This window comes from Thamnophis elegans, chromosome 4 (genome assembly GCF_009769535.1).
Source record: "Thamnophis elegans isolate rThaEle1 chromosome 4, rThaEle1.pri, whole genome shotgun sequence".
Classification (NCBI taxonomy): Eukaryota; Metazoa; Chordata; class Lepidosauria; order Squamata; family Colubridae; genus Thamnophis; species Thamnophis elegans.
The window spans coordinates 41,928,639-42,072,817 of NC_045544.1; the positions used below are offsets into that span (position 1 = coordinate 41,928,639).

General features: G+C 39.8%; 1 protein-coding gene across 1 annotated transcript; it reads left to right on the forward strand.

Annotated features, from left to right (window-relative positions):
- Nucleotides 1-15,335: 15,335 nt before the first annotated feature.
- Nucleotides 15,336-119,290, forward strand: L3MBTL3 (L3MBTL histone methyl-lysine binding protein 3). The gene is made up of 22 exons (XM_032216310.1): nt 15,336-15,560; nt 38,636-38,747; nt 54,621-54,732; nt 62,313-62,472; nt 63,848-63,971; nt 64,850-64,934; nt 66,798-66,889; nt 69,465-69,569; nt 70,382-70,517; nt 73,571-73,662; nt 74,733-74,884; nt 78,249-78,325; nt 80,092-80,177; nt 82,303-82,413; nt 83,831-83,945; nt 84,561-84,663; nt 97,200-97,349; nt 99,248-99,385; nt 111,833-111,921; nt 113,483-113,646; nt 116,547-116,609; nt 118,163-119,290. The coding sequence occupies exons 2-22, from the start codon at nt 38,646-38,648 to the stop codon at nt 118,304-118,306; spliced, it is 2,400 nt and encodes a 799-aa protein (XP_032072201.1). The 5' UTR covers nt 15,336-15,560; nt 38,636-38,645; the 3' UTR covers nt 118,307-119,290.
- Nucleotides 119,291-144,179: the final 24,889 nt, after the last annotated feature.

Below are 144,179 nucleotides of genomic sequence, written 5' to 3' on the forward strand. Positions count from 1 at the left end.
TATATAATCATCTCTATGTAATTTGCAGCCTGCCTGATTAGTCGCATGTCAATTAATCCCAATAGATCATTCATAAGACTACTTCCTTCCAAGGTAACTAATACAATACAATAGCAGAGTTTGAAGGGACCTTGGAGGTCTTCTAGTCCAACCCCTTGCCTAGGCAGGAAACCCTATACCATTTCAGACAAATGGCTATCCAACAACTTCTTAAAGACTTCCAGTGTTGGGACATTCACAACTTCTGGAGGCAAGCTGTTCCACTGATTAATTGTTCTAACTGTCAGGAAATTTCTCCTCAGTTCTATAGCAATAGCAATAGCAGTTAGACTTATATTCCGCTTCATAGGGCTTTCAGCCCTCTCTAAGCGGTTTACAGAGTCAGCATATCGCCCCCAACAACAATCTGGGTCCTCATTTCACCCACCTCGGAAGGATGGAAGGCTGAGTCAACCTTGAGCCGGTGAGATTTGAACCGCTGAACTGCAGAGTTACTTATTAGATAGTGCCCAATGTTCAAGTTTGTTAAGATCCTTCTGTAAGCCTGTCTTCTGGAGTGTTGGCTATTCCTGCAGCTTGGTGTCATCTGCAAATTTGATGAGTTCCCCAGTTATCCCCTCATCTAAATCATTGATGAAGATGTTGAAGTGAACTGGGCCCAAAACAGAGCCTTGGGGTACTCCACTGCATACTTCTATTATAATACAGTAATATTATTGCTTGGATCATCAATCACTGATAAATTGTTGAATGCTTTTGCCCTCTGGAAACTGGGAGAATTTATCCATGAAATCATTCTGCCCACAAATTTGGTGGAAATTTTCAAAAGATCATTTGTACCTAGAAACAAAAGTAGAAAATCTAGACTAGGGGTGTCAAACTCAAGGCCCAAGGGCTGGATCAGGCCTGCAGGGTGCTTAGATCTGGCCTGCGGGTCTCCCTGGAAGCAGCAAATGACCAGCCCACTGTGCCTCTGCCAGTGAAAACTGAGCTTGGGAGCCTGTTTTTACTGGCAGAGCATCATGCCACCACAGGCACCCTCCGACATGAGTGACATCGAGCTGATCATGCCCACCTTGTCCACACAGCCCTACCCCCCCCCCAAAGGTCAAATACAACCCTAATGCGGCCATCAATGAAATTGAGTTTGACACTCTTGATCTAGACAAAAAGGTTTTGGGAAGTCTTTCTTATATCTGGTCTATTACTGAAAAGCTCTCTCTGAAGTTGTTTCTTACCTCAGTTCTTTCAGCAAGCAGAGCTAGAATAGAAACCCTGGCAAAACCCTTACCATTCAGGAAGTTATGATAGGACAGAAGACATGTTTCATGAAACCTGGTTTCAAGCTGATCAGATTTCTGAACTGTTGCATCTGAAAAAGTGCAGGAGTGGCATTACAATTAAGAATTAGAGTTGTAGAATTCCAGATGACTACTCGAGATAGGTAACTCCTTCCTCATCCATGTCTTTCACATGATATAATGATCAACCGGATTATTGCAGATCAAATCTGATAATCTGCTAAAATAGATAAAATACCTACTGTACTTCTGCTTAATCTGGTGGTCCTGTTCTGGAGCAAGTGTAGTTTCCAGACCATGTTTAAAAAGGACCCCATATAAAAGATACTGAGATGGTTCCTTTGTATTAACATACAGTTCCATGCTAGAGTGTCTCTATATTCCCCCCGCCCCGCCCTTCGGAAAGTGTTTTTCCCCCATCTGTTCCTTCCCGTTTATGCACAATCCACACAATCTTATTGTTACTCTCTATTGTTTCATTTTTCTAAATATCTTTTGTTTGTTGTTTCAGTCTTTATTTGTAGCAATCTTTTTGTGATAAGAGACAGCTGCAGCTGCAACTGCAACCTGTGCTGAGATTTTCAAGGCTCATGTCATTGTGATTTCAAATCAAGCACTTCTTATTTTCAAGTTCACAGCCCATGCATTATTTGCTGTTGATCCTAGTAAGGTGAATTAGTGGTGATTTGCCCCTGAAAAGTCTTTTTATTGTCACAATGTCAGTGGCAGTTGTGGTGGTGGCAGCTGCTTTAATTACTGACTTATTTCCCTTTATTCCTTTTTAATGGCAAAATAGTGTCATAAAAACAGTAAATAACCATCTTAAAAGAAAACAGTGAGAGGAAATGATTAATTTTGTTTCCCTGCTAGGAGGAAAATCTGGATGAGACAATTTGCAGGTGGCAAATGAGAGGCTATTTCTCATTCATTCTCTAATTCTCACCTGATCAAGGGGAAAAATAAAAAAGGGAATGAAGCACAAACAAGAAGCTTTCATTTAGCATTTGAAAGGGTGTTTACTGAATAGAAGGGCATTTACTGAGAAGACATTAAGAATCTTAGATGGTTAGAGGAAGCATGGCTGGATAAAATTGAAGAGATTAAGAGCTGTGTAAGCCATCCATTTAGATTCTACTTGGACCTAAGTGGGAAAAATTGCACAGATTGCTAGTAAAACTGAAGGTAGAAAGCCGCAGTGCAAAATGCTTGAACTATATCTGAAGTTGTGATGTTACACAGTTAACTGAATAAGTATTTGCTACAATTCTTCCATTTTTTTTCTCCCAGCACAATGGCAGTGTTTCTAAGAGTGTTTATCATACATTGCAATTTCAAATCTGAATTTCCCCCCAACTCTGACTGTGTAAACTTTGAATGGAAACCTCTTGAAATAAATGTGAAACACCCACTTACAAGTCTAAGGAGCTTGGTTCTTAAAGCAGTAAAATCTATACATAAAAACTTACCAGTAAGCTTTTTTTTAAAATACATTTTCAAGGCTGTTTCAAACTATTTCTGACTGAGACAAAAAACAAAATGTTGCTTTCTCTCTCATTTCACAAAAGTAACTGCTGTGGTAGATGAATCTTAGTTCAATCCCGAGAATAGGAAGATATCCTTTACTATATCATATTTGAAGGTAACAGCAGATGTAATTAAGTTTGCAGGAGTTGAGTTTGGGATAATTTGCCCGTCACATCTTGTTCAGACATCAGCTATCTGCTTCTAATGTGATGTTTCTCAATGTTAGCTACTTTAAGATACGTGGACAATGCTGGCTGGGGAATTCTGGGAGTTGAAATGTTCATATCTTAAAAGTTGCCAGGGTTGAGAAACACTGCTCTAATGAATGAAGTGCTTTGCTAGCCAAAAAATTATAAAAATAAAAGCCAATCATTCAGAATATTATAATTCCTCATTTTATGTGTAGCCTGGAGGTCTGATATGTAATTTTACTGACTGCAAAAATCAAATGGTTTGATGGTTACCTCATATCTGGCCCACAATTGTATAGAGAAACTATGTATTTACAGTATGAACATTCTCTTTTACAATATTATCTTTTTAGAAGACATTAAGCCCAGACAGTTTTCTGCCTCCTGGATTTATTTATTTATTTGTCACAGACTGAATTGGAAAATACTTTCCATTTCCTTCAGTTTCCAGCCTAGCAGCAAATATTCAGTCACTTTAAATCTGCATTTTAAATAAAATATCTACATTGGAAATAGTAAACATATACATTAGACGGTGAAATCCTTGGTACTCTCTGAGCTTGTTTGCTTGCAGATAATTCATTGCCCAACTAGGTTACATCATCAGTGTTGGTGAGAGTGGGATTTATTCTCTGTTTATGTACATATATGCTAGGCAGGGAAACTAAAAGTGACATGAGGAATTGTACAAAGTAGTTTCTTAATAGACAGAATCTTGCCAGACTAAATCACATTCTGCATGAATATCTGATAAGTGATGTGAAGAATTAGGGAGGATCCTTTCTATGTCTCTTCCTGCATAGCAATGATTCAAGGCTGATGTCGCTCTTTGCTCCTCCCTCCAAAACTAAGCACCAGATTCCATCACAGTACATACTTATAGAATAAATATAGAAATGTATACCTATACACACACACACACACACACACGTTTTCCCAATCAGTGTTAGTGGGGATGAGGTTTTCTCCTTGGTAATTCTTTAATCAGGGTATTGTTTTTTGCTTGATTGTTTGTCTGAAATTAATCCATGATTATCTAGGTGTTGATTGCTGAAGACATTCCCTCTACAATTCCAACCAGCTCCTCAGAGATTAAAATCAAGGAAAAGCTTCCTTAGATCACAGGAAGAATTTGATAAATTTAAAAGTAGAGTGGACTTATGGAAAGCTACAAAAAATGGCTGAATCCTGCAGAGGAGCTGGCACCTGGCCAAGAAGAAAACTGGGAAGTTTGGCAATCGCTAAATAGACTGTGCATAGGTACAGCAAGATCAAGAGATATCTTGAATAAAGGGGTTACTTGGTGACTTCTGCCAACTGCGCCTGTGCAAGCCTGCAGAATATCACACACAATGTACTCTTGAGGACCTGAGGACCACACAGCAGAATGCAATCAAAGTTGTATGCTTCTGGATAAGCACTACTTAAATTAGGCTTATATACACTTTAAATGTTATGTTTGTATGTTTGTACTTATACTTATCACATACAATTTAATAACGTGCTTCTGACACAAATAAATAATACATAAATTATTTGCTGAAGATGATGTCTATTGTGTTTTTGTATGCAACAGGAATAAGGAACTTTAGGCCCTCCAGGACCAATTCACTAACATCTGGAAAGCCAGTTTTGCCCTTTCAGACATATTGTTTTATAGGAATCAGACAGTAGTCAATTATTTCTGATTTCCGTTTTCTCTATAACTTATCTGTCTTCCTTCTTTTAAATGTAATGTTTACTGACAAAACTATATTGATATTATATATGATGTTTTTATATTTTATGATTTCTTGATTTTTTAAAAATAATAAGTGTAATGTTTGGAGTCAGGCAACCTCTAAATTGTATATAACAAAGAAATACCGTAAAGTATTTGTTCCTTTCTTCAAAGGGCTGCTCTGTTTAGTAATTTTACATGTTTAATTGAGGTGAGGATGTGGAAAGATAGTATCATGAATTCACTCCAATCCAGCCAAAGTCTCAGACAAGTAACCAGAGAGAACTACAGTATTTCCATGTGGTCAACTAAATTGTCCATATTGCTGGGGAAGGAAGGTGCTAACTTCTCTGCCTGCCAAGAGGAGAGAAAATGACCTAGATTGGACCTACAAAAATGGAGCCTCTCTAGGCATCTCATTTCCATGGCTATTTTTGTTGTGAGTGTCTGTGGCTAGAAGACGGGGGTGGGGGAGAAGCAGAAACTGGTAGAAATGGCAAACAGCTGTAATGTTGTTGATCCCCATACCTGTTTTTTTCCCTAGTAGAAGAATGTGAGAAAGGAACCAGTCTCTGGTTCTCTATGGCAGTTGAGAGGAAGTTAAAGAAGATATTGTCTCAAAGCATTTACCAATAGGCTAATTTGATTCACTCTTTTCTTATCCTTTACTCCGAAAGATATTTAGAATAGAATACAATTGGAAGGGACCTTGGAGATCTTCTAGTCCAAGCCCTTGCTTAGGCAGTAAACCCTATACCATTTCAGACAAACGTGGCCCGTCAAAACCGTGCTTGACTAAACCGCGCCCGATTAAACCGCGTCGCTGACGTCATCAACAGGGCGACAACAGCCAGCGCGGAGAAAGAAGGGTGTTTTAAATAGCGCTTTGAAAGCAAGCCGATTCAACTTAAGGTAAGGGTTAGCTTTAGGGTTTGCTTTAGGTTTAGGGTTAGTTTAAGGGTTAGGATTAGGTTTAGGGTTAGGTTAAGGGTTAGGTTTAGGGTTAGGTTAAGGGTTAGGTTTAGGGTTAGGTTTAGGATTAGGTTTAGGGGGGTTAGGTTTAGGGGTTAATTTTAGGTTTAGGGTTTACAGCGTGCTTCTGTCTCCGCGCTGTTGTCACCCTGTTGATGACGTCAGCGACGCGGTTTAGTCGGGCGCGGTTTTGTCAGTGAACCTCAGACAAATGGTTATCTCTTTAGATCTTAAATAGGGCTGAACACAATCAAGACATCTCTGATAGTGCCAATGCATGGAAGTGAGATTAAAAAAATGTTGGAAAAAAGGGAATGTCTTCATGAGTTGTGTTATGTCAACACAACTTTTATAAAGGCATAAAAACAATTCCCATTACATTTTTCTATCCATTTTTCTTCAGTTTCTAGTTTCAGTTTTTGTTGGCATTCATGACTCCCACTCTGTCAAATATTAGTCATTTTTACTGAAAGAAGAATGTGCTTCATTGGCATAACTATGTTTTTCATCTTTATTATAACTGTGCTGCAGTGGTGGGCAGGCGGTATGACCCAGTACGGGCGTACCAGAGCCTGCCCGGAGCACAGGGTACCATTCTGGTACGGTGCTCCAGAGAGCCCACCTGCCCACCTGAGCTCCTTACCTGTCCTTTAAGCCTTTGGCACTTCCACGCACGTACATGGCACATACGGCCTGCGCAACACTCGTCGAGCAGCTGGAGCATCAAGGAGCCATTGCAGGCAGGTACGACGCATGTGAGCGCTGCACGCACCTATGTGGGCAACACCGGGCCCGTTCCAACTGTACCAGTTGGAACAGGATCCGGAACCCACCACTGCTGTGCTACTTTTAAACTCTTTAAATGAAGTATGGGCTTTATTTCAGCAGTTCATGTAGGTTGGTGAGATTAGAGAAAGGGGCTCTTAAATTTAACCACAACCTAAGTAATAGAAGTAGTTAAGCTAAGTAGTAGAAAAATTCATCTCACTGTTAACCCTGTCAAATTTTTGTGATTGCCTAGTTACAAAGTGCCAGTGTTTGCAACTGGTTGTGAATTGCATGAAGAGCATTTGCTTTTTAGTTTTCCATTTTTGCAGCAAGAGAGCAGGGAATTCCTCACAAGCAATCAAGCAGTTTCCTGATGAAAAAGAAATGATAGTCATGCTTTTTTGAAAGATTTGTCTACCATTCCTGATCTTTTCCATTACATTTATTTCAAATCTCCATGCTATTCATTGTGAGGATTTGTCTTCATTTTGTTACCTTGATGAAGATGTATTCATAAAACTGCATTTTCTGAAGTAGAAACTGGATTCACGTTCTATGGTAAATATAAGTATCTCTTACAAAGCATGTCCTGCACATCATCTATTGCAAGGGTGTCAAGGCTAGCATGGGTGCTTAGATCTGGCCCTCAGGGCCGCCCTGGAAACAGCGAAGAACCGACCCACGGTGCCTCTGCCAGCAAAAACAGAATTCAGGAGGGCTGCGAGCTCTGTTTTTGGCTGAAAAAGCCTTCTGCAGTCCTCTGCCAGTAAAAAAGGGCATTCGTGAGGGACGCTTTCATTGGCAGAGTGCTGCAGGAGGCCTTACAGCCAAAAATGGAGCCCAGGGGGGCCACACACACTCTCATGAGCTCCATTTTTGCTAGCAAAATACATTAGCAAAATCGGCATTTGATCACACAAGTGACATGAGCTGGCCACGCCCACCCTGGTCATGTCCACTCCACCTCCCCACCCCAGGTCAAGCATAACCCTTATGAAATCAAAATGTGCTATTGTATAATTAATGTGAGTATACTAATTGGCATCATTTTCTTGATTTTAGCATGCATGATGTTACTTGCATTGCCCCTCACCCATATGGTAAGTCATAATATGATTTTGTTGGTTTTGACTTAGTATATTGTATGATCCGAGCCTTTGTGATTAGAAAACCATGGCTTATAACTTCAGCTGTGCTCATGTGATATTTTTAAGTCAAGATTTATTTGATCATTGGTTTATAAAAAAAACCCAATCGTTAGCTGCGTTCGTACAACATCCCAAATCAAACCAAGCACTATCTCCTTATGGCTTGCTTTTATGTGTAAACCCAATCAATTATGGCTTACTCACTAAACTGATTAAACAAACCTGTCAGTATAAAACAGTATTATATGTCTCATTTATGTGAAGGCGAGATTCGAGAGACATCTTTGGATTCTCCTGGTTTATTGCTTTCTGTTCAGTTTTTATTGGCTTTTATAATTTTAACTGTGCTTTGATGTTTTAGGTTGTAAATTGATGGAAGTCATTTTTGTTAAATCTATTAGTATAGAAACAAAATAGTCTGAAGATCATTTTATCCAGTTTATTTCAGATTCTGTATCTTGACAAAAAGAAACATTCTTTTAACAAGATAATAATAACACATAATTAACCTTAAGGCCTGATATGTATATTCATGCCATACCATAATGCAATTGAATTGCCTGTCTTTCAGAGTGAAGCTTGCCATTACATAACAGCTATTAAAACGTGATTTATGATTTAGTGTTTTGTCTGAAGGCATTGATTTATTTAAAATATTTATTCATATTAACTGTATATCCTCCCTTTTTATTTATATAATCTGTTAAGGTGCTTACAGCCAAGGAGAAAATAAAAAAATCCTCAAAATGGCAGCCACAACCATGTGAATGAAACCCTGCATGTTTTATATCAGTGTTTCTCAACCTTGGCAACTTGAAGATGTCCGGACTTCAACTCCCAGAATTCCCCAGCCAGCATGACAATTGTGGCGTGGTTGTGGCTGCCATCTTGAGATTTTTTTTAACCCCCTTTTGAAAAACAGCCTTAGTGGTTTACATAAATTAATTGTAATGTACTCAATAAACCAGGGTTAAAGAGGTAGTATAAGGTGTGAGCTCAGTCCACCTGCAGCATTCAGCATATAAAAGCTCTTTTCTTGGCTAAAAAGACAAAGACCTCTGACAAGCATTAGCATTCTGCAGTAAAGTCAGGCTGCTGACTGGCCAACATCACTGACACTGCCAGCCTTGCTCTTCTTCTTTTCCCTTGCAAATTCTTCACATTTTATCACATTTTTCTATAACTGAGAGATAAAATAAACGATGAATGTATAATTCTAAAAATGTATGCATGTCCCCATGCTGCTTTAAAACATTGATAAAGAGGTAGACAATACATGCCTAAGATTCAGTATTGTCAGCATTTTGGGACTTTCATTTATATCCAAGTACATGTGTGAGATAAATGGTGAAGCTGGATTTGCAATCCTGTAACAAAATTTTCAGTGTTGTTAAAAGCTACTTTTTTATTTATCTTGCTCAAATGACATCCATTTTGACCAGCATATTTGTTTCAGTTCGTAGCCTCAGAGTTGTGTTTTGGGTCTGTACTCAACTCTCTGGCAGAGAAGGCCTGAAGCAAATAATCTAGCCTTGCTAGAGAACTAACTTTATGAAGAAACAATAAAAACAAGAAGATCAATCCACTCTGACTCCATGTGATCAGAACTTAATTCATCAGAGTGCCGTATGACCAGAGTTTGAGACGCCGTGGAGTGCATACATGCTTTTCAAGATTTGAATTTAAAAAGATAGAACATATTTCAGCGTGACCTTTTGGCTAGGCCTACAACCGTATCTTGGCAAGAATGATTGTGTGTTTTATTACATGTTACACAACTAACTGATTTTAAAACAAAGAATTATGATGTTATCCTTCTTACAGAAGTATTATTCTAGGTTTTGTGCATGCATGGTTGCTCCAACAAAATAGTCATCCCATATGGTAGCCAAAAGCTTACAAATATATAGGTTGAATTTGGTGGCTTTAAAGGCAGAAGGCTAAATCTTGCTATGATGTTCAAAATTACAAAGGTGAGAATGGTGGCTGAGTGTGCAGTGAGATTCAGAAAAATATTCCAGTTGTTGTAATCAAAACTTCATTCTAATATCCCTCTCGTGATTAATTGCTCATTTATGACTTCTTTTTGTTTCCATTATAGTTTTATATAAAAAAGTATTTTTTTCCTAGGTGTTCTGTTTATGATGTTTCTTGTTAGTATTCAGCTAAGTTCCTCAACAGTAATTTGTGAATCCCATGTTTGTGAACATAATAAACCTATATATAACATACAAAACATAAATTTCTTCCTTAGGCCTATTTCTTTCCTTCCAAAAAGAACTGGGAAGGAATGGGATACATCTCTAGAATTAGTAGACCATGAATGACCAAGTTTCTTCCTAGTCAAAATGGCAGGATTTGCATGAGGTTTTAAAGCACCTTCTAACACAGGGTCCCCAATCCCAGGCCACAACACACTACCAGGCCTTGAGCTGTTCAGAAACAGGCCATGGAAGTGGTGGGCAAGTGCAAGGTGGATGCACATGCCCACTGCTCATACAAATGGAGCTGCACATGTGTGCATACTTGCCTGCCACTCACCCATCCCATCCAGCCGGTCCATCATACCTTGTGTGAATCCAGTTAAAGGAGTTTGGGGGGTGAATTTGAAGCAATATATGTTTTAGGCATTTTTACATATGATACTAAGTACAGGTAGTCTTCTATTTACAACTATTTGTTCAATGACTGAAGTTACAATGGGCCTGAAAAAAGTGACTTCTGACTGTTTTTCACACAACCATTGCAGCGTCCCTATGGTCACGTGATCAAAATTTGGCAAATGACTCATATTTATGATGGTTGCAGTGTCCCGGGTCACATGATCACCTTTTGCAACCTTCTGATAAGCAAAGTCAATGGGGAAGCCAGATTAACTTAACAACTGTATTACTAACTTAACTGCAGTGCTTCACTTAACAACTGTGGCAAGAAAGCTCATAAAATGGGGAAAATTGACTTAACAATTGTCTTGCTTAGCAATAGAAATTTTGGGCTTAATTATGATCATGAGTCAAGGCTATCTATATGCCTTTTTGCGAAGGTTTTAATATGAGGTATCATGCACTAAAATGAAGAGATTTTTAATTTTTTTGCAATAATTTAAATATGAATTTGTGTACACACATTCACATAATTTGGCAATGTGTTAAATATATTTCTTAATAACAAACATTTAAACATAGAGTTTATTATAGATAGCTTTTCATACCTTTCAACATATACACACATTCTGTCATTTCTGTTTATGCTTTTTAAATCAGATACAGTAGTGACAGACTGCACTGATGTAATCTTTGATGAGAAGATTAATAATAACTCTAATTCTACTGTGGCTAGAAATAAATCATGCTATTAAAACTCCACCCATTATTTCTAGGAAACCGTGTTTTGATCCTTTTTTCTTTGATGGTATGGAGTAATTCAGATTTCAGATCTAATAAATAACTTATTAAATGGAGAATTTAGATGGAATGTAGGATTTATACTTTGGATCAAATAGCAGGTGAAGATGTTTTTTAAAAATCCTTTTCCATTATAAAGGAAAAATATTATTTGTCTGGAATGGCACAGTATAGTAATTGTACATCTATTACACTTTGTCCTTGACTTACAACAGTTCATTTAGTGACCATTTGAAGTTACAATGGCACTTGAAAAGTGACTTATGGCCATGACCATTGCAGCATCCCCAAGGTCACATGATTTACATTCAGACACTTGACAACTGGTTCATATTTATGACAGTTGCAGTGTTCAGGGGTCATGAGATCCCCTTTTATGACCTTCTGACAAGCAAAATCAATGGGGAAGCCAGATTCACTTAACAACCATGTTACTAATTTAACAACTGCAGTGATTCACTTACCAGTTGAGTACTACCTGGTATTGCTACCCCAGTTTGGACATATGTCATTTTCAACCTCAGAAACATCTAATCTACTACAATGGGTAAATCCTACATTTCATACAAATTACTCTTTATAAAATTCTCTTGGCAGTCAAATTAATTTCATATAAAAAGTTTAACGGCAAAAATGGAATAAAGAATTAAAGGTTTTGTCTAGACAATGAGAACAGTTAATTTTAATAGCAAGAATTGAAGTAGATCTTAGAATGTGTCTTACTTAACAAAAATAGTGTTTTGGCTTTATTGGGCACTGCTTATGTAGAAAAGAAACATGAAAATTGTTCTTTGAAGATGCAGTGAAATTGATGTTTCTTTTAAACATCTTGGTAGTGTCCTATTAGAGTTCAATTTTGGGAGGAAATTATAACATATATAACCTTTGACATAAGGTTTAGCATTTTCATGTTTAGATCTTACTGCATGAAAACTGACATCTGAACAAAAAATAGTGGATTCTCCATGCTGAATTCATTTTGCTGTTGTTAGCTGCAAAGTTGTGTCTGACCCATTGCGACCTCGTGGACAACGTTCCTCCAGGCCTTCCTGTCCTCTACCATCCTCTGGAGTCTATTTAACCTCATTCTCTGTCATCCCCTTCTTCTGCCATCAATTGTTCCCAGCATTGGGCTCTTCTCCAGTGAGTCCTTCCTTTTCACTAGGTGGCCAAAGTATTTGAGTTTCAACTTCAGGATCTGGCCTTCAAAAGACTGTCAGAGTTGATCTCCTCTAGAACTGATCCTCCCAGTCCAAGGGAGTCTTAGGAGTTCATAGTTACAACAATTGTTCTTCAGCTCAGGAAAGACATGGCCCCCAGGTACACAATGGACTGTAGAGTCAATGTCATTCATACATGTTTGAGTTGTTGTTTGGTGGAAAATAGGGAATATTGTGTTCATTTGAGACCTTGAGTTAATTATAAAATAATAAAAGACAGGATAAAAAATATCTAAGAAATAATTAAAGAGTGTAATAAAATATGGCTATCATTTATGAAAATAATTGGATAGAACTTTTTATGCAGAAATCCACGAATACCTTTTCTGTTTTGTATTTCTCTGTTTTTGTTTTCTTGCTTTTTCTTTCTAACTTTGTGTGGGACTGTTGTTTTTCTTCCTTTTTTTTTGGCGTATCCAATCAATACCAGCAAAATAAATAAATAAATAATGCAACCCACCGCTCGAAACGTGGAGAGAGTTCAAGGCTGCCCCTCAGACGTTTTTCCCTCTTATTTCTCTTCCACGGTTTCCTTTCTATCGCTATTGCTCCCGACGCACCTTTGAAGATGGTGATCTTGGCGGATCGGAGCGGCGGCGCGGTGAGGGGAAAAGAAAAGAAAAAAAAAACCCACCCAAGATTACAGCTATCGCCTGCCTGCCTTTCCCAGAGTCTGAGACATAAAAGCGAAGGGAAGAAAAGCCACTCCGGCGGCGGCGGCGGCGGCAGCAACAGCAGCAGCAGCAGTTTCCCCTTTCCCCAGCCCTGACTCTACGGGCGCATGCTCACTTGCGCCCGCAGCCCTGGACCATATTTGTCAGGACTACTCGAGAGACGGAGAAAAAAAATAAAGAGAGAGAGAGAGGATTTGGGGGGGTAAGGAAGCGGCTGGTTCGGATACGATCGCTAACCCATTAACTGCAATTGCACAATGCTCGGGATGGCTTTGAAAAATTGCTTCCGTTCCTTCGCTGGGGATGAAAGTTGAGAGAGGGGGGGGGGGGAGAAGGAGATAAAGGAAGGCAAGCGCACCTCCTCTACCTCCCTCATAAAACGGGCAAAAGCGGGGAGGGGGAAGGTTTATTATTCTTATTTAAGAAATTGGGAGGGAAGGCTTCCCCTTCAACGCACCAAGCGAAGGAAATGGAAGTAATCTGGCGAAAGTGGCCAGATGACTCTGAAGTGGCCGAGGAGTGGGTGGGTGGGTCGCGGGGAAGGAGGGGGGGAAATCTTTCCTAAAATCTTAAGTGCGTGAGAGTGAAAGAGGAACAAAAGAGCGAGCGAAGGAAGAGGGTGCCTTCTCCTTATGCGCCCCCCCCTTTCCCCGCCCGGGCTCTGCTTTTTTCCCCACCCGAATTCTTGACGGGCACCGGGAGCGGAAAGGGGGCAGAAGTGGCCGAGAAATAAGGAATCGGGCAATCCAGTCGCTCACATATTGATGTGGAGGGGTGGAGGGGGTGAGCGATTTGCGGCGTCCTGCCCTACCGCTGGTGAGCCAGGGAATTCTTGACACTTCCCTAGGAATGCCGGGGAGGGGGAGGAAAAAGGGGTGCCGCCACAAAGATTTGGGGGTGTCGGGCGAGAGGGGGGGCGGCGAACGGGAATCGTGCATCCCAGCGCTCACTCTCTTATGTTTTCAGGGGGATCCCTCGGGAGGGAGGATAACGCCTTGGGAAGGAAGCACCCAGGTTCGCTTGCAGCGGGATATACCGGTTGAATGTGTAGCATGTGTTGTGTCTCCTTTTGCAGAAGGGAGGGAAGGGGAGAGGGGAAAAAAAAGGCCTGTTCCGATCAGCGCGTAGCAGCCACCGCCGCCGCCAGCTTCGGAAGGGAGGATTATTTTGTTCGCGAATTGGGGTAATTTCGCTTCCTTGTCTCCCTTGTGCCGCTTATGGACTTTGTGGCGTTTGAGTGCGCGCGTGGCGGTGCACCCGTGCGCGCGTGTCTCGGGCTATAGAAATATAATACCGAGCTCCCCAATTCCGCCATTTTGGGCAAACTTTGCACACGCACGCACACACCACACGCGCAGAGAGACGCGCCTAGCAGTTTGTAGTGAGAGGGAGCGCGCGCGCGGGGACGCGCGGGGAGCGGGGGGGGGGGGAGAGAAGAGAGAGAGAGAAAAAGCCTCTCGATTCCTGTGCATGTCTTTCACTTAAGTGTAAACATGTGTATGTGTATGTGGTGGGGAGCGGGGCTCTTCCCGAGGGAGAAGAGTGCAATTCGAAGGTTGTCAGCAAATACACATACACACAAAACCCGGCCGGTGAAAGATACGGCGGATGGTCGCTGCGTAATTTTCGAGGCAGCGGGAAGATGCCTCGTGTGAATTCCGCTTGCCACTCGCACCTGGGTGCCCCTCGCGCTCTCCAACTTTGCTTGCCCGCCTCTGCTTTAAAAAAGCGTCTGCGCTTCCTGGGAAGCCTATGAATGAAACGGGAGCTGGAGACTCGCGTTGCACACTTGTTCGCCGCTCGTTCGCGGGGAAGGGGGGGGGGCATCCTTCCGAAGCTCGCGTCGAGGGTGTGAGAGAACCCGGGCCCGATCTGGGGCGCGTAAGGGTAGAAAATAAAGAGAAATTGCGTGCGTCTTTATGCGTGGGCGCTCCTGCGGCCCCTTGTTTTCTTCCCAGTCGCTTATATGGCAAGAGGAGGGAGGGTGACAGGGGAAAAGTTTGAAAGGAGCCAGCGGTCCCCAGAGGGAAGACCCCCTCTGTCCGCCCTCTTTTCCCGGCCTCAGGTTTGGGGCCGGGCTAAGAGACCGTCTCCCCTCTCCAGGAGGGGGGGGGAATCTGGAGTCCGCCCAGGAGAAGCCTGGATCAAGTGGGGCGGGGGAGGAGAAGAAAACAGCCTTGACCCCCCTTTTTTCTCCTTGGAGTCGAAGAGGGACCTGGGTCCCCCCCAAACTCCCGTGGATGGGGGGGAACGTGGAAGGGTGTTTCCAAAATGAGGGGACAAAAGGCTTCTTGAGCTGGCTCTCGGCAGCCTCCCCTTCCCGGTTTCCGTCGCAGCCGCCGTAAGAAAAACGGGACTCGATTAACAAACAAGAGCCTTTCATTATGCAACTTCCTCAGTCGAGCGGCCGGTTTCTCTCCTCTCGCTCCTGCCCCGCGTACACCTTTTTTTTGCCCGCCGCACAACAATCGCGCCTCCCTTTCGGGCTTTTCCCTGAGGATGGAAGGGAGGCCGGTCGTAAAAAGTTATTTCGGGCGTCCCAGGGCGAGTTGATCCAAGCTACTTTTCATTTCTAAAGAGAGGAAAGAGGCAGACTCGGTGGGGAGGGAAGGAAGACAAATCCCGCTGCAGCCTGAAGGTAGGCTTGCGTTGGGGGGGGGGGGCATAGGGAAAGATGCAGGCAAAAGACCACATTTTTCGGCTTTCCCCCTCCCCCCGCCGCTCTTAATTTTAGAAAAAGTCACTGGGGGTGGGGGGAGGATCTGACGGGCTGATCACTGTATTTCTTCAGGAAAGTTTCAAGTGCAGCAAAAATGTAGTTCAAAACTGGCCAAGGAGGGACCCCTACTGGTCAGACGTAGGCATTCACCTTGGGGAGCAAAGTTCAAATTTAATCCTCAAGTTTTTAACAGAGACTGTTTTTCGCTGGGTATGAAAAGGAAGAGAACTAGGCAAACAGTTTGAAAAGCATGTCTTTATCTTCTCTTCCTAACTGTTGTTTCCACTGTTTGTGTTTTGTATTTCAAGTAAGGAAGAGTGATTCTTATTGAATAACTTGCACTGCTAAAAGCTTAACAGGTAAATATATCTGGCAGTTAGATACAATTGTAGCTACTAGTTTCTATTCCTTATTTAGGTTTCTTGTTAGTTCTGGTCAATTTCACCTTGTTTCTAAAGCTAATGGCGATAGAAGGGGACCTTAAAACAGCTTTGTTTTGTTCATTAATATATAAATTTAGGCAATATTATGAGATGCTCTTTGCAAGTTATCTTTGAATTGAAACTTAGATTTCCTTATAAAACTTGGAAGTAAGGTAAAGTTATGCCTTTTGTATATTTTGAAAATGGCATTCAGAAATGCTGAAACTAGAAGCTGGTTTGCAAAAAGCTGAAGCAATGAAATTCTGTAAGATAAAAAATTAGAAAATTGATGGAACATTTGTGACAAATTAATCGCGTGCATTGTAACTTGTTTCAAGGCCTGTTCTATGGATATAATGCCTGTGAAGAAGCTGTTCTCAGGCCATTTCCCTAGTAACTACTTATTACCTTCAAGCACCATTCAGCTATTTTTGACATAATATAAAGCCTGTTTATACTGAGGATTCTGACTTTACTCAACTGGTTGATTAAAGTTAGCTATTTAGATGGTGTTGAAAGAATCCTCCCCCAATAACAAATTTTTGTGAGTGTTGTAAAAAGCCAGAATCATAAAAACATTTAGTCTCTGATCTTCCTATAATATTATTCATCATCCTTTCAGTTGTTTATTTTATTAAACAGTTTGCTTCATTCTATTTGGGCATTTTCAGTAATTGTACATGTGAAAAATCTGATGGGATAGTGGAAAATGAGGCCCCTGAATGAATACTCCCAGGAGATGGCACTGCAGACCTGCTGCTCAGCCCCTTGGTCATTATGGAATTCTGGTCTTTATGCTTTTAGCATCTTCTTAAAGCTTATTGAGGAGGTGACCTGGTTCATGTCACCATATCTGATCATACATAGGTCTAGCCTTCTTCCAACTAATGCTGTGTTGACCACTGAAATCTTGAACATGCTAAATAGGCTATTGAGGTGAGACTATTCTTTCCATTGATAGACCAAATAGTGATTGAAGGAACTTTTTGTTCTAGTTGGAAGAGTTCTATTTCATGATTTGGGAAGGAAGGAATGGCTGTTGTGCCTACCAGTGCCATGGTTGGTGCAGAAGTTGAATAAGAAAATTAAGGCTGACAAGAGTTGATTTTAGCAATCTAGGGGTCCATGGCACAATATTGTAATCTTTTGTGAGGCTGTGATTGATTAGTTACATAAAGTGCAGTTATTATCAATATATAATTCCTATTGCAACCAATTATATGAACATGACTCTAGTTTAATATTTGGATCAAATTCTACTGTGTGTTCCACTATGCAGAAATCTAGTCCAATGGGGACATAAAAGAAGGCCTTTCCAATGGTTGCAATTAGTTTGTGGAATTATGTCTGTAAAGAGTACAGATTGCCTCATTTTTGTTTGGTTTTGTGTGTATGCTGAAGGATTTCCTCTTTTTTTTAGCTATTCAGTGATTTCAGATATGATTACTACTTCTCTGATAATGATTTTCTTTTTGCTGCTGTTTTTTAGCGGATATTTTAAACACTTTTAAACTAAATATTATCTTGGGCGCTTTTTGGTGAAAAAGGACAAGTCATAAACAATCTAATAAATTAATATAAAAAGTTTGAAACATTTAAAATTTGGTTATTAGAAGGCCTTTTTAAAACAAATATCTTCAAATGCATTTATTTATTTAAATTTATATGCTGCTGTAAGCCAAACAATGCTATAAGGAGCTAATGATCCAGAGTTAGCATTCTCTTCATTTTTGACCTATTCACTCTTAATTGGGAGAGATAGCCTTTCAATTGTAAGGATGATATATTCTCATGGGGGTGATACAATATAGGGATATTTCCTTCCTGCATTTCCATGAGATGCATTTTAGCTTATTGTAAGTCTTGACAGTGCTGGGAATATTGCTAGTCCCTGACAAGTAGTATGGCTTCATTTACTCTCCGTTTAGCTCATTACTAAATCAATTAAATAAATTACATTAGGATAGCTTTTTCACATAGTCCGATGTATGCATTAGGAAGTTTCACAGCATAGTTGTTATTTTAAAAATTGTTTCATTGAATCAGTCTGATTCAAACAGTACATTTCAATACATTAAGTTGCCATCAGTTTTGGAAACAAGAGATTACTTGAATGCAAGATAGTGTTTATTATGTTTTATTTAAGAGCTTGGCCTTGAGTTGTTCTTGAGTTGAAATGAACAGGCTTCTCCTGATGTATGTTGGCAAAAACAGTTTTCTGATTGATAATAAGAATTTCTTCCTTTCTACACATTGCTTATTTGCCCTCTCTGAATAGATACTCTGAATAGTGCTATTGCAAAACATACTGTATTGATTAATGTTGAAAGGTTAAGCAATGCTATCTCATTTAAAACTTGAAGAACAAGCTAATCGGCTGTAGAACAAATCTGTAAATGGCTTAGTAATGCAGTAAATTAGATGTTTAAGAACAAAATATCATTAATGCTAGAATTATTTTCTCAATTTATTTCCAAATAAACTGTCTTTAGAATGAATTTACAAGATTGATGCTGAATGCCAGGCCAATGTAGCAGAATGGGATAAGTAACTGAAGATTCCATAAATAACAGCGAGAGTCCATAGCATAATATATGATCTGTGAAAAAAATCATAAATGTTCATTGAGCATCTTTTGTTTTTTCTTTTTTCCAAATTTGAATTTTCAGTCTTATTATTGCTGTATAACATACTGCCCTGCACTCCTGTCCATAGCTTGAGGGGCTATCTAGTTATTGTATTTTTGTGCTAGGATGAATTGGATTGTATATTAGCTGACTTGCTGAACTGAAATTATTATTGCAGTGGAGACCTTCATTCAGCTTCAGAATGAGGCAAATTTTCTGCTACAATATAAGCGCTATGAAAATGTTTTTATAAATCCGTAGTTAATTTTTTATTTGATTATTGTTAGTTATCCATAGTGTGCTATAAGCAAATCCATTTATCTCCCTCCCCCCTTAACAGTATATATAAACAAAGGAAAGAGATGAGATTAGCCAATACTCTTGTCTACAACTCAGAGGAGTTCCAAGATTACCTAACACAAGCCTTAGGCATGCAGGATACAGTGAGAAGAAAATTAATGGCATTTATGGTTGAAACAAAATACACCAAAGCCAAATATACTGAAGGCTCTGACAGCCAGAAGTATTCCAGACTAAAATGGGGCAGTCTGCACTGTTGACGTGTTTGCAGGTGAAAGAGTTACATCTGTGAGTGATAGATTCTCAGTTGACTATCTAGGACCAAAAGCTTTGGATTGTACGTACAGCATGATTCTGTGCAGACTGCTTTGAAAGTAAATACAGATAGTCCTCCAATTATAACAGTCCATTTAGTGACCTTTCAAAGTTACAGTGGCACTGAAAAAGTGACTTTTGACCAATCCTCACAGTTACAGTTTGTAGGATCCCCATGATCATGTGATCAAAATTCAGATGCTTGGCAACTGGTTCATTCTTGGGACCATTGCTGTGTCCTAGGGTCACATGATCTCCTTTTGTGACCTATTGACAAGCAAAGTCAATGGGGAAGCCCGATTCACTTAACCACCAATTTATTAACTGTTCAACTGCAATGATTCACTTAACAACTGTGGCACTAAAGGTCGTAAAATGGGATAAAACTCACTTAACAAATGTCTCAATTAACAAGAGAAATTATGGGTTTAGTTGTGGTCAGAAGTCGAGGATTACCTGTACCACTGAATGCCATTCATCTTATTGCTAAAGAAATAGTTGTAGGCGCTTGCCTAAAATAGATTGCCAAAAAATAATGAAACTAATTATGATTATGCAGCATCAACTTCTGCGATGATGTACTGTAGATCACTTTTCTCCAGGATAATTGTTCCCAATCTGGTCTTTCTAATATTCCAACAGCATACCCATTGCTGCTGTAATTGCTTGCCCTCTTGTTCACGTTGATTCTGCCTTTCCCAGCTTGAGAGAGACAAGAAAGTTAGGTCTCTGCCTAATATGTCCAAGTATGATAATTTGAGCCTGCTCATTTGTGCCTCAAGTCAGAACTCTGGGTTGATTTGTTTAATGATTCATCTGTTTGTTTTGTTGACTTCACTGCAGTTCCAAAACATCAATACTGTTTCTACTCTGTTTCTTCAAAGGCCAACTTTCATAAAGTATCCCAGGCAAAACCACTGCCCCAAAGTTCTAATCTTTATACGTATAGACCTAGGTCAGCTCCACGGTGTACAGCATATGACATCAAAAAAGTAATTCCAAAGCATAGTTAAAAGTACTTTATTATATTGCCAATTGTAACAAAATTTCTGCTTGTGCTTTATTTCGGCCCCTTTCCCTGCAGTGCTGTGAATGGAGGAGGTTTTGTTAGAGTTGTTTCCTCCTCTCTTCAGATTGTTATGGACTTCAGCTTTTTGCCTCATTGCATTAGGAACTGATCAAGGTCATCTTCTTTGCGTTCTACATCATCATCTGAATATCTTTTTCAAGGCCTTCAATGAACATCCGAGGCTTATTTCTTGACTGCTGGGTTTTTTGATTGTTGATAATCAGCCTGAAAGCAAGCTATCTATACTTCGGTATCTGCATTATCAGTTCTGGGGCTAGTTCCTTATACCTGTTCTTCATTAATTTGATCTTTTTTACTATGTGATTCCCATGTTTTCACTTTGCTCCTTGGCTTTTCAGTTCTAGATCTGGCAGCTCCTTTACAGCTATCAGCATAGTATAGTTTGCTGTGTGTCCCGTCCCCCCCAATTTTAAGTCATGCTCCTCTTTTTTGAGTCCAGCCTCCATCAGGTTGAATAAATAAGGGGAGAACTCATAGCCTTGTCTCACTCCTTTTCTAATCTGAAGCCAGGCTGTCTTGCCATTTTCTATCTGGAGTCAGGCTTCCTATCCTACATATAGGATTTTACACAATGATAATGAGAGTTTTATAGATTCTTCTTTTGTGACTTGCCACAAATTTCTATTCCATCAATTCCTATAGTGTTTTGATAGTAATTATCTAACTGATCAAATTTTATTTTCTAGTACTAGAGGTTATTGTAAATACTGCAGGGATTATCTTCTAAGGTATTTGGGAGATGGATATTTCTACTGTACAGAATGTCAGTATATTTGCTCTACTTTTGCTTTGTCTTCTTTGAATCACTATCCTATAGGGTACAATTTGAGGTTGGAGTTCCTTCAGAGTTCAGAGATAGTTTGGAAGACTTCCCTCCCCCCCACAATCTATTTCCATCCTTGATGTTTTGTTGTAATGCTGCATGTTGTCTCTTCCAATAACTCTCTGAAATTCCTGATATCTTTATCTTTCTTGTCTTAGACTTCTTTCTTCTCCTTAGAAGAAGAATTCTGTCCTTTATTCCTGAAATCTAGTTTTCTGTTCTTTTCTTTGGCAGTCTCTTTTTCACATCCATCCTTATCAATTTCTTTGATTTCATTCTACAATTTTGGTCCTCTCTCCACCCCTGTAGTGATAAAATGAAGGACAAAGGCCTATGGTTGAAAGATTGATTGAATTAAAACTCTATTTATTGCTGATTATCTTGAATTAAGAAGAAAGGAATAATTCTACAAGAAGTCTGCAAGATAGTCAATACTGGGAGGCTTTTGTATAATTGCCTGTGGACTAGGCAGACAGTATAAAAACTTGACTTTTCAACCAGCCTGTAAGGGAAGGAAAAATAAAAGATGATGAGATTCCCCCCCCCCCCCTCTCCATCTCATGTCAAGATCGTTCAAGGGAAACTAGTAGTTTGGAGTCTCAGCTCTGATCTTTCATCCTTCTGGCAAGCTTTTCTTTATGCCAGGAAACTTTTCTGAGCAATCAGAAAAGCTATATCTCCTTAACAGACTGGACTTGAGCCTGGCCAGTGTGACCATGAAGTGGGCAATTGGACTTGCAATGAAGCCTAAAGAAGGTAATTGGGCCATGGAGGATTAAAGTTAGCTCTGGGGCATACCGGTTGTAACTCACCACTGATATGTACATACACAGACATACTTGTATGCGGAATTTCACTGGAAAACAGTGTGAAATTGTGACTAATTTAAAATATTGCTATGAATCCCTTTATCTGAATAAAATTTCACAAATATGTTTGAGTGATTTTTGTTATACACAGGGCAGTTAACCAACATAGTTCTAAACTTAATTCAGGTTATTGGTGTAATCCTATACAGGTAGTCCTCAATGTACAACCACAATGAAGCTCAACATTTCCACTACTAAGCAAGCCGGTGGTTAAGTGAATTGTGCCCCATTTTATGACCCTTTTTGCCACAAGTGAATCATGTGGTTCTTAAGTGAATCTGGCTTCTCCCATTTTTGCTTGTTGGAAGCCAGTTGGGAAGGTTACAAATGGTGATCACATGATCCCCAGATTCTGCAGCCATCATAAATATATGTCTGTTGCCAAGCATCCAAATTTTCATCACATGACTACAGGGATGTTGCAATAATCGTAAGTATGAAAACCGGTGTTAAGTCACTGTTTTCAGTACCTTTGAACTTTGAACAGTCACTAAACAAATGGTTGTAAATCAAGGACTATTATGTAATGCCTTTCATAGTCTGGTTCTCAAATATTTTGAAGAATAACTATCACTTTTGTTTTACTTGACTTCTTAAGCTTACCTTCTAATCTTCAGGCAAAATAAAATAGCGGTGAGGAAATGGCTTTCATCTCGTTCACGGCCTTGGATCAGCTCATGTCTCTGATCCAAATTCCATACTATATTGGCCCTTTGGAGGATGTATTTTGGCTTCACCCTTTAATTCAGCTGCTTACTGATTTTAGGGGTGTATTTTTATTAATACATGTTATTGACTTACATTGTTTTCTTACATTGCTTTTATTCTATGACAGGCCTGAGAAGCTTCAAGACCAGGGGTCTCAAACTCAAGGCTTGGGGTGCTTAGATCTGGAAACATCGAAAGACCTGCCTGCGGTGCTTCTGCCAACAAAAATGGAGTCAGGAGGGCCGTGCGCCACCTTCCCAAGCTCTGTTTTTGCTGGCAGACCATTTCAGGAGGCCGTCACAGCCAAAAACGGAGCTCAGGACTGAGGAGTCCCAGTGCCTTTGGAGTTTGAGGGCCAGGCTGGGTAGTTACCCTCTGCTGCCTAGGGCTCTGGCAGTCTGTGCTGCCATCCAGGGCCCTCCACATGGCCTGAGAGGGACAGGGAGGCTCCTCTCAAGGACAAGGTGCTCTCCTGGTCTCACCTTCCTCTGCTGGAGGCAGTGGATCCCCCCAGTCCTGCCCAGGCCACCACAGATGCCCTCGACACAAGTGAGGTCAAGCTGGCCACACCCACCCTGGCCAGGCCCATCCGGCCCGCTGAGGTCAAATACATCCTTGATGCGGCCTTCCATGAAATCGAGTTTGACACCCCTGTTCAAGGCAGTTAAGGAATAGATTAAATACAGTCTAGCCAAGGAATCCTTTAGATGGTGGTGCTAACAAAATTCTTCACCTATTCTATGTAGCAAATATTAAATAATATGCTTGACCATATCATACAACATATTATCTAATAAGCAAGATTTGCTTTCATACATAACATTGACATTGTCTCTCCACTTTTCGGCCTTGAGCTTAAAGACTTCTGATGCACACCACTGAGGTTTTGTTTCACATGCTTAATGTTTTTCTCTGAGACATAATAGTACTGGCTGAAATTGACAAGACCTGGGCTAATGAGGCTGGCTTTTCAGTCATTGGAACCCTATTCCTTGGTAATAACACTATATTGCTGTATCTTACTTAGGAATCTCATTTAATACTGAGTTTTTGAAGTTGGCATATTAAAGCAACCTTCCTCATTGGGGAAGACGCATTGGGCTATGAGTCCCAGAATTCCCACTTCATTGTTAATTGATACGGAATTTCTCTTTGTTCTCTGGATTCTTCCAAATGAACAGCACCATAATTCTGCATTTGTAATCATGCTTAGCTCACCTGTTCAGGACACAAGTAACTTGTTTATTGTAATCATTTGCATTCATAATTAATGCAACTCTCTACCTTAGCAAGAAATGCCAATTCGGTGCATGATCTTTAAAGAGCAAATGCTTCGGTTGAAAAATCTATTTCATTATTTTATATTTGTGGGATACATATTATTTACTGTATCTGGACACTCATCTGAGCATACGACAGCAGCCAAATTATGCAATTTATTATCTTTAACATTTCTGTACTTGTAATATTTTAGAATATGTATCCCTTATAGATATTTCTTTCATTTACTCAATGTTTTATCCATATGTTTTTGGAATGAAGGTTGGCAACTATTTAGCACTTCTCAAAATTCAGATGACTCCCACACCACAATGTAAGAATAAAATGAAAGCACAATTAAAAATCAAAATGGAATCAACATGGATAGTTTAGGTAAGCCATATGGTTCATTGGGGCACCAGTATGTGCCATGGCCAGCAGTATGTCCCATGACCTACTTCCTTGGTATTTATTACTTTATATTGAAATTTTGAACAGCATCAAAAGGTTGTCAGGACATAAATATGGTACATGTTTTTGATTATTGTGTTTAAGCATATTTGATTTGAGGTATGCCTGTGTACCTTTAAAAAAAGGTTGGGAATGTAGGTAACAGAGAGCATTGGTGATGGCTAGGAACAGGGACACTGTTATTTCATTCACAATGAAAACAACTTGCATAGCTTTTAAGGGATGTTGGTTTTAAACTACTGAACTTTAAGTGTTGCAGGAAGTTATTATGAACCCTGGTGGTGTAATGGTTAGAATGTACTATTGTAGGCTGACTCTGCCCACAGCCTGAAGCTTGAACCTGACGGGGCTAGAGGTTGACTCAGCCTTCCATCTTTTGAAGGTCAGTACAATGAGAATCCAATATGCCAACATTATAAACTGCCCCAAGAGTGCTGTAAAGTGTTATTGATACTTTATTGCTATTATATATAGTATATGCAGAAATGATACTAAACTGAAGAATATTTTTTAAAAAATATATTTTACAGTAGGCATTTGTTAGAACATAATTGGGTTGGATGCACATATGTATGGATTCACCTTCTGCTGTTTATACCTGTATTTATATAGAGTGCATACCTCATCTTAGAAGCCTAGGCCCAAAATTTGATAACATAGAAGGGAATTAAGGTACCACAGATTTCAAAGTCTTATTCACATCCACTGATGATATTGATTCAGACCATTAGGTCAAACTGTTTCTATACACTATATTAGTTATACCAATCACAGAGCTTTTGTGTGTTAATAGTTTGGCTGGATGTCATATTTTGTCTGTTGGCAATGAAAGAAATGTGCAAGGTCATTAACTTACATGATTTGTTCTTGTGAATTATTGATATCTTTTTGGAACAATATTTTAATGTATATATAAGTTTATAATTATGGGGGAAATAGGAGGGAGGAATACTATATTAGATAAGTGTGTGTGTGTGTGTGTGTGTGTGTGTGTGTGTGTGTGTGTGAGAGAGAGAGAGAGAGAGAGAGAGAGAGAGAGAGAGAGAGAGGATGGATGGCTAGTGGGATAAAAATGTAGTAATAATCTCATAATATTACAGATGTTAATTTTATGTGTAATATTCTTGTCAGTTTCTTTTGGGTTGTTAGTCTAAAATTAGTGTTATACATATACCTGTACATGAGATAATAAAACTGAAAACAGAATCTTAGATTGACAGTATTTTGATCTGATGCAGCTTTTTTTTCTCCGTATGTTAAGGTTTATTTTCATGCAAGTTTCAGTAGTTTTCCTAGTGTAAGAGCCAGTTGATATTGTTTTGAAGGGTGATAGCTCTCTCTCTTTCCCTCCTGCTCTCTCTCTCTCTCTGTCCCTCCCTCTCCCTCCCCCCTCTCTCTTTGGTAAATTGCTTCATGGAGGTAAATTTCGTCAATTATATAATTAATTATGACAGGTTCTATAATTTAGAGTCAGTTTTAATTTTAAATGTTCGAAATCATGGCATGCTGAAGTTCTCAAGATCATAGCTTTTGTGATCATACAACAGAATAAATATTTGACTATGATTTGGATTGTAAACATTAATAAACATCAGCAATTAATTTAGTTTATGTAATTATCATAAATATCTTCACTTTTGAAACTTTATCCTACATTTTAAAAAACGTATATTTTTGTACTTCTTGTAACCAATGAATTCATCATAATGATGGATTCATAGCTAAAGGATATGTCCTGTTAAACTCTTGGTGAAATCTTTCTTACAAGTAAGGATTATTGTATCTCAATTCTGTTATCTATATCTATATGTATATCTTTTGGATCTGACTGAAATAAAATAGATTAAATCTATATTCATCTCTCTTGTTCTTACAGCATCTGAAATTATAAATTAAGCAGTTGCATAATTAGGACCCTTTACTTATGAGGCAAAAGTTAAAATGGAGATTTTGGAATTAAGAATATTGCTAGGATTTATCATGTTTAAAAAAACTCCTTAAAATATTTTTATAGCACTTCTCATGCCAAGCATCTGCCAGCTCTGTGTGCATTAAAATATTGTGTTTGCAGTAAAACTCATAAAGCAATGAAAAAAAATTAAACTTTGTAAAGTATATAAAAAGGCTATTATTGTAGCAGTGTTATTAGAAGGCATCAAATGTCAGGGTAAATGTTTTTATTTAAATATTTAAAAATATCCCAAAATAATATTTGGTATGTCCAGGACTTCTGGGGAAGAAACAGCAAACTGAAGACAGAACGGAGCCAATGAGTATGGCAGAATGAAGAGACGGCAAGTGGACCGGCTCTTCAGAATACTTTCATACAGTTAGGGAAATGACTTGTGAGTGCACAAAGGTTCTCCTCATGAGGAGTCCATAGAGCAATGGTCTTCAGCAGGTTTAGACCTCTGAGAGATGAGAGGTCACCATTGTCCAAACCCAAGGTGCATGCCTTTATGGACCTAGGATTTTTGTACTTCCCATTCTAATAACTTTATGAAACTCTTAACTGTGTTTCAGTGTTTAGGAACCTTTGAAATGACAAGAGTTGTAGCCTTGAATGAGTTTCCTTTAATTCTTAGAGAAAGAAACTTTAAATGTAAGTTTAAGAACTTTAAAAAAAATCTTTTTTGGAATAAACTGCAAAAGAGCGATCAATTTTGGAAAATTACAAATGGACTAAGTTGACATGGATTTGAAATAAAATTTTGGAATTAATTGTAAAAATGCTTCTCATGGGAAAAAGCTATTATTTTGAATTCTTAAAAAAAGATGAAACTTTCAAAGTTGGATGCACTCGGGGGAATTAAAGATAACTAAAGATTACAATAAAGGACGAGAATATTTAAATTTGGCTTATTAAAACAGAATGGAGCAAAATACTTCAATGTTGGATGTTGTCAGCCTCTTGCCTTGCTGCTGCTTCGGCTGCCATTAAAACGGGGAGGGGGGCATGGTATTTGGGAGGGGAATCATTATGTGCTGGAGGAATATTCTAGAAGCTGTCCTGACCATGTCATTGCGCATGTGGAGGAAGGGAGTTTCCCGCCAAGGTTAACTGTCCAGCATTCCACCCTGATGAGGTTTTTTGAAGATATCTCCCACCTGACAGTTGGGTGAATTATTATTGGACTATGGACTGGGGTGCCAAGGGGAGGGGATTGAACTATACATGATATTCATTGCTTTCGCTTTGCTACTATTCGTTTGTAATTAGTAAAAGTACACTTAATTTCAAACAAATGGAGTTGAGTGGGTTATTTCCTGATTATTAAATGAAGCAGCATCTGACATTAAGCTGAGTCTCACCTCCCACCCAACCCGGAGCGAACGCCTTCTGAGGGGGGTGCCCTCACAGAAGAAAAAGAAAAATGTCTTTACATGAAAGCGACCAGGAAGAAGAAATGGGTGCAACGGCAGCACCATCCTTAACAGAAATGTTGGCCGACCTGAGAGTGGAGGAACCTGCTGTTCGACCCAGATGGACTTGGGGTGTAGGACAGAAAGAGGAACCTGAGGAATTACTAACTGGAGTCACGAGGAGGAGACCCAAAAAACCAGCTGCTGACTGGCGCGACTCTAAGGAGGAAGACTACAAAATGTCCCAAGCCATGAGACTCCTTGAAGAGGCATGGAGCGAACGCCGGGCTCGAGAGAGTGCTGTGGAAATGGACCCAGCAGAGGAACTAGAAAAAAGGTACCCATTGCGTAGCTTAAGGGAGACTGGAGGGGCCGAAGGGGGTTGTGCACAAGAAAACCCAGCACCGACCTCTCCCCCTGCAGCTAGAGACATTCCGAGAGCAGGGGGGGGGCAGGCGACGCCGGATGGCAAAGGTCCCACCCTTAAGCGTGAAGTATGATGGAGAACCTAGCGGCCTGGGGCTGTTTATTATTCAAGTCTGGAATTATATGCAAATATATGGGCCTGATCTGGACTCTGATGAACCTAAAGTGAGAATAGTGTTAATGGCCCTAGAGAAGAAAGCAGATGACTGGATGGTTGGATTACATAATAGTAACTCCCCTCTCCTGAGGAATTTTGATGACTTTATGGCAGCAATGAGGAGACAATTTGACGATTCCCTCACCGAGTGTCGAGCTAGGTTAAAATTTACGACCCTCAGATAGGGGAAAAAGACTGTGCCTGAATATGTGCAGGAATTCCAAGAGTTATTGGCTTATATGAGGGGATGGTCTGAAGAAGCCTTATTGGATCGATTTGCAGATGGCTTGAATAGAGATGTTTACCAGCAGTGCGTAAACAGATGCATTCCCCGCCGCTTGGAGCCTTGGTATGAGAACGCTGCAGATATTGAGCTTGATTTAACCAGGCTTCGTTGCAAGGAAGAGGGAGAAGTTGAGGACTCCCCCCCTAAAACCCCCCTCCCAAAGGGTGAAAAAAAACCCTCCCAAAGAGTAGAGGAGGTTTCACAAGCAAGCCCAAGCCCTCCGCTTGTTTCGGCTGTGGGAAGGAGGGGCACTGTGCTGTGAATTGCCAAGTCAAGCTGACCCACTCAGCTCCGCCCCCCCGGAGGGAGAGGAAACCTGAGAAGGCTCGAGGCAAAAGAAAAGAAACTGTTTTGGGTGGGTAGGAGACTTCTCGACCCTTCGAGCCAGAGGAGGGGGGAAACGGAAGTCCCAGCTCATCTGACGATAGTGACTATGAAGATGCTGACCGCTGGGTAAGTTCCCGCTCTGGTCCCATGCTTATCCCAGTTGAGCTTAGAGTACCCTCTTCTGGCGCAAAAGAGAAACTTATGGCTCTTTTAGATTCTGGTTGCTCACGTTGCATGATAAGCCCTGAAATAGTTGAAAAAATGGGCTTGAAACTGAAATCGTTAAGAATCCCTATTGCTTTTTGCCAAATAGATGGCTCTATTGCGGGGGGGGCGGTCCTGCTCATTTTTCTACTGAACCCATCAAGATGTGGATGGGAACCCACCAAGAAATGATTACTTTTATTGTGGTGCCAGGGATGAATCGGCCCCTTATTTTAGGACTCCCCTGGCTCCGTAGATGGAACCCACGCATTAACTGGAGAGATGGATGGTTACGTATTCGGACTGCCACACCCCCTAAGGGGAAGATTGAGGCTCCAGAGTCTCATAACACTGCCCCCACACTGGCGGCCAGGGGGCAGGAAAAAATTGAGGGGGGGGAGAATTCCAAGAGAATATTGGGACCTCAAAGATGTTTTTAGTGAGAAATCTTCTGATAAATTACCCCCTCATAGAGCCACAGATTGCACCACTGATATTTTACCTGGAGTGAAGCTTTCAAAGCCCCAAATATATTCAATGACCCCTAGAGAGATGGAGGAAATGAGAAAATTCCTTGATAAAAACTTGGAAAGGGGCTTCATTGAACCAGCAAGGCCCAAGGTAGCTGCACCAGTATTGTTCAGAGAAAAGAAAGATGGCTCCTTCAGATTATGTGTTAATTTCAAAAATTTAAACTGCATATCTGCCCAGAACCTCTACCCTTTACCACTAATGAAGGACATGCTGGCCCAACTAGGGAAGGGGAAGATTTTTACTAAATTGCACCTACGGGAAGCATACTATTGGGTCAGAATTAAGAAGGGAGACGAATGGAAAACTGCTTTCAACTGCCCCCTTGGTTGCTTCCAATTTCGAGTAATGCCATTTGGCCTCCAGGGGGCGCCAGCAGTCTTCATGCAACTGATTAATGAGGTTTTACATGACCATCTTTACAAAGGCGTAATGGTCTATTTAGACAATATCCTTATTTACACGGAAACACGTGAAGAACATGTGAAGCTAGTTCGCACAGTTCTGAAGAAACTCCGTGCTGCAGAACTTTATGCCAAATTGTCTAAGTGCGAATTTCATCAGGAAAGGGTTGATTACCTGGGTTATTATTATTATTATGATACAATTGTATCACAGCGGCCAGTTGTTTCGCCGGATTTGGCATTGGTTACTAGTCGGGCCCCACCCAGGGGCCTAGGACGTCGTAACGTATTTTCGTAATATGCGTGCAGATCCAAGCAGTGCGGCTTTTTGCATTTGACTGATGGTGATTTTGTCAATTTTTAACTGTTTTAAATGTAATTCCAGTGCTTTTGGTATAGCACCCAGTGTGCCAATTACCACTGGAATTATCACTGCTGGTTTGTGCCATAGTCGTTGAATTTCGATTTTTAAGTCCTGGTATCTTGCGATTTTTTCATGTTCCTTCTCGTCGACCCTGCTATCACCTGGTATTGCGATGTCTATGATTGTGACCTTATTTTTCTCAACCAGTGTGATGTCTGGTGTATTATGCGCCAGTATTTTGTCGGTTTGTATACGGAAATCCCACAAGATCTTAACCATCTGATTTTCGGTGACTTTTTCAGGCTGATGTTCCCACCAGTTTGTTGCTGTTTTAATATTATAATTTTTGCACAAATTCCAATGGATCATTTGTGCTACTGAATTGTGCTGCAATTTATAATCAGTCTGCGTGATTTTTTTACAGCAGCTGAGTATGTGATCAACAGTTTCATCAGCTTCTTTGCAAAGTCTGCATTTGGCATCATCAGAGGATTTTTCGATTTTGGCCTTGATGGCATTTGTGCGGATAGCTTGTTCTTGCACAGCCAGGATTAATGACTCTGTTTCTTTCTTTAATGTACCTGTTGTTAACCATAACAAAGTTTGTTCACTGTCCACTTTATCTTTTATTTTTTCCAGAAATTGGCCATGCAGTGCTTTGTTCTGCCAACTCTCCATTCTTGATTTTATCACATCTTTTCTGTATTCTTGTTTCGTCTGTTGGGCCTTCAGTAGATTTTTGTTCTTTACTTCGATTAATAGATGTTCTTGACTTTCTTTTAAATAATCAGCCAGTGCATGTTTTTCTTCTTCAACTGTTTGCTTCACTTGTAATAATCCTCTGCCACCTGATTTTCGGGGCAGATATAGTCTTATCAGTATCACCACGTAGATGTAAACTGTAGTGTATTGTCATTAGTTTCCTGGTTTTTTGGTCCAAAAGATCCAAATCAGCTTGTGTCCAGTTAACTATACCAGCTGTGTATCTTATAACTGGTATTGCCCAGGTATTTATGGCCTTGATTGTATTTCCACCATTCAATTTAGATTTCAAAATTTTCCTAACTCTGTTGGTGTACTCTCGCCTGACAATAGTTTTTACTTCTCCATGCTTGATGTTATCCAACTGCAGAATGCCTAAGTATTTGTAGGCTTCATTTTCTTTGCATTTAATTAATTGGCCATTGGGCATTTCAATTCCCTCACATGCAGTGATTTTGCCCCTTTTTATGGATACAGTGGCGCATTTTTCCATGCCAAACTGCATTGAAATATCGGTGCTGAATACTCGGACTGTGTTTGTCAATGATTGGATTTCTATTTCTGACTTTCCATAGAGTTTCAAATCATCCATACATAGTAAATGCGAATTTTTTTCAGCTTCTTTGGCTGTTTGGTAGCCTAATTTCATTTTTTTAAGATTACTGATAGTGGGATCATTGCGATGATGAAGAGAAGAGGTGAAAGTGAATCACCCTGGAAAATTCCTTGCTTGATATTAACCATTCCGTAGATCTCATTACCTACTGCCAACTCAGTTCTCCATTGTTTCATCGCCTTTTCAGTAAAGGATGTAATATTTTTGCTAATGCCAGTTGTTTCTAAGCATTTTATGATCCAACTATGTGGCAGTGAGTCAAATGCCTTTTTGTAATCAATCCAGACCATATTCAAGTTCGTTTTTCTGTTCTTACAATTTTCTAATATCATTTTATCAATTAGAAGCTGATCTTTTGTGCCCCTGCTCCTTCTTTTGTTGCCTTTTTGCTCTACTGGCAAGATGTTGTTTGTTTCCAAATAATCCATCATGTTATCTGCAATAATGCCTGTGAGTAATTTGAAGGTTGTTGGCAAGCATGTTATTGGTCTGTAGTTTTCAGGTGTTGTTCCTTTAGTTGCATCTTTCTGAATCAAGTATGTTTTTCCAGTTGTCAACCATTCATCAATTTGGCCCTTTTGTAAAATTTCATTCAGTTGCCTGGCCAATATTGCATGTAAACCGGTCAGATATTTGAGCTAGAAACCATGTAATTGGTCCTTTCCAGGTGATGTCCAATTCTTTACCTTTTTAACTCGATTTTTGACCATCTCAGTTGTTATTTCTAATACTTGCATTTGTTTGTTGCCAATGCTTTTCTCAAAGTCATGTATCCACTTTGGTTCCTTGTTGTAGTCCTTTGCATTTTCCCACAATTCTTTCCAGAATTCAACTGTGGCCTGTTTTTCTGGTTTTTCACTTTTGGTGTCACCATTCACATTAAGACTTTGATAAAAATGCCGTTGGTCTGATCGAAATTGCTGATTTTGTTTATATTGGATGATTCGTGCCTCATATCTTTCAATTTTTCTAGCTGTTGCTGTTATCTGCTGTTTTACAATCTCTACAGCTTCATTGATGTTTCTTGTACCCAATCCATATCTTCTGATTAGCCAATCTATGATTTTGTTCTTTTTAAGCCGTTGCTCATGCATGTTCTTAAGTTACTAGCATCTGCTCTTAATTTTTTGATTTTTTGTTCTAAACGGATTTTCCACTTTGGCTTTGATGCTTTTTCTGTTGTGTGACTAGGTACTTTGATTTTAATAACTAGTTCATTAGTGACTATTACAGCTGCGCTGTACATTAACTGGTTTGTTTCCAAGATGGATCCCGGTTCAATTGTTGAAAACACTGCATTAACCATTTTCATGATAGGGGCCAAAATTTTCTTAGGCACAGTTTTTAGTGATGGTAAACGTTGCCTTTCCTCATTAAGCAGAAAATGTTCCATGATCTTATCCTTCAATTCTTTTTGTTTTTGAGTTAGTTCATCAGTTGGTTCAGTGATAACTGGTTCTAGTGGTGGTGATGTTATTTCTTCCCCGAGAGCTTCTTCTGGGAGTTCTACTATAATGTCTTTAGTTGTGTCTTGAATATCAGTTATTTCCGCTTGTGATATTGTTTTTTGGGTTTTGCAATTTGCCTGAATTTCCTCATGTTCAACTTCACTAAACACTTTATTCCGTATAATAAATCGCCTTTGATCTGCTAGTCGTTGTTCACTAACATTTGAATCTGGATATTGTTGTTTCCATAATTCATACATTTGCTTTAAATAGCCTCTTTTTTCTGGCTCTGAGTTGTAGTAACAGGCCATTATAGCACGGTTTTCATCTTCACTATATTTTTGTCGTTTTGTTGGCTGGTCCACTTGTAGCCCACTTGTCAATGGATGTCCAGGGACCCCAACATTGTTAACCCGCGCGACGACCGATGCGGTATGGAATTTTTATTTGTTTTTTTCACCATATTGTATGGGTTGGCGGGGTTTTTTTTTACGGGACCAGATGCCAACCTGACCCCAACCCTCCTCCTTTCTCATCCGGGCTTGGGACTGGCAACGGCGGAGTATTATTATTATTATTATTATTATTATTATTATTATTATTACTATTATTACTATTATTTTTAATGGATTTATAGGCCGCCCAATCCCGGAGGACTCCGGGCGGCTTACAAAACAAAAGAAAGTAATTAGTAAAACATAAAAGAAGACAATTTAAAACATCATCATGCACCCAATCTAGTTGGGGCTGGACCTCAGTAATGAGGTCAACAGCCCCAAGCTTTCCGGAATAGCCAGGTTTTAACGGCTTTTCGGAAGGCCATGAGTGTGGATAAGGTCCGGGTTATCGAATCTCCCACAAGGGGATAGAAATGGACCCCGCTAAGGTCAAGGCTGTCACCGAATGGGAGGCCCCACGTACCCGTAAGCAATTAAAGAGTTTTTTGGGATTTGCTAACTTCTATCGTCAATTTATTCCCTCGTTCGCTAAGATAGCTCTCCCTATAACTAACCTCCTTAAATCGAAAGGAGAGGCTAAGCCCAACCCTAGCAAACCATTAGACTGGACTATGGAGTGTCAAGCTGCTTTCGAGAAGCTGAAACGCCTCTTTGCAGAGGAACCGGTCCTAAAGCACCCAGACACCTTTTGTGGTCCAGGCTGGCACCAGTGATGTGGCGGCGGGGGTGGTACTGCTTCAAGCAAATAGCCAAGGTAAATTACAACCCTGCGCTTACACCTCTCAAACTGACCGACACGGAAAGACGTTGGGCTATTTGGGAAAAGGAGGCTTTTGCTATTCGTTGGGCTTTAACAACCTGGTACCATTTTCTAGAGGGTGCCAAACACCCTTTTGATGTGTGGGCTGACCATAAAAATTTGGAGGCGTTGAGGACCCCCAGGAAACTATCTCCCAAACAGATGTGCTGGGCTCAGCATTTCAATAGATTCAATTTTACTTTGAAATACATTCCAGGAGGAAATTTTTTTATGGCTGATGCTTTGTCCAGACTTCCACAGTACAACTGTTCAAAGCTCAGTGTTGTCCAACCTGTCATTCCCACAAAAAGCCTGGCTGCTCCTGTTGTCACTAGAAGTCAAACAACTTCTAAATTGGAGGTCATAAAAGACTTTATCTCTGACCTAAAGGAAGTCCTTGCAAAAGATGACTGGATCCAGCAACATATGGATGAATGCACCATGAAAGATGGATTGGCTTGGATTGGTGCGAAATTATACGTCCCTGTGTCCATTAGGACCATTGTACTCCAACGGGCGCATGACTCTCGCATGGCTGGACACTTTGGGTTTGTCAAGACCCTACATCTCGTGAAGAGGCAATTTTGGTGGCCTTCATTGAAAAAGGACATTGAGGCTTATGTGGCTAGTTGTCCCATTTGTGCCGTGGCAAAACGTCCTCCGGGAAAACCCCAGGGATTGCTCCAGGCGGTGGCTCACCCAGAAGCCCCGTGGAAGGAGATCTCTATGGATTTCATTGTTGAACTTCCAGAGAGTCAAGGGAACACAGTAATCTGGGTTGTTACTGACTTGTTCTCCAAGCAAGTTCATTTCATTCCTTGTTCCAAAATCCCTTCCGCTAAATCTCTCACTAAGATGTTCATCTCACATATATATTGCCTGCATGGGGTACCCGACTGCATCATTTCAGATAGGGGTGTTCAGTTCACCTCCCTATTTTGGAAAGAATTCCTAAAACGGATTGGCTCCGCCCAGGAATTAAGCTCCTCCCACCATCCTCAGACTAATGGCGCCTGCGAAAGGACTAATTCTGTGCTAGAACAGTATTTACGTTGTTTCATCAACTACCAGCAAGATGATTGGGTGGAATTATTGCCTCATGCTGAAGTGGCTTACAACAATTCCGTGCACAGTAGCACCGGCTTTACCCCTTTTTGCGTGGTATACGGGCAGGATTTTGTCCCCATTCCAGAGATTCCTCGCGAGAAACCACAAGTGTCTTCACTATCTGAGTGGAATGACCGCCTTTGGGAGGTATGGCCTTTGACACTCCGGGCTCTAGATGCTGCACGCCACGCTCATAAGAAACATGCTGATAAGAAGCGAACTGAGCCCCATGACTATAAAGTTGGTGATCAGGTTTATTTATCCACTAAGTTCCTTCAAGTGACTCAAAAGTTGAAGAAGTTGGGCCCCAAATATGTTGGCCCGTTTCCAATCATCAAGATCATCAACCCTGTCTCCGTCCGCCTCCAGTTACCTAAACACCTCAGCCGAGTTTATCCTGTTTTTCATGTTAGTCTCCTAAAACCCAAACTTACTTCTTCATTGAGACCCCCTCTTCCGCCTCCACCCGCCCCACTTTTGATAGAGGATGAGCAACATTTTGAGGTCTGTGAGATTTTGGACTCTTGTAAATGGAGGAACCGTGTTCAGGACCTTGTGGCTTGGAAGCATTTCCCCCCATCTCACACTGAATGGATTGACAAGTCCCATGTTCGAGCTCCTCGTCTGCTCCGCAAGTTCTACTCTACCTACCCTGACAAGCCCTGATTCTTGGATGTACTGCTAATTTTCCTGTTTTTTTTCCCTTCCCACGTTTCTCTTCTATGTCCTGTTGTCTGTCTCTTTGTCTATGTTCTCTCGTTTCTGCAGGTTTGACCGCCTTTTTCTGGAGGAGGGCCGGATGTCAGCCTCTGCCTTGCTGCTGCTTCGGCTGCCATTGAAACGGGAAGGGGGGCATGGTATTTGGGAGGGGAATTATTATGTGCTGGAGGAATATTCTAGAAGCTGTCCTGACCATCTCATTGCGCATGTGGAGAAAGGGAGTTTCCCGCCAAGGTTAACTGTCCAGCATTCCACCCTGATGAGGTTTTTTGAAGATATCTCCCACCTGACAGTTGGGTGAATTATTATTGGACTATGGACTGGGGTGCCAAGGAGAGAGGATTGAACTATACATGATATTTATTGCTTTCACGCCTAATTAACCAGACTCAGCTTTGCTTTGCTACTATTCATTTGTAATTAGTAAAAGTACACTTAATTTCAAACAAATGGAGTTGAGTGGTTTCTTTCCTGATTATTAAATGAAGCAGCATCTGACAGATGTATTGTGAGATATTGGAAATAATGGATCCAGAAGTTTATTTCAAGAGTATGCCATTGCAAACAGACTATGTTTTTAAAAAAAGTTATGGAAGAAAAAGTTTTACTGAAACTGATTTGAAAGTAAATGACAGGTTATAACTATGATATAGAAAAGATTCTACAGTGGATATACAAACCAGGTGATATCTTAAAAATTAAAAGGGATATACAGATAGCAAACCTAAACTAAACTAAAAAATGAGCTAGATAACTTTTCTACATTGGATTTTCAATAACCAATTATAGTTTTGTAGAGTTTTGTTAGAAAGGATATGGAAAAAATAAATATAAGTCAACTTGAACAACATTAAAGATCAAAATTGTAAAAAGTAAAACAAAGGAATATAAAGCACTTTATTTGATCAAGCTTGAAATAGATATGTTATCTCTGATAACTGTTAATGGACTTTTGCTCACCAGGACTGAACAACCAGGTTTTACGATTTCTTTATAGATGAGATGAAATTTTAGTAAAAAGAGATCTCCTATTTTACTTTAAGATAAAGTGATAAATTACTAAAATTGTTTATATTTGTAACAAAGAGAGAACTTATTTTTTTCTATATTTTTCTATATTTTCTTTTTCTTTTCTGTTCTTCTGTTCTTTATATATCTTAATTTTTGGCACTTTCTATTTTTCTTTTTTAATTGAAATGTGTAATAAAATTATAATCACAACTGTTTACAATTCTTTATGTGTTTTATCAAGTTGTTTTTTTATAATGAGCTGTATTGGTCAGTGGTTAGAACGCAGTATCGCAGTGGTAGAATGCAGTATTGCAGGCTAATTCACTGTTCACTATCAGGAATTTGATCCTGACTGGCTGAAGGTTGACTCAGCCTTTCATCCTTCCAAAGTCAGTAAAATGAGGACTCAGATTGTTGGGGGCAAAAAGCACTATGAAGTGATATATATATATATATATATATATATATATATATATATATATATATATATATATATATATATATATATATATATATATATATATATATATATATATATGTCTAAATACTATTGCTATACATACTACTTGGTTTCAGGCTTTTAAAAAATTAGATTCCTTGATAAATTAGCAGTTTTTATATTAGTAAAGTTGGAAATTAATTTTAATTGTTGTATATGAATCATTTTGTGTAATGCTTAAGGTAGTTTTTTGTATCTTGAAAATATACACATGGATAATATTAGCTTCTTTATTCTAGCAGTGATAGGTTAATTTAACTTTTGGATTTAATTTCCATTAAATTCAATGGGGCTTACTTCTGAATAAGTATGCATGTTCTATCTCCTTTGCATTATGTTTTGACAGTCTCTGAACACAGACTTTTCTGTGCCCTGTATTTTTTCCCAACACTCAATTTGATTCATATCCAAGATGGTGAAGAATCCTAGTCAACTGAGAAGTTTCACACTGTGACATTTTCCTTGCTTCTAAAAAGGATTTTGTGAATTTTGGAATCATGTAAAACGTGTTATTAAATAATATTGAAGAGATGGGTTTTTTTAAAAAATATATCTGATAATGCAGTTTTTAAATGGAAAAAATATGAAATTGAATTAGAGATATAACCTTCCTGATTTATTTTACAGGGTATCCACCATGAATGAACCAGCTTGTAGTGGAAATGGGCAAGACTTTGATGTATTTAGTGTAATGGACTGGAAGGACGGAATTGGTACCTTGCCTGGAAGTGATTTGAAGGTACTGTAATTGCAAAGATGTATACAGAAAGATGTACAATGTTTTATTAAAAGGTGTGATTATTTTAATTAAAGAACACAAAAGTATATTACTTTTAATTGTAAAATATTACATAACAGTAAAATAACACTAAAGGGAGCAGTGCATAATATAAAAGAAGCAATAAAATCACCTAGTAAAAACAAGAGCAGCATATTAAACTTAAGTCTTAACTTTAACATATTAATTTCAAAATGTTAAAAATAACGAGGTTTGCAAAGAAACTCATCTGATAGTTGGAATATCCCCACACAACTACAACTGTCACAACATCTCTACATGACATGATAAAAATGCTGGCAACTGGCATGTATTTAGAAAGGTTGCAGAATCCTGGACTCATTTGATCTCCATTTGCAACTTTCTCAGTCCGCTTCTGACAAGCAAAGTCAAATGTGGGAAGCTAGATTTGTGTCATGACCATGTGAATCACATAACAATTGCCGTGATTTGCTAACTAACTATGGCAAAAGTCATAAAATTGACTGGGACTCATTTAATAACTGTCTTGGTTAGCAATGGAAATTCTGGGGTTGTAAGGACTTCCTGTAAGGATGTCACCTTGTTCAAAACAAATTGAACACCATTTCTTATTCCTTCAAATCATTCATCACAGTTTTTCACTGATTTTCAGCTTATAAAGTTGAATTTGCTTCTTGGAGTTTTATTAAGATGTTGTGTAATATGGAGCATAAAGAAGGCTCTATGACATTCTCATCCATTGAACAATACAAAAGCTGCACGAACTCCCAATTTCTGACACTTATAGCTGATCTGGAAAGATAGCATGGATTTTTTTTTAAAAAAAAAACCTTTTATGAAATTTTTATACATATTAGTTAAGGATATTGAAGACTGGTAGAATTAAGGCAAATTGTCCATGAGCAATCTCTTACCCTATTTTTCAGAGTATAAGATGCACCTTTCCCTCTCCCCCCCCCCCGAAAAAGTGAGTGAAAATTTAGATGTGTCTTATAGACTGAATATGGGCGTTTTTGACCTCCTGAACTCTCCATGTGTCATATTTTTGCCCTCCCTGGCCCCCAGAACTCTGCAGGCCAAAAACAGGCCCGCTTTTGGTGCAAACGGGCCGTGCGGAGCACAGCAGAGTGCTTCTCGGAGCCGGGGAGGGCGAAAATGTGATACGCGGAGACCAAAAACTATTTTTTTCTTGTTTTCCTCCTGTAAATTTAGGTGTGTATTATAGTTCAGTGCGTCTTATAATCTGAAAAATAGGGGTATTTTATACAATTTAGCTGCTTTAAGTGCTCTGTGTTTAGAAAGCATTATATGAGATTAATTAAGATATTTTCATCAACAGTATCAGTAATCTTCCAATCAAATCACAGAAATTTGTGTATTAGTCAGCACTTCAGTGAAGGAGGTTAAAATCTGGAAGATACTGTTTTGAAATTTTTTTATAGCTTCTTTGTGTGTGAATTTTGTCCCTTTCCTCCAGTGATGAAAGATCATTTTGATTTTGTACTGGCTTCAGGTTGTTCTTTCTGCTTCCTCTAATTAGATACAGTAATTGTGCTAGTACTTCTGATACAAAAATGAATATTCCTCTCTGATTTCTCCATTTTCCGCTTTAGTATGTTAAAATAAAATGAAAATTGTACCTTTCTAATATATTCCTATAATAAAATATACATTGGAAGGTGCACATCTATGCATGTATGAACCACCTCATAGAAAGTTTGCTGGCCCAAATATATGAGCATGATTTTGTAAGATTGAATTACAATAATATGCAAGCTTCAACCAAACCATAAAGACATTGTTATATCATGGATTAAGGAACTGTTCTATGAATGAAAACACTGAAAGGTACTCATGGGGAAAATGATGGTAAATGGGAGAGGGTTGGAAAATGACATGGTTGTAAAAGACAGTGTCACATGACTGCTGACTTTTGACAGCAATTCTGGCAATTCCAGTTGCAGTTGTTAGGTCAATGATGGCTAACCTTTTTGTTCTTGCGTGCTGAAAGTGTGTGCACATGCACAACACCGCATGCTCACACCCATAATACAATGCACACGTCCCCACCCGCACGGCTTGTCCGCCTGCGTATGCACATGCAACCCCTCCCTGCACTCCCTCCCGCCCCCCGCACATGCATGTGCGACCCTCTGTGCCCCATTTTGGGCCTAGCAGGCCTTCCTGAAGCTTCTTGGGACCAAAAATGGGGTGGGGGCAGCGCAGGGGGAAACCACACATCTCTCGCTCCCCCCAGCTTCCCCTGCATGCGTACGCTATTACAGGTATTATGTCTGCCTTGTATGCAGCTTTATTCCTCTCTAGCATTCATTTCCATTGTTCAATGATGCATTCCCTACCTTTCTAGGATTTACCCCATCTGCTCCTGTGAGGCACTTTCTCTTCCTGTTGGATGTATGTAGTTAAATTCTCGATGGCTTGCATAGTGTTTTAACTGCATTTTGATTAAACAACACACATTGCAGAGATCTGAAAATCAGCAGGAGATGCGCACCCATATGTGGTGGAGCTCAGCTGGGGTGACAACTCGTGTGCCGGCAGAGAGGCCTCCGTGTGCCATAGGTTCGCCAACACGGTGTTATGTGAATCCTCCATGGTCATCAGATGTGATGTCACAGGATTGCTATTTGCAGTCTCCTGCCAGATTTCTAATTGATTTTGTTCATTAGAAGTTGGCAATGAAAGTTGCAAATGGTGATCATGTGACCGTGGGATACTTGCAAGCCTTGTAATTGAAAGCCAGTTGCCAAGGTCTTGAATCACAATCACACGGCTGCAACATTGAGTCATGTGGCTGCAACGTTGAGGATTGACCATAAATCTCATTTAGTGCCATAATAATTTCTAATGGTTGCTGAACAAATGGTCGTTAACTGAGGGCTAAATCCTAGAAGTCACATCTCTGTATGCTGATATAAAGAATCATCTCCAATTAACACTGCAAAGTGAGAAACTTGCCAAATGTATCAGTTGATCGTAAACAGTGATAAATACATTTGTTTCATATTTATTTGGGGATATACACAAAGATATAGTGCTGAAAACAATTGTGGTGAATAGTTCTATGGGGCTGAATGGAGATTTGATTCCAAATTGTCTCCTCAGCTCTAATTCTACTTCTAGACTGCTGTAGAACATTTCCATGCTCAGCGTTCAGAATGTTTAATTGAGGGAAATGAAATGTGTCCTATTAAGTTTTCAAGGATCATGCTGTTTTGCCTCCGGTGCTTTCATCTTCTCTCCTTCCATTCCTTGTTCTCTTCTTTCTAGGCTGAAACTTGAAGTTTAGCGTTAGTCCTTTTGAATTTCTGAATAAATAAAGAGAGGATGTTTCCCACCCATGTTTTATTCTTTTTAAATAAGATGTAGGTGTGTGTTTGAGAAGAAAGCTTGGGCTCACTTGCTTCTTCCTGTTCAGAAAGGGCACATTTTAAAGACAGTCTTTTAAACCCAGGCTTTCTGTTCTTCGTTGCCTTCGTTGTGCTGAGGAAATGGCTTCTTCCTCCTATTGGTTTGCTTACATTTTGGAAAGTGGCTTTCTAACTAAAATGACTTGGGGTTTCCATTGGAAAAGGGATCAATGCAGCTATAATGCCAGAATACTTTGTTATTAATTTATTATTTCTCCAAGTTGTTTAAAAATGTGACCAAGTCTAATGTAGGCCAAATGCACTTTTTCCCCCAAACACCCCTCCCGCACATTCAATGCATAGAAAATATCTTATTTAAGTATTATATATTTTTTTATTTTTCTACAGCACCTACAGTTTGTCATTGCTTAGTCTTCTCTGACTCCAGAATTTGCATTCAACTTCTTCCCACCTAAATACACTTCATACTTTACTCATACTGTACTAATTATGCACAAACCCTCTATTATAGTTGATCAGGTTTCTTTAACTTGGAAGACATGGGAGAAACTCTCCTGCTTTGGAATAACAGTAGTTTGGGGCAATCTTTTTAGTAATTATATTAAATAAAAGATGTTGCCCCTTATTTAGTGGTAAAGGTATCATTAATTATGATACTCAAGGAAGTGGATCAATTTTATTTGGATTGCCCCACATTGCAAAATACCAGAGCAGTTCTTAGGGTAGAACTTTGAAAATGAATAGTTTGGAGATGATTTTCTTTTTAGCTTTCTGTCAAAGTTAGAGGCTTTTTTATTTTGAATATTTTATTTATACATTTTTTATAAACAAAATAATCAACACAGTGTGTTGCATGAGTACAGTTAATTTTGAGAAATAGTAATAATAGTAATAATCTTCATAACATTAATAATAATCACATAGTAGTAAGATTTGCTTCTCCGTTTCAATAAACCTTCCTTATATAATTAATCATTCTCTTAAGCTTTTAAAATGCCAGCTTCTGTTTCTGTTAGTTAGCCATTGATAAAACGAATCCCATGTTAAAAAAATATTTTATTTCTTCCTTCTCCTTAATTTTAAGTGTTAATTTATCCATTTCTGCACATTCTAGTATTTTTAATTACACTTTCTTCTGTAGTTGTGAGAGGATCTTAAGGCAATTCTATGAACTTTAAATCTTTAACTTGATCCAGAATTGATGGCTTTTTATAATTTAAGAATGAATTAAGATTTGTATTAAGTGAAAAGGCTTAGAATCACACCAACAACAATCCTAATTGGTGTGGGCAACTTCTTCCTAACCTCAAAAGAAGACAGATCAAACAGAGGTGATTCCAGAAAAAAATATTTATTAGTAGTACATTAAAATACAGGTCCCTTGAATTATCTAAAACAATTCACATTGCACTGTTGTTTTTCTTCTTTTTAGTATAAAAGGGTAGATTATTTATAGAAAGCAATTTCATACATGAGCCATTTTTTCCAAGTGAAGACTGCCTGCAAGAAAATTGGTCTTTCATTCATTATTCAGATTTGTTTCAAACGTATGTTACAAAATATTTCAACATCCAAATGTGTTAGTAAAACATTCAGACAAAATGAAATAAAAATGCTGCAGCAGTCTGGCTTTTAATGCAATAAGTAACTTTCATCTCAATCAGAATAGAGCTAGAAGGGACCTTGGAGGTCTTCTAGTCCAACCCGCTGCTGAAGCCTATACCATTTCAGACAAGTGATTGTCCAGTCTCTTAAAAACCTCCAGTGATGAAGCAGCTACAACTTTTGCTGGCAAGCTGTTCCACTGGTTAATTGTTCTCACTGTTAGGAAGTTTCTCCTTAATTCCAGGTTGCTTTTCTTCTTGGTTAGTTTCCAGCCATTGTTCCTTGTTCTGCCTTCAGGGGCTTTGGAAAATAGGTGGACCCCTTCCTCTTTGTGGCAGCCTCTCAAATACCATAATCTTACTATCATGTCACCCTGGTCCTTCTTTTCTTTAGACTAGACAAACCAAATCCTGCGACCCTTCTTCATATATTTTAGTCTCCAGACCTTTAATAATCTTAGCTGCTCTTCTTTGCACTTTATCCAGAGTCTCAACATATTTTTTACAATGTGGTGGCCAAAACTGGATGCAGTATTCCAGGTGTGGTCTTATTAGGGTTTTATATAGCGGTACTCTGCTGTGGAGTTTCAAGGTTTGGGACTTTTCCATTTGTCAGGCAAAGCAGTATGTTCAAATCAGAAACACTTCAGCATATTACAATTGCTGTAAACTGTGTAGAGAACTTGGAAGTTGATACCTTCCAAACTGAAGGGCATATATAAAAGTGAAGGACCCTGCTTTTCTGAATCACTCTGATGACTACATACAATCACCTTTGGATTCAAGTGCTCCAATCAAATCGGACAAGCTACAATAATTTAAAATTGCTTCCTGGTAAAGTAGCAGTATGTGAAACACTTTTTGGGGTGGGGGGTGGGGGTGTACTTGTGTGCTTTTCAAGTGCCTTGTTTTCGAAGTGACGTTACAAGTATGCTAGTACATTGTTATTGCTAACTAAACAAGTGAATGCATCTATTTTAAAAAGCATTCTGAAAATAGATATAGCTGAGCCTGAGAATACATTCAGAAAGGATGTGTGCCAGAACCTAATGGCCAAATAGAGCTAGCCAGGAATAAATCTATTATCAAATCTGGTTTGCAACTATCTGAAAGTGCCTTAAATTATTCCATTTCCTTTCTTGGAATCTATATTAGTACATTCCATTTACAAGCAGTTCCCATTGTCATTGTGTGATGCAGGGGTGCCAGAGATTTAAGGCTTGGAGGTGCTATTTTGATTATATGTAGAACCTAAGGTAGCAAACAGGAACCAGCTGCAAAAAACATGCCTTAGAATGCTGAGCCCCAGAGGATTCTGCCCCTCAAAGCAAATATCGGTGGATGGATCCTCTTCAGGACCACAGCAGGAGAGAAAATAATTAAATTCTGCCATCTATTTCTGCAGCTGTCCTAATCCACTCTCCCAGCTGCTGCTATTTCCATTTTTAACCACCTGCATGTTAAGTGCAGTTGTCACAGATATGCCTTGCTTTGAGAGTGCAATACTTTGAAGGAAAAGCACAAATTGAAATTTACATGGTTGAATACAGGTAGTCCTCCGCTTACGAACACAGGATCAGAACCTCAGTCACAAAGTGATTTTACGACTTGGTGAGGTTTTTTTTTTTTTTGCCATGCTTGTTAAGTAAATCACCATCGGTCATTAAGTGAATTTGGCTTTCCCTCCTTGACTTTGCTTGCCGGAAGCTTCCTGGGAAGGTCGCAAATGGTGATCATCTTACCTTGGGATGCTACAATCTTTGTAAATATAGGCAGGTTGCCAAGTTCCCTGATTTTAATCAAGTGACTGCAAGGAACCTGTGGTAATTGTAAGTGTGAGGGACCAGTCGTAAGTCACTTTTTTCAGTGCTGTTGTAATTTCAAATGGTCATTAAATGAGTTGTCATATGTCGAGGACGAGGTGTAGTGGAGCAAAGTGGCTGGTTTTTTTTCTTGACCTATCAAAGTAATTTTTTCACATGGACAGAAGCAACTTTCTTCAAGGCAAAGGCACCAGTTTAAGGATGACTAGCCTCGTACCGATGCTTTACATTTCACAAAGCAAGACTTCTCTCAATGAAACACTGAAATGGAGTGCCTATGCTTTCTATATCCCTACAAACAGACATTTATTTTCATTTGGACCTCTCTTAAGAGCATAAACTCAATGCAAGTAGAATTTTATCAGGAAAGCAATAAAATTTGGCACAATAGCAAAGAAACATTGCATCAAGAATGTTTATATAATCTAGCATTGGCTGAAATGGCACTAATACCAAACCAATTTTTATATCTAGGATGTTGATATTATGTGTAACATGAGTGAATAGTACATAAAAGTTTTTTAGACTAAACTTTTATGTATACTGTTCATTCTTGAACGTCATAAAAGTGTTAGTGTGTATGTACAGAGCAGGAAATAGAGCCCCTAGCTCTAAGGCAGGGGTGTCAAACTCGATTTCATTGAGGGCCGTATCAGGGTTGTATTTGACCACAGGGGGCCAGGGTGGGTGTGGCCAGTTCGATGTCACTCATGTTGGGGGCACCTATGGGCACCTCTTGAGCTCCGTTTTCAGCTGTGAAGGCCTCCTGCAACCATCTGCCAGCAAAAACGGATCTTGGGAGGCCGGCAGGGAGCCCTCCCGAGCTCTGTTTTCATTGACACAGGCACCGTGGGCCAGTCCTTCACTGTTTCTAGGGCAGCCCTGCAGGCCAGATCATTCAGCCCCTCCAGGCTGAATCTGACCTCCAGGCCTTGAGTTTGACACGCCTGCTCCAAGGTGTTTACAATCAAACATTTTCTAGAGGGTAAACAAAAAGGAAAGGAAAAGATAACAGAGACAGGAGTTTACTATGCAGTTGTCTTTGAAAAAATGCTGGTATACTATCTTGAAAAATTGATTTTTTTGTTGTTGTTGAAAAATGAAACTGCATAAAGCCAATCAGTCCTATTCAGAAAGTTCATTTTCCAAGGTATTTTCAATGGAATTATATGTGACCACTAGATGGTACTGGCATTCTACTGTTATTTTTTTTTCAATAGCCTTACTTAATTTTACTAGCATTTAATTATATAGCTTTGTTTATTTTATGTTCACACTTTCTGTAATTTTCCCCAACATTTTCCTCTTTGATATGCATGCTTTCCTGAGAATTCTGGTCCTCCTTCAGTATAAAATTGGAACAAATGTTTAAAGAACAAATAGAAAACTCAGATTTTTTTCCAGAGGAAGGGAGGGAGTGGTCACCTGTGGGTATTCTCAAAGCCTGATTGGTCCAAAGTCTGAGAGCAAAGACTTAAATACTGGTGCCTTCCAATCCTGGCCCAGTTTCTCTCAGTCTTTCTTGGTCCAAGTACTATTGAGAAAATTCCATAGGTAGGCTTTATTGTATTGCGATCTGGTTTTCTATTTGACTTAATTGGGCACTTTAAAAGTTTTACTAAATTCTAAATTGTGCAGCTGTGGCCCCAAGGGACAGTTCTCTGCCTCGGGCGGTTGGGGAGGGCCCTGTGGGGCATTTTAGCCTCCCCCCCGCGGGCCCGGAGCCTCAGCCCTATCCCCGGGATTGCGGAGGTGCCAGCTCCCATTTTCACCTGCTAAAGGAGCAGCTTTCCCGGTAAGGAACGGCGGCGGCAGCAGCTTTGGCGCCATGTGGAGCGCACAAGGCGCCCACAGAGCAGCCGATCGCTCCAGGCGACTGCCACTCCGCCGAAATTTCGCTTGCTATTGAGGGGGACGAGCGAGGGTGAGGAGAGCGTGCCTGAGTGCCGCGTGGCTCTCCCCGACTGTGTTTTGTGCAGCGCTGGCCCCTGGAAGTCCGGCTGAGCCGCTTGTGATTGTTGGTGGCCTCGCGAGGGCGCACAGAGCTCCGGCAGCGATTTTGGCTGCCACCACATGCTTGGGACCTCTTTTCGGCCTGCAGCGACGGTGAGGCCTGAAAAGGGGAGTTTGCCCTAGTTCCTCCACAGACTTTGGGCCCTGGTCCCGGCGGGGCCTACAGAGGCCCGTGTTCCTGCTTCCCTCATCGGGCACGTGAGTAGCTATGGACGAGCAAGTGGAGATCCCCCAGGGCCAGGTGGTGGGCCTGATCAGGGGTGAGGAGGCTCTGGAGCAGGAGGTAGGGCAGGGGGTTCCCCCCCCCCGGATCCTTGGCTGCCCAGCGCCCTTCTAGGTCCTCCAACAGGGAAGAGGCCAGGCAGCATAGGGCGATTGAGAAGACGTTTGCCAGGACAGAGAGGCAGGCCAAGTCAGCCAGGCCCTCATCCTGAGACAGGTCCAGGTCCCCCCTCGGGCCTATTTCTAGCCGGTCTTCCCCTAGGGGGTTTAGCCCTTCTTCCTCCTCGAGCTCCCCTGGCAGGCCTCAGGCCTTTTCCAGGAGGAGGGGTTCCCCCTCCCCTTCAGGTGATCCTTTGGAAGGTAAGTCTAGGGGCCCCTGTACCTCTCACAGGTTGGTGCCTCAGGGGCCTAGTTCTGCTTATGGGGATGTAGAGGATTTGGATAACCTCCCTGAAGGTATTAAAAGGCTTATTTCTGCAGCCATTTCACGGGGCATTGCCCAGCGGGACAAGGGCTCCCTTTCTTCCAGGCATGGGGGGCTAGGCAGGGCCCAGTATCGGGCTTCCTCTCCTTCCATGGTTAGTGAGGCTTCGTTCTTGGGGGTGGAGAACCTCCAGGACATGGGCTTCTTGGATGATGAGACTGCGGGTCTTCCAGATGAGCCCTCTTCTAAGGGCCTCTTTGTTCCAGCCATGTTCAAAATCCTCTTGGACAAGGCAAGGCAAGGCAGACCACCAAGGTAGGAACGGGGGATTCTTTGGTGCCCCCCCCCCCCCCGGGATCCTGACATGGCCATGTTTTCTGCCACGGCCACAAACAAGGAGGAGATTCCGGCTCCTCCCCTGTTTCTGGAGGTCTTGACCAACCAATGGCTCACCCCTCCAATTTCTCGGCTCCTGGGAGTAATGACCACCGGCACTATAATGTGGAGCAAACCTTTGCTCAAACCATTCAGCTGCCGGCCATTGACAACCCAGTGGCCACCCTTGTTTCCTCCTCTCCGGTGGTATCAGGCAATGTGGCGGATAAGTTGAAACTGGAGGATAAGTGTGCGGAGCTTACCCTGTGGAAGAATTTTAATGCCACGGCATGGGCTATCAAGTCCACGGCTTTGGCCTCCTACTTTAACTGTGCCACTGTCATGTGGCTTAAGAAGCTCCAGGAGCACATCCCCATCCAGGACGAGCAGTTCCACCAGGATCTCTTCAAGATCATGGCGGCCTGCCAGTTCTCCGCCGATGCAACCCTGGACATGGTCAAGTTTGCGTCCAGTGCCTTAGCCACTTCTGTCACCTCTCACAGGCTCCTTTGGCTGCGTCACTGGCAGATGGATAACAAGACTAAGTGGGACTTGGCGGCCACTCCTTTCAAGGGACCCAATCTTTTCAGGGAGGCCCTCGTCCCCATTCTAGTAGAGGATAAGGACAAGAAGAAGGTTCTTCCTTCTAACGCTAAGAAGCTCGAGACTAAGTCTCACCCTTACCGTAGGCATAGGTATAGGACTGCGGATTATGACTATAACCAGCGTTTTTCTTCTTTCCGCTCTGATAGGCAGTTCCCCAGGTCGTCCTTTCAGGACAGGAATCATTTCCAGAACCAGTCCAGGTGGCCCTTTCGTGGAGGAGGCGGCCGTCCCTACCGCAGGGGGAAGTGACTCGAACCCAAGTCATCCCATTGGCGGCCACCTTTCCCTCTATGTGGATCAATGGGACGAGATCACATCGGACGCTTGGGTCCGAGCCACGGTTCCTCACAGTCTCAGGTTAGAATTTCTCTCCACCCCTCCGAACCTCTTCAGGTCATTCCCTCTCGGAGCCTGGAGCTTCGCTGCCTGATGGATCAGGCGATCGCCCACCTTCTTGACATTTGGGCAGTGGAGACAGTTCCTCTAGAGCAGTGATGGGCAACCTTTTTGGCGTGGTGTGTCAAAAATCGGCAAAAAATCGAGCATAACTCGCGTTGTGTGTCACTTCGACAAAAACATAATTTTGCGCAATTTATAGTTGCTGCTAATGGCGCTCACAGTTCCCGTTGGCACTCCGCTGTTCCCTGCTGTGGTGCGGTCGTAACCGACAGTCCCAGGAGTAGACTCTCTGTGCTGGCCTGACTGGAGAGAGGCGCGCACTGTTCCCGCGCTCCTCTCCTGCGGGTCCTCCCTCGCCGCGCTGATGACGTGTGTGCGCACGGCACGCACGCCTTACCAGCAGCCCCTGCGCTCAGAAAGGGGCGGCGGCGATACAGTAAGTGAGTGTGGGCGGGGGAGATCACACGTCCCGCCCCCCCCCCCCGTTCCTCCAGCACAAATTCTTTCATCCTCGGCGGCCGTGCAGGAGCCGAGGATGAATCGCATGAAATCCTGTGCGTGTCACCCCAAATGGCTACGCGTGTCAGCACTGACACACGTGTCATAGGTTCGCCATCACTGCTCTAGAGGAACGGGGCCTGGGCCACTACTCCAATCTGTTCGTGGTTCCGAAGAGCATGGGGGGCTGGAGGGTGATTCTAGACCTCAAGCTCCCTCAAATCTATCCTTCAAGGCATACAGAAAGGGGACTTCCTGGCCTCCATGGACCTCACGGAGGCCTATTTTCACATACCTATTCAGCCCGCTCACTGCAGGTTCCTGAGGTTCTCGCATGGGACCCGCCATTACCAGTACAGGGTTCTTCCTTTCGGGCTGGCCTCGGCTCCCCGGACTTTCACAAAGGTTCTGGCGGCCCTGGCAGCTCACCTGCGTTCCATCCCAGTGCGGCTCCAATGTTATTTGGACGATGTCTTGGTTCAGGCGGGGTCTCTTCCTCAGGCCGTCTCGGATCTTCGGCTCACCATTCGGAGCCTTCAGAACCTGGGCTTTTCGGTGAACTTTGCCAAGAGCCATCTTTCCCTCTCCAAACGTATTCTCCACCTGGGGATGGTCATAGGCTCCGTGTTGGGGGTGGTGCGGCTGTCCCAGGAACGTCAGAGCAGCCTTCGTCAACTGGCGGAAAGTGTTCGCGGAAGGCAGTTAGCTTCGGTCCTCTCTCTGTCACAGTTATTGGGCAAGATGGTCTCTTGCATCGGGATTGTCCCGTGGGCCAGGCTTCACCTTCGGCCTCTCCAGTGGGAACTCATCCCCTTTCAGAGGGGGCAACTGAGCAATTCTCTTCGGACTCTCTGTCTCCCGGTGGGGGTCCGGGTGTCTCTGGCGTGGTGGCTTTCCCCAGCCATTATACGCCCCTCAGACAGGGTTCACAATTTGGGAGTCCTCCTGGATCCACAGCTGACTTTAGAACATCATTTGTCGGCTGTGACCAGGGGGACATTTGCCCAGGTTCGCCTGGTGCACCAATTGCGACCCCACCTGGATCGGGAGGCCCTTCAGATAGTCACTCATGCCCTTGTGACCTCAAGACTGGATTACTGTAACACGCTCTACATGGGGCTGCCCTTGAAGAGTGTTTGAAGACTTCAGCTAGTCCAGAATGCAGCCGCACGAGTGATTGTGGGTGCACCCAAGTACACCCACGTTACACCTATCCTCCGTGAGCTGCACTGGCTACCCATTAGTCTCCAGACCCGCTTCAAGGTGCTGGTCGTTACTTATAAAGCCCTACATGGCATTGGACCTGGGTACCTGAGAGACCGCTTCCTGCCGATTACCTCCCATAGACCGATCAGATCTCACAGGTTAGGTCTTCTCCGGATTCCATCTGCCAGCCAATGTCGGCTGGTGACTCCCCGGGGGAGAGCCTTCTCTGTTGCAGTTCCAGCCCTTTGGAACGATCTCCCCGTGGAGATCCAGACCCTTACTACCCTCCCGGCCTTCCGCAAAGCCACTAAGTCCTGGCTGCTCCAGAAGGCCGGGGGGCTTTGAAATACCCAGCCCCACGGTAACTGTGAATGTTGTGTATTTTAAAGTGTTGTCTTGTCTATTTATCCCCTTCCCTTGTTTATTGTAAGCCGCCTGGAGTCCTTCGGGAGTGGGCGGCATACATACAAGACCAATAAACAAAACCAATAAACATCAAACACCATTCAGCGGGGCTGCTGCTTCTAGGAGCTGGACAGGGTGACCATCACCATGGACACGAGTCTGTTTGGGTGGGGAACCCTGGTGGATTCTCGGATGGCTCAGGGCAGGTGGACGGCCTCAGATCTCCGCCACAACATAAATTGGCTGGAGCTGAAGGCGGCCGCCTGGCTCTGCGTCATTTTCAGTCCACGGTGGAGGGGCGTCACGTGCTTCTCCTGATGGACAATGTGGCCCCCAAGGCCCACATCAGTCATCAAGGGGGGACCCACTCGCGGGCCCTCTGGCTGGAGGCTCTGTGGCTGGGCTCCTGGGCGGAGAGGCACCTGTTGTCTTTGATGTCGTAACACATCTCCGGGCTCTCCAACGTCCAGGCGGATTGGCTGAATCGGGTGACTCTGGACAATGGCGAGTGGCAGCTCCACCTGTCGCTGTTTTGGAGGATCTGTCAGAGGTTCGGGACTCCTCTGGTGGATCTGTTCGCCTCGCCCGTGAACTCCCAACTTCCTCGGTTTTTCACCCGTTTCCAGTCCAGGTCGGCGGAGGGCACGGACGCCCTCAGGAGCCGGTGGCCCGAGGGCCTTCTTTATGCATTCCCTCCCATTCCCCTCCTCCCAGGGACCGTCAGGAAGGTGGTGGCAGAGAGGGCCCTGGTCATTGTGGTGGCCCCTTATTGGCCCAGGAGGCCCTGGTTCGCAGACCTGGTCCAGCTGTCAGTGGCCTCTCCGTGGAGGATTCCGTGGGGGGAGGTGGTCTTGCTGCAGGGGGCTCTGATTCACCCGGAGCCCCAGTGGCTCCATCTGACCGCCTGGCTCTTGAACGGCAGCTTCTAAGGGGGGGCTAATCTGGCCTCTGGGGTCATTTGTACCATCGAAGTGTCTCAGCGTCCATCGACAACCTGCATTTACAATTCCACCTGGGCGGCCTTTGTCCGGTGGTGCTCTCTTCTGGGCATTTCTCCCGATAGGGCCACTATTCTTAACGTCTTGGACTTCCTCCAGAAGGGCCTTGACAGCGGGCTTTCGCAGAATACAAAAGTGGCAGCTTTGTTGTCGATCTTGGGGGGGGTCTTCTTCCCTCTCCTATGTCCCCCTGATCAAGCGTTTTCTAAAGGGGGTGGCTAATCTCAGGCCTCCCCCCATCCACAGGTTCCCCTCATGGGATCTTCCCCTGGTGCTCAGGGCTTTGACAGGGGCCCCATTTGAACCACTCTGGTCTGTTCATCTACGGTTCTTGTCACTGAAGGTGGCTTTCCTGGTGGCGGTTACCTCTTCCCGACGTATTTCAGAACTGGGCGCCCTGTCTTCCAGGGACGACCTTTGCCATTTTCACCAGGACAGGGTTGTGCTTCGCCTTGATCCTACCTTCATCCCAAAGGTGAATACTCCCTTTCATAGGGCTCAGGAGATCGTCCTGCCTGACTTTTGCCTGGGCCCGTCCAATGATAGGGCATCGGTTGGAGGGCCGCCGCGCTCTGCGGATCTACTTCCAGCGGACCGAGGGGGTCCGTAGGTCGAAGACCTTGTTTGTTTTGTTCCAGCCGGGAACGTTGGGTTCTAGGGTGTCCTTGGCCACCATCGGCCGTTGGCTGCGTCAGGCCATTGCGGAGGCTTCCGGGGCTTTTGGACGGCCGGCCCCGTTGGGCATCACGGCCCATTCTACTAGAAGTGCCGCGACCACAGCGGCGTGGGCCACGAGGGCCTCATTTGAGGACATTTGTTGTGCGGGCACTTGGGCTTCTCCGACGCCTTTCATCCAACATTATCGCCTGGATGCCTTCGTGTCCGTGGACGCGTCCTTTGGTTGGAGGGTCTTGCAGAGGGTGGCAGCTGCTGCTCCACTTGCTCCCCAAGTGGTTTTCTTGTTCTCCCTCCCTGGGACTATAGCTTGGGTATGTCCCACAGGTGACCACTCCCTCCCTTCCTCTAGAAAAAGAATGTTGGTCTTACCTGAACATGTCTTTTAAGAGGAAGGGAGGGGATGGTCATGACCCGCCCTGGGGTTGTTCTGTTGGGGCCAATGGGAGGGCCCGGATGGTCCCGGGGGGGGGGTTGTTGTTGTTGTTGTTGTTGTTGTTTCAGTTCTACCGTTCGACTTCAAGGAAACTGGGCCAGGATTGGAAGGCACCAGTATTTAAGTCTTTGCTCTCAGTCTTTGGACCAATCAGGCTTTGAGAATACCCACAAGTGACCACTCCCTCCCTTCCTCTTAAAAGACACGTTCAGGTAAGACCAACGTTCTTTTGCAGCTCAGGAATACATTCACTGAGGCAGATGCACTCAGGGATAAGCATGCTTTGCCTATTATTTCAATTCAAGTGGATGAGACTGTTATTTTTAAAATTCAGAAGATAATATATAAATTATGTACCAAATGGGGTACAGCAGCATAAGTACCCCCATTAACTTCGCTTGCCAGAAGATGGATGGGACAATCCATCTAATGACAATCATGAGACACTAAGATGCTTCAACCATTATAAATATGTACCAATTGCCAAGTGTCTAAATTTTGAACATGACCATGAGGATGCAGCAATAGAAGTAAGAGTGAGATCCAATTGTAAGTCACTGTTTTCAGTGCCATTGCAAATTTGACTGGTTGGTGAACAATGGTTATAGCAATATAAAAGCTACTTCTTGTTTTATTGTCTAAAATCAAATCCATTGGCAATTTAAATAAGTAATGAGATAATGATGAATAATAAATATCACTGTGTGTGGGGTTTTTTTTTGTAAAAAATACAAACTAATTGATACTTTTCATATTTTTTCACATTTTAAAATCAGTTTTGTGTGAATGAATTTGGAGCTCTAGAAGTAATCACTGATGTAACAGAGATGGAAAGTGTTAAGAAGGCTACAGCTACCACAACTTGGATGGTGCCAACTGTCCAAGAAGGTCAGTGCAGTGATTTTAATTTTGTTTCTTGGCATCACAATTTTATATGGATATCAGTGTGTCCAGCTGTCCTAAGCAAGGTTATAATTTCTGTTGTGCATACATTTGAAATAAGAAGCGAAGGCATCTGAGCAGAATTGTTCTACTCTAAACTCTGTTTCAAAGAATGAATCACAATGTTAGCGTAATTTCCCATTTTTAATCAGTTTGGGGTAGCAAGTAATGGGAGAGGAAGGAGGAAGTGAAGATCAAGACCAGAGATACGCATTTGGCATAATCCAAGCATTCTTCCTTAAAAAAACCATGCTGTTCTACCTTCCCTGCTATAGCCACAAGGGAAAGAAAGGACTAGACCTGTTTGTCTGCCAGATGGAGCCCCAATCCTGATCAAATGTTTGCTCTCATAGTCCGGAGACAATAGTCAGGTGAAATGCAGTTAAAACATTCACACAAACATTGGTGCTAAATTAACAGGATTTATATTAAAAATAAAATGTTACTGTTAATGGATTTTGCTTAGAAGAAGGTTGCAGCTTCTGCTTTCTTGTAATGTGCAACACCATCTCTTAGCTCACAGAATCATATTTTGTCTCTTGAAATAGTTAAGCCATAATCCGAAGACTGAACTAAAAATAAAAGTGGCACCAGATAAAAGAATCAGAGAAGGCAGTTCCATAGATTATTTAAAGTGTTTGTGGTTCCTATATATTTGTCTGTGGTGAAGCTAAAACACAATCTTCTTTTTATGCCCATGGAAAACTAATAAGAACCAATTAAGTACCAGGTGATAGGATTCTGAATATTTCAGAAAAGAGCTGCTGAATTAAATTGTGTTCTGGGCTGAACAGTTTCTAGCCTCAGGGATGTATAAGGCTGTGTGGGAAGCCCTGGAAATTGTTTTGTAAGCCCCAAAGTGGCCTTAACCCAATTTAGGAAAAAAGACAAATTATTTCAACTACTTCAGCTCTGCTCACTCATTTTTCTGCTCACTATGGTTTCACCCTCCCCCAAAGTTTATATTTGATTCCCCAATAACTAGAATATTGCCCATTCCTGTTCTAAATGCTGGATGTATACAGACTTACACTTCCAGGAAAAGGAGCCTATCTTTCATTTATGAAAGAGACCAGGTTCAGCAAAATCTTACGAATAGAGAAAGTCTAAAGGAGATTTAATTTGTGAATTCTCTTGTTGCCTTGCAACCTTCATGCTGCTCCACAGTCCTCTGGAGCATCTCTGCAGGAAAATGGCAAATTCATCAAAAAACACATGTCCTTATTTCTCTTGTGAGTTCCAGTGAGCAGAACTTTGCTCATCTGGGATCCAGTCCAATAGCTTTTATATATTGAAATCTGTTTGATAGAATATTTTTACAAAGTTCTTAAGCTTTCTTGATATAAGTAGTAATTTAAATGTAAGAACTTAAAAAGTATCTTGCTGGATTGGACTGTTGGTCAATCTAGGTAATTCATCCATCTGTCCTCGCAGTGGCCAACCAGTTACACAAGAAAGAATTATTCCATAAATTTGGCCAACCCTTTTTTGAAACCAGCTGGGTTGGTAGCCACCATTATATCTCATAGTTCCAAATTTTAATTATTTATGGTGTAAAAATACTTCATTTTGTATTGCTGGATTCTTCCAAGATTCATTTTCATTAACATCTGCGTCTAGTATTTTGGGGAGGGAAAACAGCTTCTCCTTATCCATATCATGTACAGTTTTGTACACCATATTTAGCTTCCTTTCTAAAATAAGCACACACGCGCACACACACACACACACACACACACCAACTTGCAACATTTCCTTGTAAGATGCAGTCCTTTCATCAACTTAGTTTCTTTCCTCTGAACTTTCTCTAGTTCCACTATATCCTTTTTAAGATGTGGTAACCAAAACTACACACTATATTCTAGATGTGGCTGCAACATTTATTTATATAAGATCTTTATTTATTTATTAATCTATTTCTTTATATATTAAAGTTTTATGCCACCCATCTCCACTATAAGGTGACTCCGGATGGTTTACAGATTATGAAACAGAATAACAATTACAATATATTAAACTATTAAAACTGTTAGGAATATAATCTAACGGTTGGGTTGGCAATATATAAATCATGTAACAATGCTGTTCCTGTTTCTTTAAATCATGCTGTAAATGTGATTGGTTGCTGTTTCCTCAAGCGACCATAAGATGGAGCCAGAATCACTGTTAGATGCTGATCTGATCTGAGTGTTTGGAAGCTGGCTGTTAGAAGTGCCGTATAGTGATCAGCGTGAGCTATTATAAGTTTTGCAACTTCTAGCAAACTTTGTGTACCGGACTGTTTGTATGATTATGGACTATGTTATTTGAATTATCCCTTAACTGAAAGACGTTGATGACTGACTGTCTTAACGGTGTATGACTTGGACTGTTTGATGGACTCTGATACCTCTATTTCCACGAAAGTAAAAGCCTATTTAAACTGCAGTGTCTCTGTATGCTGGTTTGTGTGTTCTCCAACACCAATCTCACAACGCTTCTCTGAGCGCACTCGCTCTCCCAACGGGAAGCTTACCTAACACTGGTTATGGGCCCAGGTTATATCAGACGTAGCTAAAGGAGAGTTGGTGTTGATACACAATACCGCATACAGACTGCTGTTTCGTTAGTGATTGTTACTATCCTGGAGAAGATGGCGAGCGACCCATCAACAAGCCTATCGATAATAACCTGGTTGGATGGAACAAACTATGTTTCCTGGTCTATGAAATGCAGTCTACTCCTGAGTAGGGAAGGTTTATGGGATGCTGTACAGAATCCACCGGATGTAACTGCTTGGAATCCAGATAACGATGATGATGCCAAGAAGATAGCAGATTTTCAGCGATGCAACAAATGGGTGTTGTATATAATTGGTCTAACACTGAATGATCATCAATTAGTACACATTCGTGGAGAAAATTCTGCTGCAAGATGTTGGGAGAATTTGAAGAGGATTTATGTACGTGACACTAGGTGCACACATACATCTTACACGCAAACTGTTTAGGGCACGTCTTCTGAAAGGTGGAGATATGTTAGCTCATTTAAACTTTATGAAAGGTGTTTTCCAGGAGGTACATGAAAAAGAACTATTTTTTTCTGAGCTACATCAAGTTTATATCATACTCTCCTCGCTGGATGAGTGTTATGATGTTTTTGTATCTTCTCTTGAAGTCCTAACCCAAAATGAACTAACATTGACTGACATTTCTGCATGACTATTGGAAGAGTCAAGAAGAAGGATGGAAAGAGAACAACTGAGAGAGAAACCACCACAATATGAGGAGTCACCTTCTACTGCCTATACTGTTCGAAAATGTTTCTCTTGTGGGGCTAAGGGACATATAGCTAGATTCTGTAAAAAGGCAAAACAACAGAATGTGGGAAGAGCTAGAAAAAATGCTAATGTCAACTTAGCTATGTCTACTTTGCCTATGTCTAGCAATTTTCCGGTAAACCATGATTTGTGGGTTGTTGATAGTGGTGCATCACAGTGCATTGCTAGAGATAGAAAAAGGTTTGTAAAAATGACCACAAGCAAGGAACATGTATTTTTGGCAAATGGATGGAAGGTGAGGGTGTCTGGTGAAGATAACACATATTGTTCATTCCTAAATGAGCAGTTACCAATGTTATATGTACCTAACCTAAAATTCAACTTACTATTGGTTAGGACTTTAGCTAAGATTGGCTATGTGGTAACCTTTAGGGGAGATATCTGTATTATTGAAAAGGAGGGTAACAGGGTTACTGCTACCTTACAAAACAGTTTATATGTTATACCGGATGGCCAGATGGCTAACACAGCTTATCATAATGTTAAACCCCATGATGAATGTATACATTTACTTCATAGACGCATGGGGCACATTAATTTCAAGTTGCTGCAACAAACCGTTAAGTTGGCAGAGGGAGTAAAAATAAAACCATGCAGAAAATATTTAAACTGCAATGTTTGCAATCAGGAGAAAAGCAAAGTTACTCCAGCAAACAGACTGAATGGTTTTAAAACAAAACAACCTCTGGAGGTTGTTTTTGCTGATATAATAGGACCTAAGAAACCCAGTTTGGGAAGTGCAATTTATTTTTTGAATATCATGGATCATTATTCCCGATACGGTTTCTGTTACTTAATGAAAAACAAAACAGAAACGTTTCAGAATTTCTTTAATTGGCTGAGGTTTGTGGAAAGAAAGATGAAAGCCAAGGTTATTACTGTAGTTACTGATAATGGGACAGAGTTTACCAATTATAAATGCCAAACAATGTTAAAAACAGCTAGAATAGAGCACAAGTGTTCTGCTCCTTATAGGCCACAAAATAACTCTTTTGTAGAACGAAGGGGGCAAACATTACAGGCCATGGCTCGAACTATAATAGCTGATTCAGGTTTGCCGGAAACACTGTGGGGTGAAGCTATGATGTGTAGTAACCATGTTTTAAATAATGTGGCGAATACAACAACCGATGAATTGCCATTCACTAGGTGGCATGGCAGAAAACCAGATTTGAGTTACCTACATACATTCAGAGCCCCAGCATGGATGCATATACCATCACAAGTGAGACTGAAAGGGCAACATAGAGCTCGACAGTTATTTTTTGTAGGATATGAGGCTAACCATAGATCATTTAGGTTTTGGCAGAAAGGCACAGCTAAGGTTTACTGTAGCGCTAGTGCTAGGTTTATGGAACACGTGGGGTGGAATAAATTAGAAACAAATGAGAATGTAATTATCGACACTCAAGTAGTCTCTAATGATAAGGTAGTAAAACCAGTAATTAAAGAAATTAAGGAAGAAGTACAGTTACAGGACGAACCAGAAGAACAAGAACAGGTTATACAGGAGAGTCCACTGGTGAGTCTGAAATACCTAGACGTTCAACTCATGTAACGAGACCACCTGACAGGTATCAGGTGTCTATAGCATGTCAGGCAAATAAGGTTCCTGCTAATTACCAAGAATTAACTCTGAGGAACAGAAAGCTTGGAAAGATGCAATGGAAAAGGAATTAAAATCATTGCAAAAGTTAGAAGTATATGAAAATGTAAAGTTACCACCAGGTAAACATGCCATTGGTTGTAAATGGATTTTCAAAATTAAAAATAGTGTGGATGGGACTGTTACCCATAAAACCAGGTTAGTTGCACAAGAGTTTGCTCAGTCAGTCAATAACTATGATGAGGTCTTTGCACCTAGTTTAAAGGCTACAACGTTACATGCAGCATTAGTGTGGGCAGCTAAGAATGAATATATAGTTAATTATTTAGATGTAGAGACAGTATATCTTCATGCACTGTTGCAGCATACTATATATTTACAGAAGCCTGCAGGATTCAAAACTGATTGCTGGAGGTTGAAAAAGAATCTGTATGGCTTGAAGCAATCAGGTTATGAATGGAATCAATGTATAGTTAAAAGTTAACTAAGATAGGTTTTAAAGCTGGCATGGCTCATCCATGTTTGTTTAAGAAAGAAAGTGATGGTGTGATTTCATTGTTGCTATTGTTCACTGATGACATAGCATTAATCACTAAAACTGAGCAAGAAGCTATGAGGATTATAACACTGTTAAGGACGAAGTTCAGTATAAAACATCTTGGTGAGATTAGGCAATATCTTGGTTTACAGATAAATAAAACTAGGGGAGGATACAAAATCTCACAAACTGAGAAGATTTACCAGCTACTCAGAATGTTTAGGATGGAACTGTGTAAACCGGCGAAAACTCTAATGGGCCAAGAGTTTAGCCACAATGACGAACAAAGCCCTATATTTGATAAAGGTGTTTATCAATCATTAATTGGTAGCTTATCGTATCTGAGTAATTGGTCAAGGCCCAACATAGCATATAGTGTAAATCAATTAGTCAGGTTTAATGTTGAACCTACTGAAAGGCACTGGCAAGCTGCTAAGAGGATATTAAGATATCTTAAGCAAACGATGCATTATGCATTGTATTTAGAACCTAAGGATGATCTGAGCTTAACTGCATATGCTGATGCAAGTTTTGCTACAGATGTGTCTACAAGGAAATCAACATAAGGGTTTGTTGTATTCCTGGGAAAAGCACTAATTAGATGGCAGTCTATTAGACAAAAACAGTTAAGTTTATCAACTATGGAGGCTGAATTCTTGTCATTATTATGTACGGATTTGATTTGTTACAAACAACTCCTACTGTATATGGGAATTAATGTACGAGAGCCTATTGTTGTTTATGAAGACAATCAAGCAGCAATTCAGATGGCATCCAATCTTGCTATAAAAACTAGGTCAAAACACACTGATCTAAGATATCAAAATGTAAGGCAAATTATGAATGGTAAATTAGTTTCACTGGAGTACTGCATGTCTGAACATAACATTACAGATCATTTTACTAAGGCCCAAGGTAATATAAAGCATAAACGTTGTTGCGAGGAATACGGATTAAGATTGTAAAATTTATATATTGTCCTACCCAAAGGGGAGAATATTAGGAATATAATCTAACGGTTGGGTTGGCAATATATAAATCATGTAACAATGCTGTACCTGTTTCTTTAAATCATGCTGTAAATGTGATTGGTTGCTGTTTCCTCAAGCGACCATAAGATGGAGCCAGAATCACTATTAGATGCTGATCTGATCTGAGTGTTTGGAAGCTGGCTGTTAGAAGTGCCGTATAGTGATCAGCGTGAGCTATTGTAAGTTTTGCAACTGCTAGCAAACTTTGTGTACCGGACTGTTTGTATGATTATGGACTATGTTATTTGAATTATCCCTTAACTGAAAGACGTTGATGACTGACTGTCTTAACCATGTATGACTTGGACTGTTTGATGGACTCTGATACCTCTATTTCCATGAAAGTAAAAGCCTATTTAAACTGCAGTGTCTCTGTATGCTGGTCTGTGTGTTCTCCAACACCAATCTCACAACGCTTCTCTGAATGCACTCGCTCTCCCAATGGGGAGCTTACCTAACAAAAACTATACAGATTAAAAATTAAAAACTAGACAAAAACAAAACTATAGTTTTATGATATTGGCTTCTCTATTTTCATACAAATTCTTATTATCCTTGACACACAGTTGACTTTTACAGCAGATGCACACTGTATTGAAATCTTTATTGAACTGTTCATCATCACTCAGAGAAATAAGCTTGTTGTTGAATAAATGGTTTAGATGAAGCTTGTAAGATTTTCCTAAAGTGTCAGCACTGATTGCTTGTGGGAAGCCTGAAATAATTGATAAATGTTTATCAGTAATTAAAGAGGTGCAGGAGGTTGAACTCAAAAGCAAAAAGATGCTTTGAAGCATGAAAGTTGTAACACATCAGCCAAATATGCTTTTTGTCTATAGATTGTCCTACAGCTGCAAAAGCAGCCACACAATCCTGGGTAAAGATATGGCTGCTTTAAGGAATGGCAGACATTATACTAGGTGTGTTTCCCAGTTAAAAGACTTGGTCATTTTGTTTGACATAATTCATTATCTTTTTTTGCTTCACCTGCATATCATCTTGAAAATTCACTGCTGTCTTTCTGCTGTGTAGCATTCTCAGAAAAAACAGAAGTATCACCAAAATTGAAGGAAACTGCAAAGGCAGATGGGCTTCATTTTTGTGAAAATTGTTTTCAATCTGGAACATCAGTGGAGTTTGTAGCTGGAGAAAGAACTTGCAGCCAGAAATGTGCCCATCTATTTAAAAACAAGTAAGAGTTAATAGAATACATACAACACAGTATCATGGCAAGTATAAATTCTGTTGTCGCCTAAGGGAACACTGGATAAAAATACTTGCTGAGCTGTCAGTTGATTTTAAAAAAATGGAATCTATGTTGTATTATTATTGTTAATTACTGCTGGGGTTTTTTGTGTGAAGCAAAGGAGAAAAAGTAGGGGGATATTAGAGGCACTAGGTGCCATCATAAAATCCTTATAGTGGTTGCAGGTGAAACCATCCACCTGTAATAAATTCCAGGGCTAGAACACCGGTGATATCACAAGAATTCAAACATGTATTTAATAAGAATGTTTCTATGCGACTTCTAGAATGCCATTTGGGGATACTGTACATAGGGTAGAGCTTTTGATACCACATTATTGACCCCTATTCGGTTATACAAAACAAGGAATATGATTTTGACAATTACTTAAACAAGTTTATAAATAAAAGAATCCCCAAGAGCTTGAAACAGTATTGACCTTACACATGTCAGAGAAGCCATATTTTCCTCGATAATTACCACTGTTTGTTTGTGAGCATAATATAAATCTGCCAGAATAGTTGCATGTTTGATTACCATTCAGAATAATTCATAGCTAAGTGTCAACAGGATACAGCCTTGGGTGCAATCTTGTGTATATTAGTGCAGTCATATTCTTTGAAAGAGAACAGGAGCATAAGATATTCAGAAGCATTTTAAAAGAAGCAGCAGAAGTAAACCTGCAAAAGAAAAACACATGGCTGTCAAAGATAGCTGCTTCATTCACATTCCTGAGTGCTATAAGAATTTGAACAGTTCTGATACATATCTATTAAAAAAATAAATTCCAGTAAGTTTGACTTCTAGTTAAAAATTGCAGCACCAGTATTTATTCATAGAATTTTACTTAGTTTATGAGTGTATGATCAAAAAAATTTGCATTATTCACTTTGATTTTGTAAAAATTCTATTTAGCTACAGTCCATTGTATTGGAATTTATGGCAGGAAAGTCATGGTTTTTATTCAGGACTATGCATTAATTTAAAAAGAGCATATTTTCTGTTTTCTGTTAGTAATAGTGTAGTTCAGTTTATCACTAATGCAAATAATTATTGCACAGTTGTTTTTACTGTGCTCATTTGAGAAATTTATTTTACTGTCTTACATAATAATCTCTTCAATCTTTCAAGGGATTGCAATCTTTCTATTATTCCACTTGACAGCATTCAAATTTGCTATTTCTTTTCTTTTAAAATGCCCTTTTAAAGTATGCGCTTTGAGGAGAAATAGGAAAGGAAAGGTTTGAAAGATGCAAAGTCTTGTTTTGTGTATCACAACTTTTTCCTTGTGGTAATTAATGCAATTTAATTCTCATTCTAGGGAATCAAAGGAGGAAAAAGACGTGTCAGAATGCAGTGACGAAGACTATTCTAAGGGCGTTCAAAAGAGAAAAAGCAAACTGCCATCCAAAGGAGAGGTTATTGAAGAAAAAGATAAAGAAACAGTTAGTATTTTTCAGTCGATTGTTCTAGATTAGACCATTTCTTGTAGTTTAGTACTGTTCAGTAGTCCCTGCCTGTAAAACCTGCGCGCTTTAAGCCCATTGCCAATCATTATTTGTTCAGTAGTCGATTGAACAAACCATAAATGGAGTGGTATGTTTTAACTGATTTAACTAAATTTAACTGATTTGCCCCAATCTCATGAGATTTCTGGACTACGTGATATTTCCGCAGCCTCAAATAACTCCCCTTCCCCCAATGAACTTGATTTTTTATTAGAAATCTTATAAGATATAAAAATATTGAAATCTTGTAAAATTCAGCAATATCATGGCATTCCAATCATTTGATTGATAAACGAACAATCATTTAATTTTGTTATTGACAAATGTTATGAATGCTTGCCCAATTGGATGTTGTGGTTGTGGTTGGGCTAGTGTTAAAGAAATATATACCACTCTTCTGACTAGTGCATTTATTTTCATGTAGATAGAGTAAGAATAGTAAAGTATACATCTTGTCTACAGTGTAGTCATTTTTTTAAAGTGTCCTACAGAGAGCATATTATTATTATTCTCTCTTGTATTGAGAGAATAATTAGGAATGTCCTGTATTGTAGTTCACTGTTTAATATTGCAAATCAAAACTGAATTTTATTCATACATCTGGTTTCATGGTATTCTTAAGTTGTTCATAATGCTATCTTCCTAGTTTAATCAAAAACCACTCTGCAAGCTGGTACTTCATTTTCCATTGATTTTTACATGAACTGAATTCATATTTAAATATTCAAAATACTGTCAGAACAGGAACTTCTTTGTTTGATAATCAATCATAAATGATAATTATGCCAGTCGCAATATTTAATTTTGCAATTTAGGAAGACAATGCTGAAGGAAGAATACTGAGAGTATCTCAAAGAGCCACACGGAAAAGGAAACGAGAGGTGGCAATTTTAAAACAAAGTAAGTTGATTTATAATACTTTAGCAGAATAAACTTTTCCTTCAGTTCCTCAAAAAACTTAAAATATGTCTTGAGGTAAATGGATTGATTAAGTGTACAATCAGAAGTGAACAACCACATTATGTGAATCTGTGAATTTTACATATTTATACTGTTTGCAAATATCTTCGGATCATTGATTTTCCATAATGCCATAGATGAACATTCCCACTGTGTGTTTGGTTGATAAAATTGATGCAGCCTCCACCCTCTGGAACATCAACCCCCCCCCCCCCACTCCCAACGTGAGATTGATCCCAATTCTGTTAGTTTTCCAGAAAGCTCTTAAAACAGGGGAGGGTAACTTTTATGACTTGTGGACCTCAATTCCCTTGATGGCTTAGGAATTCTGGTAGTTGAAGTCCACAAGTCGTAAAAGTTGCCATAGTTGTCCACCCCTGCCTTCAAACATAGCTTTATCAACTAGCATAGTGATGCTATGATACAGTAGAGCCTGTTAGATGGTTATATGATGCACTCTGTTTTTATGCCATTGGTTTTTTAATGATTTATTTTGTTTCTGTTTTGATTTAAATTTATTGTTTTCAATCAGTTTTTATACATTCTTGATTATTAGGTATGCTGCCCAGAGTCACTAAAGTGAAATAGATGGCTATAAAAATATTACATTAATTAATTAAAATAATATACTATCATATGTAGTCAATGATATCACTTTATTATAATAGCTATCCTACACATAGCTATTTTGTAAAAGTGTTTTGTAAAAGAAAAAATTGAAGAGCATCGCCCTTCAAGTGCTTACAAGTTTTATTAAAAGCTTCAAATATTCTGCCTTTAATGTTTCCCATTCCATAGGAGAGTTTAAAATAAAAGTATAAATGAAATTAAGATTATTCTCTTTCCTGAACACTGATGGGGATTTCTATTCCACCTAGGTGAAATTGTTCAGCTAATTTTTGGAACCTGTAGAAAATTAAGTGTTGCATATTTTAAAAAGTGACAAATCCAAAATGTTAACTAAGTAGTAAAATGCTATTACTGTGGAGTCAGTTTCCTAAAGGGGTGAATATGCTTCTTTAAGGAAAATAATAAGATTAGGCAGTAATCGTTACCTGTAAGCGGATCTATAATTTTCACTTTGATGGTAATCATCTACTATCCCTGCTGTCTTAATTAACAGCAAGCTGTTGTGGTGCTGTTCACACAAATACAGATAGTCCTGAACTTACAACCACAATTGACCCCAACATTTCTGTTGTTTTGATACTTATTAAGTGAGTTTTTCCCCATTTAAAGACTTTCTTAATTCTGGTCACAGTTGTTAAGTGAATCACCACAGTTGACAAGTTAGTAACATGGTTGTTAAGTGAATATGGCATTCCCATTGATTTTGTTTGTCAAAAGGTTGCAAACATGACCTTGGAACACAATGTGAGTTAGTTGCCAAATGTCTGAATTTTGATCACATGATCATGGGGGATACTACAAAGGTGAGTGAAAACGCATAACGGCACTTTTTTCAGTGTTGTTGTAACTTTGTTACTAAATGAACTTTGGTCACTAAATGAACTGCTATAAGTCAAAGATTACCTGTTTAGTAATATTGTGTTACTAGTTTTGAAGTATATAGGATGACATTACTATATTTACCCAATAGTAATACAAGATTTTTCACCAAGATAATTATTATTTATGAATGGGGCAGGAAAGAGAATCACCCTATACTTGGTGATAAGATGCTTTTCATGAGTTTGAAAGCAAACCAGGGACAGTTACCTGAGTGCAGATAACAGCTTACACATGTTTTCTGAGAATAGATTTTATTTTCTATTTTTTTAACAGTTTGATTTCTAATTTCAGCTTTAATGTCAAAGGGAAAGAAAGCATGGAGTTGGTCTTCATATTTGGAAGAAGAAAAGGCTACAGCAGCACCTCCTAAGATTTTTAAAGAGGTAAGCTCTCCTGTAAAACTAATTAATTGGTTTGCGGAATGTATACTTTGCTAGATAATTGTCTTAAATAAAGGCAAATTAAAATTTTGACATAGTTGATAGGGTTATGTTAGTTCCCTTACTTATGAAAGGCAGTTCACAGATGTTGCTATGTTTATATGTAATAACTGATGCAGAGGAGATAATCTCAGGTGGTATTCTGTTATAGGTAATCCGCATATAAGTGGGCAGGTTTTCACAGTGACAACATAGTTTTGGAGTTCTAGTTGTATTTAACTCTTCTAAACATTTTTTAACAGCAGCCGAAAACCTGTTTGTTTTTCCCAGCAGACTTTAAATGTTGATGTTGATTTAGCTAAGCATGCTGTTGCCACCGTTTAAAACACTATTATGCATAATGTTTGAATTATTTCATACTTCCTTATATTTTTATACTGTTGGAGGTATTTAAGATTATTTCTGTATGCTACTAAGTGCCCAATTCCAAAACATTGCAATTAGAATTCATTGGTGTTATTACTGCTGGCAGCTTGAAGTTTGAGAGCTAGGTGTATGTATTCATGCTTCGTTTTGGTTTGAACACTGGTGAAGATAAGTTTTTAACTTGTTTTCCCTACCCTAAATTCTTGGATAAGTTAGCTATGCCCATTTGGAATAGATGGCCCCTTTTGATTAAAAAAAATTTTTGGTTCACCCATTAATGTTTATTCCCTTTTGTTTTATTTTAGCAATTGAAGCACATAGTGTGAACAATCCTGAATAGAAAAGAAACCTTTCAATAGTTGTAATAGTTGACAACAGTTAATGGCTTTTTAAATGGACATTATGTAGAATATTTTTGTATAGACTAAAATAAAGATTGTGTCAGAGAAACAATAAACATGACTCTCATAATTTTACAGGGATTTAAATAATTCTAGATTATATCATTTTGGCATACAAAAACAGTACTCTTTATATGCAACATTTCTCTGCCTCTTTTTTCATACTGCATCCATTCCTGATATTCTTCTAATGCATATGTAGATACTGTTATTATACATACAATTTTGGTTCTATGAAAATATGGAGCAAATTTAGTAAGAATTACAAGGATAACAATAGTTTTGAGATGAATGCATGTGGATCCTTTGTATTTTGACAGGATCAGTGGTTACAGCCTTGATTACTAGCAATCTCTGGTGAGAAGCTTCAATTGATGCAACTGTACATCAATAATTTTATGGAAGTAATCCTAATTAACCACAGTTAATGTGGTTAATAACAGTCATTAGCATAGACAAAAAGGAGTGGTGAGACTTGGGTTCCTAGGAAAGGATTAACAGAAAGTTGTGTATAATCTTGTGGCACATCCCCCGCCCCCCCTCATCCCCCAGACACACATAGACACACAGAGCTTCTTAATTGTGATTTCTTGACTTGTTTTGTTGTATGTCAAGCAGTTTTAAAGAGCGAAACAATACACCTATCGGAAGCTTGCAAATCCATTCATTCTTACATTCATTTCAGTACAAGCAGTCATGCAAAATCCTCCTTGTAAAATTATTCTTTAAAGTAAATTGATTTTTGCATGGTTATATTTTCATGGCATAACTAGAAAAGTCATTGCGGAAGAAACAGATACTTTTCACAAATCAGCATTTATATAACTTCATATAAGAAATTTGTCAAAATCTTGGTATTAAAATTAGTTTTAGCATTGTGGCAGAAAAACTTCGGCAATACATACCACCCACTGGAGAGGATCCAAAGAGTCATTTATTTTTCAAAGCTAGCAGATTACTACTGACAGTCATTAGGGTTTTTTTGTACCCAGAATGAACCAAGAATAATAACTACTAGATTACATAAGTCTTAAAGAGAATACTTAACAGACAATTTGACAATGTGTATACATTTATAGGAGGTGTCAGTAGAATTATTTTACAATGGTTAAAGAAAATGATAACAGAAAGGAAGACATGAGTATCCTTCATTGTGTGAAAACATAGAGATGTGTTTTTTGAAAGGCAGCTTACTTATATATATATGACTTTAAATTTTTATTCCAGCAAGCAATGCCTGCGCTTTGCTGCAGAGAGAGATAAGGAAACACAGCTGTACTCATTCTTGTATTTACTATGTCTGCTTAAGGCACAAACTCTAAAATCAATTAGAAACTAAAAGGCATAACTGACACAGTAAAGAAAACCGCATTTTTAAAGGTCATGCAGGCATATATGCAATATTGTATTGTATAATGAAGCATATGATGACATAATTACTTAACCCAAGTTCAAAATACAACTCGCACAGCAGGAATGTAAAAGATGAGAGAGGCTGAGCCATTAATACAGAAATATATTAACATATTTATTACTTAGGAAATGCATAATGTACTTTTTCCTGAAGATTTTGATCTAGTTTATGTCCGTATAGTCTTTTTTTTTTTAAATGAAGGTGGAGAAAAAAGTTTCATTAGCTGGCCTTAGTGTGGAAGATCTGGATTTTCTTCTTAACTGAGAAAAATAAGATATCTATCTTGGCATATTTTAGAAATGCTTATGTTAAATAAAACTTGGCATTTTCCTTCTAGTACCAGTCTTTCCCATACAACAAAAATGGATTCAAAGTTGGAATGAAACTAGAAGGAGTGGATCCTGAGCATCAGTCAATGTACTGTGTGCTTACAATAGCAGAGGTGAGTGCCAGAATGGCAAAACAAGATACTTGATTTTAGCAATATTATCTATACAACAAATTATAGCAGGCAATAAGAAAATAACTGCATCCCATCATTTAGAGCTAGGTAATATAAAATTAAAAACTATAAATAAGAATATAGGAAGAGTTTTGTTGAAAAGTCATACTTTCTAGAACTTCTGTAAAGCCTTTTTTAATTATACTAAATTTCTAAATTTATCTAAATTCGTAACCAGTGCATATTTTGTTAAACATTGTGTGACTCAACTTCATTGATTAGACTTAGGTAGGCTCTAATATTAAAAGAAATACTTAGAATGTTCCCTTGGATTATAGCTGAAAAGAAATATTGGATTTTTACTTATAAACTCTGTGTGTGTGTGTGTTTTGAATGAATCTTGAGAAAGATGCGATAGGTTTGCACTATTGCATTGAATGATTATGCAATCTAAAGTTTGTTTGAGAATTGTTCCCCTATTCCTGTGATGGCGAACCTACTCTATAGCACGTATGTCACAGGTGGCACACAGAGCCCTTTTTGCAGGCATGTGAGCCAACACCCCAGCACAGCTCCACCCCACATGTGCACACCTCCCGCTGGCCAGCTGGTTTTCACGTCTCTTCTGTGCATGCATGGGGGACTGGGTGCACGTTTTGGGGTCACGCACACATTGCATTATGGGTGCGCATGCGTGCTTTTGGCATGCAACAACAAAAGGGTTAGCCATCACTATTCAATAATTGCCTTGTAAGGCCCATGAGGAGATACGCTTCTACTCATATGTATATTTTTATATATTCTGATTTTAGATTTGTGGCTACAGAATTAGACTCCATTTTGATGAATACCCAGATTGTTACGATTTTTGGCTGAATGCTGATTCTTCAGATATTCACCCTGTTGGGTGGTGTGAGAAAACTGGTCATAAACTTCATCCACCGAAAGGTACTATGTTATCGATAAACAATTTATGAGCTTCTTTAAAAAAATGTGTTAAGGCAGCATAGATGTATACTTTTATAGTGAGAGACTTAGGCATCTACAAGTAAAAAAAAGTGGTACATACTTTCTTTTCATGTTTTCTTACATTATAAAATATAAGTGAATTCTGAAAAATTTAAATTCCAAGATCTGAAAATGTCTACGGCATATTTTTTATGTTCAGAAGATGCACAGAAATTATCCTTTGACCAATGCTTTAATGATTGAACAGCTAACAAATGAATTACACAGTACTCTCAAAAGAAAGCCTCATGATGAAATTTTAATAACTACCTTAGTTTAACATTAGGATGCTTGATGAGAATATCAGTGGTTTCAAAAAGGGTATAAACCTAAATATTTTTCTCTTCTTCCTTAGAAGGAAGAAGAAGAAGAAAAAGAAATAATATATAGTTGAAAGCATTATATCTTCATCATGGTCAAAGTGCATCAGATTATGATTTGTGCCTACCCTGAACCCGTAGCTGAAGAGATTTTGGAGAAAGTCTTCCCCTGCTGCACATCCTCACAGACAAAATTCTGGTATCAACTTCTCAGAACATTACAAAGTTACCAAAAACAGTCTTTTTCCACCTGTGCTTAGGCAATACATAAATGCCTCTACAGCACAGGATAAGAAGACCAAAAAGCTAAAGGATACCAGGACACAAAAGAATTACTGTTCAGAAAGATAAATGGGTTGAAATCATCTTTATCAATGTCTTCTGCTGTTCTTTGGTCCATAGTGCCCCAGTTAATTAGATCAGTGTATCCTTTTTCTTATAATAGTGCTTACCTACTCCTATGTAATCTTTCTGATCCCAAGGGTTTCGGACCAATCTCAGAAAGTAGAATAAGGGACCTCTCTGTTACATGGAGTGGAATTTTTCTGATCAGTTGATGAGATTCAGGGGAACTTTTATCACATTTATCTCTTTTCTCTGAGTCCATCCATATTTCGTCATAAATATGTGAACACTGATCAAAATAGAATCTGGTTGTATCACCTGGATAATGATTATTTTCCTTACAAATATTTATGTGCTTCCCAGCCAGCAGGACAATTAGCAGGAAGGTACTTGAAGTCGAATCAATCTCCTTCAAAGGAAAGAGAAAAAGACTTTTATTTTCAGTATTACTCTATGTTGAGAAATATAGGAGTGTTTTGTCAGTGAACTGTGTCATTGTAATATTTTGGCCACATAATTGCCAAGAATTATCTCTATATTAGCCATCCAGATTTCTTCACTATTCTGAACATCATCTAAGCTTTTGAATCCAATTCTTTGGAACCAGATCTTACAGGTTGAGTCTAAGGATATCATTATGGTGTGTTACCTCAACAAGCAAAGGAATACTGCAGTGCTTTGCAATTTGAGAATTGCCTAACATTTTTTTCCTTTTCTAATTCATGTTGTGATGGATCTTCTAAGCTGTGATCATACAAGACTCATAAATGAATGCTTTATCCTTCTATGACACACTTCAATTTTAGCACCCAATTGTAGCATTGATAGCAATTCTATTTTCTTGCGCCACAGCAAGAGACATTTTCTGAGGTGTATTATTAATATTGATATAATCACCTGGTATTACTTTAACAGACAAATATTTGTATGTATCTGTATATAAAACACACACAAACCCAGATTTTTGGTGGCACTTTTCTTTTTATATAGATCCTATGTTTTACCTCAATAAGGTAGGCCTGCATTGTGACCTCATCTTGCTCCTTATCTTGCTCCTTGCATCTGACTTTTGCCTCAGTGAAACTATTCTCTTTCTCTCCTATTCTATACTGAAATTGGAATTTAATCGTTTTTTCACTTTTGTTTGTCACGTCTTGGCTTTTTGTATGTTCATAGAAACTTCCCACACATTGTAGATTTTTTTTTTACTCTTTGGAAAAAAGAAATATTTCTATTTCCTCTTAGCAATTTTATCACTGGATTAAGGACACCAGATATTAACTGGCAACCTTCTTATTTGTTAATTTTTGTTTCTGGAAACACTATATTATCCATACTGGTTGGAGAGTAAGGTTTGCTGTTCATCTACAGTTGCTTATCTGTAACTGCCATCCCTAAAAATAGTCTGCATTCACAGCATGCTTGAACCATCAATTCATGGATATTCCTAAGCCCTATATTGGGTGGGAACATAGATGTCTTTGTGCAGATTTCCACCAACATTTTTATAGTTGTAGAAGGTTCTAGAGAAGGCTGCAGCATAGGCATAACAGTCATAGAATTCAATGTCATCTTTAGTAAAAGGGCAACTTCAACTTTGAATGCATTTGATTCACACCACCATTCTGATAGAAGATTCTTCTTTATTTCTCTCAATGCAAAATATGTTTCTCTGGGACAAACCACAAAATCACAACCAGAAAAATAGAGGGGTGTTTGGTAACAGCATGCAGTAGTTTTTGATTTTTAAAAATGGTTTGGATATCATAGGTTTCTTTACATGTAATGCTTAAGCCATTCTCTATTACAATGTTCAACTTTGCACTAATTAAGTTTTCTTGGCACACTGTTCTTCATTTTGGGGGGTGTGGGTGTGGCTTTTTAGACATAGTTACAATGAAATGATCAAATATAGTTCATATTGTACATTTATACCAGGATTGCAGACTTTGACTATTTTCACTTCACAAAATGATAAAATACTAGACCTGTTAGTTATAAGAACTAGACAGATTTTCAGTGTGTATTATCTGCAAATATTGCATTTGGACCTTTGTTAGAAAAAATATGTGTTTGTTTCTGAAGAGAAACTGGTGCTTTTGGAGTTTTCAGGAGGAAAGATATTACTGACTGGTCTTGTTTTTAAATTATATGGTACCTGTAATTATATTCTCAAGTGGCTTTTAAAAGTTAAATGTTTTCAGTTTGTACTTGAAATGGACAGTTTGGCAGGCACTGTATGTTGATACTGACAGTAACAGCTGTAATTAAAGTAAGTGCACCTCAAACTAAAAGAATATTTGCTTTATTCTTCTTTATGGTTTCCAGGATATAAAGAAGATGAATTTAATTGGCCTGCATATCTGAAGAAATGTAAGGCTCAAGCTGCTCCTAAATCCTTGTTTGAAAACCAAAACACTGTAAGCTTTTTCCTTATATTTATCTCTGTGTTCACACTAGCATTTGTGTAATATATTGATGTGCCCAATCTAGTTGAAAATGTAATGGATTTTATCAATGTAACAAATGAACTTCCTATAGTAAATTTATGTAATAAATCTGTACATATACTCTACCTATGTATTTACTTATCTTCATGAGGTATTTTTTTATTTTCTACATCTTTTTTCTGTGCTGCTTGATATTAATTTAATTACTTGAAAGTGTGTGTTAAAAGCTTTAAATTTTCATTTAAAACATTTTTAAAAAGCATTAGAATAGTGTTTTCCTATATGGGGAGAGGAAGGCAGCCATTAAATTCTGCTTTGCATGCCTTTTGTACTATATATGTATGTATATGTATATATGTGTGTGTGTGTATGTATGTATGTATGTATGTATGTATGTATGTATGTATTTAAAAATTTTAAAAGAATATGAAATCTAAGAATTACAGAAAAGAAAGGAAAAAAAGAGAAATGTCCAGAATTTGCCAGTTTGACGTAAGGTTCCAAGCTAGAAAACAGACTGCAAGTTCTAGTCCTGTCTTAGGTATGAAAGATAGGCAGTCAATAAAATAAAATAATAAAATAAAATAGATAATTGAGAACTTTTTTTTAAAAAAATCAAGATTATGCAAGGTCAGAAGAATTTGAGGATGTAGAGCAGAGTTTCCAATCTTTTCAGCTTTGTGGACCGGATGGGTGGGCGGGGGGGGGGGAGAAGAGGGGATGGTTATAAACGAGTGGCCGGCAAACACATACAAATGGAACGCTCACACACTCACATAGTCGCGCAAATGGAGATGCGTGCACTTCTGTGGCCCGATTCTGAATGGCTCATGGTCCAGTAGTGGGCCACAGTCCAGGGGTTGGTGATCCCTGATGTAGATGCTTTTTTAAAAAAAATAATTTGCAGCATTATATTTGATACTTGTCTTTTTATTGATCTGCAGCTTTCTGTCTTATGTTTTCTTTTGTGCTGTCTTGCTTTATGTGGTTAAATAGCCAACCTTCTATTCAACATTATTTTTGAACCTCTCTTTGATTAGACTGTGATCCCATCAGGATTTCGAGTAGGGATGAAACTTGAAGCAGTAGACAAAAAGAATCCTGCTTTCATATGTGTTGCTACGGTAACAGACATGGTGGACAATCGTTTCCTGGTTCATTTTGACAACTGGGATGAAAGCTACGACTACTGGTAGGAGTGTTTTGATGATAGAATTTTAGAGATGCTTTCTTTTTTTCCTCCCTCTTGTCATTTTTCTATTTAATTAGGATGATCAGTTTTTTTAAAAAAATCACTTCTCTTCTAGAATAATTTTATATGTTACAGACCCCCTTAAAGGAATGTAGATGTTGGTAGCAGTATAAAGATAAAGGCATACTGTATATACTCAAGTATAAGCCTAGTTTTTCAGCCCACTTTTTGGGCTGAAAAAAGCCGCCTCGGCTTATACTCGAGTCAGTGAAAAATTTGCCCGAAATGGAGGAGAAAAAGGGGCGGGGCCATGCCGCTGGGTGACACTCGTGAATGGCCCAGTGCCCCTGTGAGTTTCCCCTCCCTCTGTGTCAGTTTGCCGCGCAGCGCGCACCGCACCATCCCCCCTCCTCACGTTCTAATGTAATGCAGGGCTGTCTTACGATTCCCCTTCCTCCCCCTCCTGCCGCTCTGCAACGATGTCCCACCTCCTCCTTGTTATGGCAAGCAGCCACATAGCGATGTCCCACCTCCTCTGGTACAGTGATCCAATGATAGGAATCACTGTGCCGTGTGTCATAGGAGGCGGGACATCGCTCCCGCGGCTGCACGGGACATCATCATCACAGCGGGACATTAGCATCATGAGGTGAGTGAAGTATTTCATTGAATACACCGCTAGTTTACTGTTTTTCTTTGAAATAAATATTCAAAAACATTACTGGTATCTATTTTTATTTTTAAAATTTACCGGTAGCTGCTGCATTTCCCACCCTAGGCTTATACTCGAGTCAATAACTTTTCCAGTTTTTTTGTGGTAAAATTAGGTGCCTCGGCTTATATTCGGGTCGGCCTATACTCGAGTATATACGGTAATAAATATGAATGTCAGAAAGAAAATAATCTGAAAGTTGGGGAAAAATGCAAGCTAGAATACAAGAAAATGTACTTGAAGTCATAGGAAAGTTTTTGAAAACTTTTATGTGGTCCTCCTAGGGTTAAGAATTGGATGCGGAAAGGCAGAAACATGCAAATAATGAAGCTGCTGACCTTTTGCAGTCTGCTGATGAAGCCTGGTGCATTTTTAAGCGAAAAGGGTTGAAAGAAACAGGACACTTTTTGAACCTGATGGGTAGACAGTCTATAGATCATCCCCATGATCATGTGATTTACATTTGACAGCTGACTCATATTTATGACAATTGCAATGTCCAAGAGTCATGTGATCCCCTTTTGCAACCTTCTGACAGGCAAAGTCAGTGGGGGGAACCAGATTCACTTAACAACCATGTCTTTAATTTAACAACTGCAGTGATACACTTAACAGATGTGGCAAGAAAAGCTGTAAAATGGGACAAAACTCACTTAACAAATTTCTCAACATAATTTTTTGATTCAGTTGTAGTCATAGGTTGAGGACTATCTGTATGTACAGTGATTGCAGTGGAACAGAAACCAGTTTTGAATTAATTTGTCAAGGGAATCCATGCTTTCCCATGGATTCACCCCATGGAATGGCTTTACTTTATAAAAGAGCCACCTGGTAACTCATGGGTTGGCAGAGTCTCACAAGTTCTTAATATGACATCGTGAAAGCAGGAGAACTTTTGAGATGCTTCCAAGACAAAGCTTTGAAAGGGCAAAATCTATGATCTCGTGGAAAACTATATTGCAAAAAATATACAAACAACGATCCTATAATTTAAAGATTAAGCCCAGCACCCTTAATAAAATGAGGACAGAAATAGAACTATTTTAGGTAGTTAAAATCTAGGATAAATGGTGCCACACTTATTTATTTAACAGTGCCCTATTATGGCAGTAAACCTGATAAGCTGGCTCTTTAAAAGTAGCAAGGGCACCATGAAATGAACTCCACAGAAAATATTCATGTTGCGCCATTAATGCTTAAATGTCTATTTGTGAATAGCCTTCCAATCCTCTTCTCCACATTCTTCTCCCTATCTACGAGTACTTTTTCTTCTGGAAAGCAGCTGCAGATACCTTCAGATTTAGGAGGTGGCAAAGAGAGATAATTTAACCTTTCTTAGCAGTGTATCCTCTCAAATTCCTTTTATTTTGCCACAATTCTCTCCCTCAGACTGCGGAAAAGAACCTTCATTTTTTGGTGACTTGGATGCAAATAAAAAAATAATAACAGCTGCTGAGAAAATAACTGGTTATAATTTGTAATTAATGTATGAGTTTAATTCAATACTGCATTTAACTATATTCCTAGTTGTGAATATATAGACCTCCAAAGTCAAGAGTCATTTGTCCCATTCCAACTTACTCTGTTTCTTTCCTGGCTGCAAGTGAAATGAGCTTTCCCTCTTGGTTGCAGCCTATAGAACATTCAACAAATATGCATTTTACTTCTAAGGCAACATCTCCATAAGTAAAAGACAAACAAAAAGAAAAAGGAAAACCTTTCTCAAGGTTTGTTTTTAAAACCTTTGGAAGATAAAAAGTGGATTGCTGACAAAACGGCTTTCCGTTAACATAAAACATGTATGGCTTATAAAGTTTCTCCTCTGAACACAAGATGGGGCTAGAAGATGATCTGTATATTGTAAGATTGGTATCTGACCCTATTAAATGTAAACCAACAAAAATATTTAGTTGATAATATTTTTGAGCTATCCCAATTAAAAAAATGAACAGTATCATAGGTAATAGAAAAACACAGGCAGAAATTTCATTATGTTTCGTTTACTAATGCTGTAATAACTTTTTTTTAAAAAAGCAAACTATTAAAACTAGTATTTAAAACTAGTATTTTGTATGTAGTTTACTATTTTATTGTATTTATTTCTACGTTTCATTATCTTCTTAACTTGTACCTACCTAGGACACAGCTTTTTATAGGACAAAAACATGTAATATAATGCAATTTTAATATTCATTTTTCACTTCTTTGTATGCTTAAAAGTAATAACTAGTGTTTATAAAAATATGTTTATGAAATATAACAAATACAATAATAAAATTCGGTAATAATAAAATAAATTAGTTTCAAGTAATAAGAATTTTCAGCTGCATCCAATGATGTATGAAGCATCTATACAGGGCATTCTTTTTGGATTAGAAACTCTTAAAGTAAAATTTTGTGTGTTAGATTGTCTTAAATCAAATGTTTCTATTAGCAAATATATATTTCAGCCTTTTCTAAATATGGTTACACACACTCTCTCTTAAAAAGCATTCCAATACAATAATTAATTTATTCAGTGTCCCCATTTAACAAGCAGTCCGGGTGTTCATGCGTGCCCCACTGGCCTTGAACTATAATAGAAAAAAATCTTAAATGCAATTAATATATTTATAGGAAAGATGCACAATTAATCCAATATTTTTCCTGCAGGTGTGAAGCAGCTAGTCCACATATTCATCCAATTGGATGGTGTAAAGAACATAGAAAAACACTTGTAATTCCTCCAGGTCTGTATAATAGCATAACTTTACTTATTTATTTCAATTGTTTAACATTTTTAATGAGAAATTATTAATGTGCCAAAATTTAAAAATATCTCAATTTAAGAGTGATTTAGGTAAAAACAAATAAGAATTTATGATCTGATGTTACGATTGGACAAGCTAGTTTCACATGCATTTTGGATACTGGCTCAGTACAAAGGTAAAGATTTTAATTCCATGCAGAACTTACATGAATGAGAACACTAATAATTAGAAATACATCGTATAAATTATGGATAACATGTTGTAGTTATAAAATTCTATATAAAATATATAGAATGCAAATTCACTTATCAAACAACCTTTACATAAGCTATAAATATTTAACCGGTAAGTAAATTAATTGTAGTTTCTCAGGAACAAACTCTGTAATTTAGCCCACACATATCAATGGTATAATTCATTGCCATACTATGAGTCACTTGGAAAGGTGATACATTGAAAATTGTTACTTATTAACAGGACATGTTTTATCAACACAGGAAATTTGAAATGGGCCTACTAGCATTAACAACTTTTCTCCCAGTATGGCATTTAATATAAAACTTACATTAACGTTTATATACAGTCTTCACAGAAATTTTGTTCAGTTGAGCTTTGCTAAGAAATGGCTTTACCTGTGAATATCTATACCTGTTTTTCCCTGAAAATAAGACCCTGTCTTATTAAAAAAATTGCCACCAAAAAAGGCACCAGGTCTTATTTTGGGGGTGGGTGGGTGTCGTCCACTGACTCATCTCACTTGCGCGCATCACCCCTGGCCTCCTTTTCACTGTCAGAGGCCAAATTCCTGAAGGCCTCTGCAGCCGATAACAGAACCCCAGTCGATCTGGAGCTGATCAAAGAGTGCAAGAGATATTTATCTCTCAAGATGTGAGAGTTCTAGGCTAGTAGATCTAGAGGGATTTTTGGGGGACTATCTAATGGTTGTGTTCTAACCAAGGCATCCCAAGAGTACGAAACCAACTCCTCGTCCTGGCAAAAACCCCTTTTATTAATTTACAATGAATTCTGCTCATTAACACCCAGCAAAGTCTTTCCAAGGAGGATTTACAGTCACACACCTTATCTGGCATGGAGAGCTGACCGGCCAATATCTGCAGAACTTCGCAAGGAGTCTTTGAGAGTCACTAACCAATTAGCGAACTAATTGTCTCCTGCAAACTCCACTCTCCTTTTGCTTTTTGCCTTTCATCGTCTGGCCTTACCCGCAAGTCAACCCCTGCTCTTTAGTTGTTCCCTTCGTCTGCAATTGCACATGCGCTCCAGCTGTTCATCTGCCTTGCTATCTGACTCTGACAACAGCTGATAACTGGCATACAGTTCTGGCCCCCTCTCTGATTCCAACACAGAGCCCTAATCAAAGCCTTCCCCAGACTCCAGACCTGGCCCATGTTCCATGTTCCTCCCCAACCACCTCACTGTCTCAATCTGCTGCCAGATCCACTGGCCGCTGGAGGGCCACAACAGGTAGATTCCACTAAAAAAAACCTTTGTAGGGTACTTTGCAGTGAGAATAATATCCCTCCAGATGTTAGTGAATGACAATTCCTGGTACTCCTCTGTATTAACTATGTTGACTAAATCTGCAAGGTGTTTGTGGATCACCCACTACAAGGCAGTGTAGGTCATGTTTACTTTATTCCTTTTAATTGAAGTCCGACGCACAGTGCTTTGAATATATCCAATGTATGATATATTTAAATCTTGTATCATTATTTATCAATTAGACTACCCACATGGCAAACATTTTTCTTGGGAAAAATATTTGGAAGAAACCAGTTCTTTACCTGCACCTGCTAGAGCTTTTAAAGTGGTAAGAAACATCTATTGTTTTTTTCATACTTATTCTGCTTATCATCTACCACCACTATTTCTGCTATGATCAATATTAATATCTAACCTTTTGACCTTGTTGCCTTGAGTTGAGATAATATTTTCCCCATTTTTGGAATTCAGCAATAATTGGTCTTCAGGCCAGATCCAACACCCTGACAATATCTGCATATTTAATATATTAAGACAATATCTTAACTTTTCTTTCTTCCCTTTTTATTCTTTAATAATATTTCATGAAAGGATAATGAAAGAAATGCACTACCTAAACATGGCTTATTTTCAGTGTATAGGTAGTTCTTGATTATGACCACAATTCAGCCCCAAATTTCTGTTGCTAATCAAAGCAGTTGTTAAGTGAGGTTTGCCCCACTTTATGACCTTTCTTGCCACTGTTTTAAGTGAATCATTACAATTGTTAAATTAGTAATGGTTGTTAAGTGAATCTGACTTCCCCATTGACTTTGCTTGTCAGAAAGTTATAAAAAGTGACCCTGGGACACAGCAACTGTCATAAATACACGCCAATTGCCAATTGTAACCATGGGGATTCTGCAACAGTCATAAGGGTGGAAAACAGTCATAAGTCACTTTTTTGATAGTCGTCATAACTTTGTCACTATGGTCGTAATGAATGGTCGTAAGTTGAAGATTATCTCTACCATTTTGTTTCCTGAATCAAAACAAGAAAAAAGGGGACTTGTTAACTACTAGATACATGGCTTTTTTTTTTTTTAACTTGGCTTATAGGGCTTTTAACTGGATTAAAAGCAATATATCTAAATAAGGTGGATTTTAAAAAAAAGTATATTATAATTACATAAATGTTAACATAAACATAGGGGACAATGGTGGCTTAGCAACTAAGACGCTGAGCTTATCAATCAGGAGGTCAGCAGTTCAGTGGTTCGAATCCCTAGTGCCGCATAACGGAGTGAGCTCCTGTTACTTGTCCCAGCTTCTGCCAACCTAGCAGTTCGAAAGCATATAAAAATGAAAGTAGAAAAATAGGAACCATCTTTGTTGGGAAGGTAACAGCGTTCCGTGCACCTTTGGGATTTAGTCATGCCGGCCACATAACCATGGAGATGTTTTCGGACAGCACTGGCTCTTCAGCTTTGTAGTGGAGATGAGCACCGCCCCCTAGAATCAGGAACGACTAGCACACTTATGCGAGGGGAACTTTTATCTTTAACTATAACATAAAACAGTGAGAAATATTCAAAAGAATAAAACAATTTTTTTCTTGGGAGGGATAATTACAGTGAACCAGCCTCGATGGCTTGATAGACAATCAAAATTTTCACTAATTTCCTGAAAGCCATGAGGAAGTTGCTACTTTGGTGTTGGAGCTGTTATTCCTTGATGGGAGGGCAACAATTGAGATGGCATAATTTCATGGTCCCTGAAGATGGCAGCCTTTGATAGAGGGACACAATCTCCTACATCTTATCAGACAGATAGATGTTGCTAGGAAAAGATGTTCCTGCAGAAACTCAAGTTTTGAATCAGGGGTCAGGGGTCTCCAACCTTGGCAACTTTATGACTTGTGGACTTCAACTCCCAGAAGTCCTCAGACAGCATGCACAAGTTGTAAAGTTGCCAAGGTTGGAGACCCCTGTGATGGAAGCAACCAAAAGCTAACCAGTATAGCTTCAAGAGTAAAGGTGCTATATGGGTACCAGGAAATGCATGTATAATTGCTTGACTTACTGTATTTTGGAACAATTGTAGCTTCCAAATGATCTTTAAAGGCCATGTAGAGTGCATTAACAATATTATAATCCAATTAAAAAATCACTAACGAATGTGTGACAATGAATAATACGTCCCAATATGCAATTTGGAACATAAGCTTAAACTGTGCCAGGGCTCTGTTGGCCACAGTTGCTACCTGGGAGCCCAAGGGAGCCCAAATTGTCAATCAACTGAATAATAATTTATACAGTTAGTTAACATTTTATAGAATATCATCATCATTGGTTCCTTTCTTGTGAAATGCAGAGAACAACAAGCTTCTTCCAGTGACTCCTATCCTCGGCATAGAACATTGTGGTATAAATAATAGTTACAAATTAAACTAAAAGTACTTTCCTCTATTGTAGAAACTTTCTCATGGATTTCAGAAGAATATGAAACTTGAAGCTGTTGACAAGAGGAATCCTGCGCTTATCAGAGTAGCTACTGTGGTTGAAACAGAAGATCACAGAATTAAAGTAATTTCTATTCTCGTTTTTAAATATCTTGATTTTTAAACAGGAGCAACTGCTGAACAATTATAAATGATAATATCTTATTATACATAATACTACTCTGGTTTCTCTATTCACTTCATTGAATAGGAGGAATATAGCTTCATCCTATTGAATTTGTTCCCATTCAGATAAAGGCTATAACAATTTTAAGTTCCATGATTAGATATGAAAGTGTTTTTTTATTTGTGGTGGACTGATCTCCGATATATTACTCACCAGTTTTAACTCATCACCATGTGGTGAGACGTAGTGCTCTCACACATTCACAAGGCCCCCATAAATTTGCACTCTAAATCTCCAAGAAACACATAATCAAGACAAAAGCTCTTTCTTTCTGTCTTTGTCAGTTTGCATGGATTGTGAGGTTTGCATCCTGTGGAGATACCATATTACACTTCACTCCTAATTGCACTGTTAATTTGTGCTGTCAGCAGTTGAAGAAAGAATCAACTGTTTTCAGTGTTAATCCAAATGTGATTGTACCAGCTGTTTCCACTTTTATACTGTGAGGAAGTGACACCTTAGTTTGCTAATTTGGTAAATTAACCATAGTTTGTGATTTCAGACCTACCAAGTCAGTCAACATCATCATGACTTTTATCTTTCTGATAACCAGAATTTAATCTCTTTTGAATTATACACTTAGCTCATAATTACTAATTGTTATGATTAGGATAAATCATAATGACAAATTTCAGTGGTTAGGATAAAGGAATTTCAGGATCTAAACATTTGATGCTTTGCTTTGGAATAGTTTGAGTACAATTTGGAACACCTTAGTTAAGAGAAATTTCAAGTAGTCCTCAACTTACCATTGGTTACTTAGTGACTGTTCAAAATTACAACTGACCACCCAAAAGGTACTTATGATCAGTTCTGAAGTCTGGGGGGAGGAGTTGAGTACCTATGTTTATAGCCATTTGCAGCATCCTGCAGTCACATGACCATGTTTTATTATATTTTTGCCAAAAGCAGGCATTTACTGCTGGATTTGGGGCAAAATACCCCATAGCGAACCTTATACCAATTCTGACATTTGTTATACCTTATTCCAATTCTGATGAGCATTTGGCAGGCTTAAGGAAAAAAATGGGCTAAGCTGCATCTGGGAGCCAAACATAATTGAAAATTGAATTTGGAAACATCTTAAAGCTTTAAACTCATGCTTTAAAATTTTAAAGGGTTTGTTAAAATATAACTGGAATTGTTATCTTGGCAAAGTAAATATAAAGCCACCATAATTAGTACAAACACGATGTGCTTTTGTGTGATTTGTTCTTTATAAAGCTCAAATAAATAACCTACTAATTTTTATTTTAAAAAAAGAAAGTAGTCTGAAACTACAAGGATGGCAACATTCTATATCTTTGGGTTTTAGATCCACTTTGATGGCTGGGATAGTATTTATGACTATTGGATTGATGCAGATAACCCGGACATACATCCTGCAGGCTGGTGTGGAAAAACTGGACATCCTCTTCAGCCCCCTCTTAGTAAGATAATTAAAATGCAAAAATACAATAAATATTTACCAGTCAGTTTTCTTCTGCCATGTCAAATTAATGTGCTGTGAGAGAACCAAGTTGTTTAGTAAATCATTCATAGAGTGGTTGCAAGGTCTATGGAAATCGGTGGATATCTTGGGAAACACTTAATAATTGAAGCCTCTTATATTTGTGGGTATTCTGATTTTCAAGAAGAGAAAATGTATACATGTTTACTAACCCATGACAAGAATTCCAGGTGGATTTCTTCAAAGTTGTAGAAATCATTGTTTTACCTATACTCAGACGATTTGATTGAAAAGGCAGTCACATTGTTGCAATGTAATTCAAATATTTTATGTTCACTGGAACTTTGTTTAGCTTTTAAAAACATATCAAAAGGGGGTGTCATCATTTAGATTCTACTGTAGACTTGAACATTTTATGGCCCACATCCAACTCTTCACTGGGGGAGGAGGGGCAGGATGACGGTCTGCCACAGGAGAGGACACGAGAAACGAGGCCATTTCTCGTGTGTCACCTTAGGAAAATTAATTGCCCACTCCTGTGATTTGAGTAAATATGAAGCTAATGTTAAAGTTGGTTTTTGTATTATTTGTCTAGGTCCACTGGAATTAGTAGAAGCTTTAGAACAAGGAGGGTGCCCTACAGCAGGCTGCAGGGGAGTTGGACACATAAAAAGAGCCAGGCATATGGGCCATCACAGGTATGTGTTATGAAGAACTGGTACTTCAGTAGCTTAGCAAGAAGTGCCTCGTTAGAATAAGGCTGTGAATTTGATTTAATTGCTGTCCATGAAACAAGAAGTTGTTGCGAAGAAAAAGGACCATCAAGTATCCAAAAATTTAGATTGCTTTGGTGATTATCAATTGCATAACTTCATTGTGACCAGAATATAACACCTGATTAAGAGAGTGCTCTTGACCAATAATGTTTTAACTGATATGATGCTCCCTAGTAAGAGATTTCTCCTTAACATTCAGTTAGGTGTATTTGCCTGTTGAATATGGCCCTTATTTTGTGTAGAGCTGTTAGTTTGATTCCTTAATGAAAATGAAAATCTCAGTCTGTATTGGCATTAAAGCTTTAATCTTGTAGCCTCACAATATAGTATTTTTTCATAATTTTATTCTATAAACCAAATATTTGAAGTCTGTAGGTTATTATGAGTCAAAGTTGAACAAAATGTTTCAGTTGTATTGAAATTGATCAGTACATATTATACATTCATCATTTGACTAAATCACAACTCAAGTATGTATTCAATTTCAATATTTTACAGTGAACATGAAAACTAATACTCTTCTTTAGTGTTCAGTTTTTCAGGTCCTCATTTATATGGGATATAAGAAAGAATACCTTAAAAAAAACTCTACCTGATATTTATCTGCTATTCTATCTAAAAAATTCTCAGGGCTGCCCCTTCTCCTTGGATGGATCTTGACTAGAATGCAGATTTTACCTTTTGCCTAAATACGTGTTTATTTGTATTTGAATTATGAATGCCTTAGACCAATAACAAAGAAAAATGCATTCAGTGACCAGGCATTATATTGATTCTAACTAACCTACTTGGCTAAATTAATAGTTTGAGGAATTAGGCTTACTGGGTTTCATTTTTGCCTCTTAATAAATTGTGGGCTTAAATATTTTCCTTAAGATGGAGTGGAAAATAGCATGTGTAGTGGGAGTCAATAAATACATACTACATTTATTATTGTATTTTTTGATTATCAGTTCTAGGAAAAAAGAGCAGAAGGGTGCTATTATCTTATGGGCTTCCTGTCAGCAACTAGATGTCAGTAACTATGACTAAGAATGGGGAACTAACCTATGAAAATAATGCTTTTACTTAAAACCACAAAATAGTTGTAATAACTTGTATTTTCTGCTACTGTGGTTTGTAATTTGAAGTGGTTACAAATTTGCTATACGAAAAGCATTGAAATTTAAGAGTGTAAGTAGCACTCATGGAACTAACATAATGTTGATATTCTCCCTGAGCAAATTCATTTTGTCCCTGAACTCTCAAATCAAAATTCCATTTGGATTAACAGATGTAGGATAAAATGGGTATAGTGATTTACATCAGACTTCAATCCACTGTTTTTTTAAAATCTCTGTTGAAACTTTTACTTAAATATACTTTTGGAAATGTTCATGACAAGGTGCATTTATGTTGTCAAGTAAATGTCTGAAACAGTGGTGGGTTTCAATTTTTTTAGAACCTCTTCTGTAGGTGTGGCCTGCTTTGTGGGAGTGGCTTGATGGCCATGTGACTGGGTGGGCGTGACCAACTTGTAAAATGTGGTGAAAATCACTTACCAAAATGTTGGCTCAGAAACTCTGGCATTTGAAGCACGCAAGTCTTAAAGCTGTCAAGTTACAAGACCCTTGCACCCCTAACCCTTTAGAAAAAAAAACCCAGGGGTGTTCAAACTTGACAGCTTTAAGACTTGTGGACTTCAACTCCCAGAATTCCTCCTCTCGCTCTTCATCTTGATGATATGCAGACGGGCGGGGGGAGGGAGCTGGAACCGGTTCTAAACGGCACTGCAGATTTGTGGAACCTCTTCTATAGAAGAGATTAGAACTGGCAGGAACCCACCCCTTGTCTGAAAGCAAGTTGATCAGTCATTTTCTGATAGCACAATGCTTAAGTTGGATGAAAATGTGCAGTGACAAAGTATGACAGGGCTCTAATGAATGTCTTTTAAAATGCAAATGTTAATAAGGACCTTGGAGTTCTATAGTAATAAAAAAGATTCAGATTTGCATACAAATGAATTACTCAATATCTTGTGTTTCTTTATGAGAACTCCATATTATAAGCTATATGGAATAGAGTAGACACGCCAAATGTTTTGTAATTTAAGTTACTAAAATTATTTAATAAGTTATTGTCAAGTTATTATCCAAGTTACTAAACTACATACATGCATGCTCTAAACTATATGTAAGTGTAAATTATTCACAAATACAAAATGACAAAAATAAGAATATTTTCAATTGGCTGAGGCCACCAGTAGTTAGTAATGTACAATATTACAATATTACAAGTAGTAATATACACGAGCCAACATGGAAGATGGAATATAGGTAATCCTTGTATTGAGCTCAGAATTTTGGTCATAAGTCATTTAATTTGTAGGTCGAGTCGCTATATGACCAGACTCGACTTTACAACCATCTTTACAAAGGTTGTTAAACAAGTCATGTGTTTGTCGGTCCAAATCCAACTCATCTGATGATTGTTTTTTTGCCAACAAAAAAAAAACAAAAAAAACCCAAACCCTCCAAGCCTGTAAAAAGCCCCATAAAATGTGATTGCAGGATGCTGCAATTGGTTGTAAATGCAAGCTAGTTGCTAAGTGCCTCAAATATGATCACGTGACCACAAGGTTGTATGGCAATCAATAGCTTTCAGTCCATAAGTAATTTTTTTCAATTCTGCCATAACTTGTAAGCCAATGATTACCTGTATCACAAAATTGAAAATATTTGGGAGAAAAAATAGGCTATATCATGGATACCAAGTTATCTTCTCTTGGGAGGACATTCCACATTTAAACTTCATTAATAAACATTCTTTTAACTTCCATTTTCCTCACCTTATTTGATGGGGAGATGTGGGAAAAGGACACTCACTGAACCTTGCTTGAGACTTCAAGACATAACAGCAGATAGGCTTTAATTATATAACTTGTCTTCTGAATTTTCGGACTTGTACTGGAGCCCATCCTCAGGGAATTTTCCCAAAAGAACAGGTGCTATTGGCTATTGGGCTATTCTGTGTGTTGGACTATTCTGTATTTTGTGGATATAAAAAATCCAAAGCACACACTCTACTTGAGAGAAATTACCTGTGGATGGGCTTCAGTATGAATCTGAAAGCTCGGAAGACTAAAGTTCCGGTCCTTGTGGCTGACTCAGATTGGATCCTGCTATAATATTGATTTTTATTTTTCTCATTATCTTCCCCAATTTCTCATTTTGGTCCTATTCCTGCATTATGTTTTAAGGGAATCCCCCAACAGTAAACTAGCAGATTGTGAATAGCTACCATGTTTCCCTTAAAATAACAGCCTAATTGGAAAATAAGCCGTAGCATGATTTTTCAAGGTGCTCATAATATAAGCCCTACCCCCAAAATAAACCCCAGTTAAGACATCAAAACGGATGAATTTAGTACCTGCATTTTCCCCAGAAATAAGACCTAATGGGAAATTAATCTTAATATGTCTTTTGGAGCAAAAATTAATATAAGACCCGAACTTATTTTCAGGGAAACATGGTATAACAAGACTTCATTTGGTAGACTTCTACATATTCTATTAATCTGAGTAAATCAAAATCTGTTCATCAAGTTGAAAGAATATTTCAAAATGCAAATATAACCTTTTAGAAGAAAGCCATTCAATCCAAAGCAGACAGATAATGGACAAAGCACTATAATCAATATCTCTACAATATTAGTGGGTTGATTTCTTTTCTTTTTGTCCTCCATCCACCTGAGTGTAATCAACATATTAGTGACCTCTTAACATAATGAACAGAACAGAATAGAAATACAATACAATGCAATACTTTATTGTGACTTTGAATGTACACTAATTGGCATACATTAAAATAAAATTACCTTGCATACACTAGAAATCTCTCAATAATTTCATGTAGATGTTGAAATTTCACTTTGTTCTGAGAAATTAAGTCTATATTTCAGTGAGGTTGGATGGGTCAGGTATGGAACAGGTATGGGAGAAAGTCTCATGCACAAGATTCCAATACAATTGTAACAGGTTTTTCCCTTGCATTTGTTCCTATTGCTCTTATTTCGAAGGATTAATCCATTAATTCCCCATTTTTCTAGTGTTTCTTAGTTTTGCTTAGTGCTCTTCGAAATTTATAGTGCATGTAAGTTCTCAAAGAGTTAATACAGAAATACTGTGTTTCTTTTGCTTTGTATTGCATTGAAACTAGGAGATAACATTGAGAGCTCTATTATTCTATTAAGCATACTTATGATCTATATAGTAATTACTTAAATTTAAATCCTAAAAGCTTGAAAAATCCCTTCTTTAGCAAAATTGCTGTCAAGCGAATTGTATAATTTGTTATTCTTCACAAACATCCAATGTTCATGTTTTACTTGAAGGGGAAATATAATCCCATTGTGTTCAAAGGCTCTGCCTCAATTTATGGAGTAAATCAATTAACATTCGCTCAGTAATAAAAGGCTTGTTATACAGAGCAGTGATGACGAACCTTTTCGGCACTAAATGCCCAAACCAGAATGCGTGCATGTGCACCAGTGCTGGAAACCTGAATTCCAGTATGCGTGCACCGGCCACATAGTCTTTGGGTTTCCAGTGCTCTGGCACGGGCAAAGACCAGTTGTCTGGCGCACATGCGTGTGCCGGAAACCAAAAGAGCAGCTGGCAATGGTGTGCATGCCCACAGAGAGGACTCTGCGTGCCATAGGTTTGCCATCACGGATATAGAGGCTTGGAGCCTATCTTTACTCACTGTTTTAAAAATCTGTTGGCTTCAAAGGATAGATAGAATGGAAATGGTGGTTGATGGTTAATAGTTGATTGAGCTAATAGCCAGGGATTAAGATAAACAAAGTCAGTAGTAGATGGAACTAATTAATTCTACTTTTCTTTCCATTCTGCATCATTGCAAAATCATTAAGAACTTTTGTAGGTATCTGCAGTCAAAACTGAAGGTCTTTATTTCAAATGTTGCTTCTATTCTACAGGGCTGCAAATTTATATATAATAATATGAGCCTAATTATCTTGTTCACAATAAGGCTTTTCTCTTAACACAGTAGAAAGGATTGAAAAAAAGCATATTAACTGAGTGAGGAAAATCCCAGGCTAAGCATCATAGTGGAGGTAGAAAACCTATTGCACGTGCATGGGTCAGCAGGGAACTATGGAAGAAAAAAAAAATCGAATTAATGATTTTATATTGGTTGACTAATTGAAGCACACCACACAATGCAGATTACATTCATTTATTTATTTATTTTATTTTATTAGCTTGTATGCCGCCCACTTTCGGAAGACTCAGGGCGGCTTACAAATAAAAAAGGGGAGGGGGGATATAAAAAATAAAAACAACAATTAAAAATTCAACAGCATTCATAACTTAGGATGGGGCTGGATAATTCAACAGCCGCAGGCCTGCCGGAACAGCCAGGTCTTAGTCGCTTTGCGGAAGGCCGGAAGGGTAGTAAAGGTCCGGATCTCAATGGGGAGATTGTTCCATAGGGCCAGAGCAGCTACAGAGAAGGCCCTTCCCGGGGGGGTCGCCAGCCGACATTGGCCAGCAGATGGAATCCGGAGGAGGCCTAGCCTGTGCGATCTAATAGGTCTCTGGGAGGTAACTGACAGGAGGTGGTCTCTCAAGTAACCAGGTCCTAAACCATGTAGGGCTTTAAAAGTAACGACTAGCACCTTGAAGCGTGTCCGGAGACCAATGGGAAGCCAGTGCAGCTCGCGGAGGATAGGTGTAATGTGGGAGTACCACAATCGCTCGCGCGGCTGCATTCTGGACTAGCTGAAGTCTTCGAACACTCTTCAGGGGCAGCCCCATGTAGAGCGCGTTACAGTAATCCAGTCTTGAGGTGACGAGTGCGTGAGTGACTATCCGAAGGGTCTCCCGGTCCAGATAGGGTCGCAATTGGTGCACCAGGCGAACCTGGGAAAAGGCCCCCCTGGTCACAGCCGACAGATGGTGTTCTAGTGTCAGCTGCAGATCCAGGAGGACTCCCAAATTGCAAGCCCTCTCTGAGGGGCGTATAATTTCACCCCCCAGGCTAAGAGATGGAATAGCTGGACCATCCTTGGGAGGGAGCATCAATAGCCACTCAGTCTTGTCGGGATTGAGTGCAAGCTTGTTCGTTCCCATCCACACCCTGACAGCCTCCAGGCACTGGCACAACACTTCTACCTCTTCACTGAGTTGACATGGGGCGGACAGATACAGTTGTGTATCGTCTGCATATTGATGATATTTAATCCCGTGCTGGCATATGATCTCACCCAGCGGCTTCATGTAGTTGTTAAATAGGAGGGGGGACAGGACCGAACCCTGCGGCACCCCATAATTGAGGGGCCTAGGGGTCGATCTCTGCCCTCCGATCAACACCGACTGCGACCTGTCCGAGAGGTAGGAGAACCACCGAAGAATGGTGCCTCCCACTCCCACCTCTCGCAACCGTCGCAGAAGGATACCATGGTCGATGGTATTGAAGGCCGCTGAGAGGTCAAGAAGCATTAGGATAGAGGAGTGACCCCTATCCCTGGCTCGCCAGAGATCATCGATCAGCGCGACCAAAGCAGTTTCCGTGCTGTAATCAGGCCTGAAACCAGACTGAAAGGAATCCAGATAATCGGTTTCATCCAAGGACCGCCGGAGTTGAAAGGCCACCACTTTCTCAACAACTTTCCCTACAAAGGGGAGGTTGGAGACTGGACGATAGTTACTCAAAATGGCTGGATCCAGAGCAGGTTTCTTCAGGAAGGGGTCTCACCACCGCATCCTTTAGGAGGTGCAGGAAGGATCCTTCCCGAAGAGAGGTGTTAACTATCATCTGAATCTAGCCACGTGTCATCTTCCTGCTGGTCGAGACCAGTCAGGAGGGGCACGGGTCCAGTATACAGGTGGAGGTACTCACCGCTCCCATGGCCTTGTCCACTTCCTCAGGAGCGACAAGTTGAAACTCGCTCCATGAAATCCGCCCAAGACCTTCGCCCGGTACCTCAGCTGGTACCGTGCAATTGGAGTCCAGATCTGTCCGAATCCGAGCGACTTTATCCATTAGAAACTGAACAAATTCCTCAGCTCTACCCTGTAAAGGGTCGTCCGCATCCCTCCCTTTCAAGAGGGAGCGGGCTATTCTAAACAAGGCGGCTGGGCGCAATTCAGCGGATGCAATAAGAGTGGCAAAATGCGCACATTTTGCCGCCCGTATTGCCACGAGATAGGTCCTGATATAGGCTCTAATCAGTGCTCGGTCTGATTCAGAGTTACTAGCCCTCGAGTGGCGCTTTAGGTGTCTCTTTTGGCGCTTCAAGGAGCCCTCCTGGATCCACTACCTTGGAGAGGCCGTAAAGGTGCAATACGGTTTAGAGCCCCCGCCGCCGCTGTATTCCAAGCAGCGACTAAGGACTCTACCGGACTGTGGACGAGAGCGTCAGGTATTTCTCCAAGCGCCGTCTGAAATCCCATAGGATCCATCAGGCACCTGGGGCGGAACCACCTAATCGGTTCCTCCTCTCTACAGTGGGGGATTGATTTCCGAAAGTCAAGCCTCAGTAGGAAGTGATCAGACCATGACAAGGGCAAGATCTTAATGCCCCTCAAATCTAGATCACATCTCCACTGCTCCGAAAGGAATACGAGGTCAAGTGTGTTACCTGCTGAGTGAGTCGAACCCCAGATTACTTGGGTCAAGTCCATGGCTGTCATGGAAGCCATGAACTCATGAACACCCCATCAGAGTGTTCACCGAGCAAAGGCAGGTTGAAATCTCCCAGGACCATAAGCCTGGGGAACTCTACTGCCAGCTCGGCTACTGACTCGAGGAGTGAGGGGAGGGCTGTTGCAAAACTGTTGGGAGGAAGGTACGTTAACAACAAGCCCACTTTACCCTCAAGGTCCAACTTCACCAACAAGGATTCACACCCAACAAGCTCCGGAGCAGGGATCCTACGAGGAACTAATGACCCTCGGATGATGACAGCCACTCCCCTACCCCTTTCCTGGGGTTGCGGCTGATGAAGCACCTGAAACCATTCTGGGCACATTTCAGTGAGGGGGACTCATCCCTCCGGGCCCAGCCAGGTTTCAGTAATACATGCCAGGTCTGCCCCCTCGTCTAATATTAGGTCCCGGACGAGGGGAGCCTTGTGAACCACAGACCTGGCATTTAGCAACAACAGCCTGAGACCAGGGCCCTGACCACTCTCGCCATCTGGTCCTGGAGTGGAACTAACAGGGCCGGAAGGAGGGATCGCTGTGACGTAGCGGACCCTCCTTCCCCAGTAATGGCTAGCTCTGAAGTTCCCATCGTACCTGCTCCTCCCTGTCATGACCATAATGTTCCGGCCCACTCCCGGACTCATGGACCCCATTTCCCCTCCCGTAGCCTCCGCTCTCTCCGGCAAGCCATTTATCTCAATCATTCTAGGACGGGAGGTAGGCCTGGGCCCCCTACCACTTCTGCAGTAGCACTCAGTGGAGGAAGCACCCGGCTGTACTCTCAGTCCTCTCATACTTACATAGTCGCTCAGTCATACAGTCCCCACATAAGTCAAGTTAAAATTACAGGTTACAATGATAATAAAGATTAATAAAAGTGGGTACAACCATCAACCATCCATCACATACATATCACATACATACCCCATACAAAAAGAAAAATTATGCTGCTGTTAATATGTGCAAAGTTCATACAAAGTTTGTGGCGGGTTCAAAGAGTCCAGTCTGCTGAAGTTAGCGGAGATATAGAGGGAGAGAAAGTTCGGCTTCCCCCTTTCTCGTGCGATAGGATGGTGTAGTAATAAGATGGTGTAGTAATATAGGGGTCCAAAAAAGTCTGCAGGGGCTGAGGTGGTGTCCCCGGGTATCAACGGGCGGTGGTGGTTACACCAGATGGGGCCAGATCGCAAATCCAAAGTCCAGCAGCCATGATCAGGGAAGCCAGATGACAAAAGGCCCCATATGCATGAGGGCAAACAGAGGACACACAAAGGAAGGGCCGCACCACAGGGGAAGGTCGAGTCCAGTAAGATGGAGGAGGGGGGAGTCTAGAGGGTTGTGGCAGTGGCAACGAGGCCAGCAGTCTAGTCTCATACAGCGCCATACCAGGCTGCCTACCCCACTCTCTGAAACAGGCCCACAAAGTCCAAGAAATCCCAAAAGCGGGGGCAAGGATGTCAGGGAGTGCCAGAAAACGCCAAGCAACATAGACCGCCAAGGCTGAGGGAGGGGAGCGCCTAGGAGACCGCGGCAGCAATAAATAGGCCAGAGATGAAAAGGCCAGCCACCTCACCTTGTCCAGCGCCGTTCCGATACACCCACCTCCTCTTTGATAGCAATAGTCCTCAAGCAACCAGGTCACTCCAGGGGCTCCTCCCAGTCAGCAAGAAAACAGCCAAAAACAGCCAAAAGAACCAGGACTAGGGCCATGAAACGCCGAGAACGGCGTCTTCAGCGCGGCGCTGCCATTTCCGTCATCATTGCCGAACGCTGCAGAAGTTACTCCGGGTGGCCGCGTGGACCAGAAGCCGTCCGACAGCGGCAACCCCTCAGAATGCCACCCGTTTCGGTCCCCCGAATTGCGCTCAGTTGCTGGGACCCCTTCTCGCAAGACTCCGAATCAGGTTGCCGATTTTCTCAGGTGTTTTTCCGTTATTGACTGAGTTGCTGTATTCATGTTTATCATTAAGAAAGGTTGTTCAGCAGAACAAAGGCAATTCCCAAAATCTCAAGTCTAGTCTTTCTCTCTTCCAGACTTGTGGTACAATATTGATTTTCTTTGGCATGAACTGACATACTTACCCTTCCACCCTCCTTCCCTCCCTCCCTTCTTTCCTGAAATTTATATGGCCACCTACTTGCTCACAATGACTCTAGGCGATTTACAAGTAGAAAAAACAAAAAACAACAATTTCCCCCAAACAGAACAACACACAATCAAACCCACTTGATGGGTTCCATCCCACTTTGGATTTCCAAGTCTTCAAAGCCTTTTGAAAGAGTGTCAAAGTGGAAACTGGTCTAATTTCTGAAGGTATGATGTGCCAAAGGGAGGGAGCCACCACTTTGAGTCTTTAGCATCAGAGGCCTGCTGACTTAGAAGTCTGAGAGTTTAACAATTGACTTTCTGCATGCAACTATCAACCAGTGATTTCCATGCCCTCATTCATATTATTGAACTTAAATAAACGGGCACCGCTCTTTTGAGCATAAAATGATCAGGATGAAATGGTTCCACTGATTTGTAAGAAAGTGACAAAATATATTGACTCCTTGTGGCTGATGAAAGTCAGTGAAATGATAAATGTGTCTTATTTGAAAAGACATAATGCTTAAATCTTTAAATAATTGCAGAAAAATGGTATGAACAAAAATAGATTAATACGAGAATGAAGGTTTTTTTTAGTGCACAGCTTTAATTTAAATCTCAAAAAGCGTGGTGTTATGGACTATTAAAAATGAGCTAAACGTTACACAAACTAGACTGCTTTTGTGGCTAACATTTCATAATGAATAGGCATTTGGTTAGGATTCTCAAGAGGTTTGTGATAATTTTGTCACAATTAGTGGAATGTGAGATAGTATGTGGGAAAATGTCATTGGCTTTGGGAGAAAAAGAAGCAGCAGATAAAATGTTAGGATTTAAAAAAAAAACTTACATGAAGAAAAGCCTTCTTGGGTGGAAAAGAAATAACATATTTCATGAAGTCAGGTGCTTCAGTTTATTGACAAGAAAAATCTTACTGAAATTTTTAATAAACCCAGTAAAACCTAATGCAAACTAAACTGGGAAAAGATCCAGAAAAAAGAAAAGGAAAAAAGAAGAAAAACAACAGACTATAATAAAGAATTGACTTCCAAACTTTATGACACTGAGCATAAGCTAATTTGTGCTCTTTTTTACAATTTCCTGACTTTAGAAAAGAATATTGAAGGAAAGCAAGTAGGCAACAGTAAAATGTTTGGATTCAGTAATACTATGGTATCTTTGCTGATTTCATAAACAGGGTTATCTTTTCAAAGGTTCGGGGAAAATAAAGCTGGCTGCTTTTATCTGAAGAAGCTAAATTAAGGAATAGAGATACTGAAGATTAGTATCTCATGGAACAATAGGATGGAAGTGACATTTTTGAATGGTCTTTTGGGGAACCTTCAGATTCCTCAAGCAGTTAATGAGGTTCCATGAAAGACTAAAAAAAAGTATTCACTTGAACATTGCCAGTTTTCTATTAAGAGATTTGTCTCTTGATCAGATTAAAGTGGGTTTTTTTTAAATGAACAGCTCCACAACCTGAAAGTTTGAAAAACCTGAGATAGACTGTGATCCTCACACTGATATTTGTAATTACTTTTCTTTCCTCTTAAGAAAATTCATAAAATGCAAGACATGTGATATAACAGTTCAATAATATTTAGCTAAAATAACATACATACATACATACATACATACATACATACATTGTGTGTGTGTGTGTATACACACACACCGTATTTTTCGGAGTATAAGATACACCTTTTTCCCCACTAAGAGTGTGGAAATGTTGGTGTGTCTTATACATCGAATATATTTATTTTTGGCCTCCAGAAGCCCTGCTCCCTGCATCCCATTTTTGCGAAAAACGGCTGTTTCTCACAAAAAATGGAGGCGTTTTTGACCCCCCCCCTTTCAAAAGCACTCTAAAGGCTTCAGCGGGGCTAGGGGAAGGCAAAAATACAGTTTTTGCAAAACAAAATGAGTGGAAAAAAGGCAGTTTTTGCAAAAATTGAGGTGTTTCTGCTTTCCCCCAGTCCCCAGAAGCACTCTGCATGCTTCAGCAGGGCTGGGGGAAGGCAAAAATGCCTCCATTCTTGTGAAAAAAGTCCCATTTTCCTCCGGTTTGTCACAAAAACAGCGTTTTTTTGCCTTCCCCCAGCCCTGCTGAAGCCTGCAGAGTGTTCCTGGGAGCCCGGGGGGTGGGGTGGGGGGATGACAAAAACTTTTTTTCTTACTTCTTTGCAATCTTGGTGCATCTTATACACCGGTGCAAAAAATATGGTAGTCTCAATAGTATTAATGGTCCCACAAAAAAGAAAGGAAAAGTGAAAAAGGAGAAACAACCCATTTTTATTCATAATTCTTGCTACCCTGTCAGAGTACTGCATTATTTTGCTCATTCCCTTAACCTATTGACCCTTGAGAATATGGCATTCTTATTTCTAATAATAAAGAAAATATTTATCTTTAAATTATAAATATCCATCACAAATGAATAAGCTTCATAACAAGCTTCACTGAAAATAAACATTGTATGCTTCAACATACTTTGCAGAAAGTGATGCTGCTGTTAGGAACACAAGGCATTTATGCTTCTGTCTGTTAATGAATTCCAAGTAATTGTAAAGAAATCGTAACCAGTATAATGTTTGTTTCAACTAGGAAGTGCTTTAGTGTCTAATCTTCTGTTTTTCCTTCTCTGTCTCTAATTTTCAGTGTGATCAACTGCCCGTATTCTGAAATAAACCTGAACAAAGAACATACTCTTTCGGACCGTTTAAGTGGGGAGACCCCTTTAAATAATCCACCTATGCATTGGAATCAAAAATCAGAAATAAATGAAAGATCAGCCTCTCCTATAATCAAGTAACTATGTCAATGAAATTATGCTGAAACATTATTGTACTATATGTGTTTTATGTGTGTGGCTGATCCTGAAGTACATATGTTGTCTTGTGTGGTGTTTGTTTCAGGATACAGGGGCAAACTCAAAAGGCCTTGACTGATTTTTTTTTTTAAATGTGAATTCTTTAAGTAAGTTCATTTTGCACTTGTGAGAAGAACTTGGAAATGCTTGTGACTCATTAGTATGTATTTCTAAGACTGAAAGAGAAGTGCTTTTGGTCTCCGTTGTAAGGTTCTAGTTATTCCCAGGGGATTTGGGCTTTTTTCTTCCTCTTGAGCAGTTTAATCCCATATATCATCAGAACATGTGTTTGAATCTTTCTACATTTAAAAAAGAAAAGCCATGGGGAATTGCTGTTCAAGAAATAACAATCCCAAATCCCATTGGGCATTGGGAACAAATTGCAGTGATTTCAATCCTGATAAGTATAAATGTCTTTTGTTGATGGCATATATCGATTATACACATGCTCATATTTATACTGTGTTTCCCCGAAAATACAACCTGTCCTGAAACTAAAGCCTTGCCACATTTTTTGCGTGAACAAAAATATAAGCCCACCACCGAAAATAACCCTCCTGGACAATCCCCCCCCATCTCTGGCCAGGCAGACCACCACTCACCGACATAGCAGTATCCTGAAGGCGCCAAGCTGCAGGAGTTGGGGGGGAGAAAGGCCCTCACATTGCTTGCCGTCTTTGGGATACCTGTAGGTTGGAAGTGGTATTCTGCCTGACCGGAGGGGGTAGTTGCCCAGCTCTCCCTGCAGCTGCAGCAGCTGCCGCCGCACTCCAAGCATAACGTCTTCTCCGGTTCCAAACTTGGCTGCCGAGTCTTCCAGGAGCGGCCGCTCTAGGAGTGCGCTCTGTGGTTGTGGGCTGGCTGCTGGAAGACTCTGTAAGAGAGTCTTCCAGACAGAGAGTCTTCCAGCAGCCAGCCCACAACCATAGAGCGCACTCCTAGAGCGGCCGCTGCTGGAAGACTCGGCATCCGAGTGTGGGAGTTTGGAACTGGAGAAGACGTTATGCTCGGAGCGCCACGTTGGCTGCTGCAGGGCGAGCTGGGCCCGGACATGTTGAGGCTAGGAGGCATACCTGCTGAGGGCAGAACAGACGCTTGCGCAACCCCCTTCTCCAGCTCGGCAGAGCTCCATGCACTGACTAATGTTCCAAGCCGCGGGAGCTGGGCAGAGCACCACGTGGCTTGGTGCCTTAAGGATACCCCTAGGTCAGTGAATGGTGCTCTACCTGGCTGGAGAGGGGGTTTGCCGGGCGGTTGCTTGTGAGCTTGGTCACCTCATGGCTGCTTCGCCCCTGAGGCTGTGCCTGGCTCTTTGGGAGCCAGTTCTCAAGGAAGCAGCTGCCCAGCAACTCCAAAACAATAAGCCCTACCCTATAATAAGCCCAAAGCCATATTTTGTAAGTAAGAAGAAAATAAGACCCTATCGTATTTTTGGGGAAACACGGCAATGCATGGTTTTATTGAAGACAAATCTTTAAATCAGATGCATACAAAGCTGGAGAATTAGGTTACACATTTTCTCTTTTTGTGAGACTAAATGTATATGTTAAGGCAGTGCTTCTTCACCATGGACCCCCTTTAAAAACCTTTTGTGGCCATGGACGATGGTTACAGACCACCAAGACTTAACTCAAGATCTAAATCATAAAATTTCTTCAAGCCTTTGTGAACCACCTACGATGACTTCATGTAAATGCTTTAAATGAATAGCCTGGTATATGCTAATTATATTCAATTAATAAATAAGAGATACTCAGTAATATTCAGCTTTATTTTCCAGTTTAAGTTTTGCATCAATGCAGAATTTTAAATAATTGCTTTTTTATATATATAACAGTAACAGAAAATGTCCTAGTCCCACTCACACTGGAGTAAAGCCTGCACCTCATTTACAGTCTTCAAAGGAGGAAGATACAGATGTGAAACTTCTTTGCAGAAAGCCTTTAGTGTGTGATGTCAAAGAAGAAAACTGCAGGTATCTATCTGTTTTGTTTTAAAATACTATATATTTTAGCTCTGATCTATGTAATCTGTAATCTCTTTTGCTGCTTTCCAAAACATAATCTTTTATTCAAGATTTTAATTGTATCATGTAAATGATGTGGCCTACAAATCCATTTGCTAAATTTTTGAAAAGGCAAAAACGGCCCTCCAGGATCTGAAGTCCCTCTGGAGGCCGGAAACATTCTCCATTTCTGGCACCAGGAGGCTTCAGTGAAGACCTCCAGAGCCTGGGGGAGGCCATTTTAGCCTTCCCAGAGGCTCGAGGAAAGCCTCCGGAGTCTGGGGAGGGCAAAAAACAGAAGTTCCATATTTCACTGTCTACAAGTTCCGGAGGCTTTCCTGGAGCCTGGGGAGGGCGAATTCCCCCCCCCCCAGAAGCCCTCTGAAAACAGTCTGTTTCCAAACTTCTGGTAGGTCTGGAAGTTCCATTTTTAACGCTACCCAGGCTCTGGAGGCTTTCCTGGAGCCTGGGGAGGCTGAAAATCAACTGGCTGGCACGCTCATGCGTGCTGGAGCCTTACATAGGGCAATGGCTCGCATGCCCACAGATGGCGCCACATGTCATCTATGGCACATGCGCCATAGGTTCGCCATCATGGGATTAGACAGTCACTTGTCTGAGATGGTACATGTTCTCCTGCTTGAGCAGGCGGCTGGACTAGAAGAACTCCAAGGTCCCTTCCAGCTTCTATTCTAATTCTATTCCTATTTCCGTATAGTTTTAATTCCATTCTTAAAAGAAACATATGGTAGTCCTTCACTTACTTGTAGCAATTCTTCTGCCCTTTTCCCCTACAGGTATAGAGGCTTATTGCTTTAATTTTTATAATAATAATAACAACAACGACAACAACAACAACAACAACAACAAGGGTTCTGTTGGATGCTATGGCTCCTGGGCATTCTGCACAAAATGAGCTACAGGGCTCAGCTCCCTCTGCTAGGCAACCAGGGCATGGAGCTGACAAGCTACTGGAAGAAAAAATGAAAAAGCGAAAAATCTGAACTAGGGAAGAAAACATCTCTATTATGAAAGCTTACTATCAGTCTGAGCCAGCAAAATGTGGATTTCAAAAACGAATGCATCAGATTGGAAAGTGAACCACACAGACTGTGATATCAGTGAACAAAGGCTAATGGACTAACGACGTGTAATTCTAAGCCACAAATTTTTCACTACAGCAGAATTAATAGGAATAGAAGAGAAAGCAACTAATGGTCTGAGTATACCAACAAAGAAGAGTAACATCAAGAATGATTTGAAGACTCAAAAGCAAACTGAGGAAGAAAGGGAGGAAGAGGATGCTGAAATGGATGAAGATAAACAACAAGGAAGCACTGAAGAACAAACACCAACAGATATTGCTCAATTAGCTGAGAAAATAAAGCATCAAATGGAAGATGCTGAAAGAACACGTTTGCCAAAGCTGAACCAAGTGGACCGGAAAGAATTGAGAAAGGTACTAAAAAAGGTCAATGAGGCTGTGCAAATCATTCAAACCACATTAGCTGAAACAAACCAGCTGATGTATGCAGCAGCCTTCATAACCACCAAAGAATTGGGTTTGAAAATACAAAAGAACCAAAGAGGCAATAAGAGGAAGCCTAAATGGAAAATTGGTTTGGAATTGAAGATCAAAAAATTTCGTGAAGACTTGAGCAACTTGAAGAACTTAAGGCAAGGTTAGATAAAGAACAAGCAGGTCAAAAGCAGCCTGGAAGCAAGATACGATTTGGGGAATAAAGAGATTGCGATAGTAATTGAAAAGCTGAAGCAGAGGGTTGTTGCCATTAGTGAAAAGATTCAAAGATATGAAAACTGAGTAACTCAATTCAAGGAAAACTCACAGTTCAGAGCAAATCAGCACCAGTTTTATAAGAGCTTAGAAAGTGGAGATGGAGTAATAACAAATGAAAAGCCTGATAAAGAGAAAGCTCTGAAATTCTGGAAGAATTTGTGGGAAAACAACAAGAAACACAACAGAAATGCAAAATGGATCAAACAGATTGAGGATTCTATTAAAGTGCATAAAATGGAAGATGTGAAAATAACAAAAGAAATGGTGCAAAGACAGTCAAGAAAAGTGAAGAACTGGAGTGCACCTGGACCAGATGAATTACATGGCTTCTGGTTAAAGGCACAAGTGTGCACAAAAGATTGGCAGCCCAAATGAACCAGATCTTAAAAAAAACACCTGAAAATGATGAATGGATGACAACTGTAAGGACATTTTTGATCCAAAAAGATAAAGAAAAAGGAAAGCATCCTGGAAACTAAAGGCCAATCACCTGTTTGCCAACAACATACAAGCTCCTTACTGGTATCATTGCAAACCAAATTTATGGATATTTGGAAAGAAATAACTTGCTTCCTGTAGAGCAGAAAGGATGCTGCAAAAATTCAAGAGGAACAAAGGACTAACTGCTGATTGACAAACTAATCCCAAAGAATTCAAAGAAAAGACAAACCAACCTGTTCATGGCTTGGATAGACTATAAGAAAGCATTTGATTCATTTCCCCATAGCTGGATCAAGAAATGCCTGAAAATCTTTGGCATCTGCAGCAACATACAAAAATTCATGGAAACCTCAATGAACCTGTGGAAAACGAAGCTTATAGTAATGAAGAAGTACTGGGTGAAGTTGAAATTAAACAAGGCATTTTCCAGGGCGATTCAGTTTCACCCCTACTTTTTATACTCTCAATGCTACCACTGACAATCATTTTGAAGAAGATGAACTACGAACTTGCAAAGAAAGGACTGAAAATTTAGCACTTGGTGTACATGGATGATTTGAAGCTGTTTGGTAAAACAAAAGCTGAACTGAACTGGACTACTGCAACATGCTCTACATGGGGCAGCCCTTGAAGAGCATTTGTCCAGAATGCAGCCACGCGAGCGATCGTGGGTGCACCTCGGTTCACCCACGTAACACCTATCCTCCGTGAGCTGCACTGGCTGCCTATTGGTCTCCGGATACGCTTCAAGGCGCTAGTTGTCACTTATAAAGCTCTTCATGGTATTGGACCTGGGTACTTGAGAGACCGCCTGCTGCCAATCACCTCCACTAGACCGATTAGATCCCACAGATTAGGCCTCCTCCGAATTCCATCCGCCGGCCAGTGCCAACTGGCGACTACCCGGAGGAGAGCCTTCTCTGTGGCTGCTCCGACCCTCTGGAACGAACTCCCCGTGGAGATTCGAACCCTCACCACCCTCCAGGCCTTCCGCAAAGCCCTTAAAACCTGGCTGTTCCGACAGGCCTGGGGCTAAAGAGCTGTTGCCCCCGTCTCAAATGGTATGACTGTTGTGTGTTTTTAAATTATGTATTGCTATGTTTTGTCTTTCATTTTCTGTCTGTACCCCCCTTCCCTTAGCCACAAAGTACATGAAGGCAAAAATTCAACATATTACCACCAACAGCAAATGTTGCCTCTGTAATGAGAAAGACAAGACAGTCGACCACTTGATCAGTGGGTGCAACAAAATTTCACAAACTGACTACCTACAACGCCATGACCGTGTTGCTAAGATCATTCATTGGAAATTGTGCCAAAGTTTGGATTTGAGTACAGCAAAAACCACTGGGACCATCAGGTTCAGAAGGTTTTAGGGAATGAGAAAGTCAAAATCTTGTGGGACTTCAGAATTCAGACTGACAGGCACTTGGCCTACAACACACTGACATAACAATAGTTGAAAAGAAAAAAAGTATGGTTCATTGATATTGCAATACCTGGAGATGCACGAATTGAAGATAAACAGCAAGACAAGATCACAACATACCGTGACTTGCAAATTGAAGTTGAGCGACTATGGAAAATTGTTTGTTGTCCCGATTGTAATTGGAGCCCTTGGAGCAATACCTAAAAGGCTACCTCACTATTTGGAAATTTTAAATTTATCAGACTTGAACATTTTGATTCTACAAAAAACCACCCTACTTGGAACAGCATATATCCTCCAATGTTACCTTAACAGTCGCTAGGTCCTTGGTTAGGACTCGAGCTGTTGAGCTACCAACCAGCCCCAAAGGCTGTGAATCTCACCAAAGATTAACCTAATAATGATGATGATGATGATGATGATAAGTATTAGAAATAACAACTGAGATGGTCAAAAATTGAGTAAAAAAAGTAAAGAATTGGACATTACCTGGAAATGACCAATTACATGGTTTCTGGCTCAAATATCTGACCAGTTTACATGCAACATTGGCCAGGCAACTGAATGAAATTTTACAAAATGGTCAAATTGATGAATGGTTGACAACTGGAAAAACATACTTGATTCAGAAAGATGCAACTAAAGGAACAATACCTTGAAACTACAGACCAATAACATGCTTGCCAACAACCTTCAAATTACTCACAGGCATTATTGCAGATAACATTATGGATTATTTGGAAACAAACAACATCTTGCCAGTAGAGCAAAAAGGCAACAGAAGAAGGAGCAGGGCACAAAAGATCAGCTCCTAATTGATAAAATGATATTAGAAAATTGTAAGAACAGAAAAACGAACTTGAATATGGTCTGGATTGATTACAAAAAGGCATTTGACTCATTGCCACATAGTTGGATCATAAAATGCTTAGAAACAACTGGCATTAGCAAAAACATTACATACTTTACTGAAAAGGCGATGAAACAGTGGAGAACTGAGTTGGCAGTAGGGAATGAGAACTACGGAATGGTTAATATCAAGTGAGGAATTTTCCAGGGTGATTCACTTTCACCCCTTCTCTTCATCATCACGATGATCCCACTATCAGTAATCTTTAAAAAAAAAATGAAATTAGGCTACCAAACAGCCAAATAAGCTGAAAATATTTCGCATTTATTATATATGGATGATTTGAAACTCTATGGAAAGTCAGAAATAGAAATTCAATCACTGACAAACATACTCCGAGTATTCAGCACCGATATTTCAGTGCAGTTTGGCATGGAAAAATGTGCCACTGTATCCATAAAAAGGGGCAAAATCACTACATGTGAGGGAATTGAAATGGCCAATGGCCAAGTGATTAAATGCAATGAAAATGAAGCCTACAAATACTTAGGCATTCTGCAGTTGGATAACATCAAGCATGGAGAAGTAAAAACTATTGTCGGGACAGTACACCAACAGAGTTTAGGAAAATTTTGAAATCTAAATTGAATGGTGGAAATACAATCAAGGCCATAAATACCTGGGCAATACCAGTTATAAGATACACAGCTGGTATAGTTAACTGGACACAAGCTGATTTGGACATTTTGGACCGAAAAACCAGGAAACTAATGACAATGCACTACAGTTTACATCCACGTGGTGATACTGATAGACTATACCTGCCCCGAAAATCAGGTGGCAGAGGATTATTACAAGTGAAGCAAATAGTTGAAAAAGAAAAACATGCACTGGATGATTATTTAAAAGAAAGTCAAGAACATCTATTAATCGAAGTAAAGAACAAAAATCTACTGAAGGCCCAACAGACGAAACAAGAATACAGAAAAGATGTGATAAAGTCAAGAATGGAGAGTTGGCAGAACAAAGCATTGCATGGCCAATTTCTCGAAAAAATAAAAGATAAAGTGGACAGCGAAAAGGCTTGGTTATGGTTAACAGCAGGTACATTAAAGAAAGAAACAGAGTCACTAATCCTGGCTGCGCAAGAACAAGCTATCCGCCCAAATGCCATTAAGGCCAAAATCAAAAAATCCTCTGATGATGCCAAATGCAGACTTTGCAAAGAAGCTGATGAAACTGTTGATTACATACTCAGCTGCTGTAAAAAAATCACGCAGACTGATTATAAATTGCAGCACAATTCAGTAGCACAAATGATCCATTGGAATTTGTGCAAAAATTATAATATTAAAACAACAACAAACAAGTGGGAACATAAGCCTGAAAAAGTCACCGAAAATCAGATGGTTAAGATCTTATGGGATTTTCGTATACAAACGGACAAAATACTGGCGCATAATACACCAGACATCACACTGGTTGAGAAAAACAAGGTTACAATCATAGACATCGCAATACCAGATGATAGCAGGGTCGACGAGAAGGAACATGAAAAAATTGCAAAATACCAGGACTTAAAAATCGAAATTCAACGACTATGGCACAAACCAGCAGTAGTAATTCCAGTGGTAATTGGCACACTGGGTGCTATTCCAAAAGCACTGGAATTACATTTAAAACAGTTAAAAATTGACAAAATCACCATCAGTCAAATGCAAAAAGCCGCACTGCTTGGATCTGCACGCATATTACGAAAATACGTTACGACGTCCTAGGCCCCTGGGTGGGGCCCGACTAGTAATCAATGCCAAATCCAGCGAAACAACTGGCTGCTGTGATACAATTCTGTTGTTGCTTTATAATAATAATAAACAACTTGTGTATGAAAGAAAAAAGAAAACAGTATCACAGCACTAATAGCAATAAACAGAGGAAAAAAACTGTTTGAGAATTTGATGTGGTGATTATGTTACAGATAGTATAATGAAATATCCCAGAGTTAATATTAAAATGCACTATATTCATAACATCCATAGTATTAACTAGTTATAACAACCTATGACTAGGGATAAAGCATCAGGTTGGGAAATTTAATTGCATACAGTTCATATTTCACAGCACTGTCTGGATTACTGTAGCATCCTATTTAATTAAAAAGCAATTCAATCCCTTCAAACTGGATCAAATTATTTTCAGTAATTATGTCTAGAAGTTTATTTTTCAATATTAGTGTCCTAGAAAGGAGAACAGAAGAACCAAAAATGAATATTCAGTCTTTTCCTAATTAGTAGGAAATTCTGCAGACCAATGCTAAGTACTGTCACAGAAATTCTACATCCATTTTAAAACTTCATTTAAAAAGTGTCTTTATCATTTTAATGTTAATTTAATGTTAATCTATGTTCATGTTTTTCATTTATTTTTGTATTCAGAGTGGACAATATCTCATTCTTCCTGTCACATCTGTTTCTGGAGTCTAGGCTATTTTTAAATGTGCTTCAAATATCTTTGAAAGGTGTAACATAGCTAGAAATAAGAAAAATATTAGAGATTAATTACTACTTAAAGTACTAAGACTTTGAAAATTAATCAATAGCTTAACAATGACTACATTTTCCTGGAATAAGTGTCTTCTCCAGACCAGTGGTGGGGCCCTACCGTTTGGGCCAGTTCAGCCAAACCGGTAGTGGTTTGGCGGTCTGGGTTGTTGGAACCGGCAGCGACCCAGCCTGCCACACCCCCGAACTGGTTCTCTTGGTGGTGCCATAGCCGCCATCTTGTTTTTTGCTTCTATGCATGCGCAGAACAATTTTTATTGTACTGTGCATGCACACGCAGCGCACATGATGCAAGTGTGCGGCCATGACTGAACTGGCAATAGTGGCTGCCAGAATCCACCCCTGCTCCAGACGCTTCACAAATATGAAGAAGTGCAACCCAAACACTTCTTTTTTATTAGTTGAACCAGCCAAACCTCTTGATGAGTTTATATGCTGCTTAGAAAGTGAAGTGTCAGAAACTGAAGCAGCCACGTGAGTCTTAAACCAGTGTGGGCTGCTTTGAAGGTTTGAAGAGAGATGCTTTATTTGCAGTTCTCTGTCCTGCAAAGTCCAGAGAGTTGCAAATAAAGCAACTGTCCAGCCCTATTACATTGTTGAGTAGTACAGTTTTTACAGGTGATTCCAAATCGCCTTGTCCTTCCCAAGACACAAGGATACACTTACCGTATTTTTTGGAGTATAAGACGCTCCAAAGTATAAGACGCACCTAGCTTTTGGGGATGAAAACAAGAGAAAAAAAATCTGCCTCTGCCTTCCAGCAATTTGCCTCCTTGCACCAAACAGCAAACTCTACAGAAGATATACACTGTGTGTGATATCACATTTCAGACTGTACTTGTACAGCTGCTGTTAAAATTGATGTGGCTTTCAGGAAGTATACATTATTCTCTGCTATTTAAAAGAAGATACAAAAGCACTTCAGATCAAGCTTTTATTTTAAAAAGCTTCTTCATTTTAAGTTGTCTAGAACAATAATAAAGCAGTCTTTAAAAAATAAGTAATAATTTGAACATTCTGTAGGCATTTATAGTTATTGACTTACCTCCTTGCAGCAAATAGCCTGTTTCAGTTTAGCCTGATTAAAAGGGAAAAAAATCTGCCCCTCAGCAATTTGCCTTGTTGCAGAGAACAGCAAGTTTAGCTTTCAATTTCAGTTTAAACTCTGGGCCCCCGATCATCAGCTGTTTCAGGCTGCAGGGATTGCCATAGCCTACTGCCACCTTCGCAAGCCCCATTTTCTCTGTTTGCTGCAAAGAGGTAAATTTCTGGGAGGCAGAGGCCAAAGGGTGGGGGCCAGTGGGTGGGGCTACAGACACAGCCAAATTTTCACCCTCTTCTAGGGGGTAAAAAGGTGCGTCTTATATTCCGAGTAATGCTCTTCATAACTAGAAACTGCTTCCCTGAAACTGGAAGATATAAATGTTGAATGGCTGTTCATCTCTGAGCGGCCACTCAACATTCATTCATTTATTCATACATCACATTAGATCATCATGCTTAAGAATTAGGTAGGTTCACAACACATTAAGGCACAAACAATGATTTATAGTTCACAGTAGCCAACTTCATGCAACATTCTAAGCAAAAATCAAAGTCTATGAATTGATATTGAAGTTTCCTTCACCGTATTCTGAACATTATTGAATTAAATATTTAAAATGAATTTGAGCTTGCATTGTAAGCAATGATAGCAGGTAATACCTAACTGTCTTATTTTGTTTTGACCAGTTTCTCTTAACTGTTTTCATTGCTGCAGAATATAGATATTGTTCTCTTACAGGAAACTCAGTCATAAGTTATTGTGATCATAAATTAAGACACCACTAGTCTGGATCCATTTTTTTAAAACTTCATAGTGATTAAAAAGGTTCAGCAAACCCATTCTTTTGAATGGGCAAGGGTGGGATTTTTTTGCCGGAAACTGGCAAAAATGCTGGAAACCCAACAAAAACATCACAAATTGGTCACGTGACCATGGGATATTGCAGCCTGTTGTAAAGTGCAGTCATGTGTCTACTGGGAGGTGTGTGTGACGTATTTCAGTGGGCAGAAGTGCATTGCAAACCATAAAGCACCCAGCCTGAGGTCTTTATAACTACAAACTTTCGTAAAACGACCAGCTGTTAATTAAGGATTACCTGCTTCTTGTTTTTCAATGTTGCACATTTCAGTATTGCAATATACTTATGATTCTAAATTTAAATAGTGGGCTTATTGACAGCAGATTGATTGACAGTTACATGTGTGTTTTTCCAATAAATACTCATCTGACTAGGTTCTATTGCAGTTATTTCTTTAAAACTGTACCCAATTCTTTGCTTTACTACTGACATTAGGTAACTTAATTATTTTCTATATTTCAAAATAGAACATGTAACAATTAAAATTTAATTAAGTGCATCTCTATTTGTTAAATTATAGAGTTGTTGGTCAATCCTCCCTTTAATCATGCTTGGTTTTTCCCCCACATAATTGCAGTTGCAAAAGGAAATGTATGTGGCTAACCAGTTTTATTTTTACTTACAAACACAGGAAAATAAAGTAAATGAATCTGAGAAACAACATTTTTTTGTACAAGGAGTTCATGTCCTAAAGTATTTCATACTCTTACTTGCTTTAAACACAATTAACATTAAAAATCTAAGAGGTATTTCTGTTGATAGCAAGCATGCCAAAAGTGGGTTGGTGAAGAGCCCTGCTGTTGTACAGCTGGATAGCCTGCTGTTGAGATAAAAACGTCTTCTTTTTCAGCACGTTTTAGTTTAATGCATTTCCACATTAAATGAAGGACACAGAACCCTTAGGGCACTCTCCTTTCAGGTTGAGCAGCAAATGGTTTCTTTATCTAGTGGCACCTTGCTATAGGCTCATATGTGAAGCTTGCAAATAGATACGATAGTTGCACTGCTCACACAGCTATGCTAAGCCAAAATTGTTAAAGAAAAAATAATGGTCTGGTTCGGTTATAACATAATTTCCTAGGCTAATCTATAATAATAAAAATCGCTTTATGATTTAGTCTTATGTGTCACTAGATCCATTGATAGTAAACAGAATTCCAATATAACGGGCCTTTTTTGCTTGATACGTTTGAATATAATTTTTTTCTCTCCTGAAATGGACCACCTGCCAGCATCTGCTGGCAAGAAACTGTCTTTTGCCCATATTCTTATTTCATCTGCATGGCTAATTAAAAAAGAATGACGCTTCGATATGAAACATCTTATGGCTTGGCATAATTTCCTATTCCTGAAAATAGTTCAGTCATTTTTCTGGAGTACAATGGGATACTGTAAATTCAACGAGGATCTAAAATGTCTTACTTTTGACAGCTTTGCTGTAGAATATATCATGTAAAGGTGCCAGGAAAATTATTATGTACAAATTATCCTGAAAAATGCTAGTTTTTCCTCGCTTGTTTTCAAGGCTGTCAACTCTATGCATCTTTAGTAGTCAGACACCAAGGTTTTCTGTTTGACATTACTTCGTTATAAAGTTATTCATTCAGAGAAGGATAATGACTTCCCACTGTTCTTCAGTCCTTCCTCCCTCTGAAACCAATTCCAGTTAGCATTGATAGGGTGGAGAAACATCCAGCCCTAACTTTCTACTTTGTATTGTGCCATATGACTTGATTCTCCCCCTACTCCTATTGTACATATACATGAAACTGTCATCCATTAAGGTCATCCCTCAGCATGAGGATAAATGTCATCAGCACAATGATAATACTTAATTGTACACCTCTATCCCAGATCATCCAAATGAGGTGTTTTCCTAATGCATGGAGGAAGTATGGGTCTGGTTGCGGAAATCTTGGATTCAGATCAACCCTGGCTGTACAATCCTTCAATTTTCCATCATTAAGTCTGAATGGGGTTACACTGCCATAAGCACAGTTGGTACACAGCAAGAAGTTTCTACCATATTGATGGCTCCAGCTTGAGGAGCTTTTGTATAAATACATATTGTTCACTTGTTGCATCTGTTCCTAAATTGAGGGGCATTGCTTGCAACTACTCACGTTTTAGATGTTTCTTGGAAGAACGGTTGCAATGTATTCCATGTGAAGCTTCCTTTGAAGACCAATTGGAAGCTTAAGGTAGTCTGGGATATAGCAACAGATATAATTTTGAGCGCACCATGGTATGCCCATTTAACCATATAATATATATGGATTCCACTGGCTAACGGTCACTTTTAAAGACCTGCATGGCATGGGGCCAGATTGCTTGCAGGACTCCCAAATTCCAGTGGTTTCTACCCTTCTCACAATATCTGCCACAGTGAGAATGTTCTGGGGTCCCTAGTGAAGCAGTGTCACTGCTGGGTCCCAGAAAGCATGCTTTCTCTGTCATGGCAACAGCCCTATGAAGCAGCTTCCCTTGATATGTGGATGATCTTGACTATTGGTCTTTTAGAAGGCTGGGAAGACTCTTTCTGCAGGCATTAGAATGGGATATTAATTCTGGAGTTCTGGTGTGAATGTATGTGATAAGTGGAATTTATTTTCTTTTTAGTTTTAATAGAATGTTATATTTAACTTTGTTCCCTGCCCAGATGTTGTTGGGTTGTTTTTGTTTAGATGGATGGGATATATATTGGATGGATGGATAAATTTCGTATAAGTTCTAATTTAGGAATATACAATTTTTCTAGTTTTTGACTGCTGAGAACAGTGGGGGTTTTTTACATCTACAGCTCCCCACTTTTATTGAATGACTTGCATCTTTTCAAACAGTCTGTCCAATGTCTTCGAATATAGCCATATTATCACTTGGTGGCTTCAGGCTTTTTAAAATTCCTTACATGTTTGAGCAAGTAATATGGTTTGTAGATCAAAAGGTGTTGCCAATTCCATTTACTAGAACCATGATATCACATCCTTGGGGTTTTATATGCCTGGTGTGCATTCTGTGGAATCAATTATCTATGGACTCATCATTTAACACTTAATAAAATTGTAGAAGGAATTCAAAGTAATTTTATATGATGTTCCACTCTAAAGAAAACATCTTGCCTTGATATATAAAGATATCACTGTTTTTTTTTAATGGAAGACAATAGAGATGGAAATATTAAGTTGGTTTTTGGTTTTGTACAATTTTATATAGTAGCCAGAAAAATTAATTATATAAGTTAATATTAGTTTATGAAACAAGATTTCTTGTTATTGTTTTGTTTTGAGAAATAATTTTATTTCAATTTCTATATTTTATTTTACAGACATTATAATTTGTATTATATATCTTATAAAATGTTTAGCTAGAAGTGAAAAAACCCTATATTATTATCATTACCAGATAATTAAATGTGAAGCTTCTGTATTACTTAGGGGAGAACATGCCAAGGAACTCACTGGGAAAGTTGGCTGCGAAGAAAGAAAAATGGAAAATGAAGTATTATCTATAAATGAAACCAAAGGTAGCTGTTATTAATTGCTACATGTGCTGTACAAGAGTTTCTCTAGTGACACAAATTAATACTTCCAATTGGCTTTATGGAATAATTTCATTAATAAAGCATTTATGAAAAACCAGAACCACACTAAGTTGCCTTCCTAACACTGTTTAGTTTTAGATTGTCTTTAGGGGATTCAGGCCATGTCTCCCTGAATTCTACTCTGAGTTCACAATGGCAAAAAATAAATAAATAAAGATATAAGTAAACATAAAAATAATGATTTATACTAAGTGACTAAAGATGGAATTTACTTAACTTATTTTTTATTTTAAGACGTGGGATTGTTTTAAATCCCAGGAGACTAGGCAGTTTATAGAATACAGACATGCTAACAAAGTCAATATTGTCATCATCTTTATTATCATCAAACTAGTAGTTGTAGTCAAAGGAAGAATGCAGAATTCAGTCTGAAAAAATAGAAGGAAAAGCAGTCTCTCATAGGACAATGTAGAGGTAAAGCTTTCATTTGTGTTAGGTGAATTGTGAGTGACCAGCTATAAGTTGCAGTGAATTGTTCATCCAGGACTAGTGTGTGCTGGGTTTGTGAAACTGGCATTTATGGACAACCATAAAAAGGAGATAAATAGAAGAAAATATTACAACAGAGTGCCCAGTAAGAAATTTCAGGTTTGGGTTTAAAAACCAACAACAATGACAATCACAGCATTTATATAGACACCCATCTTATAACAAACTGGGCGGTTCCCAGAGAAAAATTAAAATAACCCAAAAGCCATATTAAAACTATTAAAACTAAAACCAAAATCATAGCACCAAGTCAAGCTTCCAGTGTGTAGTCCACTTAACTTATCCCAGAGTTTGCAGGACCCCAGGTCTCAGTGTTTTATAGGAGGGTAGATCTTCAGGGAGCAGAGTGTTCCATAGCGCAGGGGCTTACAAATGAAAAGATACACTTCCTAGTTCCTATAAGATGGCAATATTTAAGGAAGGGACTAGGAATTTCCCATATACCATTGGGAAATGAAGCAATGGTATAGTTTTTCTTTTAATGCAGAAAAAATGATGGCTGAACAGTTTCCATTGTTTTTCATAGCAGTAAGCACATAAGATAGTTTAAACTGTGTCCAGGAAAATGTAGTTATGTATCTAGCCCAGAAATAATTAGTACAGATTAGAGTATTTCTTGTAATCTAGCCACAAGCCATGGTGGTGCAGTGGGTTAGAGTGTAGTACTGCAGGCTACTTCTGTTGACTGCCAGCTGCCTGAAATTTGGCAGTCGAAATCACACCAGATTCAAGGTTGACTCAGCCTTCCAAGGTTGGGTAAAAAAAACACTTTGTTGGGGGCAATATGCTGATTCTGTAAACTGCTTAGAGAGGGCTATAAAGCACTGTGAAGCGGTATATAAGTGCTATTGCTGTACTCTATAGTATATAGAGTATTCATTAATTAATACTATTTAGTAATAATAAGTCAAATGGGCCAAGTACGTTATACTGAACATACCTTTCCTTTACAAGTGTGATCATATCGTAAGACTTGTTTTATTATTGCTTGCAGACAGCAAGGAAACCAATAGCAGAAGTTCCCATCCGCAGCCAGTCATTTTATCTTCCAAGCTCACAATTCCTGCATTTCCATTGCGATGGGAACAGCACAGTAAGCTCCTTCCTACAGTGGCTGGGATTCCTGCCAGTAAAGTTTCTAAATGGAGCACAGATGAGGTATGACTTAAAATGGAATTTTCACTTTAAAAACTGGAAAGTTTAATGGCCTTTTTGCTAAAGAAAAAAACCCCTGAAACAATGATTTATGGATTTAATTATTACAGAAGAGTAATTATTGTGTAATTATTGAGAAGAGTTAGAAATATACATATATATTTAAAATTATATATATAATTTTATTTACGGTCACAGACCAAAACACGAGTACTACAAAAGAGACATAAGAGAATTGATCATAGCAATTAGTCACCAAAAGCTTAACTAAGGGAAGTTACAGCGTTCTCCTCTAATGGTTACAGCTCTTAAGAAAAATTTGGAAACCTGAGAGGTGATGTATGAGGGGCCATCTCCAAGGCAATATACAAACAAATTACAGCCATTAGGTCTAGAAGGGACGATTTCAAGAAGAGACAGTAACTTAGATCTGTCTGCGTTATACATGGGGCAAAATAGAAGGACGTGCTCCACAGTTTCAACCTCGGCTCTGTCACAAGGGCATAGCCGCTTGTTAATCGGGAGCCTCTTAAAACGACCATCCAAAAGTGCTGAGGCAAGACATTAAAGCGAGCTAGGGAAAAAGCTCTTCTATACTTGGGAATGGTTAAAGTATAAAAATGGGAAGCCATCCTCAATCCATAATTATTAAGTTGGTTGAGAGTCAGGGGGGAGCAAGTTTTGTTGGCTCTGGCTTGTAGATATTGTAAATCAATGTCCACAAGCCGTTGGACTACCCTAAATTGGGCGTCCTTATGGCCGTAGTTTCCCAAGGCATCCTCCATAAAACCTAGCAGATGTAATTTCTTCAGCAGCTCTTTCTCCCAACAAGAAATATAGGAGTCCACAAACGCTAGGGAGAGGTAACTGCCAGAAAAAGCACCCGAAACCACCATTTAAAGGTGTTAATCCAGGCCATACGTTCCACCAATCGAATGCCCAGTTCCAGGGCGAAACCAACATAAGGGCAAAGACCCAGAAGTTTTCTAAGAAAAGCAGCCTGGGTTCTTTCAATGCAATCCTTGAAACCCCGTAATCATATGGGAATACCGGGTTTGGGCCAACGTTTTGGCTTTGTAAATACGTAGGGCAGAAGGAATGAACTGGCCACCCTGGGTATAAAAGAATCTTAAAATCTGCTGGCGACTACAGGAGGCCGAGTTCAGCACCTGGGTTTGGTGTCTACTCCAGGCACCGGTGTTCTGAAATTGAATACCTAAATACTTAAAATGGAAAACCTGCTTAACAACATTGCCACTGATAGCCCAGTTATACAATTTCCAGGCTCTAGTAAACACTAGTACTTTCGATTTATCATAATTAATAGCCAAATGGTTTTCAGCACAGTAAGACTCCAAAACATAAAGTAATATTTTCAGTCCTGGCCTTGACAATGAAAGGAGAAACGCATCATCAGCGTAAAGAAGAAGCAGGATCTTTGTAGTTGTCAGCTTCGGGAGTGGGACTCAATATGTCCAATGTAACCGGCCAGGTCAGATAAAAATATATTAAACAGAAGAGGAGCCAGAACACATCCCTGCCTTACTCCATTCTTAATCGGGATAGGATTAGAGAGTTCTCCCTGCAGACCACACCTGACCTGGCTGGAGGTCTGATTATACAAGGACCTAATTAAGAACAACAAACATTTGTCGATAGAACTTTTGAATAGTTTTGACCACAACAGACCCCTAGGGACTGAGTCAAACGCTGACTTTAGGTCGATGAAAGCAGTGAAGAGTTTGCCATCTGGTATAGTAGTATATTTGTCGACCAGGTGCGCTAGGACAAAGCAGTGATCCAGTGTGGCACAACCCGCTTTAAACCCAATTTGTTCAGTATCAATAATATTGGATTCCTCAACCCAAGTGAGGAGTCTGCGATGGAGATATTTAGCATACAATTTCCCAATAATGGAGAGCAGGCTTATGGGGCGATAGTCAGCTGGGTTGTTTCTATTTCCTCGTTTAAAAACTGGCACAGTAATTGCTAAGCTCCAGGAGGTAGGTACCCTGCCAGAGGAATTAATATACGTAAAGTGTCTTGCCAATCCACCATTCAGGGTTAGATTTTAGCAGATCAGGGGGAATAGCATCAAGGCCAAGAGCTTTGCCTGACTTGAGTTCGGAGATAATCTCGGTGATCTCAGCATGGGTTACAGGTTGCCAGTCAGGGGCTACAGGAGACAGCTGTGGGTCAGGCATAGATGGAGTGGGGTGGGGCTTAGAGTCTACATGCTAAGCGCTCTTGCTTTATCAACATTTACATCAGTAAATTTGAAGAGGCAAAAATGCATGATTTATAGATGAAATGCTGTTACAGGTAAGTACATCTATAGCTCCCCAGTTATGGTTGAACATAATTGACTCCAAATTTTCTGTTACTAAGCAAGGTAGTTATGTCCCATTTTATGATCTTTTTGCCACAAGTGAGTGAATCACTGCAGTTGTTAAGTGAATCTAACTTTCCCATTGACTTGCCTTGTTGGACGCCAGCTGGGAAGGTTACAAATGGTCATGGGACAGTGCAGCTGTCATAAATACATGCCAGTTGCCAACTGAATTTTGATCATATGACCGCGAAGATGTTGCAGTGATCAAAAGTGAGAAAACCAGGCACAAGTCACTTTTTTCAGCGTCATTGTAACTTCAAATGGCCACTAAAAATTAGTTATAAATCAAGGACTTTAAACAGAACTAAAAAAGGTTAAGTGGAATATAGGCTTTAGATAGCTGACCATTGCTGTTTGTAAAATTGGAAGAAGGGATTGTACTCTTGCCAGCTTTTGAAACAAGCATTTGCTTTTTCCCCCTAATTTCTATCACTTAGAACCAAGATAATGAACTAAATGGACAGTTATTCTATTATTCTTACTCTTTTATTTTGTTAAAATTGATTGGCAGGTCTCAGAGTTCATTCGGAGTTTGCCAGGTTGTGAGGAGCATGGCAAAGTATTCAAAGATGAGGTGAGTATAACAGATCAGCCCTTTGAGTGATCAACGTTCAGCATCCTTACAGGGTTTCATATAATGTTTAATTGGCAAAAGATAACATGTCTATGTTAAATCAGTCCTGTTTTTAATTTCATTTCTGAAGACAGTCTCTCAGCGTGGTTTTCACTAAATTGCCTTAAAACTGACTTCAGTGAAATAAAATGTGTAATTAATTTTGTCCCAGAAATTCAAGTGACATTGGAATTCTTCTTTCTTAAATCAAGGCTGCATTTTTAAAGGCACTGTTGTTAGAATATTTCAAGTGTTACTTTAAATTACGTGATATGCATATGTTATATGCATGTGGCAATGTCTAGTGCCTGGTAAGTTCAAAGTTTCAATGTGACATACATTTCAGGGAGTATAATTATTCTTCAAAGCGAGGTATTCAGTAAAAAGAAATTGGGCAATGATGCTAACCTCTTTTTTTAATTAATTATTCCCATTTAATATATTGGGATGTTGTTTACTGCATACATAACAGACTTGTGAATTTTTAAATGTTGCTAATCTAGTTCCAGTCCAAGCAGCATGGTAAGCAGTGCTCACAATTGTAATTCAGTGCTATCAGGAAGTCATCAAGTTCTCTGTCCCTATTTATTGCTTGTAATGAAAAAAGGGGAAGACTAAACTAACCCAGTGTCTTTGATGCATTATGGTCTTGATTAAGATAAAGAGAGTGTTTAGGAAAATAAAAATATTTCTATACCACCATAATTTAAAATATCAGGATTTCTCTAAAGGATGGGATATAATATAATAACTTTACTGTCTATCCTATTTTAAGTCAAACTAGTGGCTTATAATTGGTATGCAGGAATTTGCATATAATCATTGTGACAGATTTCAAAAGCTACATATGAAGGCTGTGATAATCCTTTGAAAAGAGGTTTTAGAACCAACACAAGTATATCATCTTGAATTTGCTTGAAGTGATTATGCCTGCATACACATGCAGAAGAAATTACAGACAGCTTCAGCGGCTGTGATGCAGCTTTTTTTAAAGAACGTGAAAAGCGCTTTGTACATATTCCAGCATATTCCAGAGAAGTTCTTCTGAAGCCTTTTCACAGACCTCCTACATACAGCAAGCAACATGCTTCTGGCGTGCTTCTGTATTTTAGGAGATAAATTATTATTAGCTTCACATCCCTTTAGTCCTTGGATATAAGTTAAAAGAAACTTGAGCTGAACAGGTGCTCAAAGAATTCTGGAATAGATTATTATTATTATTATTATTTTACAAAACCCATCCTGACCTCTGTTTTTATAGCTGAGTCACTTTTGCTAACTAAAGAAGCAGGAGAGATGACAGTCTTGGTGGGGAAAGTTGATAAGCACCATTGAGAAATATTTCTCATGCAATGAACAAATGAGAATTCAATTCACTTTTAAGATTAACAAATTCCATTTCACTATATCTGTATAGTGAACAGATAGGTCCCATTTTAAATTACTGTTATAGAGTTGAGAGTACATTCATAACACTGTGGAGTCATTAACATGTAGATTTTTTTTCCTTTCAGCAAATCGATGGGGAAGCTTTTCTTCTAATGACTCAAGCAGACATTGTCAAAATAATGAGTATTAAACTGGGACCAGCCCTAAAAATCTTCAATTCCATCCTGATGTTCAAAGCTGCTGAAAAAAACTCTCATAATGAACTCTGATAAAAGGTCTACAAGACAACCTCTGCACTCCAGCCAATGTTTTACCCAAAGCACAAAGATACAGAAAGATAACCTAGGATGAACATTTCAAAAAGAAAAAGTCTTAAGTGCATGAAATAAAGATATTTTCCAAAAACTAGGGCAACTGGACACTTCTGAGAAGTGCTTAAGGTTTTTAGCAACACAAAAATTTAGTAGAGCAGGTACGTAAAGTTTGCCAATCTGGTGGTTTTAATTTTCCTACAATTAGCCACCTTAATTTAATTGGGGAACCAGTAACTAAGGGAACCTATTAGAATCATGGTTATATTAGCCTTTTTTAAAGAGTCACAAAATATATACTTTGTGAATTTATCCATTGGGCTTAGTTAATCTCTTTGTCCTCTTTGACCATTTTCATAAGAAATTGTTCACAATTTAAAAATATTTGAGGTGCAATTAGTTAATGGAAATGGTTCTCTTTAATTTTGCACTACTCTGAAAACTGCTGTGGGCTCTGGTTGGTTTATTCTAAGAAAACATTGCTGAAGATCAGTGCTGGTTTTTTTAAAATTATTTTTGCATGGTTAAAAGAAAAAGAAATACTTCCAATAGCATATTTGGTATGAAATTATTAATAAGAACTACAAAAGGTTAATGTAATTATATTTCATGTTGCATTATATTACTTTAGTTCATTCTATTAAAAGAGATACAAATTAAATGTGCATATGCAGAATAAAAATAATCCTGCATTGTAAAAAAAAAACTTTTTATAAAGAATTAAATTGGTTGAAAAGAAATATTAACTCAATCTAAAAATAGCAGTAAAGGAGAAGTTAAAACAGTTCTATCCAGTTTAAAATGAATTTGTAAAAGTTAGGTCACTTGACTTTAACATGTGCAATAGAAAACAATGTGAAACAAGATCATCAAGGATTATATTGCATTGTTCTGTTCAGTCTTTTTTATAAATGTTGCACCTTTTATATTTTGTTCTGATTTTTTACACTTAAAATTGCATTTAAAATTGTTATCTTCATAACTGCCAAAATGTGAAAGAACTTTTGTATGACTCATTTTTCATGCGGTTGGTTTGTATCAATATTAGTACAGTCATATTTTTTTCCACTTGTCTTAGTTTTCACTGAAGGTTGTGGTGAACAGTTTGCTTCAAAGATGAGAGAAGCCAAAACATTTAAGTGTGTTGCAGAGTTTTTGGAGAAATGGAATTCCAAAGACCAATTGGAAGCAAGAAGACCAGCAAGAGCAATGGCTCAGATTCTCCCTTCTCCCAAATAACATCTACGCACACACGCGCGTGCACACACACAAAATGGGCATTATGTTTCTAGCACTGCTTTTTCACACTTTCACCTGGTTTAGAAAAGTATCCGTAAACATCTGCTTACACAAATCCTGGCATGACTTGCATAAATGAAAAATTATGAATATCAACATTCTCTCAATTCATTCTTTGAGAGTATCATTTCTCTTGACAGAGAAATAGTCGCCTACTCCTCCTTTAGCCCATTTTGTTTACTTTGTGAGTCTGCCTGCAAGGATATGTGAATTGATCTTAGGGTTTCTCCTACCCTGCTCTCTGGAAAATTCCTGGCAAGAGATGATTCAGGGCCAAGAGAATAGCATGAAGATAGCCATTTTGCCAATTTTCAGCCTACAAAAACAGGCAGCTGATTCAGGATCCAACCTTTATCCCCCTAATTAATTTATCAGCTGTGTGTATGTGTGTGTGTGTATGCCTTGAGTCAGTTTTAACTCCTAGCAACCTGCATTTTTTCATGTCAACATTTTCAGAAAGTTTGCCCTGGCCTTCTTCCCAAGGCTGAGAGGGGATAACTGGTCCATGCTCAAGGCAAGATCAAAACTCTTATATATCCCTATACTAAACTGGCTCTTTATTATCTTTCTTGGGGGGCTTTGAGTCAGTACAGTTTTCCTGTCGAGATTTCTCAGGAGTGGTTTGTACTTCCTTGCTTCCTAGGGTTTAGAGAGAGAGTCTGATCAAAAGGTCATCCAACTGGCTGTGCATGAAGCAGGACTAGAACTTACAGTCTCCCAATTTCTAGCATTGTGCCTTGAGCACTGTTAGAAGAAAGTTCTGGATTCAAATCTAGGCCAGGCTCTCGATAGAACACAGAGGCAGATGTTATTTCAATAGCATAATGTGCAGTATAGCAGTCAAAAGATAGGCTAGGAACTTAAAGGTTTGAGATAGTTACCTTTATTTGGAAACCTTTCCTTTGCTCCTCCCAGGGATAGAGTCTGGCTCCTAGAAATTGATAAAGAAGAATATTTATAATTAAGGGTTGAAATGAAGGGGCCTTGCTCAGAGAACACCAAGGACCATTCTAAGAAATATTGGAAACACTAATTAGCTGGATGAACAAAATGGGATGGTTGGTTAGACACCCTGTTGAGCTTGTGTGGGTTTTTTTCACTCATTTATTCTACCAACCGGCTTCCTGCTTAATTAACATTGCAGCTGGAGGTGGCAGTCCCATAGAGGAAAGGGTCTTTTGTTTTTAAATAATTTCTGGTATCCTGAAAGAAATGATTACCTGAATGGGCTGTCATCTTGGGCAGTTTTATCATCTTTATATGCCTTGGTGTTAATCTTGGGTAATGAGTCCAAGTTGGGGGAATCCTATTATGTTTGTAAAGGATTTCCATATTCCTGAGGGGATTTCTTAGGGTTTGGTTGACTTAATGCCTGCCAACTTCCTATCAGTTTCCTCCAAAATATTAAGTTTGACTTCAAGGCTCAGGTGGTTCTTTAGTTTGTGATTTGGACTTTCCTGGAGGCAGGCATGCCCAAGATTACAGTGTTATCTGTCTAGAACAGATCTGGGCATTTTACAGTCTGTGGGCCATATCCAGGCTTATATCAGGCCCTATCTGGCCCACCCTTGGGCTAGAAGGTGTAATGGAGATATTTACCTTCTAACAGTACAATTCCATAAATTCTAAAGCAATTGGCTCTCTTTACAAGTATTTGGTGCTTTGTATTTAATGAACTATTACTACCCCTGAGAGAACAATTACATTCTGAAATGTCAGCAGCAAAAGCAGTCTTTATGTCAGAGAAAGCAGCTCTTTCCTTGGTGCTTATCATTTAACCCAGGAATGACAGCTCAAAAATTCAAATTGAAAAAGCAGGCTAAGTAATAAGTTACCAAACAAGAGACTGAACTGCTGACCTTCGTAATTAATACTAAGCAATTAATTATTGCTTAGAATTTCAGAAAGGTAACTGTCAAAGAGCGTATAAGGAAAGCAATCTCCACATATTTGCATTGATTTAATGACCAACATCTTTTCCCAAGGATGTTATCTAAGAAAAAATAATAGTGTATTGTTCTCTGGACCAAGGGTCTCCAACCCCCAGGGGCCACCAACCGGAATTGGGCCACACAATTGGAGGTGAATGACCAGTGAGTGAAGCTTCATATACATTTGCAGCTTCTCCCCAGCACTAGCATCATTGCTTCAACTCCACCTCAGATCATTAGGCATTAGATTAAATTAGAAGTACGAAACCTACTGTAAACAGCACAAATATGCAAGGTATTTAGGTTGCAAACTCCCTGCTTTCTGGTCTGGAAAAATTGTCTTCCACAAAACTAGTCCTTAATGCCAAAAAGGTTATGAACCTCTGCTTTAGGCTACCCACCAGATATTCAGCTCTTTACATATTAATACCTGGTCAGAAAAGCAACAATACATTACAGAAGTGAAGGCACGCCTGTCATCATATCTGGCAAAGATTTTTTTTTTTGGGGGGGGGAAATTATTCCAGGAATATATCAGTAGTCAAAAATGTTCAAGAATAAGTGTGGTCATAGCAGAATATATTTGGAATTTTTTCTTAGTGCTTAATATAATAAGATGAGACATTTCCATACTGTTAACATGGCATATCTTTAGAATGAAAAAATAACCCATCCACCCACCCCAATTCTATAGAATCAAAGTTTTTCAGATTTGACAACTTTTAAGATGTCTGGATCTCAGCTCCCAGAATGCCATAGCCAGCATTCTGTGAGTTTTAAGTCCACATATCTTAAAAGTTGCCAAGATTGAAAAATACTGGTTTAGATTCTACTTAGAATCTAATATAATGAATCTGGGATGAAAAACTGTTTCCCAATGCCCTTTTTTGAGGTGAAGTTTGTTAATTTTAGATTTAGATTTTCTAAAATTATGATTGAATGTTGTTCATTTAAAGTTTTAAATTCAAACTGCTATACCATCTGCAAATGTTTTCATACATTTCCAAGCATATTATTTGAGACTTGGTTTTTTCCTCCATAGAACAACATCAATTTAAATGTTCCTCAGCCAGTGTGTTGAATTGTGTTCTCTGAGTATAGTGCCAAATTCTCAAGGGCTTTCTTGTAAATATCCCGGTACATTAGAAACTGAAACTCTGTAAATAGCTAAAGTGAGGGAGGAAGAGGACATAATTCAGAAGAAGGGTTTTTAAGAAACTTTCCCTATTCAAGAAAAAGGCATGCTTAAGATTCACTCTTCAGTTACTGTTTTAAGAAGCAGACACAACCTGAATGTCAGCTGAGATGCCCCAAAAAGAAGTTATATAAGGATCACTATCTTGGCAGAAAAACATATCACCCTGCAAGAAATGCAAGGTGGGATGAAGTGTTTAGCACATTTTTTTTTTTGTTATCCAAAAAGCTAAGAAACAGGTAGTGTGGCTAATACAGTGTGATAGTGGTAGTGTTGTAGAGATCTAGTGACCAAACCATTTATGTTGCCAACAATAAAATGGCAGGGCAACAAATGTGACTTCTTGAAAAATCACACTTGGAGTGTACATTATTCTAATAAGCAGAAATGTTTTGTTTTTTTAAATAAACATGCTGAAGCATGAACTGTACAGTAATGATTAAGAAGGGGGCCTTGCAGAATTCTTAAGGTTGGAATACTCTGAGGATTTATCATTTTATTCTTAGTTTTGGCAATTTTATTATCCTACTCTTCTCTCTTTCATCCTATGAATTTCAAACCAAGCTTTCATTTATCCCAGTGTCAGATTCCGCACTGTAAACATTGTTAATTTACTGAACTGTGCATTAGTTAATTTTACCAAAATGCATTTTTTGAGAGGGGTCACAAGTGGGAAAATAGCAATGTAACCCTAAATCAAAGACAGCTCTACTATTAAATGAAATGAAGTGCTACTGCGACTCTAAGCAATGGAGAGGGATAATGCTAAAATAGGATCCTCCCCCACCAACTGTCCTTATAATCCATCATTTGGGTATGTATTTATGTATTTATCATATTTACATGTTGCCCATCTCACAGAAACATGACTCTGGGCCAGGGGTTGGCAAACTTAAACACTCAAAGAGACATTTGGACCACAGAAAAGAAAACACCGGGAGCCACAAAATTCTTTTGATATCTAAAATGAAGATACTGCATATATCGGCCTACCAAGGGTTGAAAAGCTTGATAAATTGCATGCCAACAGGTGTCACACATTGGTGGTTGTGACGCATATTTTGAGCAACGGAGCCACAGCAGAGAGATGAAAGAGCCACATGTGGCTCCAGGGTGCCGACCCCTGCTCTAGGCAATGTGCAATAAAAAAAATTAGAAAATATTATAACATAAACATTATTGTAATTTAAAAAAAAACCTAAATGGTAGGGATAGCATAGATATTGCAATCAATGTGGCCACTTCATTAAACCACATTTTGGTGAAACCTCCAAGTCTGTTGACATGACTCAAGTTTTAAGGAACTTCCAGAATGACATCAAGGAAGGTGCCAGTCTCACTGGTGAGGCAATGTGATGTTCCTAAGCTGGCACCATCATCTGGGTCCTGCCAAATGTAGATTTTTAGCAGACAAAGGAATCCTTTTGTAAGCATTTTTCTATCCAATATCACTGGAAAACTGGAACCCTTAAGTATATTCCAGAGAATTAAAAACTACTTATTTATCATTATCTCCTGGACAAAAAATGCCTTATTTAATGCCAATTTGGTGTCTATTTAGTTATGCATTTAATTATCTGGAGAATGAATCCCTCCTTATAATTACCACAATTAAGTAATTTAAACATTGGTTTGAGCAGTTGATAAATCTACTAAAAAGATTATTACAGTGTTACTAACTAAAGCTAATCTCACCAGTAACTACAGGATAATACAACTAGTAATTATCAAGAGTAGCTTTAAAACTAAATTAGCATACTTGAAAAACACAGGATTAAGTTCCTTAAAACTAGAGGAAACTATTTTTTTTAAGATAAACTAAGACTGTAGGTAGATTCTTAGAATACATTGCAACCAATCAAATGTATTAAGACCAACATTTCATTCAAAACTAACATGATTAACTCCAGTTTCCTTATAGCTTTCTTTGTATAAATCAAATTGCAAAAATCAATGCTACATTGAGAATTTTTTTTAGCCGAACCTGGGTATCTTCTAGATGGAGATTGTAATTTCCAGAATTCCCTGTTATTTTAGCCATTGTGGAAGTACTTCCAAAACCTGGATAATTTATCCAAAATTTGGTACAAAGCCATTACCTAATCATAACAGGAATATTTAAATTCATAAAGTGTTTTACCTACATTGGGCTAAAGGATTTTCTAATAAGCAGCTTTGGGTAATAAAGGAAAATGTTTGGGATGCACTGTATTACAGCTTCAACACACCTGGAAATTACCAGGTAGGAGAAGGTTAGGCTGTCTTCTATTCATTATCCCCAGGACCATATTCCTATAAAAGTGCTATCATTTCTAAGCATTCAAATTTAGGTTTCATTGGCATCTTATCCCTCAGCTCAGGGGTATTCTAATCACCAGACACTTCCCTTATTTGCACATGTGCCAAATTGCTAATAAAATGAAGTCACAAACAGCCATTGATAAATAAATGACTAACTATTAGAAAACTTATAAGAGTCCCAGAATGTGGCAGATCTTGTCTGAGCTTGAAACTAAGCAGAGTTTAGCTTTGTTGGTGTTTGAGTGGGCCAGGATGTAGGATATATTGGGAAGTTGAAAAATATAATGGGAAAGGCCCATAGCAAATGACTGTGACCACCCTTTTCACCATAAAATGAAATTCAATGGTGAAAAGAATAAGGTTCTACATTTAGGCAACAAAAACGAAATGCACAGGTACAGTATAGGTGGTACCTTCCTCAACAGTAGTAACTGTGAGAGGGGTCTTGGAGTCCTAGTGGACAACTATTTAAATATGAGCCAGCAGTGTGCAGCAGCTGCCAAAAAAGCCAACACTGTTTTAGGCTGCATAAACAAAGGAATAAAATCAAGATCACGTGAAGTGTTAATACTACTTTATAATGCCTTGATAAGGCCACACTTGGAATACTGCATTCAATTTTGGTTGCCACGATGTAGAAAAGATGCGGAGACTCTAGAAAGAGTGCAAAGAAGAGCAACAAAGATGATTAGGCGACTGGAGACTAAAACATATGAAGAACGGTTGCAGGAACTGGGTATGTCTAGTTTAATGAAAAGAAGGACTAGGGGAGGCATGATAGCAGTGTTCCAATATCTCAGGGGTTGCCACAAAAAAGAGGAAGTCAAACTATTATCCAAGGCACCTGAGGGTAGAACAAGAAGCAATGGGTAGAAACTAATCAAGGAGATAAGTAACTTAGAACTGAGGAGAAATTTCCTGACAATTAGAACAATTAATCAGTAGAACAGCTTGCCTCCAGAAGTTGTGAATGCCCCAACACTGAAAGTCTTTAAGAAGATGTTGGATAGCCATTTGTCTGAAACGGTATAGGGTTTCCTGATTAGGCAGGGGGTTGGACTAGAAGACCTCCAAGGTCCCTTCCAATTCTGCTATTGTATTGTATTGTATTGTATTGTATTGTATTGTATTGTATTGTATTGTATTGTATTGTATTGTATTGTAAGGAAACTGTGTGGTTGTATCCAATAAGAGGGTTCACCAGGGACAAATTCAACTCTTAAGAAAACCTTCAATTACTGTCCATGCAGAGTTAATTAAGAATGTTGAAAACATTACAGGTCGAGTTTATGGGACAGAATGTCCTCTTCTCTTTGAGGTCCTCCTCCCCATTCTCCCGCATTCTCTCACAAAATAAAATTTGGAGTACTGGAATGGCATATACTGGGGTTGGAAGAAATAATGGTTCCAAATCAAACATGGATCAAAAATGTAATTTCATTTAAAGATATTTATGGAAGAAATATGTTCAATTTTCCTCCCATCTCTGACGTCGCTCTTTATTCATCCCTTTTCATTTAAGAAAGTTTTCCTTCCTGAGTTTTAAGTCATTATTAGAAAGCTGATCCACTGAAATCAATGAAATATTAGGATTCAATTTTAAATTCCTTTTGGACATTAAAAGACTCATTATTCTCAATTGGGTAAAATGGCTGCTTTGGTTGGAGGTGGTTTTTATTTGGTTCCATAAAAAACGATCCAGCCTTTTCCTTCTCCAGCATGGACAGCAACAACAGGTCTGACAATTAGTATTTTTTTATTTTCTGACCCCCTCATAAAATGGATGAGAAGAGCAAGTTGTCTTCCCAAGTTCCACCATTATCTTCTCATCCACCTCTGAGCCTCCTTTTTACTAATATGAGAGAGTAAGATAGATGCAGCAGTTGTGTGGTTCACATGTAGTACTATATCCTCTGACAAATATCTAAAAAAGACTAAAATATTTTTTTAAAAAAATATAATTCCAGCCCATGAACAAACTACTAGATTATTTCCTACATTTAGCATATCCCAATTCTAAAACTGAAAGTTAATGTAGTTAACGTGTGTGGCGATGTGTGTTTGGGGTTATAAATGAATAAATGAAAACCTGGTCTATTGCATCTCTTCCATAAAAATGTAATTGCCTACTTAATTCAAGAGAATAACCATAAAATAGAACTGCATTTATTTTAATATTCAGAAATCCACTTTTGTCATTATCAAGGAAAGGGCATGCCTGCAGCAAACAACTCACTACATTGTTTAGGATGTACATGTTCATCTTGTGTGCACAGACAAGTCAACTTGTTTAAAGTTCTTTATGGAATTTCTTAACTTACATTTATTTAAATTTATTAACTTAAATGAAAAAGAAAAAGAAATGGCACAAAAATCAATATTTTCTTCTGTCTGTCTGTCTTTCTATCTGACGCAGTTGCCAGGAAACCTGCAGGGACTTATCCAGACAGTCTCTGAGACATTATTGAACAGAAAGAACATATATATAATATACAGTATGTACTGTGTGTATGTATATATGGAAAAGCAGACTATTTGACTCTTTTAAAATCTATTGCTTAAGCATTGATTTAGCTTCTGCTTTCAGAGGGTTCTCTAGTCAGAATAAATTATCTAAGCACTCAGGGTATTTCTATCAAAAGCAAGTAAAAAAACTTTTATATCTTTAAATTTTCTTGGATTGTTGAAAAGTAATCTTCTGAACTACTCTTAAGATAGCTTTCAGACTTTTTGAAGTACATTTCAGCATAATGTAATGAAGGTAAAAGTTATCATCAAAAAATAAAGTTATTGAAAAGTTATCATAATACAATATTAGACCATCTTCTCATGTTTCCTACATGTCAAGCGTATCTCATTATCTAATAATAGATTATGTTTCCTCCACCAAATATTTCCCAGTTAATAGCCAGGTATCTTTCAATTCACTTGACTGTTTATAACATCAGGGATGCATCTGTGAAAAAAGTAGTTTGCCATTGATTCTTTCAGGATGACTATTTTACTTCCTGGTCTAATCTGCAACATCAGTATTCCCTAATTATCATCTATCCAAGTCTTTACTACCCCAGACCCTGCTCAGATTCTAGGTCCAGATTAGTTTGGGTAGAGCAATGTTGTCAACCTCAGCTGCTTTGGGGAATTCTGGGAGTTGAAGTCAACATATCTTAAACATACCTGAGAATTTTCTTCATGTCCTTTGATCATGCCCCTCTCCAACTGCTGTAAAAATTGACACTTATAAGGTGTCAATTTACCTCTCTACCATAGCTGCAGAAATCACATTATACTTACAAATAGGAAATAAAATAAAATTTAGCATTATTGCAAGTAATAGAATGGTGTTATTTTAAAGAATAAGATGCAGTCATCTTCCCATTTCCAAAGAAAGAGTATATATTCTACCTGTTAGAATTAAGCTAACAAATAGATCCGATCTCTCAGCTGAATTTTTCTCTATTTATTTCATCTTACTGATCTGTTTCACAGACAAGCCAAATCTATTCACCATATTGTTAGAGGCAAATACCCTTTGACCTTCCTATGAATAACACCTATATCTTATCTAGAGTTCCACTTTACAGGTGATGAAAAAATGTCCTTCTGGGTTCTGCTCCAAGTGGGGAAAAAGACACTGGAGACATGGAGGCTGCTTGGAAAGATGGTTTATTGTTGGACAGGGCCACATGGCTTGAACCCTGAACAGAAAAGGTGATCACATGCTTCAATGTTGGTGGAGAAGAAGAGAAGGGCCGAGGGAGGGGCTTGCTAGGCTTTTTATAACCTGTTCAGTCCCACCTCTCTGTTTCCTGTTCCTGTGTAAGAAATGTATTCTGATTGGTTATCAGACTCCCATAGGGCCATGCAGGAGCAACACTCTGGGCTGTGTTTTGAATCCAGGTTTAGTTGAGTTCTCAGATGCCATGTGGTCAGTTGAGTAAAGGGCCAATATTATCATGCCTTTACTCCCATCCCCCCTGGGGCTGCAGTGGAGAAGTCTTTATTATAAGGTGACCAGATTTTCAGATTGGTAAAGAGGAACACCATTGACGGGGGGGGGGGGGGGGCTTGATTAAAAATTTTATATTTTGTCAAAAGGTCACCCCAGGACACTGAAACCAGCATAAATACGAATCTGTTGCCAAACAAAATTTTGATCACGTGACCATGAGAATGCTGCAACAGTCGCTAAGTGTGAAAATGGTCGCAACGGTCGCTAAGTGTGAAAAATTGTCATCAGTCACTTTTTTCAATGCCATTGTAACTTTGATCACTAAATGTTTTCCCCCTCCTTGAGATACCTCACTTCTTCCTTCATTCCTCTTGCTTATCTACCTTCACCTTATCCGTCTTCTGCTCTTTCCCTCTCTTCCTTCCTTTCTCCTTCCATCCTCTCTTCTTTCCTCACTCACTCCCTTCCTCCTTTTCTCTTCCTTCTTCCTTCCTTCTGCCTATCTACCTTCACCTTCTTTGTCTTTCTGCTCTTTCCCTGTCTTCCCCTTTCCCCCTCCCTCCCTTCTTTCCTTTCTAGTTCCATCTTTTCTTCTTTCCTCTCTCCCTCCCTTTTTCTTTCTTCCTTCCTTCCTCCTTCCTCTTGCCTATCAACTTCGTCCTCTTTGTCTTTCTGCTCTTTCCCTCTCTTCCCTCTCTACCCCTTTTCTTCCTACCTCCTTCCCTCTTTTCTCCCTCCCTTCTTCTTTTTCTTCCTTTCTTCTTCCATCTTCCTCCTTCTCCTTCCATTCTTTCTCCTTCCATCCAACTTTTCTCCTTCCATCTTCTCCCCCCCTCTTCTTCTTTTCCTTCCCCCTCCCTCCTTCCTTCCTCTCCTTCCCACTCCTTGCAACTGCAATCGGAACCGCAGACAGGGAAGAAGAAGAGGAGGAAGGGGCGGTGAAATCGTAGTGATCGAAGGGTTTGATGGCTGTCACAATGAAGGTCTTCTTCATCTCCTTGACCTCCGCAGCGTCCCCCATTTTCCTCCCCTCCCCTCCCCCACCTCTTCCCCTCCCCTCTCTCGCCTCCCCCTACAAGGGATCTACATGGCTCTCCGGCCAGAGGGAGCCACGCGGGGGAGAAACGGGCATCTGTCAAAACCCCGAATCCCGTCTCGGCCTCGGTGTGGCTGCGGCAGAAGCAGCGAGCGCGGGGGCGATGCTTCACCGGGAGTGACCTCTCTTTCACCGCTGCATAGGGATGTGGGGAAAGGGGTCGGGTGCCCCCTTTTCTCTCCCCCCTTCTTTCCTTCTCTCTCCTCGGGTGCTTTGTCTCGGTGCCCCAACGCCAGGTGTGGAATAGCGTGAAATAAGGGCCACTTCGGAAGGTTCCTCCGGTGGATCGTCTTCCCCGCACCACCCTTGCTCTGGGAAAGGAGCCGCGCTCTGGCGAGCCCCGAGACATTCCCCCGTTCTCTCTCTCTCGCTCTCCCGGCCCTTCCAAGCCGAGGCATCGGGGGCGGGAAGAGGAGTCCGAGGGGGAAGGAGGGAGGAAGGGGAGGCGGCGGCAGCAGATGGGCGATGGCCAGCAGCGCTCCAGACCCGGCGAGACTGCCTGACCAGCCTGGCACGCCACTGCAGGGAAGAGACGCGGCAGTGCTGGGTGTGGCACGCGCTGTTCTTTCCCTCCGCACCCGGGTCCTCTCCGTTCCCAAGCAGCTTCGGCTGGGCGATGGCCAGCAGCGGCCGAAGCGGGTGGAGGGAGAGTGAGCGCAGGTTTTGGTGAGGTGGCCGCGGGAAGGACCGAGGGAGGAGGAGAGGGGTAACGCGGTGCCCAGCTCAGGTGTTCCGAGCAGAGGGGGAGCCGCCCCCTCTGCCAGCGCTGGGCAGCAAAGCTGAGATGTTAAGCTTTGCTGCCCAGCGCTGGCAGAGGGGGCAGCTCCCCCTCTGCTCGGAGCACCTGAGCTGGGCACCATGTTACCCCTGTCCTGCCTACTCAGACCATTTGAGCCCGGCGTTTTCGCATCGGGGCGTGCTGCAAGAATAGGGAGTGAGTGAAGACCTTTTCTAGCCGGCGCAAATGGGGCGGGCTGCAAGAGGGAGGGAGGGAGTCTGGATTGCTGCAAAGCAAGTCTTGGGAAGTCCTTTGCACCGGTGCGAAAAACGCCAAGATCGGCACACTTTGGGCTGCTGCTGCTGCGACGTCCAGGGAGGCTCAGCTGGTCTGAGTAGGCAGGGCAGGGGTAACGCGGTGCCCAGCTCAGGTGCTCTGAGCAGAGGGGCAGCTGCCCCCTCTGCCAGCGCTGGGCAGCAAAGCTTAACATCTCAGCGCTGAGATGTTAAGCTTTGCTGCCCAGTGCTGGCAGAGGGGGCGGCTGCCCCTCTGCTCAGAGCACCTGAGCTGGGCACCGCGTTTCCCCTGCCCTGCCCCCTCCATTGCCGCCGTGCTTTTGAGGAGCCATCGGGCCTTTTTTCCTGCTCCCGCCCCTCCGCCACTTTCCTACTGGCTCCCGTGGCCTTAAGGCTCCTCAAAAGCATGGTGGGAGCTTTGCCGGCTTCACCTCAGCCGCAGCGCCGGGCAGCAAATCTGGTGGTGCTGTTAGAGGAGGAGGAGACAGCTGCAGTTAGTCTGGTGGTGGCGGGGGCTTACCGTCAGTCCAGTCGCCCCGTGCTCATCAAAACAAATCACTGCAGCTGCGCGGGAGTTGAAAAGTGCTGCGCGGTGTTTTCTTGCCTTAGAGGGAACGGTGGTCCCACAGGGGAGTCTCCGGCCCCTGTGCTCACCTCGCCCGCCGCCCCCCGAAGAGGCGGAGGCTTTCCCATGGCTTGTCTGGGTGGAACTGGGGCTGGAAAGGCGAGCCGCTCCCCCGCCCATCCGCCTGCTCACTCGCTACACTACCCCGCCCATGCGAGCTGCAGCGGATGGGTGGGGAGTGAGCGATCAAAGAAGGCACCAAAATTAAAGCGGGATCTTTTGACAACGGCCCGGGACGTGGGAAAAATTATGAAGAAGCGTGTCTGTCTCGCCAAATGCGGGACGTCTGGTCACCTTACTTTATTATGTAAAAGGGACTAGCTTGGCCTTCTTAATGGCCCATTAACAGTGGGGATGGGCAGGAAGCTACAGACAACTATTCTGTCTTTTAAAACATGTTTCTTTCTTTTCATATCCAGAGAAATATTCTGCCTTTTCAATATTTCCTAGGATATTTCATTTTTCTGGGAGACGGCTGGATGATAACTTCCCACACAGGTGAACAAAAACATTATCTTTTTCTTACCTTCTTTCCAGCCCAGGACATATCCTGTTTCTCCTCCTCAACATATATTGACTAGAAAGTTAAACCAAAATTTGTAGGCCATAATTTTCAGAATTTACCAAGTGCAAAACAACAGAAGTAACAATTAGGCTAGATTCTGCCTCTCCTCCAGACTTCCCCATTCGATTCCAGTTTCTTGGTAACTCTTAATGCATTAATTACATCTTACCTCCAAGCATCTTTCAAGACAAAGTTCACATCGGGCAAAGATCAATTTATTATCTACCTTTTAGAAATTCACTTCACATCAGGCTTCTCACACAAGGCAGAATGTTAAAAACAGCCATACTTACAGCAATCCATCACAGTACTTCATCATGTCAGTTTGCAAGAATTCAATTATCCAATTCCCATATTATGGTCAGCGTAGTTTCCCCTCTGCTAATACATTTGACATCATAAGGAAACATGGGCAGACTATGTGAATGGGTTCGGTGTAATACTTTCTATCTTGCTAAAAACACGTTTCATGATTTTTTTTTTCCTATTAAGGGAAGAGGACACAACTCTTAATACCTGTTTCAATGCTAACACATTGGGAATTTTTAAAAAACTAGTCCTGTCAAGTGCTTCTTTATAATCAAGGACAAACCAACCTTGATTATAAAACCAGGACTTTATGTTACCATAATTTGTTCTGCAGAAAGGTAAGTTGCATCTAATATTATTCCACAGTTTCTACCCAGTCATCCAAATACGAGTTGCTTTTCCAGATTAATGTTCTTTATAAGAAATCACGCTTTTCTGTCATGCAGAGTTTAGACACGAAGTTATTCAGGCACTGTGCATTCAAATTATGGATTCTGCAAGATATTCAGCAGAAGAACGACACAAAGGTCAAAATATAATCCAATTCAATAAAGCCATTAGTCCAGAGTTAAAGTCAGGTGTAGAGATGGCCTTAATTTCCAACAGTTGTATTATTTTAAATGAATGCTCTTTCTGGCCTGTTCCTTACAATCTATATATCTCTCGATTCAGGGCACAATGATATAATGAGTCTTTTTTCCACCGTTCTTATCCCCAAAATATGTGTATAAATATTTCATTCTGCTGGGGTATACATAAGGTAAGATGTCTTAGAGTCAAAAAGTCACTATTCAATGATCAGCAGAAACATATTACTTTAAAATAGTTTAAACATAAGGTCTTATGTTAATCCTCTTGACAATATTACAACTATTCAAATACTTTTACCTACTTTTATGTAGAATCAGCAGAGTTTTCTTATTAATTCACTTTTGTTTAAGAATTCTTCGGTGTTAAGAATGTATTTATTTTCTCTACAGCTGTGGAATGCCAATAGTCCTATAATAAAATCAAATATTGTTTATAACTTCTAGTTAAGCAGTGATATAATTATGTTAATTTTTTATGGTAAGGAAGGCTAACCTCTGTCCTTATACCTTTTTAATTCAGTAATGTCATCACAAGTACAATTTTAGTAACATCATTTTCTCTTAAAGTACAACAAATAATTTCGACTTCCTGTATCCCATCTTTTATCAGTAAACAAATGCATAAAACCTCATCATTTCAGTTTTGATGTCAACAAAAGTTGTGTGTTGCCAGAGAGAACAACATATAGTTGTAGTTGTAGTTTATTTAATTTGTATGCCACCCTATTCCCGAGAGACTCAGGGCGGCTAACAACCAAGGAGGGAAGGGGATACAAATACAAAAATAAAGGCAAACAGATTAAAATATAACAACAGTCGCAACATTCAAGTGGGGCTGGAAATTCATCAGCCCCAGGCCTGCCGGAACAACCAGGTCTTAGTGGCTTTGCGGAAAGCCGGAAGGGTGGTGAGGGTCCGGATCTCAACGGGCAGATCGTTCCAGAGGGCCGGAGCAGCCACAGAGAAGGCCCTCCCCCGGGGAGTTGCCAGTCGACACTGGCTGGCAGATGGAATTCGGAGGAGGCCTAGTCTGTGGGATCTGATAGGTCGTAGGGAGGTAATTGGCAGGAGGCGGTCTCTCAAGTACCCAGGTCCAATACCATGTAGGGCTTTAAAAGTAATGACTAGCACCTTAAAGCATGTCCGGAGCCCAATGGGCAGCCAGTGCAGCTCACGGAGGATAGGTGTCACGTGGGTGTACCGAGGTGCACCCACTATTGCTCGCGCGGCTGCATTCTGCACAAGCTGAAGTCTCTGAATACTCTTCAAGGGCAGCCCCATGTAGTGCGCGTTACAACATATCTATTCTAACCTTGATTAAATAAACCAACTTTATTTTCCTTGTAGATAAAACTTTCAAAGTTCACAAAACTTATGAATCTGAAATTATCAGAAAATGGAAGCTTAATTTAACTATTCTGTTATTCTGTTCTGTTATATGTCAGTACATTTTCCTATTCGGAAGATAGTAAAGTGCAAACATTTTTAGTAATTTTATCAAGGAATTGTTATTAAATTACCGTATTTTTCAGAGTATAAGATGCACCGGAGTGTGTAAGACGCACCAAAATATTGAAGAGGCAATTTTTTAAAAAAAGTTTTTGCACTCTGCAGACCTCCCAAAAATGGCCCATTTTTTTTTTAAAAAAAAAGGGCATGCAGAGCCTTTAGGAGGCTTATAGGAGTGCTCCTGGGGGTTGGGGGGGGGGGCAAAATTGAGCAAAAAACAGTTCATTTTTTGCTCATTTGTGCCCTCCCCAGCACCCAGGAGCACTCTGAAAGGCTCCTATGGCTCTGCATGGCCATTTTAGTGAAGGAGACAGGGTTTCAGGAGGCAAAAAATGCTGTATTCAGTGTACAAGACACACCCAGATTTTCACCCGCTTTTTTGAGGGAAAAGGTGTATCTTATACTCCAAAAAATACAGTATGTATCAGAAAACTACCAATGTCCTTTAGAGTTAATCAAATTTTATCATTAAATTTTTCTTAAGAATATAACTGTCAAACTGGAGGCCAATCAACATGTTTTGAACAATGCAAATGAAAAGAACTGCAGTAGAGAAGAGCATATTAAAAGGTATGTGGACTTTACAATGCTAGGATTCCTCCAACAGAGAAAGGTAAACATTTAATTTTGCTGCCATTTAATGAATAAACATCAAGAAGTAGATGTAGGTACCGTATATACATAGATAATTTGTTAGGTTTATTGAGTGGCATATGTGCTTGCTCTGATCTAGCTACAGGAATTGGTCAGGAATATGCTGTGAGTCAATTAAACTGGAGTTCATTTAATGTAAGACTCCCACAACACTGACAAAGCATTACTAAAGTACTTTATAAAACAAAGGAGCTTTTTAAACTTTTTTTTCTGTGTTCAAGTACATCAAGCAAAGAATATTCATTATATGTTTCACTAAGCTTTCAAACATATGGCTTTGGGAGGATTCGGTGAATACAAATGAATGAACATTACAATCCAGAAGTGATTTGCCTGCGGTGCCATTATTTCAGCTATTTTTTTATAAGAAACTTCTCACTAGTTGCTCCTGGTAACTCGGAGAAAGCTGCTCAGAGAGAAGAGCACAACAGCTTCCCTATCATCCCTGTTCATATCTATTGGCATTGCCTTCTTGACCAGCTCTTGGAGCACCCTGTCATTGAATGCCAAGAGAACACCTCTGCTACCATCTTCCCTTGAGGAAAGAATCAAGTAATAATTATCTTCTGTTCCCTTTCACTTCTAATAGGTGGATGTTTCAAACCAAAAGGCATTAAGAGTCTTTTTCCAGCAATTCAGAAACAGTGCTTTGTAAACTTTGCAATAAGCAATTGGTTGGGACCACATGTTATTTCCATTTCATTATATCACATCAATGTTCTTATAAAGGTAAAGGTTCTCTTTGCACATATGTGCTAGTCATTCCCAACTCTAGGGGGCGGTGCTCATCTCTGTTTCAAATCTGAAGAGCCAGCATTGTCCGAAGACCTCTCCATGGTCATATGGCTGACATGACTAAACAACGAAGGCGCATGGAACACTGTTACCTTCCCACCAAAGGTGGCTCCTATTTTTCTACTTGCATTTTTTACATGCTTTCGAACTGCTAGGTTGGCAGAAGCTGGGACAAGTAATGGGAGCTCTCTCCATTATGCAGCACTAGGGATTTGAACCGCTGAACTGCCGACCTTTCTGATCGACAAGCTTAGCGTCTTAGCCATTGAGCAACCAGGTTCCTTAAGAATGTCCTTATACTTATTAGCTTTTAGACTCAATGAGCATAATTGCCAACATTTGCCAGGAATCAGGCAAAGGTCCTGTTTTGTATTTTCAGAACTTTTTCCTCCAATTCATAACCACTAGGTTCCATTTATCTAAAGAAAGTGAAAGTATGTGAAGATGAATACCATGTTTACACTAACTTCTAATACTTTATGACTGAGCCTTGGGAAAGAAAAAAAGGTTTTGGGGTAACTTCTTTGCTTACTTTGCCATTCAAGTTTGGAAGCACAAATGTCCCAGACTCAGAAACTAACTCTCAGCAAAAGAGCTATATTTACTTACCAAATGAATAATTTCAAACAGGGTTATATACAATGGATCAGTGGTAGGTTACTACTGGTTCGGATTGGTTCGGCCAAACCGGTAGTGGTTTGGCGGCCTGGGTTTCTGGAACCGGCAGCTACCCAGGCAAGTTACCCGGGATGCTCTGTGCACAATCACTCATGCCCTCGTCCTTTCTTGCCTGGACTACTGTAACACTCTCTACATGGGGCTGCCCTTGAAGAGCACCCAGAGGCTTCAACTGGTCCAAAATGCGGCTGCGCGGGTTATCATGGGGGCACTTAGGTGCTCCCATGTTACACCCCTTTTAGGCGGCCTGCACTGGTTGCCAGTTGTCTTCCGGGTGTGATTCAAGGTACTAATTATGATCTTTAAAGCGCTCATGGCTTAGGCCCAGGGTACCTGCGAGACCACCTACTGCCACCGGTAGCCTCCCACCGTCCGTGCGATCCCACAGAGTTGGCCTCCTCAGGGCCAGACAGTGTCGGCTAGCAACCCCCAGGGGGAGACCCTTCTCTGTGGGAGTGTCTTCCCTCTGGAATGAGCTGCCCCCGGAGCTTCGTATAATCCCTGACCTCTGGTCCTTCAGACGCGCCCTAAAAAGTTGGGTTTTCCAGCAAGCCAGCCTGGTCTGAACAAAACAAACTAAATTGTTGATCATTGTTAATTTTAATTCGCATTTTTAAAAAAAATGTTATTGTCAATTCTAATTGGGTTTGTTTGGGATATTCTCTTTAATTTTTTTAAACTTTTGTATTATATGTTTCTTTTAATGTTGTACACCGCCCTGAGTCCTTGGGAGAAGGGTGGCATATAAATCTAATAAACCTAAACCTAAGCCATGCCCCCAAACTGGTTCTCCCATCTTGTTTTTTAGTTCTATGCGTGCACAGAACAAATTTAATTGTACTGTGCATGCGAGTGCAGCACGCATCAAGCATGCGCGTGGGGCGTGCACACGAGCAAACCAGCAGTAATGCCTGCTGGAACCCACCCCTGTAATGGATCATTCAATATATATGACACTTATTTTATTGAATTCCTTGATTTATGGATAAAAACATATATACTTTTTCATATTCTAGAATAAGTACAAGCTTACAAAGAGAAAGAAATGGGGTATACCAATCTACCATTAAATTCAGGTCTCCCAAATTCATCTTATTGCAGACTTGGTAACGGTGATCAATTTCCATCTTCAGATAGTTTCACAGTACCTTGAAGAAAAATATGTATTATTTTGTGTATCTCAGTTCCCTGTTTCTCCAAATGACTTTCATAGGAACTCTTTTTTGCAAGGCTAATCAAAGCTTCTATCCCACAACATTAACATAATTCATGCCATTCATTTTAACATAGTACAATCATGCCTACTGAAAGCAGCTGGTTTCATGATGCCTTTTTCACTTGCTCTTAATATTCCAATCTTGTTTTTGTCTGTTCCAGACAGGAAGCATAATACTTCATAATACTGAGCACTCCCAAAGCCCACACCATTAACACTCAGGGTTCTATGCAGAAATGAGAAACATGTGAAATTCACCATCACTGCCATACTCATTAAGAAATGGCTGACATTTTAAGAAAAAAGGAGAGGGGGGAGCGAGGGAGGAAGAGAGAGAAAGAGAGAGAGAACACAAAGAAGAGTCTTTCAAGTACAGTAGTTATGTATAACAATCTTAGCACTCTAACCCTGTCTGCTCCAGAAAGAAGTTAGTCAAATCAATTCTTTAGTCTGGAGAGAAAACACAATGAATCATGTGGTTTTTCTGCAATCTTCTGCACAATCTGTTTAAAAAAACCAAGGATCTTTGTGGGCAATCTTTCTGCTCCTTAAAGGACTGAGCTGTTGGGGCCCAGTTCTTACCATGCCACCACTTGGAGGAACAGTCCAGATGAATCAGAGAAAGAATGGGGCAGTTGTCTCTCCTGTGTCTAGTTGTCAAAAAATAGTCAACAAATAAACAGTGGTGTCCTTGGTATGCAGGAAGTATTCTCGTCCTAATTCTTTTTGGCCTGATAATGAAGAAAAGGAGAGCAAAACAAGGTTGCAGTAGTTTCTTATCCAGTTTGTAGCTCAAAGGAGTTGTTACTATAGGGAGAAAAGGAGGGTGGTGGCAAAGGGGAAACTTAGCAAGGAAGTAATCTTTTCTGATGGTTCTGGAGAACATCTCATTTAATGTTTCTTTGGATAAGCTGCATGGTATCCCAAACAAGAGACTAGTTAATAATAGTTTACCTGATGGCTTCTGCAAACCTAACCTGTGGGATTACTTTATGAATTAGAGCATCACACCAACTATTGTGCTCCAATTCATTCCATAATGCAGCAACATGCACAGGGCTTGGTACATTTAGATTTGCCCATATTACACCTCTGTTGCATGAGCTGCACTAGCTCCTCAAGGTGCTCCCTTGAAAGTCCTAAATGGCACAGGAATAGATTATTTGCAGGATTGTGTCCTCTTGATTGTATCTACCCATTCTACTAGATTGAACAGATTAGACGCAGTTCAGTCCTTCCGTTGCCATCTAACACGACCTTGGAAGTGTGCATTTTTCTAGGCTGCTCTATCTTGTGGAACATCCTCCCCTGTTGAACCAACAATCCACCCACCCTTACTTTCAGCCTCCTGAAAGGTTATCAAGATCTGGTTTTTAATCGGTGGTAGAGTAAGGATGTCTGGTATTCATGACATGCAGCAACTGGACTATATTTTTTTTCCCTTGGGAGGAAAGATATGTTTCACTTCTCATCCAAGAAACTTCATCCATTCTGGATGGATGGGGTGGAACTGAATGATTAGTTCTGATCCTAACCCTGTCAGAAATTAATCCTTCCATGCCCCTCCCACCATCCAACCAGAACTACTGCTACTACTACTTCTCCTTCTCCTCCTCCTCCTCCTCCTCCTCCTCCTCCTCCTCCTCCTCCTCCTCCTCCTCCTCTTCCCAATAGTCCAGAAGCTTCTTCAGCTCTGACTACATGATGAGGAATGGAAGAATTGATATTCCTTGCAGACAGCTGGTCATTTGCATTCTTTTAGAGAGTAGTTGAGGCCACCTGGTGGTTTATCTGTGTCATCAGGGTCACCTGAGTAGTGTAAATGGGTGTGAAACCTTCTTGGAACTATTGAAAGGACTGTGTTGTAGATCCTTCCATTCTCCACTATCCAGTCAGAGCTGTAGAAGCTTCTTGGATGAGAACATCTTCAAAGAAAAACCAGAAAGTCCAGTTGCCTCTTGAAAAAGCACCTTTGGGACAACCATGACCTGGATGATTGAAATTCTTCATAGACAATGTTTCTTCAGAGTTTCTTCAGAGTAGTTTCTTTTTTTGTTGCTTGCTCAGGAGAGAGAAATCTTACCGGACCAAAGCACTCATCTACATAATTACTAGGGATACCTTGTAGACTGCAAAGGAGAGTCTTTCTTTGCCCTTTTTCTGCATACCAAAAATTCTAAGCCTGTTTGTCTCTTTGCTTCCTGGGAAATAGCCTTCTTGTGAACTCTGGTCAACATTCCACCAAGCTGTAGTTTTATCCTGCTCCAGGAACTTTTGGAAATGAATGCCATTGCAAAGGTTTGAAGGTTTATTTTATTTATATGCCGCCCTATTCCCTGAGGGACTCAGGGCGGCTCACAAACCCAAGCGGTGGGGGGGAAGGTAAACACGAAGAAACTACAACAGAAAAGGTACAGGGGAATTTAAAAGACAACCAACAGTCACACAATTCGAGAGGGGAAGGGAACTCATCGACCCCAGGACTGCCGACACAGCCAGGTTTTAACGGCTTTTTGGAAAGCCTGGAGAGAGGTGAGGATCCGAATATCTGTGGGGAGTTCGTTCCAAAGGGCCGGAGCAGCCACAGAGAAAGCCCTCCCCCGGGTAGTAGCCAGATGACATTGTCCAGTAGATGGAACCCGGAGGAGGCCTAATCTGTGGGATCTAATGGGCCTTTGGGAGGTAATTGGCAGCAGGTGGTCTCTCAAGTATCCAGGTCCAATACCATGAAGGGCTTTATAAGTGACGAAAGTGAAAAGTGAAGTTGGCCCTCAGTATAAAGACACTGCATATCCCTGATTTGTCCTTACTACTTTATTTTAGAAATCTAAAATAATGCAATATCTTTCTTAAAAATTATGGCAGCATATCTGACTAGTTGAGACAATAGAAGCCAAGACTTGTCAACAAGCCATAACAGGTATTATGTCTTATATACCAACAGATGTTGGTGCAAAGAAAAAAAATCACAACTCACTCTTACAGTGAACTCCTTGCTTCCTTAAATAGATACTGATTTTAAAAAATAAATCCAAATATAAAACAACAATTAACTGGAAAGATACAGTATTACACTTCTACGTTAAAAGCAGGGATGAAATTCAGCAGGTTCTGACAGGTTCTGGAGAACCGGTAGCAGAAACTTTGAGTAGTTCAGTGAACCGGCAAATGCCACCTCTGGCTGACCCCAGAGTGGGGAGGGAATGGGGATTTTGCAGTATCTTTCCCCTGCCATGGCCACCAAGCCACACTATGCCCACAAAGCCACACCCACAGAACCGGTAGTAAAAATATTTGATTTTCACCACTGGTTAACAGAGTAAAAATTCTATTGCTTTAAAATACTTATGTGGATATTTTAGTTCCTTTAGTCCATTCTTAAGAAGTAGAATGGCTAGATTTAATATTATAACAAAGATCCCAAAGATAGCAAAAGCTGAAGTCATAAGTGTGTTGAGATCCATTACCACTTCTGTGTATAGGGCGGCTAAGGCTGTCTGGAAAACACAGGCCCAGAGATGGATGCTAACAAAAACATTCTTGTTAGCAATACGTAAGTCTTCCTATTAATTAGCGCGCCTTTCTGTACCAGCATCTATCTAGCAGTTAGCATTTCAAAGGCAGGAATGCGAGCTGCTCACTTTCCTCCACTCCCCCCTCCCTATTCCTTATCTCTCTTCTCCTGCCCAGGGACGAAGCAGCCCCCCTTTTCACTCACCTCCCCTCTTTTGCCCAGAGACGAAGCTTTTTGCCACGCAGCATTATTATTATTGGATTATTTAGTCATGTGCCTGTTGATGTAATTTGTATACACCTTTCCTTTGTTTGGGACTAATAAAAAAGCCTCCCGGGCATTGCTCGGGGCCAAAGCTTATCACAAGAAAGATTTGTCCGGTGTCTTTCTCCTCATTCGGCTACAAGCATAAGCGGCCCATCAGAAGCGTGAAAAAGCAGCATAAGTGTACAGTATTTTTTATTCTGTCATTGACCAATGCCACCAAATGGGTTTGCTCCATCCCAGGTTGCAAATATAACCTTTTAGTCATCTAGCACATTTTGGAAGTGTAACACTGCACCCAGTGCATTTCTAACTTATGCCTGTGGCAGTTTTGTCAGTCCTGCACACAGTCCTCACCTGATCAGTTGTGGTAACCACCTCAAGTGACAAATGCTACGAGGCATAGCAGCAGTTTAGTATATTTCTTCTGCTTTTTCCTTTCTTGGAAGACTAGGTTGCCTGTGACACACGATCAGTTGTATGACTATTTAATTTAGCCTGTCGCCTTTGAGAATCTAATTCCATTCCTAATGTTGATATAACATAAATAATGAACTGATATATTTGGCATGGAAAGGGGCACTATTTTAACAAGGAACTCAGCTGACTGCTTTGAAGTGTATTTCAAATTCCTTTTATTTATACTTTAAATCTTACAGTTCCTGGACAATAACTGTTTTATCTTTGTTTGTAATTACTGACAAAATAATTTGAAATGCCATATATCTGGATGCAAAGAAAAGCATTGCATAATTTTAAAATTCTGCTCATAATGCAAATTTACTTAAAAGCTGTTCTTTTTCACATCAGTATCCTTCAAGTTAACTTTACATAAACCTCTTTTACTGTGTTTTTACAGTACAAAAATGGTGATATGGATACAGAGAAATATTTCATGTTTGTGTTTGTAAAATAAGATCTAAAATAAATATTACATCCAGCTATGTTTATCATATTTATGTTGACTTGAATAAGTCTAGATCACCCCTAAAGGACCTCAAATCTGCAAATGTGCATGCATACACTTTTACCTACCATGTTATTCCATTTTGGGATGACTATTGTTATGCAGAATCCAGAAACAGTGTAAATTTTTTAAGTTAAAGAAATGAAAGGCATGACAGAGTAAGAAACATTGCTTAACAAATGTGTATCAAAAGTCGTGACCCGTCAAAACCGCGGTAGACAAAACCGCGCTCAACGAAAGCGCGTACCTGACATCATCAGCACGACGAAAAAAATTAAAAATAAATTAAATTGAAATTAAAATAAAATTAAAGCAAGCCGATTCACATAAAGGTAAGGGTTAGGTTTAGGTTTAGGGTTAGGGTTAGGTTTAGGGTTATGTTAAGCGTTAGGGTTAGGTTTAGCGTTAGGTTAAGGGTTAGCGTTAGGTTTAGCGTTAGGTTAAGGGTTAGGTTTAGGGTTAGGTTTAGGGTTAGGTTAAGGGTTAGGTTTAGGGTTAGGTTTAGGGTTAGGTTTGGGGGGGTTAGGGTAAGGTTTTCGCTTTAATTTTAAATTTACCGCTCACAGCGCGATGCTTTCGTCGCGCTGTGATGACGTCACGTACGCGCTTTCGTCGAGCGCGCTTTTGTCTACCGCGGTTTTGTGGTGGAACCATCAAAAGTATTCACTACGCCTCTCCATACTTTCCTATTTTTGCATACAATCATCGTTTCAATCACAATCCGATATTATTTCATGTATTGCCTATTCTAATTTCTTTTCTCTTTCTTAATGAGGATTTCATCAACTCGAACCAACTTATTAAGACTTTCTAGGTGCATGATGGCGAACCCATGGCATTTTTTTAAAAAAAGGGTATGAATAGCCCTTAGGAGGCTTGTAGAGTGTTCTTGGAGGGAGGGCAAAAACGAGGAAAAAACAGCCCATTTTTCACAAAAACAGGCCCATTTTTTTTCCAAAAAAAAGGACATTAGGAAGCTTATAGAGTGCTCCTGGGGGCTGGGGGGGCAAAATTGAGCACAAAATGGTCCATTTTTGCTCATTTCTGCCCTCCCCAGCCCCCAGGAGTCTCTGCAAGCCTCCTACAAGCTACACACAGCCATTTTGGTGAAGGGGGGTGTTCAGGAGGCAAATAAAATGCTGTATTCAGTGTATAAGACGCACCCAGATTTTCAGCCTCTTTTATGAGGGGAAAAGGTGCGTCTTATACTCCAAAAAATATGGTACTTTATGTGCGGCCAGAATATAAAAATAACATTTAACACAGCCCAGTACTTAAGCAAAATGGTTGGGTTGAGATCAGCATATGTGGGACTGATTGAGGTAGATTGTAGGGGTGATACTGAAATGTAATTTTA

Coding starts and splice junctions, on each gene's coding strand:
- L3MBTL3 (XM_032216310.1), top strand. CDS start 38,646: ATGAATGAACCAGCTTGTAGTGGAAATGGGCAAGACTTTGATGTATTT. Junction 38,748..54,620: donor TGCCTGGAAGTGATTTGAAG/GTACTGTAATTG, acceptor TTTTAAAATCAG/TTTTGTGTGAATGAATTTGG. Junction 97,350..99,247: donor TCAGCCTCTCCTATAATCAA/GTAACTATGTCA, acceptor TATATATAACAG/TAACAGAAAATGTCCTAGTC.